The sequence below is a fragment of the Thermobia domestica genome, chromosome 9, assembly GCF_964235325.1.
Source record: "Thermobia domestica chromosome 9, izTheDome1.hap1.1, whole genome shotgun sequence".
Lineage (NCBI taxonomy): Eukaryota > Metazoa > Arthropoda > Insecta > Zygentoma > Lepismatidae > Thermobia > Thermobia domestica.
Window position 1 is genome coordinate 174,157,345 of NC_137462.1, and position 144,179 is coordinate 174,301,523.

The window sequence follows — 144,179 nt, forward strand, 5'->3', positions numbered from 1 at the left end:
TTTTATATATACAGGGTGTTTCAAAACAACACCAACAACAACGTTTGGGAGATGATTCCTGACACTAAGATAAGACAAAAAGTATAGACCAACCTGCGTGCACAAATGCTTCCTTTCGGAGTTATAGGCTACCGAAAACATGAAAAAAAAATAAAAGGAACTTTAGAGGTTCATAGCTTCAAAACTATCTGAACTACCGTAGTCGGGTCAAGACGTCACTTAGGAACTAATATGTGCGCTATTCAAAAATACGTGTTTCAGTTTTCAGATTCCTAAGATACTCACGAAACAATTTTCATAGAGGGAGTTTGGCTACAAATAGACTATATAACTTGAAGTATACATTAGCTACCTCTGTAAAACTTGTTGCTGAAGTATCACACTAATCTGAAACTTTGATATTTGGATAGAGCACATATTGATTCCTAAGTGAAGTCTTGACCCGACTACGATAGGTCCCATAGGTTTGGAGCTATGGGCTTTAAAAAGTTCATTTTTTCATGTTTTCGGCAGCATATAATTCCGAAAGGAAGCATTTGTGCACCCAGGTTGGTCTATACTTTTTGTCTTATCTTGGTGTCAAGAATCACCTCCCAAACGTTGTCGGTGTTGTTTTGAAACATAGGTTGGTGGGCAACATGGAAATTTTAAAACTTTTCTCTCTCTTGACAGAGCTGTATTATACTTTGATAAGGTCTCTTCTTCGTAACTGCATCTAGATATTCAATCCTTTGTCTTCCCCCTCCTGATTCTCCTACCTTTCACTCATCAATAGGGTGATCCAATCGGAGTGCAGAATAAGATGGCCAAGCATGCTGTTTCTTCTTTTTCATATTATTTTCATGATCTATCGTCCTATTTGTCCTAAATTATATGACCTGTGTCGTCTCCAGAACAGTGGCGGATCCAGGGGGCCATCGGGGCGATCTCCCCCCTTCCCAGAAGATGAAACTTTGTTATTTTATATATATAAATAAAGCCCATTCCAGAGTTTGGAGCTCTTGAAAGTAGCTTCAAGTAGCAACATTACAACCCACCGCCCCCCCCCCCAGAAGTCCGTCCTGGATCCGCCCTTCCTCCAGAGAGAATTCGCACACAAGAGTAAACTACCCTTTCTGGATTTTCCCTGGAAAAAGACTTTTGGGATATAGGGCTATTAATGAAAAATTGAGTATGAAATAGCAAAATCGTTAGAGTTGTTACCGAGGGAAAAAAAATCATCCATAGTTTTTGATTTTCACCGTGCAATAAATTACTCATATTTTTTAGGGTAAGAAGAAAATTCGAGAAACAGTGGAATCTTATAAAAGTTTTAAGTTAATAACTGATGCAGATACGTTCAACGGAATGGCCTCTACGTCAGCCTAATATATCGGACGAACGAATGTTTAAAAACCCATTTCTCGGCATGTAGGCCTACTAGGGACCATGAAACGTGTAAATCCATTGAAATCTCAAATTTATTTATTTATTTTTTTTCATGATCACCACATTGAATACGCGACAAAACGTACTAGCGACAAAACGTACCACCGACAAAACGTACCACTTGATAGGACGGCATATAAGTATATATATATATATATATATATATATATATATATATATATATATATATATATATATATATATATATATATCGGCTAAAATAAGGTTAAAAGTTGATCAGATTGGTGCTCTGAAAAGTACCGATGCAAGACCAAGACTATGACTAAGGCTAAGACCATACCTGCAAGATTCCCGCCACACCAAGACCAGCAAGAATCTTCCATATGCAATATTTGAATATTTTCTGATTTCCATCACACTTTATCCAGGCTTTGGACCAAAGACTGATAGGTATTACGAGAGGGGCGCGGGCGCTTTCTCCCACAAGGGCCACCAGCATCTCAATGTCACAAATCAATTGCACAGTTTTCTTTCTACAGTAAGTCAATGGTATTAACAATTGAAAATTAAAACCTGATATTCTTTCATTAGTATATTATTCTGAATTGTTCAAAATATTATATGAAGTTCAAGGAGAACGTATACTATATTACAAAATTAGCAGATGTTTTAGTGTACTAGTTTTTGATGCTACTATATCTATCACTTTTGCATTCGAAATATTTTTTAATAAATATTTTTCAATAGACATCAACAAAATGTTTTCAAATGTTCCTAAGACATGGTACTCGTTAGCCTATTTTTCATGTATTTCAGTTTATTTCAATTTTGAAAAAAATCTTTCACATGTTACCTGAGTTAAGGGCAAAGTCAATAAAAATTTTTATGCTGGAAACCTGGATAAGTATTACTGCACAAATTACAATTCTGCAAAATTAAAAAGCAGCACATTGGACAATTTTGCAACACGTTTTGCATTCGCTTTCCTTGCAAACAAATGTATTTTCTCCTAATTCTGAATCACTTGCACCATCAGCACAGTCATTTTTCCTCGGTTGTGCTCGTCATCAAGACTGACTTTCAAGGATATCCACGTCCTTCAAAAGTTCAAGAAAATACATTTATAGTATCCTTGGAAACTTCTTAACTGAAGTTTTTCAGAAAATATGTAAGTTTATCGAAAGGCACGTCTGGAAGTTCTCTTACTTGGTTGAAGTGGCTAGGGTCCAAATAATCCATGAAGTACATTGCTTCTTGAATCTTGAAGAAATACTCAAAACTACCATGTCCAATATTGTGTTGAATGCTTCGATGCAGTACCTGGTCATTGGAAAGAAGCAGCTTCATCTTCATATCCACACGAAAAATCTTTGTCCATCTCTGAAGGCGAATTGTCGACAGGTCAATAGAAAAAAACAAATCACGTTCTAAGTCTTCAAATTGTTATTGGCCCATTTTGCAAAGCTTAATGCTGCATTCTTAACGGATTCAAAATCATCTCTCTACTCTTTCAGTTGGAACAGAGTAGTCTGCACCATCCGATAGGGCTACACTAGCAGCACCCTCTATTTGGAGATAGTTTGACACAGAGGTCGTCACTTGAAATATCTTAAGGAACTTTTCTGCTATCCGAATTGTTTTGAACTTGAAAAGATCTTTTATATATCCTTTCGCTTTACACCTAGCTTTTGGTTTGATATTTTCTGTAGAAGCAATTTTCTTAATTGTTATGGTCAACTCTATATACAAAGCACTTTTTGGGTTCGAAAAATGACCAAACTTTTTCTGAAAAACAGTGTGTTTTCTACCATCTTGTTTAAACAATAACTGTAAGACGCCTTTGTTAACATTTGATCTTTCAAATGTACATTCGCTGATAAGACTCACGCATAAATATCGCAGTCATTCAGCAGAACAATGACACAGAATCAATGCAATTTTTTGTCAGATCACACATGACATGATTGAGTATATGAGCGTAACACCACACGTATAACTGAGTTTCTTAGTAGTTAAGCGGTTAGCGTATGCGCCTTTGTCGTGGGAGACCCTGGGTTCGATTCCCGGCGGGAGCTCATGTGTTTCGGATTTTCCGTAAATCAGTATGTTCCGTCTCATATAGCCTCGCTGCTAAAAGGGCCGTTAAACTCAAAATCAACTGAATCACACTTGTAACTGATCATAGGTGAATTGAAAAAATCCGAATATTGTCCTTGCATGTTACTTCAGCCATCGGTTGAATTTGAAATACACTTCTTAATATCAAGGTTCAACTTCTGCAGAATTTCCAGCAGTAAACCGCAACGACACTGGCCTGTGGTATATATGCATTTTACAATGACAACAATACTTCGTAAAACAACAGAGCACTGACCTGAAACTACTATATCTTGAGTAGTGTCTAATAGAACAGAAAATATTGAAGCTTGAGAGACTTCTTTCGAAATATCTTCTCTGATAAGTGTGCTGATAGCATTAAAAACATAATTCAGCGTGTTTAGTAAAAGTTATGCGACCACTATCCTGCTTAACTCCTGGTATATGACTCTTCTCGGTGACCTTATCTAAATTACTTTTAAGCGGAAGATCAAATTTGCTTAAGAAAGGAATAATATCCAAGAAGTTTCCATGATCTATAGCTGTGTCTTTCAGTTTATAGGCTGCTACATTTCCTCTGTAAATGAGCCCTCTTTTACCAATGAGTTTCTGCACTTTGACAACTCGATACATTACCTGTCTGTTCTTCTCAATTTTATACTGCCGTTGTTTTACCTGTTCATGAGGAAATAGTCTCTTAACATGAAATAGTACGTTTTGTCGCGGATTAAGTATCCGAAATGTTTTAATTAGTCCATGACAGGTTGTAATTTATATAAGTGGTACGTTTTGTCGTGGAATAAATATCAGAAATGCTTTAATTAATCCATGATAGGTTGTTATTTATGACAGGTCGTCAAAAGTGGTACGTTTTGTCGCGAAAATTCAAGTGGTACGTTTTGTCGCTGGTACGTTTTGTCGGGACACCCACCACATTACCTTCTCCCCTATTGTCACTTGCAAATAAATAAATGACAGATAAGATATTTCGACAGATAAGAAAATAAATTGTACCCTAATGATGATAAGCAAATATTTTTTTTTCCGCTGACATTCCTTAAAATTTTAGACAATTGTAAGAGGAATAACTCCTATGTTAAACAGGCGAGCAAGTTAACTTTCATTTTTAGAAGAAAACTTATCACTGTAACACCCGCTTCCTATTAATTAATTTATTTGAAATTATGACCGTAACGTTTCAGATTGTTCTTTTTGTGTGTGAAGAACGTCATTGCATGGTTGGCATAATAGTGTGATACCACTGAACCTAAATAAGTTAGTACATGGCCGACAGATGTCAGCGTAGAGTTAATGTGATAGATTCCAAAGCTGCTGGAGCTGGTTCAGTGAAATTATAAGAGATGGCAGCACTTGTTTGTTCTAGCAAGATTGAATTGAGAGAAAATGTTGCTATGATACTGGCATGTTGAGAAGTAGTTGTAGATAATGGTAAGGATGAGAGGCGCAGCCACGGGGGGTTCCACCGGGTCCGGACCCCCCAAAACTTCCTAACTTAATTTACATTTATTTGTAGGCTACATTTTCTCAACCAAGCCATATTTGTTTAAGAGAGAAATGATTATGTAGCATGACAATTTGATCTTACACTTCATCTGTACTCTTTTTCTTATGACAATCTCGTTCTATCTTTTTTCTTTTTCTTTTCTTGAAAATATAGGTGGAAAGTTTCTTCAGTGGCTAACTTACCTCTTTGAAATTTAAAAATGCTAATCTTATCTTACCAACATTCGCATGGTAACCGCATAATTTTTTTAGGAATGTGCTTTACTAATTAATTAGTAGTTTAGAAGTCCAAAACGTTTTTTTTTTTTTTTTTTTTTTTGCTTTGAGCAAAGTAATTTAGAATTTTTTTCAAATCATTTAAGTTTGCACGCATCAAAATTGAGAAAAAGTGTTCTCCCAAGCAGTTAGTAACGGGTGTATAGAATGTCGTCCGAAGTTTAGACATATTTTCACAAGATGTTCTTGAAAAAGAAATTTGAATAGACATGGCAAATTAACCAATGACGGCTCTTGAGAGTTCACATCAGTAAACATCTAAATTCTATCACTACAAGCTAAAGGAACAAAGCTTCACAATAGCTTCAGAAAGTTGTAGTATACATGAATTAGTGTATTAGGTAAACTTTCTTTCCTTAGTATCTAGCGATGAACTTAGTAATGTAACCAGGCGCGCACCTGAAAAGTTTTGTAGGGTGGGATCAAGGTTTGGGGGAATCCAATATTACAAGAAGCTATGTCTATGTAGTATTGAACGGGTATTATTCTGTACCCGAAAAGTCGATAAGTAATTGTAAAATACTTCTATTTATATTTTCAGGGAAAAAAAAATGATAGAACTAGATCGTTTTTATAAGAGAAAGAGTATAGATGAAGTATAAGATCAAATTTTGATGCTACATCAATCATATTCCTGTTGAGAAAATGTACAAATGTTCGTTGGGTTAGGAAGTTTTTGGGGCAGTCAGGACCCAGTGCCCTCCCCCCCTTTTCCATGCCGAGAGTGCGACTCTGAATGTAACTTCCCTCAAGAGCAATACTGAAAGTGACAAATTAACTCTTGCAAGCTGTCAGTAGCTACAAGTAATTTCGAGACGCGAACACTCCTCCAGCGGTAACACAGGCTCTCGATCTTCCTTTTTAACATGTATCATTAATTTGTTCGCTAAATAGAACTCAGTTTCGAAATTAAAGATAACGTAAAATAGAAAATATTCCTCCATGTAAAATTTCGCCCTAAGCCCAACCGTACTTCAAAATTCGAGCTTGACTATTGCTATGTATACACATACAAGCATTGTATTATTCAACAAACGGTTAACGCATTTTGTATATAAAATTAAGTTAAGCAAGTCAAACCTATTAACCTTTATCATCATGCAAAGTTTAAACACTGTGATTCAAACCTTCTGCGGTCAGTCAAGAAACCAAAAGAAGAAACGTACCAAATGGGTTTCAAGGACCCATTTTTAAAGATATGATCTATTATGTAAATATCTTACTTTCTCAATTGTAACTACTATAATTATGAAAAGTTCTTTCTTCAATGTAACTGCAACCGTCTCGAACTAATTTGATTAAAAATGTAACGGCTGAAACAGTTTCTCGTCCACAGTTTTAGGACATGATGGTTGGGACTAACTAAAAGGATTATTTAAAATAAATAAGTACAAATTAAATAATCAGCATAATACAAAAAATTTACGATTTTAGTTACTCCCGTATTTTTACGGAGTTATGGGTAAAACCAAGTGATTATCTTCGATGATAAGTGCGCTTGTTGAATAACTTACTAATAATGCTGCACCTTTGAACAATGTTATTCCTCTAACAGTAATAAATAAATGTGTTCCTTCGTGGCTAATGACTTTCGTGCGCATGGTTCTGCTTCACATAACTTCAATGCTTTGGAAGTTAGACTACGAGCAAATCAAATATAAATTAATTAAATTATTTTACCCTCTTCTCAATTGTGAATCGTTGCTTTCGGGATATACCAATCAAAAGATTACTTCTAAACTATTTATTGCCTTACTATCTGAACCTTCCATTTGATCATGAAAGAAAGTCATTACAATCTGGAACTTTATTTTCTCAAAGCAAGTACCAATTGTTTGATGTTAAAGGATTTGAATGCTTCTCATTGCGAAATATGTATTATATGTAATATGACACAAACATAACATTAAAAATACGTTAATATATTTGATACAATAATACAATTATAATATATATATATATATATATATGAATACTTTGATTATCGTGGTTTATAATTTTATACTACACATAAATGTATGAAATTAAACATTATACATTTCTTAATTTTGCTCACAAATCTTTTACTGTGCATTTTACAAAAACATTAATTGAATTCTTTACACTTATTATTATTATTATTATTATTATTATTATTATTATTATTATTATTATTATTATTATTATTATTATTTATAAAGATGTTTTCACACTCAATCAGTTCTTGAAGAATGTCGTACTTTCACAGTATGAAACGTAAGTTACGATTCTCTGGATGTTATACTATAGGCCTACATGCCACATCAGAACATTTTTGGTTTCATAACGGAATAGGATTGTATGGTTGGTAGACAGCAATGTTAATTAATAACTTAAGTAATCAAGTATATATATACACTACCTACACTACACTACCACTACCGCTCAACACCCAAGAACTCAGGCCATCTGTCAGAAGTATTTCTGTCTAGAGCATAAATTTGGAGATAGCTGGATCGAGATCTGAGAGATAATGTTAATCACCGTATACACTGAGAAAAATCTGTTCTCCGGACAGCGCGGTATATTGTACAGCGGTGGCACTTCTAAATAGTACAGCCACTTGGAGATTTACGGCTAAGGTGTACCATTTAGAAGTGTCCCCCGCTGTACAAATATACGGAATCCTTTTGCTTACTACAGAAATCAGTACGGAGCATACGTTATTCGTATGCTACATAGGCATTGCCCTTAGATGTTACATCATGCCCTTGTAGGATGTCTGATATCTAACAGTCTTCCTTACATTACATACATATGTTACCTTCGTCACGTTCATTTGTATGTGAGATCCTGAGCGCCTATATTGTTTCATACGGAAAGTACGTACAGATGGCACCTTTATACAGAAAGTATTATACAACATGCGTTTTCAGTTATACTTTTGCCGTACGTTAAGTCCAAAACCTACAGGATTTACAAATGTAACATACGATTTTAAGTACGCCACATATGATTTTTTTCTCAGTGTACCTTACCTAATAATAAATCTTACAATGGACGTACAAAAAGCCAATTTTGTGATAGACATTGGCTAATATAAACAAAAATGTGGAAAGTGGGGCACTTTTATTTGAAAGATGTAGACGTAGAGAGGTCAACTGAGTGACAGAAAATTCAAATAAAAGCAGTTTTCCAAATTGTGTAGTTCTTTATACTTTGTTAATATGGTAACGTTTAGGAAGCAAAAATATTATATGGTGAAAACTTTTATAGATGTTTCGTATGCCTTATTGTTACTTGTTGAAAAGGAAAGGACGAGCACTTCAAATACGCTTCCACTAAGCGACAATTAAGCACAAGAGATCTATATGGGATATAATAAAAACTTCAAAATATGATACTTTTGCATTCTTAAACATTAACATATCAGCAAAGTATAAATAATTATAAAACACTCAAAACTTTTTTTTAAAATTTCTGCCACTGCATTGATCTGGTAAACTTACAACTTCCGAACGAAACTAGTATGTTACCTCTCTCCCCACACTCGTTTACATTACACAATATCTACAGGGTGGGCCAAAAGTCAGGTGATAGTTCTGTAACAGAAAAGTCTGTTGGGCGAGAGGTCCACATTGACTATAGATGATGAGTGGAAGCGGGGAACTAAAAACACATGTGACCACCAGGTCCGCCATTTTCAATATTTAAAAAAAAAATTGGAAGGTAGGCATGCGGCACGTGTTTTAAGACTATTTTTTTATCAGTAACGCAATTCTGTTGTTCATTTTGGCATATCACAAACCGTTAATGAATTATAGCCTGTTTTATCCCTTTTTATACCATCACAACACTTTCGAAGTGACCACCCTGTGCAACAATGGTGTGTATCACACATCTTTTCCGCTTTTCATACAGATCCTCTGGACGGACAGAAAAGCATGCATCCTCAATCTGCTACACGAGATATTGTAAATTCCGGATCTTGACGGCGTATACCATGGACTTAAGGTGACCCCACAGGTGGAAGTCGAGAGGCTTAAGATTCGGAGAACGTGGTGGCCATACTAGCGGACCGATCCACCTCCCGGAGAAATATTTATTCACTTCCGAGGGTTATTGTTACTCCAATAGCAGTGGTTTTGTTTGTTTACTTCTCGGTTCACGTAAAAATTTGCCTCATCGGAGAACAGCACGATCAAGGGGAAATCTGTATCAGTTACCAGTTGTGCTGTTGCCCATTGTGCAAACTTCACCCTACGGTTTGGATCATTCTCTGTGAGATGCTGGTGAAGCTGGATCTAGTATGGGTACCACTTGTTAGTGGAAAGTATCCTCCGAATGGACGTTCGACTAACTCCACATTCCTACGATAAACGCCGTGTGCTAAATTGAGGGCTTTAACTGAAGGATGCGAGGACAGCGACTATGGTTTCCTCATCTGTCGACGTTTTCGGACTCCCACTACGATGTCTGTCGTCAACAGAACCCGTCTCCCGGAATTTGTTGATGAGTTTAGCCACACCATTGTGGGATATAGACACCCATTCGGGGTGTAGCGTATTAAACTCCACAGCCACCACATGCGAGCTGCGATTTCCATACATCAGGATGATCTCAATATGTTTCTGGGTCGTCAGCACCATTGTTCAGTCACTGGAATCTGCAACAATAAAACAGGCTATAATTCATCAACAGTTTGTGATATGACAAAATGGAGAGCAAAATTGCATTACTGATCAAAAAACAGTCTTAAAACACGTACCGCATGTCTACATTTCAATTTAAAAAATTAAAGTGATATTCAAAATGGCAGGCTTTAAGATGGCGGTCGTGGCGGTCACTGTGTTTGTTAGGTTTCCACACATCCCACTCATCATCTATGACCATTGTTGTCCTCTAGCTCAACAGACTTTTCTGTTACAAGACTCACCTGACTTGGGCCCACCTTGTATATAAATTTTTCTTTATGTGTCCCATTTTAAGAAATTATAATTATTTATATCATCTGCAGTATCTCTCAAATTCCAATCATCAGTCGCCAAATATTATGCTTTAGACAAGAGTACCTCTGACACACGGCGGGAAAGATCTCGTGCCAAAATAATATATACAATAGATGCTATAAGTTAAGCTTTATTTATCTGTAAATATATAAAAGTAGGACTAAAACATGTCACTCGACTTACGCCACTGAGTGAAATGTGATCGTTATGACATTGAGGAATGAGTTAAATTAAGGTGGCAAGATTTGAGGATATTGTTGAACCATCGTGAACTAAAGAAAAGCACACACATGAAAGAGGAGTGGACCAGAGTATCAGTTCCACTCAGGGAAAGAGTAATAAAAAAGATTGTGAGAGAAACAAAAGGAAAAAGTCTCATTGATAAGGAAACGTGGTGGTAGAGTGAAGAAGTTCAAGCAGCTGTGAATTAGGAAAAGGAACGATACAAAAAGTCAACTCTGGCAATCAATAAAACCTGAAAGATTACAAAGAAATGGACCCGAAAAACGCCAAGAAGGCAATTAGTGCAGCCTTCGGTTGAAATATCGAATTCAGTTTTGTTCACTATGATCTCTATTATTTTCTTCAGATCTAACAAGTGGGGAATTGTGGTGTGCTGACTGAGAACTAGTCAAGATGAAAAGTTACAGCGGAGACTGGACAAGTCATTGAAGACAGTGCTTTTCTGCTTTTTAGGATCGACAAACTCTGTAACCACTCGTAGGACTTCACGAAATTTTGATGTTTGTTTTACCACTAGTAATGCGGTGCATTGTCGAAGTGACTGATAGTTCTTTCTAAATTATTGTTATTATTATTGGATATTTTTGTCGCTTTACCATTAGAAAGTTCAGTGTTTCAAACGGACTATTTATACGATTTTGCGGAATATACTTTTGTAATTGGAAGAAGGGGACGACACCAGCTTTAATTTCTTGGGATACAAGTGAGAGACAGAGGCATTTTGGGGACAGTTTTTCGTTATCTTTCTTTCTTTTTTCTATATTTTATACCAAAAATAGTAGCTTTACATTACTTGACCTACCTTAGGGCAGGGACATGCCGAAGATACCTAGCGATCGAGGTCAAGGTTTAAGTCGTGGTCGCTACCTCGATGTCTAGGTCGCGATGGATGAAGGTCGCACCCTTACTGTTAAGTTCTCAGTTTAAGGAGAAACATTGCTGTGACGCATGTGAAATTATTCCTTCAGTCCATAAAAATCACTGCAAAACCACATTTTGAAATTGAAAGGACCAAACAGTTAATAAATAGGGATGGACGCGAGACGAAATACGAGAAAAGCCAAATTCTCATCTCTTGTTTCGCAAAAATATTTGAGTCTCATCTCTATCAATATTCTAAATCAAAGACTTTTACCTTTTATTCAATTTTCCGTGAAGAAATGCCCTCTTTCAGCACTTATGCGAGAAATCATTTCCCAATAAAATTTAATAAATAAATCAGGTATGTCTTCAGTGTCGAGGTGGAGGGGGTATTAACTGCAGCAAATGACGTTTCGGCACTGCAATTCCATTATTCAACGTTTCCTCCCTATGTATACGTGCCTGTCTTTACAGGTATTTCTTTAACTTATATCAATAACGAATTTAGAAGAAACCCTTTTTATTAATTTCGGAATTGGGAGGGGGCGTGGAGTTTTTAAGCATAGCTATGATTAACAGTAGGTTCTTTTTTCTTTAAAAATTCTACAATTTACGAACTTCAGCCCGAAATCCCCCTCCTTGTGACCGCCAGTGTCTTATATAATAATAAGCTACAGTACAATTCTCAAATAAACAACTTATCTGACATTCCCATTTCAGTTGCTATTTTCTCTTTTTTAAACGTGCCTATTATGATGTTGTTTGTGTTTCTTATTCCATGTTGCTGGAACATTCCGCACTAGTTCTATTAATATGTCTTTCATAATCAAATTTAATAGTGCAGCAAAACTCTCAGGCATAGACACACACAATCCTCTACAGACGAAATTCTAAACAAATGAAGACTTTATTCCGTGCAGCGCTTCAGGGAGAGCCAATGAGAACACGAGCCACAGCGATGCTTCTGCTGAATATCGATGTAAAAACAAACTCAGTTGTTCATCGTCGCGAGCACTAATTCACCCTCGCTTTTGACCTCTAGGTCGCGATGTAGCGTACATCTTCGGCATGCGCTTACCCATTTGCATCCATGAGTTTGTGCCAGTATCGGGGGTGCGACCGCGACTTAAACTTCGACCTCGATCGCGAGGTGTCTTCGGCATGTCTCTAATCAATAGAATATATCCTTTCGTCCTCTCTAGTGTCGTCATAGAGGGTAAGTTCATTCCCTCGTTATTGATTGATTTTAACTCCAAACAGTAGGGATTGTAGGAAATCATCATTAACACATTTCTCGGTATACACAACATGTAGTCAAGATCAACGTTCTTTTTACGAAAGCTGTAGATCTTTTCCGAGATCGGGAAAGAGGAAAGTAAATTTATTCTTTTATTCTCAATTGATTCTAAACTCAGTGATATGATTGGAAAGCCTGAGAGACAAAATATTAAAAAGAAAGAAAGAAAGAAAGAAAGAAAAGAAATCGAATATTTTATTTACGAAAGTTATAGTGGAACATATTTTTTAATTGCGGTGGGGGGGGGGGTTCATAGACCCTTTGTTCTCCATTAAATTTAACTTCATGCCGTAAAGATCATTTGGAAGCCTCAAAGAAAATGTGTACCATATTGCTTCAAAATCAATAATGTATTTTTCCATAAATTATCCTGTGAGATATTGTTAAATGGTAAATTCACCTTTCCTTTCTTAATAGGCTTTCAAATTAAGCAATGGGGGATTATTGGGAAATACCATAAAAATATATGCCATATTGTATTAAAATAGAATATTTTGGTGAGAGTTATCAAGAAAAAAATCTAATCAAATTATCTGAATAAGGAAACTTATAACTTCGGAGGAACTTACCTCCTGTACCCGTTTATGCTTGACCAATTTTCAGCTGCACCCAATCAGCTTTTAATGGTATAAATTGATATTATATGTCTAAAAATTTTATTAATGTGCCCAAATGTAATTAGTCCCTTGAACCACATGTAATCTTAAAATATTATTCTATCTTAAATATGTTTCTTCTGGCTATATTAGAATGTTGCGTTGTTTACGTAAGATCTGAATATAATACATATAATTTCACTTAATGATTTTACAATAATCTAGTACAACTCTCCCTCTTTAGTACAGACATTTCCCCACTATCATTTTATACAAGATGGTATTAGGCAACATTGGGAATTCCCACCTCGTCTAAAATGACGGTAATTCTGATCTCGGAGAATTCAATGACTGATAAGCGAGATGGGAGGACACCTACATTTTGTATGTTGGTACCAATGTTCCAAATAAAAGTCCCTCCATTAAAGGGTCATAAAACAATTTAGAATTTGGACCATGTTTTCAGCTCAACTTTTAAACTTCTTCATATTAAGTGAGTCATGTTTAAAACTTTTTTCCTTTACGATTCTTTGTATTAGAGCACTAATATTTTTGTTGCTGTTAAATTTTTCAACTTCACAGACTCCCATACTAAGTAAAGCTCTGATTTTATAAAGAAAATACGTAAACCAGATGACAATACAATATTTTTACCCGTAGCGTACCATAAAATGTTACATATATCCTACTATACTATGCAACCAGAAATGCTCTGGAGTTGGCATATACAGTAAAACATCCAGGAGGTTCCTGTAATTATATTCTGTTTCACAGCATAAGAACTGATTAAGTGTGGAAACATTTTATGATAAAAAGTAAAGAAAACTTTTTAAAAAACACTTTTATAAATTGTACAAAAAAAGGAGAAATATTTTTATAGTATAGTAAAATGAAGGAATAGGACTAAGGGCAGAAAATCTTTGGGCGCAATTTAATATAATGAATTATAGGGAACCACTTAGACCGCTCAATGCTTTTATAGTCCTAACCCCGATTTTTCATTTTATTCTACCATTTTTTGTGCATTTTTTGTTTATCCTTTTTAATCAATTGTACAGTTCTCCTTTTTATTCTTCGTCTTAGGTTAGATCATTGCGTGAAAATTATAGGTTAGGTTAATATACATATATCTTTAATAATAAGAAAATAGCTTTTCACATAGAAAGAAGTAATGTAGAGTTGCAAATTTGGTACATGTATAGATCTTTACCAAAACTAATCGCTTGTGAATCCGTTTTTTTTTTTTTTTCTGCTCGGAAGATTTTGCAATAGGGTGAAAATGTATCGACACTCTTAGCTGTTTTCTAAGAACACCTGGCCTGTACGCAACCAACGTTACGTTTTGGTGTTCCGGGCTTGTATAACATCAGAGGATAAACATCTGGTAATTTAATGATTGTGGAAACATTCTTCTTTCTCTCATTTATTCACGCGCTGAGTTAAAACAGGGCAACAATGTGTGTTTACTCTTTTCATCCATGTTTTGAATTAAAACCACACAACAACGGGTGCTTTCAGTTAGTATGTAAATAGAAGAAAGAGGTAGTTTACCCATGGAACATCAACTTCTTATTTTCATTTTTATTTGCTATCCATGCTGTACTAGACAATACCAACAAAAATAGGTATCCAATACCAACAACTACCCAAGAATTTATGATATTACTTTTATTAGAGATGACCAAAAGATAAAAAATTTCCATGTTCTCACTTTCCATTTCGGTTACGCAATTTAATTCATATTTATTGTACAGTCTTGTTCAAAACATTTTGGCCACTCACCTTGCTTCAGAAGTCAATATTCTGTCAACTGCATGTAGAAGATTCTAATACTTTCTTCTTATCCATATTTGTTTGATTCGAATCCATATTTGTTTGATTCGAATCCATATTTGTTTGATTTAATTCTGACTACGGCTAAAAATGCAGGTCATTTCAAGGAGAGGTGGTTGACAATTTTTTTTAACAAGACTGTACAGTACATTGATTACTTGCTTGCTTTGATGCTTACTAGTTTCTTGTTCATTTGTTGAAGTTTATCGTTTCTTTTATCAGCACCGAGACTATATGAGACGTGGAATATAGTTTAAGGTAGAATGCAACTCTCGTAATGCGTTCGATGCGCTCTGTCCGGTAATTGAATTCGGAACCACTACTATACCAGCAAGAAGGATACATGCTCACCCGTGACTATTATTAGGTAATACTGTAACAACGTTAGCCTCATTTCTTCTCTCACATATTTATTTTTAGTTATATAGTAATTAAGAATCCCAAAGGTGAACAAGGTCCTGAGACGAATATTCGAAACCAAGAAGAACGAGAATATGAAATGGTGGAAACTTCATAACGAGGAACTACATAATTTATAAAGTTCATCAAACATTGTTAGGGTCATTAAATCTAGGAGGTTCAGATGGGCAAGTCATGTGGTCAGAATGGAAGAAAGTAGAAACGCTTTCAAAGTCTTGACTGGAATACCAATCGAAAAACAACCATTAGGAAGACCTAGGCGCAGATGGGAGGGCAACATTAAGATGGATCTCGCAGAAATAGGAATACAAAGTAGAAACTGGATCCAATTGGCTAAGGATAGAAGTCAGTGGAGAGCTTTTGTGAAAGCGGCATTGAACCTCCGGGTTCCATAGACCATAGGGTTAGTTTGTTTGTTTATTAAAGGTGAAAAAAGGGCTTTTAAATATACTTGAAACTGTTAATTTTAAGTCATTCGATTTTTTTTAACGTGGTAATTAAATATTAAGTAAAGGTGCTAGTCAATTGGTTATGATTTTTCTCTACTGTGAAACAGAATGAACTTAAAATCAATTTCTCTTCTGCTTATGTAACATAATATTTCCTTTAGGCTGGAGAACCAGGGGGAACTTTTCTAATTGAATAATAATGCAAATACTAAGAATCCATTATACAAACGTAGAAGAATCATGTGCGGATCTGTTCCTCGAATTGCGTGCCCATCGAAGAGTGTCAATCCTGAAGCATAAAAGGTGAATGTCTTATAGCCATAGACTACGTACGTTTAAATATGGAAATTTAAGGAAAATATAACAACTAAATTTATACTGTGTTGAAACTGCAATTAAAAGATTCCTCAACATGCACTTCGACGATACGGAAGCAGACACCATTAAATATTAATAAGCACCAATGTATTTACGACAGGTTTTGCTGTAATAATTTTTATTTTCGCTTTCCGAGCATCTACCTGGAAAGCTATTATATCATACATTCGACCGTACCACAACATTATTACTAGCAATAATAATAATATTTAAACAAAAATAAAATAAGTACCTAGTGCTATTTCATAACAAATATATATATATATATATATATATATATATATATATATATATATATATATATATATATATATATATATATATATATATATATATATATTTGTTTAAGTTTGCGTTTAAGTTATGTAAACATTTTTGCTATTTGTTCAGCTAAATCCTTTCCATGCGTCCTCAATGCCAAGAAATAATAATTTAATTAATCAAGTTAATCAGTATTATTTCTTCTTAGTTCTCATTTCCGTTTCTCTGAACATTCATATTCCTTCTACTATACTTGTATTTTTATGAATCTCAATTGCGGCCGACTCGTGATAGGAAAGATATAAAGCTCTGAAATTCGGTCTATCTTTTTGACATACAATGTATTGCCCCCAGAGATGGGATGGGTTAAGTGGGTCGTGGGATAAAAGGTGAATGGATCAAGATTTGTGAGTGAGTCATGGGTCAACTGGACGTGACCTACCGCGACAACCACCCACCATGACCCACTATGACCCACCGACTCACACTGCTTACATGTTAGTACATTGTAGACAACATATTCTGAACACTGGTGAATTTGTCTACGTTTCTTACAAGACCTCCATTTCCCTTCCTTTTTCATTTGTTTCTATTTACTTACCTGAGATGGGTGTATCTAAGTGAAAAAAGAATTACAGGCACTTTTGGATATTGATATTTGTAATTGTAATAATAGCAAAAGGATTTACTACTTGCCTTTCTAGAAACAGACGATTTTTTTAAACATTGGTTTACTTTACCTTGATTTGGGACTTCGAAGTTTAAGGAAATATTTATATATGATAATTAAATTGAAATTCATCATAATATGGCCCATGAGAAACACTTCACCATTTTATATCGTAAAGGTCAGATCCATCATTATTCTAACAGAGCGGTGCTTGAGCGATTGAACGTAGAAATTCAAAATTCGATTAGTAAGAATTTCACAACTTGTTTTATTGCAAGTGTAAACTCTTTAGTCAGTGGAGAAGAGGGCGTAGATTATGGGTCAGAGTTGATGACCGTGGGTTTTGGTGGGTCGTGATCTCACGGTGGGTCAGTGTGTCATAGGTCAAGCTTTCAATGACCCACGCCGTCTCTGATTACCAAGACTGGCATATTTCATTGAAATCCAAGACAAATTCTGTGGATATTTCCGTTTCCTTAGAGTTTCTACTGCGAGCCTGAATGTCCCGGGATAGGTATGGGCTCTGTGAGATGTCCAAAAGATGCCTTGTGAATATGTTGTACTGCGTGGGTTAATTTATTTGATAGCAGTTCACGTCACTTTTCAGTATCGTGGCTAAATGAATACCAGCTTTTCAGCGTTGAATTCAATGTCAACCTGGCACGTAGTCAAGGAAAGGGTCCGGACCCCCCACCCCTTTTAGACCAGAAATGAAAAAAAAATTAAGGTAGGATGAAACAACATGAAATGAGAAAAAGAAGGATCAGCGTTAAAAAAAACTAAAGGAAGTTTTTGGTTACTCTTTCTTATGAGGAGATTTGTATTACTTGCAATACATGATGGCGAGGTAAGCGAGATATCCTGGAAGAGTCAAGGAATTTGAAATTTCTAGAAAAGTTACGGAATTCTCAGAATTTCTGCTACTAGCCAGAGAGATTTCAAGCTTCCGAAAGTATAGTACTGTTGTGTAACAGCATGGACATTTTTTATAATAATTTTTCATCACATCCTTGCAGTATCAAACATGTTATTTCAAAAACAATTTTCTACTGCTCCTTTAACCTGTCATTTGGAACTGACAGTAGTTGACGGAATAAATAAAAATGTATGTGGAAAGAAAGTTCTGTTAACATTTCATTCAACAGAGAAAGAAACGCAGATATTTTAAAATATTTTACAAGACATTATTGAGTATGTACTTTTTATAATAGTGAATATGTACTTTTTATAATAGTTGAGGGCATAATGAAAGGAAAATTGTCATATATGAATGAACAGAGGAAGGACTTAAACATTGTAAAATCTTTTTCAACACTTTTATTATTATTATTATTATTATTATTATTATTATTATTATTATTATTATTATTACTATTATTATTATTATTATTATTATTATTATTATTATTATTATTATTATTATTATTATTATTATTATTATTATTATTATTATTATTATTTACTGGAGATTTCTTCATAGTTTGTTATTAAAATACTTACCGATATATCCTTATTTTATTGTTCTAACAAACCCATATGTTGAAAGTAAAGTAGTTTAGATTGATCGATCTCCTCGGCATTCAGATTTTAATGTAACCCCCCCCCCCCCGTTACGAAATCCTGGCTAAACGAACCAATATATGTTCCAGTAAAATAGTTTAAAATGATCGAGTCCTTGGTGTAATGACCATAGTACTTCATGTCACCCTTCATGAAATCCTGGTTACGTGCCTGTCAACCAAGGTGAGAACGCTAAACGCTAAGCAAGGTGGGTGCTCCTGAATACAATATTATGTTTTCTTACCCTATAACTAAACTTCTACCTTCAACATAGGCAAATTAATAAGCTCCTGACAATGATCAAAGTCATAGAGGGTACACGAAAAAAAAAGGGCTCAGTGCAATTTTTGCAAAAAAAAAAAAAAAAAAAAATCGATACGGACAGTGCCTGTTGGTGCTAGTTTGTACTTCTAAATGACTACGAATATAGTTTTTTTTTTTTTTAAGTGACTCGTTACAGAGGAACAAGAAAAACAGCTATACAAGGAAAGAAGGCACCCACAAACATGTTAATTTGCTTTTCCTGACAAAAATGTAAAATGTCGATCAGCCCTTTCTTTCCGTGTATGGTTCATATATGTAAGTATCTAAATATCTTGCGTTGGCTGAAAGGTGAGAATCTTATCGTGAGAAGCAGTTAAGTGTCTCATCTTTATGGATAATCAAAAAGCTAGCGGAGGTGCGTTGGCTCAGTGATAGAGCGTTAACTTCTGATGCAAGGGTCCAAGGTTTGATGCAAGACCTGGTTAACAACGCTGCTGTATGCGCCCGTTGTTCTCACATATTTTCTCTATGTTTGTTTTCTATTGTTTTCTCACATATTTTCATTCCACCAATTCTTTCATAATCATTTAACTTCATGAGTCGTCCGTCTCTTCAGCTTACAGGACATAATTTTGAGGCGTAAAGCTTGAAAAGAAAACTCTGTCTCTACGGGTAAATGAAGATGTTTTTGTATTCATAAATAAATAAATAAATTGATTAGCTTTATAATCGTGACTGAATAAAAAAATGTTTTAACTTCTCATTGATATCATGTGTAAGTGACCATGTGCAGTTTACTGCACTGTAAGTGGACATGCGCGTATTAGAAAATACATGTTCCATATGTTTACACTTGGAAAAATGGAACTACTTTCATTGCACCAAATTACCATCATAGAAGCCTCAAAGGCCTCATCACAAAACCACCATTAAAGAAGCTACAGGTGTTATCCGCACAAGTAAAATCGGAGTTAACATTCCTAATCATCACTTGCAGTCATTACTTCTGTATTTTATGAATTTGAGGTTAGGAAAAGTGGGAAAATAGCATTTTGTTGTGTCAATCAGTAGGTCAAAGTTGTCCCATTGCCAGAGAATCTTCACTCCCACACAATAAAAGACCCGTATTCAATTGATATGAAATAGAATTAATTTTTCCCAGTGTTTACGACTTCCGATGACAACAGTTTCCGTTACGTGGAACAAGAAAAGAGAGCATATCTATTGTGTAATTGGTATCTACACACATACACACACACACAAGCAATATGAAACAATACCAATTAAGAAATAACTCTTCACAACAGTTCCTGTTTCTTTCTTCTTTTTCCCCCTTCTTCCCCTTCTGGTCCTTACTTAATGTATTTTTGTTATTCTTTTTCTTTCATTCACACACTAAAGCCGCAAAAGAAAGAAAATAAAAAAAATCAGTAAGCAGTACAGTCCTTTTGTGAATCATTTACATGGCAATTTAGGTCGTGATGCAGGCGTGAAAAAAAGAAAAAAAAAGTACTTACGGTATAAAAGCTATGTTCTACTTGGGGAACAGGAGCTGTGCAATGAGTGAGGGGAGAGGGGAGAATGAGAGGTATTGTTATGTAGAGTAGCATATCGTGCACTCAACATGTTCCGGTTGAGATCCCATGGCGGACAACACGGGCCAACTTTGAGGATGGTTAACTTCACAGGTCGCCGCTCAGCTCCTCAGCGCGGCAACTGAGGAAGAAATACAAACTCTCAAGCAGTGTGGTTGAAGCTGTCTCGAAGGAAATTTTAAAACAGGAACTTCCACTGTGGTCGCAGAATTAATTACCAGGTAAGTGGGTGGCTTCCTTCCTTACTGCTTAATCATGTTTACTGTATATAGAAGAGCAATATAATACACAGTGCTATCCAACATACTACATTACAAATGTATCAGATATTCCCCACAAACAATTCTACATATATTTTAATTTTTTTTAAAAAAAATCCTATTTACTTAAATATATAATTAAATGCGACGCTTCTGTTCTAAAAAATGCGTACGGTGATTTCTGCATTTAAATTACGTGTGTAACACTCATATTCGCGAGTGATTTAAGTGGCAAATTTGGACAGTGCGACTTATATTAAGATAAATTTCAATGTGAAGGCAATTCGAAATGTGTAACGCTTCCTTGTGGATAGTAGTTAAGCTTTTTTGCTTCTATCGCTGGAGACCTCGGTTCGACATCCGATGAATTATGTTTGGTTGGAATTTTATGTTAACCTGTAGGCAAGGCCGGATTTGAAGGGGTGCACCGGAGCACGTGCATGCCCCCTTCGTTTTGTGTATATATACTATCTAAAGTGGGAAGCTAGCAGTGAAAATAGCAATACTTTCCGAAAAATTCATGTGATGTTTCCGTTTCGAGATTAAAAGAAAGAAGGGCATAGGCTGAACTGGGGGGGCAGGGAGGGCCGGCCCCCCCTAGAAGCAAAGCTGGCCCTCCCTTGGATTTTTCTACTGGACGAAAATAATTATTTACCTCAATTTACGCATAACAATTTTAGTCATGCTTGCATTCGACATATTTACTCGTAATAATGTCTATACTCATCCACCGATCGATTTTTATGTTTAATTTGGTCTGGTGCCTGGATGTAATAAAATCCCTGGACCAATGTGATAGTGGGCAGTATAGCGACCTCTCGAAGTAATTAACTTATTGTCGTAGTTATTTTTTTCTTGTTTATATATGTATGATAAATCAGTCTTATTGTTATTATTTTATTTATAGCATAGTAATGTTTGAATAGTTAAGATTCTTAGAGCAAATTTTTAAGGTACACTGTAAAAACAACAGAAAGGAAAGAAAGAAACCGAATTCTTCAACTGCTAAACTCAAGCAATTGTTACCCACTCAAAAGTCTCTATTCAACATCGTTTGTTGCTTTTTCTTCTTCTTCTTCTTCTTCTTCTTCTTATTATTATTATTATTATTATTATTATTATTATTATTATTATTATTATTATTATTATTATTATTATTATTAGGCCAACCCTAATAAGAGTCTTTAAAAACAGTGTGATTGGTTCCCTTTGTTTTACTACTTTCTGTACATATACAGGGTGTCCCAAAAGTAGGTATAGGATTACACCCATACATTGATCAAGTACTACATTCTAACTTATAGGTTTATTTGGTTTAATTCTTCCGAGCTTAAGATAAGTAAAAAAGACATTAAGAACAAATAATAAAGAAACTAAGACTACCTGATGGATAACAATAAGAAATTATATACAAAGTAATGAGTTGATCAGTACAGGACTGTATACCTACTTTTGGGCCACCCTGTATATCTGTACAGTAGAGACCTGCACGGGCCGGGCCCGGCCCGAGGCCCGAAGCCCGGCCCGGCCCGCAGGCCGGGCTTGGGCGGGCCTACTCTGTTATTTCTTTGGGCCGGGCCGGGCTTGGGCGGGCCGACACTGTTATTTCTTTGGACCGTGCCGGGCTTGGGCTGGCCGACACTGATTTCTCTTCAGGTCGGGCAGGGCTGGGTCCGATCAATTGCAATTCTTTAATAATTATTGACTTTCGTTAAACGATGATTGGAATAAAGCCAAACGTTGAAGAAGTGTGTCCGTGAAAAATGTTACAAAGAATGCAATAGCTATTTACAGTTTGTGTTGCTTAGCGGCTTCACTTTCACTATGGAGGATTGCAGGCATTATGCGGTAAATTGAGCTCTGACCTTGACCTTTACTGAACTCAAAATATAAAAAGAAGGGGTGGGAATGTTTTGCCTGTCGCTAAATAATATTGCCATCTTCACTTTATGCTAAAAATCAATTAAGTTAGAATTTTGTTACAGGGAATTGAGTTTTTGTTCTCTCGATGACAGGCAAAGTTCTAGGGGGCAATGGTACCATTCGGAAGGCAAGCGTCAGGTTGTGAACGAAAGTTTAGAAAGTTTCTGAGGGTTAGGTCAAATTTAATACTAAATTTTGAGAAAGATTCGGTCTCGAGCTAATTTTTTAAAAAATTTATCGGGCCGGGGTCGGGCCAAAAACTTTAAAAATTTATCGGGCCCGGGCCGGGCTTGGGCCAAGAATTTTGAAAAACTTATCAGGCCGGGCCGGGCTCGGGCCGAAAATCTGCAAAACTTTTCGGGCCCGGGCTGGGCCGGGCCTAGGTACGTTCGGGCTGGATTGGGCTCGGGCCGAAAAATTCGGCCCGTGCAGGTCTCTACTGTACAGTAGATTGTTACATTACCAGAGCGAATGTAGAAGTATTAAAAAGAACAAAGTGTTACTGTAATCTTTATGGAACCTTTGCGGATTTTCGCAACATTCAAAGTAAGTATGAACTGAAGATTGTGCTTACATTCTTAAGGTATATAAACTGTAACCAGGCGCGCACCCAGAAATTTTTGTGCAGGGTGTCGAAAATTGGAAGGGGTACAATATTGCAAGAAAAAGACACGATGTTATTCTGCATCCAAGTAAACGATAAAAATTTCCAAAATACAGAAGTTGTGCACCCCAGGAACCCTTTTTATATTTTAGTTCCAATTTTCAGAACTAAGGGGCCATGCCCCCCGGAAAAAATATCCTAGTTACGCCAATAAAGCGGCGTTTTGCAAAAGCAATAGTTTAAGTCAATTTTGTGAAGATTGAAGGGAAAGGATTTACCGAGAACAGCCACTTAGCATTTCCAGGAAAATTCCTCATTGACACCATAGATGCCTAAAGGCATTTAAAAAAATAAATTTAATTCAAATGTACTGATAGTTATTGCTGTACCCTCCGTCAGAAAATCCTGGCTCCGGTCCTGTCTGTAGTTATACGTTTTACAGAATGAAAATAGAATTGAATTCCAATACAAACCATTTTGGAATGTGCAGTGTAAAAGTATGTAGGCTACATGTAATGTTAAAAACTATGCAACAGAAAAGTTGGTTGAATTAGTTTTTCTTAGCGTACCTTTCAGCAACAAGACTATATGAGACATGAGCCTACAGCTTAACGTGGAATACCAATCACATGAGCTCTTTCTGGGAACCAAACTCGCCTCTCCCGCGCCGAAGACGGGTACAGTAACCATAGGGCTACGAAAGAACTCGGAAAAAGAGGTGTTCTGTGCGTATTTTTGAATTTTTGCAAATAATTACGCTTGGTATAGTGCCAGGTAATTGTGATATACAAGAAAATCAAAGTATTTAATTTTCTTGATAATAGATTCTGTTCAGTAAAGCTTGACACTTGTTATCCCATCCTCGTTGCCAATTGTTTTAACACAATATAATATGAAAGAAATATCCACTCTTTTCTATTTAGTTATATTCTTCTCATTAGAGGTTCGTTATTCAGTTGTTATTCAATTACTACAACCAATAATATCCAATTGATTCGCATCACTAACCATAATTATTCAGAAAATTCAATTACTGCTAAGCATTGAGCATTCTGCACATCATCTTGATCATCATATATTATTCCCACTTATTCCATATTATCCCTCTACCGATGATGATTTCAGAACATTTTCTCCTAAAGGAATTTCAATATATTGAGGTAGAAAATAGTATTACAAAAATACTGGGAACACACATTGAGCGCGATAGGATGGATGGTCCCGGGGGGTAGGGAGTTTCCTCCCGGACCACCCCTGAAATAATCACTGTTTTCTACCCTAGTATTCACGGAGGCTCAGTGGTAGAGCCTTTTCCTCTGGTGCGTAGGTTCCCTGGTTCGATCCCCGCCCAATCCAAGTGAACTTTCTGGTGGACAAACACCGTGTGCGTGGGTTTTCTCGGGGTTCTCCCACTTCCTTCATTCCACCATTTCATTCATTCCTCATCATCACCGTTTTCTCTAGCCTAGTCGGCATAATCGTTGGACGTAAAACTTCAAGATTATATATATATTTTTACCCCATTTATATAATATTTTCAATTGACTGGCTCATCAAACCCTGTCGGGTTTCACTTAACAGAATCCATCATCAAGAATAGTCTATTAAACAAACTTTCATCTTCCTTTATATCATAATTTCCATACAATGCACCATGTATAATTATATCTGTCAAATCAATATTGCTGTGATGACTGAACTTCAAATTGTGTTCATGCGTATGGAAGGTAACATATATATCAAAGTATACAATGTGTAGCCAATAGTAAGTATCATTCTAAGTAGTTTATTTTATTACAAGCTACAAAATTTATATCAAGTTGCGAAGCTCCAGTACTCTTAAATACATAGGAACTTTCATATAATTCGAATAATTCTACATGTAGAGCATGTTTTTCTGCACGAAATCCAAGAAAGGAATATCTGTAACCATAATTAAAGTATTTTATGATTTTTTAAAAAATATTTCTACCCGAAATTTAAGCTTGAAAAAATGGCTGATAGGTCCACCTATTCCATAGTACTATGAGTTAGATGGATCATGCACTGTGGGAGTGATCATATGCAGAACATAAACAATAAATAAATAATTTGCAACAGTTTTGTCTTTAAATACGATATACGAGGGAGGATCAGTAACTAAGGTTACAAGGCCGATATTTCTGGAATTTCGTCTGTTATAAAGGAATAACGGGTGTGCGGTAATTTTAGTACATGGAGTTGGCAACTGTGCAGAACTTCAGCCACCCGTCATCTACGGTGCTATTTGTAGGTAAACATAAATGGCGACTCGTTTGAAAAACTGGACTCGCAAAGAAGTCCGCTCACTTATTCGATTTCTGTGGGCGTTCGTCAAGTTGGCCGGGCGAGAAATGAAAGCATTTTATTTCAAAAGAAATAGCAAAAATTTTTATCCAGTTTCCAACTTTGTTTACAGTTCTTGACTTATAACTCAGGAACTATTAAATCACATACGATGGGGTTTCGTGCACAAAGGAACTCAAACGATGCACTAACCAACGACACTAATAACAACGTTTGTGCTTAAAGTCGGGAAGCCAGCGTGAATTAGGTCCTATACCAGTATTTCGCTTAAATCTCCAGAAAAATAAAGCGATGGGGTTTCCTGCACAAACGAGCACAAATGAGGTACTACCCGATGGCAGTATTTTTATCATTTGTACTTCACGTAGGGTAATTATATAAAAATTTTGTTTATAAAGAAATAGCAAAAATTTGTATCCAGTTTTCAATTCTGTCTTCAGTTTTTGACTTATAACTGAGAAATCATTGAAGCACGAACGATGCACTAACCAGTGACACTATTTTCATGTTTTATACTTGAAGTCGGGGACCAAGTTCACGCTGGCCCCCCTACAAGTTTTTAGCTGATATCACGGAAACTAGTAAAGCACAAACGATGAGTTTTCGTGCACAAATGAACACAAACGTTGCAGTAACCAATGGCGCTTATTCCTCGTTTGTGCTTCACATGGTGAAAAGGCAAGCATTTTATTTCAAAAGAAATTGCAAATATTTGTATCCACTTTTGAAATCTGTTTTCAGTTTTTGGCTCATAACTTAGGAATTATTAAAGTACCAATGATGAGGTTTCGAACACAAATGATACACCAACCAAGGTCAATATTTTTATCTTTTATAGTTGAAGGTGGGGGGCCATGTTTACGCTGGTCCCTAAAAGTTTTTCGCTTATACCTCGTAAGCTGTTAAAGCATAAACTATTGGTTTTCATGCGCAAACGATGCACTAACCAATGGTACTAATCCCATTGTTTGTGCTTCACGTGTCGGAGAAATGAACACCTCTTATTTCAAAAGAAATATCAAAAATTTGTATCCGGTTTCCAACTCTGGTTTTAGGTGGTTTCTTGCACAAACAAGCACAAACGATGCAGTAATGAACAGCACTACTTTGATCGCTTGTGCTTGAAGTCCCATTGCCAGCGTAAACTTGGCCCCGTATCGTCTTTCGCTTATATCTTTAAAACTAATAAAGCACAAACGATGGAGCTTTGTGCACAAACGACTGCAGACGAATCACTAACCAATGACACTAATATCATTGTTGGTTCACAATATCGTGGGGCCAAGTTCACGCACCTCATCTTATGAATGTTATAATTTTGTTTCTCGTTATGTGTCAAATAATGCTGTTAGTTTCCTTGCACAAACGATCAAATTCAAGTACTTTTGAGCACATAAGTTGAAGAATTATTGATTGAGCTGAGCGAAGCGAAGCTCTTATACTCGGGTTAGCCGTTTGGTTGTCCGCGAACTCCTCCTAGACCGTTTGGGCGATCTCAACCAAACTTAGCACGCTGATAGAGTATGTCGTGCTGAGTGACAATATAGGTCGAAATCAAAAATCCGATGTACCATCGAGGAATAATCACCGAAAAACGCTTCCTCCTAGACCGTTTGGCCGATCTCAACCAAACTTAGCACGCTGATAGAGTATGTCGTGCTGAGTGAGAACATAGGTCGAAATCAAAAATCCGATGTACCATCGAGGAATAATCACCGAAAAACGCTTCCTCCTAGACCGTTTGGCCGATCTCAACCAAACTTAGCACGCTGATAGAGTATGTCGTGCTGGGTGAGAACATAGGTCGAAATCAAAAATCCGATGTACCATCGAGGAATAATCACCGAAAAACGCTTCCTCCTAGAGCGTTTGGCCGATCTCAACCAAACTTAGCACGCTGATAGAGTATGTCGTGCTGAGTGAGAACATAGGTCGAAATCAAAAATCCGATGTACCATCGAGGAATAATCACCGAGAAACGCTTCCATAGACTTAACATGGGGAAAAAGTCATGATTACGTAGTTTAAGCTCGCTCAGCTCATTTCATTGCAATCGGGTATATCCATTGCATTCCTAGTATATTGAAAGTATTGTTTTTGGAAAGTGTTCCGGCCAACATGATGTCAAGTTGGCCGGAATATTACAAAGTTTATTAACACCATTTAATTCACTCCTATAGCAATGAAACGAGCACTTTCCTGCACAAACGTAGCTCAAATGATCACAATATTAAAATTTACTTATTAGAAAAATGTAAACAACGTCATTAATTCGATTGCAAAAACATTAAAACTAGAGCACATTTCAGCACAAACGATTAATGTCTTTAAATATGTGCCATCTTAAAATTTAGAAATATTTCTCGGCTAACTTGACGTCAAGTTGTCCGGGATTTTTGAAATGTCGATAACGTCGTTATTTTCATTGCACAAACGTTAAAACTAGAGCACATTTCAGCACAAACGAAGCACAAACGATTAATGTCTTTAAATGTGTGCCATCTTAAAATGTCCCGGCCAACTTGACGGATATGGCGAAACATGTAACCGCGGCAGAAATTCACCGGCAACTGGTAGAAGTGTACGGGGAGACTGTAAAGTCTCATTAGCATATCACAGAAAGTTTGCGGCTGGTAGATAATAGATCACCGACGAGGAGTGCACTGGCCGACTCAACACGGCATCAACAGATTTGAACACAGCTCGCGTGTAGTTGATGGTTCAGGACAATAGGAGGATCACGTTACGTCATCTGATGGCAGAATTGGGAATATCGTTCGGAAGCGTTCTCAGTTCGCTTGAGACGAGAAGTTGGCTGAAAACGAAAAAAAAAAGAGAGATTTTTTTACCAAAAAGGAATCTTGAAACAACTCATCCCACGATGCGATGAATGCCTCAACCAATATGGAGACTATGTTTAAAATTAACCTAATGTGCGTACTATCTGTTGGCTGTATATTGGTTTATGAAACAATGTATACACGTTTCACTGCAGGCTTTGTAACTTTACTTTCTGATCACTCCTCGTATTAATAAAGTAGATATACAGCTACCAAGTTTTTTTTGAAATCTAATATTAATGTCATATATCTAATATTGATTAAACAAAGATAGAACTATAGAAAATCTAAAAAATGAACTTTATTTTTAACATGGAATCTAGAAAAAAAGTTTGCAAATTGCAAGAACACGTAAGTTTCATGCTTTAAGAAGAAAAATTAGTGCCAGTTCTTACCTTGTACCGCACACTGCATCTTATTTTGTACATTTGAAAACTTTGCCACACAAACCACAATCATTCTCATATTTCGAACATCCATCATGTAACCAGCGATCACACGTACACTATACCCAGCATAATACACTGTATCCAGTCGCCTTCTCTTCTTGTTCCATTATAATTTTCGCGCATCCAACATATTCATTTAAATCATTGGCGTCTCTGGCATGTAAAATTTGGGGGGGACATCAAAGGAAATGATCTAACTGCTAGTATCTCAGCGGAATTTTAGATTATGTCACTCAAAATATTGGGGGGGACGCGACCCCCCGTCCCCCCGCCAGAGACGCCCATGATTTAAATCATACTCCTTCATATCTTCACTATCAGCATGGTCTGGATGAAAATATGATTGGAATTCTCTCCTTTTTGTTTCTTGTCTCTTGCTTTTTGTGGTCGATTTTGTGCACTTAACCTTCCACTTCCTACTTCTTTGTAAATTAATATGTTCATTTCAAACGAGTACTTTTACCAAACCCTTGCTATTTTTCTTAGCAGATTTAATTTGCTTTAGAAAGGGGACTGGTGAGATTGAATTCAATATTTTGGAAGGAATTTCTTGGATGCTTTCATCTAGCATCTGATTTACGGCTTTATCTGGAGATAGAATAATTTCAGTTTCGTTACTGTTTAGTTCTTATGTTCCTAGAGTTGCTGCACTTGTACTAATATTTATATGTCATTATGTAGCTCAACACTAATAGATTTTGATGCGAGAGGAGGATCTGAAAGTAGGAAAGTACAATCACGGACGGCGTTACGATTAAGGGGAATTATTCCTGTTGCTTTCAAAGCGGATATCAAATATTAATTGTTAATAAAATACAAATCGATTGTTAGTTAAGAAATAAATTAGTGTAAACTTCTTTTTGTGCGTGTCAAAATAATATTTTCATTTCTAACAAATTAAAACTCTCATTCATAAATGATCCTCCTAACTGAGATGTCTGTAATATCGCTCTTTTTGTCCGGTATCGTGCTGCACTACTATCTCTGAGGTACGGGTTTTGGATCATCCTGTCGTCCGGTCTGGATTGTGGGACAGATTTTACACATCTCTAAATCTACAAACCTTAAAATATCGTAAAAATTTCTTAAAGAAGAGGAAAAAAATTGAAAAATTAAAAGTGATTTTGTCCCACTCCTTCCCTCCCTCTCTCTCTCTCCCCCTCTCTCTCTCTCCCAGATAGTACAAATAACTAGGAATGCAATGGATATACCCGATTGCAATGAAATGAGCTGAGCGAGCTTAAACTACGTAATCAGGAAGCGTTTTTCGGTGATTATTTCTCGATGGTACATCGGATTTTTGATTTCGACCTATGTTCTCACTCAGCACGACATACTCTATCAGCGTGCTAAGTTTGGTTGAGATCGGCCAAACGGTCTAGGAGGAAGCGTTTTTCGGTGATTATTCCTCAATGGTACATCGGATTTTTGATTTCGACCTATGTTGTCACTCAGCACGACATACTCTATCAGCGTGCTAAGTTTGGTTAAGATCGGCCAAACGGTCTAGGAGGAAGCGTTTCTCGGTGATTATTCCTCGATGGTACATCGGATTTTTGATTTCGACCTATGTTCTCACTCAGCACGACATACTCTATTAGCGTGCTAAGCTTGGTTGAGATCGGCCAAACGGTCTAGGAGGAAGCGTTTTTCGGTGATTATTCCTCGATGGTACATCGGATTTTTGATTTCGACCTATGTTCTTACTCAGCACGACATACTCTATCAGCGTGCTAAGTTTGGTTGAGATCGGCCAAATGGTCTAGGAGGAAGCGTTTTTCGGTGATTATTCCTCGATGGTACATCGGATTTTTGATTTCGACCTATGTTGTCACTCAGCACGACATACTCTATCAGCGTGCTAAGTTTGGTTGAGATCGGCCAAACGGTCTAGGAGGAGTTCGCGGACAACCAAACGGTTAACCCGAGTATAAGAGCTTCGCTTCGCTCAGCTCAACTAGGAATGCAATGGATATACCCGATTGCAATGAAATGAGCTGAGCTAGCTTAAACTACGTAATCATGACTTTTTCTCCGTGTTAAGTCTATGGAAGCGTTTTTCGGTGATTATTCCTCGATGGTACATCGGATTTTTGATTTCGACCTATGTTCTCACTCAGCACGACATACTCTATCAGCGTGCTAAGTTTGGTTGAGATCGGCCAAACGCTCTAGGAGGAAGCGTTTTTCGGTGATTATTCCTCGATGGTACATCGGATTTTTGATTTCGACCTATGTTGTCACTCAGCACGACATACTCTATCAGCGTGCTAAGTTTGGTTGAGATCGCCCAAACGGTCTAGGAGGAGTTCGCGGACAACCAAACTGCTAACCCGAGTATAAGAGCTTCGCAATAAGTTTTTCACAATATAAGATTTATAAACCATTCACGCAAGTCAATTTAAAGGCCACAAGTCTACAAAAAAAAAAAAAAAAAAAAAAAAAAAGAAGAAGCTAGTTGCATATAGAGTAACCGATAGACTGGCGACTTTCCTATGTGGTCCATCTCTCTCACAATGGCAGTGGTTGATCTATCCCAAGAAGAAGAGGTAAGAACGGTAGTTTACTTGTAGTTTTTGAACGCAGGAAATTTCATTACTTTCGTTAACATGTTCTTTTATGACAAAATGCGCTAGTAAAAAACAAAAGCGAAGACATTTACATCAAGAATGTTGAATATTGCTTTCAATGAAATGTGTTTTTTTTTTAAAAAAAGTGAAAGATTTTTCATTAAATGTAAAAATTCAGTAGTCAGCCCCTTACTCCGCAGTACTTATCATCATCATCATAGGTACTCTGCCATTATTGGCACGTCACTTGCAGCAGCTGAGAAGTTTCCATGCTCCACGGTTTTCCGTTAATATCTTCGTATTCACGTATGATCTTTGGTTTTATATCGTCCATTAATTGTAGCCTCCTTCGTCCTCTCCCTCTCCTTTCCGCCACCATACCCTCTAGGAGGTTCCTCATGATACAGTTTCTTCTGAGGAAATGTCTCAACCAATTTCTCCTCCTCTTCTCAATAATATCGAAAAGTGTTCTTTTCTCACCCACCATTTCTAACACCCTCTCATTCATCTTCCGCTCGACCCAACTAATTCTTTCCATTCTTCTCTACACCCACATTTCGAAGGCTTCCAGTCGTTTTTCATCACTTTTCCGTAATGTCCATGTTTCCGCCCCATACAATAGAACACTCCACACGAAGCATTTTATGAGTCTTTTTCTCAACTCTATTCAAGTTCCCACAAAACAAACTTTTCTTTCTTCTAAAGGCTTCTTTCGCCATTTCTATCCTTACTTTTATTTCACGTTTCGCATTTCGTGTCATTACTACGATTACTACCCAGATATCGAAAACTATTCACTTGTTCTATTTTCTCCCCTCCCACTTTTATATTTGACACAGACCGGTTCGTTCCAATCACCATGTTTTTTGTCTTTCTAACATTTATTTTCATTCCACAGTACTACAATACTATAAATTCAACAATAACATTTTCAATACTGTATACGTATATATAGTACATGAATGCATTCTAAACAGAATATCACAGCTGAAAGTAATGAGATGTTTACATTTTCTATGAACTCTTAAATGTTATGGAGTAAAACATACATTTTATATATGCGTCTCAGTTCCCAATCAGAACTCCTGAGATAACTATAAAAACTCTGTTTTAGATTTATACTTGCGATTCATCTAGTGAGAAGCTATAGCATAATTTCTACTTAGCAAGGCCGTAACTTGTGGGGGGCAAGAGGCAACTGTCCCCCAGGAAAGCTCCCGCCGTTTGATGGGGGCCCATTTTAAGACAAAATTTTCTTACTCCATATACGATACAAATATGAAATTATAAATGAAGCATCAAACAGGTTCACTACATAAACAACACAGCACATAAAAGGTAAATAAAGTCGTGGGCCAATTTCAGTAAAAAGAAAATGTCTACTATTAGGGGCCCCAGAAATAATATTTATTCGTATGGCTTTGAGATGTGTTAATATTGTCCCCTTAATTAATTTGGCGTGTATGAAACGGGGCCAAAGGCGTAGCTAACGACCCAGCAGACCTTTACATGCGCGAGGGCCCACAGGCTCCGGGGGCCCATAAAGAGTAAGAGAAAGATAGAGAGAGGGGGCCCAAGAATTAGAAAAACAACTTTTTCTAGGGGACTCAAATACGCGCATAATGCTTGCCCTCCCATAAAATAAAAAATTAAGTTACGGCGCTGCTATTTAGGCACTACTGGGGGATGGGTGACTACTGGCGTATTTATCTGCCTTAATATCATCTATCAATTCAAGTCTCCCTCTTCTCTTTTCCCTCTTTTTTTTTTCATTTACAACAATTTTTACCGAATTATAGTTTTCATTATTGTTGAAATAACAAAATACCCAAGCTTACTGAGCCTTCTGTCATTCCATGCAAATATAGGTTTTTCTTAATGTGAATAAAATGTCCATGGAAATTCAAAAATATGTCCGTTTGGATAGCCCTCTCACATCTTCCAAAATTCACCAAAATAATCTCACACGTTTGTGCACTAAAAATTGTGCACAAAACAATTTTAAAGTATTCAAAAACTAACTTGAAGGAGCTCATTAGCGTCAAAATGATATCAATCGTTAGTCATCGTTTCCTCAAAAGTTTCGTTTTTGCGTAACAGGAAGTGTATGAGATATTGTTGTATCTAGTTTAGACGCCAGCCTCCCAACAACGCCGATTAGCCCCAAAATGGTCTTAGTCGTTAGTGTATCGTTTGAACACACAAAAAAAGTCTCGTTTGTGTACGAAATGAAATGTGAAGTTTTGCGTATTTCTATTTGGGCATCAACTTCCCCGAACCTACCGATTGGCGCCGAAATAGTTTAGATTAGGCTTTCGGCTCTTCGGTGAAGCCTACCAACACTGGGACGATCAAGCCGAACTTGCAGTATATATATATATATATATATATATATATATATATATATATATATATATATATATATGTACTTGCAGTGTATATATATAGAATATATATGCATGTCCAAAAATTTTTTAGTACTAACTACATAAAAATTATTGGATTTTGACAAAATATTCTAGCCTGACTTACTTGAATATTTGGCAATATAGTGTGTATTTTTTTTATTACATTTCAATCATCTCTATTGATTGGGTTAACACATTCACGTCGGGGTTCTTTGTTGTGAATTTTGTCCCTTAGGCCAGTGGTTTTTACTATGTTTTCCTTTTCTGTAATAGCAAAACATCTAGAAACTTTTGAATAATCTAATATTTATTTTATACAAAATACACACTTACAGTTAGAATAACAGAATACACTATATATAAGGCATTTGTATATTATAAAAACTACTCTTTCTGCATACAAAGAAAAAAGTCCGACAAACAATACAAACGAATGTTTGGACGATTTAAGTTGGATTTTATTTACACTTTTAAAAATCCCGTAGGTAAATTTACAAAAAAGATGGCAATCTGTTTGCCAAGCCTCTATGTAAATCAATTTACAATTTAATCTAAGGAAACGTATATCAACTTACAAATTGAAGGGTAAATGATTTTACATTGGTATTTGGTAATTTAAACTACAAAATTTTTTCTATTGTATATGACAGCCTCTGTGATGTTATAGAAGCAAGCACTAAATTTATAAAATAGTTTCAAGATGCAAATTGTTACTCATTTCATTTCAGAGAAGGGCAAGATTTTGCCGACCATTTACTATTTCCGTGTTTTCTTTCTTTCTTTTCTTTTTTTGGTCAATCATATTTTTCGGTAAATCCTTTCTGTTCTTCGAAACTGTCCCAATATTAATACATATAAATATATAGCACATGTCTCTTTTCAAAGCAGCAGTCACTATAACCTCAATAAATCTAATTCTACTGAGTTATTTACATTTTCTACGGAACCTGTATATACAAAATGGACCATTTATCTTGATACTCTCCTGTAACTTTTAAACTAATGAACAAAACACTGATACTTTATACCATGAAAATATCGACACGAGGTCATTATTTGGCATACACTTCAATACCACTGGATTAGTAGTGTATGTTTTTTTTTTTAATTGCACTACGTTAGGTTATTGCATATTTCATATCCACATCTAAAACGAAAACTTACAATTCCACTTATTATTATTGTTGCAAAGTAGGGATGCTATAATATCGCAAACATCGAAAAACTACCAAATTTTGGAGGGTGCTACAACATTAACTACTCAACTAACGTGAAGGGGTAATGCATATCGAAAGTACGTTACCGTTGATTACCACATTATCAAATGAAATATTTCGAACAAGTAGAAAGAAAGTTACAAGGAATTGAAAAATTTACTTTTTTCAAAGGACTTTTATTTGGAAAAAGTGTTTAGATAAGTATTACATTCAATTACGTAGATGGTTTTCGATAGATATAAAGATCATAATATCATCTACAACAATTTTATATCTCAAACAATTTTGGTTGTGTGAAAGAAATGAAAAAAAAAATTGATACATTGCTTAAAATGGCGTACTTGTGATAAACTTTTAAAATACTTTTCGATTTACTTTGCACCTATACCATCACAACAATATATTTTGGTATGTGTAATTACAACAAGTTCTCGGAATTTGTTACAAACTTTAAAAATATTTAAATTACTATATATAGTTTGAGATATCAAGTTCTGTAAATGGCATTTTGATCTTCATATCAATCGAAAGTCATATATATGCAATTGGATAAGGTTTAAAAAAAAAAAAAAAGCTTTTGAAAACAAGTAAAATTTTCAATCCCTTGTATCTTAGTTCCTATTCAATGGAAATCCGTCATACCATGATTAGACTATTAGATACTAAAGTACTTTGAATTTGCTTTCCCCAGTCCGTTCCACTTGCGTTGTTATTGCTATAGAGGCCACCAAAATTAGGATATTTACGAAAGGGTGTAATCTGCAAATTGTTCTCCGGGAACCATGACTTTTCAGGGGAACCGGACTTTTACATATTAAAAGCGAACCAAAAATCCTGTTTCAGGATAGCAAGAATTAATGACTCACCATGCATATACTAGAAAATACATATATTACATATTATTATTATTATTATTATTATTATTATTATTATTATTATTATTATTATTATTATTTGCTGTTCAAACATGAGTTTTGACACTGAGCAAAATTAGAATCACAGGTTGCAGGAAATGTACCAATAAACTGTTTATAGGAAAAGAAAAATTAATTTTATGAAATCCCTTTGACTTCGTCTTTATGTGTGTGAATAAAAGGTACGCACAACCGCACTGAAGTTTCTCGTTCTAATTTCTTAAACCAAATCATGTTTGAAAGATTTACTTATGAAATACGAACAAAATTATGTTTTCAGAAAACTTTATTGAAAGAAAACTCAGCGTCAAAAGTAAACTACCGTTTGTGGACTTTTTAAAATGAAAAATGCCTATCATGTGTTAGAGTTATTTATGATACATTTGTTTATGGGATATCAGCAAAGTCGTATGAGTTGTATTTGAGGAAATTAATAATAATAATAATAATAATAATAATAATAATAATAATAATAATAATAATAATAATAATAATAATAATAATAATAATAATAATAATAATAATGAAATTACCCTTGTAAAAATTTTCGTGGCAAGAGATTTGCACATTATAAAGTTAATAATAACATTTGAATAAAATCGTCTGAGTGTTTTGATTAAAAAACTCACCTTCAGGAATAATCTACCGCTTGTGATTTTTTTTTAGAGTAAATGAGTTATGCCATATTGTTAGATTTTTAACAAAACATCTATTAGTGAAATATGAACAAAATCGCCTTAGTAGTTTTGACAAAATTGTCAGGTAAAAGCTCACTACCCTTTGTGGATTTTTTACGAAACAAATTGTTTATGCCATATTGTCATGTTATTAATGAAATGTCTATTTACAAAATGTGAACAATATTGCCTGTGTCGTTTCTGAGGAAATAGTTCGAAGAACTTTCCCGTAAAAAATATACTACCTCTTCCGGATTTTTCCTAGAAAACGATTTATGTCATATTATAGAGTTGATAGTGGAATATTGGTTTGTGAAATACAAACGAGTTCGTTGGAGTCATTTTTGAAGAAAAAAAATCGCAAATTTTAATTTTAATTTTCATCTCTCGGTAAAGTACCCTTATTTTTAGGTTAGGAATAAAAATTCAAAAAGTGCCGTTAGGGAATCATATTAAAACCTTAAATTTTGGATTTGGTCTTGATACGTTGAGCGGTATCGACGGTAGGCAAATAAACATCTTTACATCGGGACTGACAGAAGGACGAACAGACAGACAAACATCGAAATATCCGTTTCTCGGTATGTAGAAGCCATGAAAAGTGTAAATTTGCTGAAATCTCGAATGCGATCTTTTTTCTTAATCATACTTTCTCTCCTTTGTTCTCTCGAAAGTAAAAATCTAAAAGTAAACAAAAAATTTAAAAAAACTCTCTCAAACCATTATTCAATAGGTTATTAGGCTAATAAAATAGCAGCCAGTTGGGTAAAGAAGAATGGCGAAGTAGATAATTAACCAGTATCAATGGCGTAGCAGAACGCTGACTCGGCTTAAGCTTTTTCCCTTTTAGTACATTATCACCGAAATGGATTCTGTTTTCATGTAGTATATTTCATTTCTGATTCTCATATATAGACGTGTGACAATTCTTTTATATAGTTATGAAAATCAAGCTTTACACAGATGTGTTTAAAGCAAAACTCGCTTCCCATAAGCTCTATTCTTAACCCAACACAAAATTTCCGCAGAGTAGTTATATAACGTAAGACGGGTTACTTTGCACCAGATTTAAGGAATTTTGAAGAAAACCGCATGTAACTTACAAACGTAATGATTTAGAACACTGTGTTTTAAACATATAATAGCTAGATATACAAGGAAAACATTTGTGTAAGTGCATTAGTAAACATTCAGTATGATCATAGTTATCGAAATATAAACTTCGGTGCAAAATTACCCCATACGTGGGGATACTATGCACAACATACAAAAAAGTATGTTCAACGTAAGAACATAATGTTTCAGTGCAATGTTTTCCCTTCAGTATATATTTATATAGGTATTTCACTTCCTACTCAAAAGTGTCGTAATGTCTCTAATATGGAACGAGAAAAGTTCAATGTTCACACATCTTCCTCAATCAAATGTCCCATTAGTCTATCACTAACTATCATCCTGTGCTCAAACGCGGTTAATTCCCATCGGGTTGCCATCACTACAGCATACGGCGTTTCACTGCACTCATAAAAGTCATGGAAGTCCAATTTATAGCACTGAAACTGCTACGAGCCTTTAAATCGGTTTAGCTCTATGTGTCCGCGACGTCAACGAGTTCTCTATCACTGTCCCACGACTTTTCACATGTAAGTGTATATGATTTCTTTAACTTAACGTTTACCGATAGACAAAGAAAACAGTTTGTGGGCAAGGTGGTTGTTATTGTTTATTTTTCTACGGAAAAGCACTTCGCTAGTAGAAAGGGAGGAACAATTCGTCCATATCCGTTGAGTGAGAGTAAATCAGTTATCATGTGATTTAGTTGTTAGCATTCTGCATCAAGTAACTACTGTATCTCTTTTGAAACCAAAGTTTATCTTTCAGAGGGTTTTTAATCTTACTTTATCCCCATTCTCCGTTCATGTTCATATATGCGAACTAGAATCACAATTAATTTTATTGTGAAAACTGTAATGCTCCCGTGCATTAGTGATTTTTTTAAAATAAAGTGTCCTATTACTGTTCCTGTAAATAGTAATAAATTTGTCAGGACATTTATTTCTGCTCCGAATATTAAGTAATCTACATGTGCTAAACCTGTTTGTAAAACAAGACTTCTAATGCACTTTTAAATGAAAAATGGCAATAGTACCAACCGTAACGAATACCTTCATAGCGTGTAAGCATAAGAACAGATATTTTTTAAGAAGACACTTTCTCCCCCCTTCCTTCTCCCTCTCTCTTTGCAGTTCTTAAGAAAAATCTTTATTGTTAATTTTTATTCAAGTAATAAGTGACACACATTTCGCGCAAAATATACTTTCTTAGCTCAAAGATTAAGTGGTAGGTGCCAGTTTGTTTTAGTTTAAGTAGGATGAGAGAATTCACGCTAGAATTACTATAAAATAAGGATGTATAGTCAGCAGCAAAAGTATCTCCCCCTGACTGCTATAACTTCTTTAGGTCGGGTCCAGTACTATTGCTGTTATCACAAATACTAGGACAGATGCAACCCAATTTACACGTAGCATTTCAACTAGCACATGACAGTTGGTAAGACTGTCGAACACTGAAACAGGGTGGAATTGATGAGGTTCTATTTTAAGATTAATTTCTATTGTTTGGCGCGTGTTATCCAATGAGTGTCATATACCAATGACATTACAATTCGTTGTGTGCATTATATATTATTTCCCTACATTCTGTATGTGAGAAGAAAGAAATAACCCCTGATCATACATGTGTTAGAAAATGGTTAAAATTACTTCAAAATACCAAGTCTGGAACGATTGAAGGAAATTAAGTTTGGACCTACTCCTCCGATTCCCCGTCATTATTGTATCTCTTTCCTTCTCTACGGAGAAGACCTCACATATCAAACAATGTATGGTTTGAAATTCAAATTAAGCACGTTAAATATTTCGGACCTGCAGGATTGGAACCCACGCTGTCTGAGCACAAAACCGATACGGTAATCACTTGCCTACGCCAATCTCTTACTTGATGTTGCACAAAAGCTCTTATTTAGTTGGAAACCTTTCGTCCGGATAATAAGGTCTGTATGAAGAGACGACCATTCGTTGAGTTAGACCGCGTTGCCACTTTACAAGAATCTTGTAGCTGTCATAAAGAACATTTTGAAACCCTACCATATTTCTCCATGTAAACATAGTCTTGAAAGGGTCATACAACATTTTTTTCCATCTTGCAAGAAGTTGAACCATGTGCAACTTTCTGAGTGGTCTTGCTTGCTACCTGCTGTCACCCTTCCGCTAACATAAAGAAAAAAGTCAGTTTAGCCGCTTCCGAAACAACGAATTCTTTTGGACAAGAAGGGGAAGCGCACCAAAATACACGTTTTTAATGAGCAGGTTCACTATTTGTCCACTAGAGTGCAGTGCTGCATGGGTGGAGATCAAGGATGTTATAAAATAGAGGATCTGTCCATACGTATCTTCATCCTATGAACTCAGTGAAGCCAGAAAACAACTGAGCATCATGTGAGTTGGTACGTTTGATTGGCTACTCTCGTTTCTGCCATGATTTGTTGGCTCGAAATATTGCGATCTTAGTGGCGCGGAGCGGGCATAGTGGGTGTGGCGAAACTGTGACGTATGGCTTCACGAGTTTGTTGTATGGGCAGATCCTCTATTTTATAACATTCTTGGTGGAGATGTCTTTCTTGCTTTCAGAAAGTTGTAATATGTACACAGCAAATAGAAAGATCGAGTTGCAATTTTTTTTTGGGGGGGGGGGCAGCTACAAGATTCATGTAAAGTGGCAACGCGGTCTTATTCATCATTTTCTTCATTCAAATAGACTTTTCTCAATAAGGAAAATATCTCAAAACGTTCCGTAAGTTGAGGCAAAGGTTTTAATGTTGTTTCCACAGCCTGAGAAGAAGAAAAGTAGCAAACTTTAGTTTGTACTATTTAAATTGTATCAAGACGTTCAGAAATATTAGTTAGGTTTCGAGATGTAAAATATGTTCAGCAAATATATTATATCCGTAACTAGTACTTTATTTTGTTATGCAGCTAATGTTACAGCAGTTAGGGGGATGTACTTTTGCTACTGACTGTACAAAAGGGAAGTAATGACACAAAGCACGTACCTAAAACTTTTTTGCGGCTAGGAAACAAACCCGTAGCTAGAATGTGACCAGAAGACTTATTCCTCCTGCAACTTCCAATTGTTTAAGGAAATAAAAGAACTATACGTATTTCGAATTTGTATGTCGTCGAAACTACGGATCTAAAAAGTATGATGTTCTCTGGGAGAAGATGATAATGTGTAGTTTCTATTAACTGCCGTTAGATCGATCGTGCAGTACTTTTCGTCTTCATTATCCCCATTACCTCAAAAATATATAAACGGGAACTCAGCCACAAAAAACGTTTTGTGTCATCGAGTTTGATAAGTGTAACTCTGTGGATGAGTGTTCCTGTGACTTCCGCCTTTGGGAGTACTATCTATCAAACAAGTAAATGTACACCTGTTTGAACGTCTGGCATTCCTATATCGACTACTGTGAAGAATATGATAATTACATTAGACAAAGGTATAGTTTTGTGGAGAGATGCAATGAAAGTCTCGCATACATTATGTAAGAGGGCAGAAGTTGTAAATTCAAATTATGCATAGTCAAGGGCGCCCATCAGGGGGGCAAGGTGGGGCGCTCGCCCCCCTAGAGGAAATTGTACTTCAGAATATCGAAAACCCAACAGAATTTTTACATTAACTACAGCAAAATTTGAACCTATATTTGAAACGTCGCTTATACTTGCCCCCCCCCCCTCTTGGAAACCACAACATGGACGCCCTTCTGCATAGTGTAGATAAGTGACGACAATATAAGGAATCTGTGAAACAAAGAAAAATATCATAGAAGATTCGACATGGGGACATAATTCGATTCCAGTAAAGACATCAATGACAACATATTCAGAGAATAGTGGTAATTGTCTAATGGTTAAAACAGCCAACTACAAATCTAAAGGCCATAGCTCGAATCAATTCAGTGTTTTTTTTTTTTTTTTTTTACTTTTACTTTTACGATTCGTCATAAGCTAAACATTTTGATATTTTATCCTAAAGTAAGGTTAAAATCTCATTCTCGTTGACGATATAATTTTGTCGATGAAAACTAAGTTTGTATGATCATAGTAGCATAAATACTTATTTAGGGCAGGATGGGGAACTCTTGAGGACCTTCAGAGTCACAAAGTGCGGTCTTAGGGGCCTGTTGTGAAAAATGTTAAATTATATAAGATTATTATGTATTTGTGTTTTTTATTTCCTTTTTGCTTCAAAAAAATGAATAGAAAAGTATGGATGTAAACATAGCTCAACGATCATATATATTTTCAAAGCTAATCTAATCCTGCAGCTATGATTTGTATTTTTGGCTTTTAGCTTAAACCTCATTCTCCTAAAATGCATTTATGTAAGATTCTCGGCTTCGTATTCTCTTTTGATACAGTTAACACTCATTCCATAATTCTTGTTACTCGACAATACCGAAGTAAATCATCGTTCCCAAGATACACCAATGAAAAGACAATGAAGGTTACGAGAAGACGCCGTTATTCTCAAACAGATGCCAATGAAGATAATAAGAGTTTGCGATCACTTCTGTGGGCACGTTTTCAGAATATCACACTGTTTGCCGCCGCTGAACTATTTCCTGTTCTGTTATCAAGCCTATGGATTGGATATAACATATAACAAATTAAAAACAAGACTAGAACAACATCAAGCATCCTACTTCAATTGACTGAATCGATTTCACTCTTTTCCTCGCAAAAGCCATCTCTGTGTTCGACTTCTGCTCATCTACCAGGATAGCAGTAATTAGATGCGTTGCTGAAAACGACAAGAGCTTGACCCAGGTCGTCACTACAAAGACGCTAGAAGCAAAATTTCTCCGTTCTTTTCTTAGAAGATTATCTTATCCTGTGTGACTATACCTACCGTATTCATAGACAGACTTTTAGGACCATGGAAAGCATAAAATTTAGAACGTGAGCGACATTCTCTCGATTGCACCAAAACTTCGGATAGTGTTGTCTATAGTGAGCAGTGAGTCTATTTATCAGGACTATTTCCTGCTGGACATTGGGAAGGTATTGAGTTGCCAAAATGTCTTGAGCTGTGGCAAAAATGCGAACTAAAGCTCATACCCACGCGTTGAACCAATAAGGGTTCAGCTGTTGCTAAGCGAGAGAAAGCGAGTGGAATTCCTTCAGCCGATAGCAGCGCTTGCAACGGAAGACTAGGGATCAAGTCAATGTGGTATATCTTTAGTTCAACACATGAGTGAACACTAACACTGGCACTGTCTAAGCACCAAACATTATGAGCATGGAATTCTTTGGTTATTTTCTGTTTTTCATAGAAAAAGGTTGATAAGCAATTTACTAACTTTTTTTTTTTTTTTTTGCCTATATTGACAGTGCGAAAGAAACAACGGATTCGGGTCTGACCCACATTTGTCGGCTATGAAAATGAGTCAGACTACAAACTATATTCTTTGTTTCCTGTCACTCTAATTTCTACTATGAAACTTACTTTCACAAGGTTTTTTCTCTTTTATTTACATTCTTTAATTATATAGTTCTTAGTTATATAGTATAATACCTTGTAAATCCTGCAGGAAGACAGATTTTGGAATCGTCCTCACTTTCTGAGTTTATTTCAAAACATTTCTATTCAATACTAGCAGCGTTCACCCCGCTTCGCTGGGGTCACCCCGGAACGCAATAAACTTTGTTACTTAGATAATTTTTACTTTTTCGCTTTCAAGTGATATGATAAAAACCATAGTAGATTGCAGTAAATGTTAACATTATATCGCCTGTCATTTATGTTAACCCGCCGAGTGACACGGTCATGCGGGTTGCATATAAATACGTTTATTTTTACCTATGATGAACTAACAAAGGATTTGTACGTTATGGACACTTGAATGGTCAATTATCTCAAGACACTGGTAATTGAAAATTAAAGTGATATGATAAAAACCATCTAGGGTCCAAATCCTAATAACCCCCCAAAAATGAAAGAAATTGGTTCAGCCGTATTAGCGTGATGAGGGAACAAAGGATTTGTGCGTTCTCTTTTATATATAAGATTATCAGGAAATGTTTTAAAGAAAACTTTTTAGTCTCATTGAACAAGTGCGATTTTATTGATATGACATTAGTAGACAGACGTAGTTATGGGTAAACCCACATGATTATAAAACCAGATGAAGGAAATGATCGGCTTAAGCCCATACAAGGAAAGGATAAATGTGCAAATTATTCGATTGGATGAATTTAGCAACACACATCAGTGAAAGCCGTCAAAAATAGCGACTTGGCCCCTAACTCTGAAGCAAGGTAATGATATAGTCCGTTTTACTCAATTACAGGAAAAAAGGACCGCAGTGGCTCAGTGGTAGAGCTTTCACCTCTGGTTCGTGGGGTCCCTGGTTCAATCCCCGCTCAAGCCAAGCGAACTTTGTGGTGGACAAACACCGTGTGCGTGGGTTTTCTCGGGATTCTCCCGTTTCCACCCACTTCATTCCACCATTTCACTCATCTCTCATCATCACCGTCTCCCTTAGCCTAGCCAGCATAACCGTGGGGTGTAAAACTTAAAGATTTCATTTCAATTACAGGAATATAGAAAGGAAGATATCACGTGGAAATTTGTTGTTAATAATAACTAATTTGAATAACACCTGATGAAATAGGAGGCGTGCCAGGTGCGAAGAAACGCGAAATACCAAAGCAGGTGAACACAGACGGAAACAAACAACGTGTGCAATATGAATTAAAGGGTACATGGAATAACGATCTAAGTCCTTTTTTTTTCTTTTTCGAATTTGACCTGCTATTACCGTTTTATGCAACGAATAGTGGTCTTACATATAGTAAACTGTGTATTTCGAAAAAGTGACCAATGTCCCTGGAATTTAGCTTTGGAAGGTTCGTGTACTGTGGAAAAACCATCAAAGTCCACAGATTCATTGGAAAATCGATAGAAGCCCTCAGTTCCATAATCCCACTGATTCAATGCAAATACGTTCGTGTGTTTGTAAGTTTCGTTGAGTGTTTTTATGTTAATAATAATAGTAATAATAATAATAATAATAATAATAATAATAATAATAATAATAATAATAATAATAATAATAATAATAATAATAATAATAATAACATAAGCAAATTTTAAAGGTACAAAATCATTGAAACATCTCAACTTCGTGAGCTGAAAGCAGATCCATTGTCCCCAACAAAGCAGGGATAGCTGATTGGCATTCCCCCATGCAAAATTTGAAGACTTGCAATTCTGAAGCAATTCTGTTGGTCAGAAGCTCAACAGTACTTCAGTTCATTGAGAATACGCGAAAATGAGGTAGACGAAGACAGTGAGTAAATTTCAGTAAAGACACCCTCAACAAACAAGAGAGGTGAAATATTATCTCTATGAATGTATTGTTTATTCAAGAAAGGTTCTGTATTTTTGTACTGTAACTGTATTTTTTATTTGTAACTATTAATCACTGTTACCTAAATGACTGAAGAACTTAATAAAACTATGTATTACTTAAGAACAAAAAGAGACATGTACTAATTGTCGAAAACAAACTGAAAATGGTCTTTACACTTTTAAATTTTCTTTTTCTCAAAACGTTTAAAAATGGGCTTAGATCGTTTTTCCTTGTATCATTCAATTGGATTATTCACTAAAGTAATTGAAATCTTTACAACAATGAGGCAGCTCAGTACTTCAAAGTATTCATAAAAGATGATTGTGATCCGACTCATTGACACTTTTGGCGAGGATGGTCGACACAGATGTGCTCATTTCGCTGAAAGGCGGATTGATCAACTTCAAAATGACGGATATTTGGAATGACAAGTGTTGTGAACGGACACGGTGACGTTTAATGTCTCTGGAAGCTTCAAGAAACATAATTCAACAATGTAATGTTATTTATATCTGATTTAAAACAATGTATCTCATAATTTAGAATTAGAATATTTTTCAGGATATGTGGTGATAGCAGAACAAGGCTTCAACTTGTTATTCGCTGTGTGTTCGTGAGTGGTTACACAAAAGTTTCCATTATGTGTGATTAGAAAAAGCAAAGACGGGTTCGCTTTCCTGGCCTGATAGCATCTGATTTTTTCGCTTGGGGCTACCTTAAAGATGAAGTGTATACCCATAATATTTGAACTGAGGAGTTTAATAGCATTTCAATGAACCGATGAATGCATACATCTTGCTTTATTGGCTCCAAGCGTGTTTCAATCTTTACAGCGAAATGGTTGATCATTATATTGAAAACATGAAGTTACAATATTTTGTCATTATTATGCAATATGTGAACTTCTTGTATATTCTTTTTGAAGATGGTACAACTTCTGTGTCAGAATGTAGACTGTAAATTTAATACTAGGCTATATATTTAATTTGGAGGTATGATACAAATTTGAATAAAGATTTGATATCTGCATCTTGAATCCAGATTCGAATTCGGATCCGAAGGTAAATAACTAATTCCGCTCACCTGAGCACAGAGAGTGTTAAGTGAGATTTAATTGCGTGGATGTGTTGTGTAATTCGAGTTCGTTTATGAAATTGATCGAAATGAATACTTAATCTGTGTCAAGTTTTGTTTTAAACTTGTATAAACGGTTACAGAGTATTACGCAATTGGATTAGATTGGATTTGAGTTTAGCGCTCCTTTTAGCAGTGAAACTACATGAGACCTGGATCTACAGATTAATGTGGGATCCGAACCACATTTGAGCTCCCACCGGGTATCTCCTAGGACATACGAAATTTTGCAAGCAGCATTCGATGATGCATCAATGAGTCACGCAACAACGTTGCAGTGGTTTACACGTTTCCGAGCTGGGAGAATGTCAGTGGAGGATGATCTTCGTTCTAGTCCCCCATCCGTGGGTCAGAATGAAAAGAAAACTGACCAGGTCAGTGCACTTATGAAAGCCGATTGTCGGCTGACTGTGAAATTGTAAGGAAATTAAATAATTCCATCGGCTAATTTCACCAAATTTCACGCTAATAGAGGGATGTGGCGTGTATCGGTGGAATGCGTGCCGAGAATTCATACAAAACATGAAGACACCATACCCCTACTTGCTAGATCTACCTCTCTGTGATTCTTTATTGTTCTTACATTGTAATCCACCTTAAAAGGGAAACGATTTATTTCATCAGCGTAACACGACGAAGTGAACACGAGTCAACAACAAGTGTCTCAGGACTGCTTCTAGCGATGGCGACAACATTGGAATTGATATGTAGGTGCAACACGAAAGTATTTTGTACAAGACAAACGCGAATAGGCGATAACTCGTCCCTATGGTATTTTACATCATCAGCCCAGTGATTAAATGAACAGCCCTTGTATTTCATTTGCAAGCTGACAAAAATGTTGTGAGGGAAAACATGTACATGTATGAATGACAATTTCGTAGAGAGTGATTAATATTAAAAATAAAATCAGGGAAAAGTGTGGGCAAAACCATCCTAGATGAAATGCCAAAGCTTCTTTGTGTCGAAAGGTCGCGTGCCAAATTCACAAGGTTAGCTCATTGGAACTAAACAGACACGATGCGCATTTATTGCGACCTGTTTTTTTCAGACTTCAGTGCTCTGTTTTAAGTCACGCAATGGTTGTCGAGCTTTGTTTTCTTCTTACGAGTTTACATAGTTTGCACACACAAGTGAAAAATATGTTTCATTACATTTACTTGTTCCCGCACAACGGTTTGTTAGAAGCTACATTAGAAGGTAACAGTTAACAAGGTGCGAATACATTTCTACAAAAATGACCGCTTAACACAAGTGGCTTTCTCTGCAATAACATCTGAGCGCGCAACGTAAAATTTTCTTTGCATATTAGCCTATATGTAGTTGTGTTTATGGAGGAATATTATTATTTCTTGTAGAAGGAGCAATGTAGGGCAAAAATGCCTTGTGAGCAGGGTAATTTGTAATTCATGTCTGAATTCGATTTTACAGTGCTAGGAATCCAGAGCCAGATACATTTTTCACTGTTGCACCGTTTCAGTTAAGCAAACAACCCTTGCGATATTATTTTTAAATCAGGTTCTCAGAAATCTATATCTTATAATAATAATAATAATAATAATAATAATAATAATAATAATAATAATAATAATAATAATAATAATAATAATAATAATAATAATAATAATAAAATTATGTGTTTGCGTGTGTTTGTTACCAACTTTTTGCATAGGTAGGCGTCACCTAGAGCCATCAAATTTTGTCCAGAAATCAGGGATGTAACCAAAAACTTTTTCTTGAGAAAGTCCAAAACTTTTTTCAGGGAGGCCAGACTTTTACATAGGTACTAAAAGTGTAATCAAAGTCCTGTTTCAGAATATGGAAACATTAATAACTCACTATAAAGAGACTATATTTACATTACACACATTATTATTATTATTATTATTATTATTATTATTATTATTATTATTATTATTATTATTTTTATTATTATTATTATTATTATTATTATTATTATTATTATTATTATTTGCAGTTAAAACATGTTCTTTGACACTGTGTAAATTAGAATCACAGTGAAAAATTACTGGAATTAGGTTACCAAAAAATTGTTTGTATGAAAAAAAAAATATTTATTTTAAGAAGTCCATTTGCTTGGCTTCGTCTTTATGAGTAAATAAAATGTATGGGTTACCGTACTAAATTCCTTCGCTCTAATTTCTTAAAGTAAATCATGTTATGTTGTTACTATTACCGGAAAACTTCGCCCTAAGAAAACTCAGTATCTAAAGTAAATATAATGACAAATAACTATTATGTATTAGGGTTATTTATGAAACATTTGTTTATGAGAAATCAACACAATCGCATGAGTCATATTTGAGGAAATAGTAAATAATAATAATAATAAAAAGGAAACTACGCTTCTAAAAGTTTTCCTGACAACTGATTTCAGCGGCATTATGTAGTTATTGATGAAATATGAACTAAATCGTCTGAATCTTTTTTCTTAAAAAAAAAAACTATTTTAGAAAAACTCCTCCTTTGCAATTTTTTTCAGAGCAAATGATTTATGCCATATTGTTAGATCATTATTAAAACATCTATTAACAAAATATGAACAAAATTGGCCAAGTCCTTTCTGAGAAAATTGTCCGGGAAAAGCTCACCTCCTTAGAATAAACTACCCCTTGTGGCTTTTCTTAAACCAAATGAGTTATGCCATATTGTCAAGCTATTAATGAAATATTTATTTACGAAATATGAACAAAAATTGAATGAATCACTTTTGTAAAAAAAAAAAAAAAAAAAAAAAAAGTCCGAAAAATCCACTCCCAAGAATAAACAACCTCTTCTGATTGAATATTTCTTAGAATAAACTTATGTCATACTATTAAATTGTTAGTGGAATATTGATTTATGAAGTACGGAAATCATTAGAGACGTTTTTTAGAAGATCGCAAATATTGTTTTTCAGCCTTCAGCAAACTATCCTTATTAGAATAGGGTGAAAATTAGAAATAAAAACACCCCAAGAACCTTATAAAAACTTTAGGTTCTAAATTTGGCCTCTCGATACGTTGAAGGGTACGGCCTTTAGGTGAGTGAACATTTTTAAATCGGGATGGAAGGACAGACGGGCAGATATCTAAAAGTTCGTTTTTCGGCATGCAGAGGTCGCGAAATGTGTAAATCTATTGAAATCTCTAATTCGATTTGTTTTTCACGTTCACCATACGTTCTTTTCTCCTTGAGTCGCTCGAAAATAAAAATGGTGAAAATAGAAAAAAAAATATCGAAAAAAAAAAATAAAATCACTCCCAGACAGTTATGCAAATAGTATAGTAGGCTAATAAAATAGCAACTGTATGCATTCATCTAGATAAATGAAATAATCAGTATGAAGGTTTACTCAGTGCGCCGACTCGGCTCAATCTTTCCCCCTTAGTACTGTAATACATAAATAGATTCTGCTTTCATGTAGTATGTTCCTTGTGTAACTTCTATATAGACATATTACTACTCTTATATGGATAATTTGTCACGTAAAACAAGGTTTACACAGTAATGTTAAAGATAAACGTACTTTCTATAAGTTCTATCCTTAACCCTACTCAAGATTTTAGCAGATTAGTTATATACTGTATTCTTAATCTTTTTCAACTCCTCCTCGTTACCACCGGAATCAAAATTTACCATCTGTGGGTGTGAATAGAGAACATTAAAAGAGAAAGTGGATGTTTAAATTTTATTATTATTATTATTATTATTATTATTATTATTATTATTATTATTATTATTATTATTATTATTATTATTATTATTATTATTATTATTATTATTATTATTATTATTATTATTATATAGCTCCTGTTTAGCCGCATTGTTAGCGTGGTGGTTCTATTCTCGCTGAAAGCACTAACATTTTCTGGTATTGACCCAGCACTATGAAGCAATTGGTTAGCTGCTTGAAACAAGAAGTATCGAACTCCGATCCAGAAAGGCAGGAATAATGGCATCTGAGATCCAATGCTCTGGCTACTCATCAGCCAGTTGTGCGTGAGCCATCTGAATGACTATAGTCTTTCATGGCTGAAGCGTCAAAAAGTTTAATTTAATACTTCTTAACAAATTTCATCAGTAATACAGCACTGCATAACTAAAGGAAACTGAAAAAATCTAACTTCTTTCTTATCTAATTCATCTACAATTCGCCTCACCTCTATGAACTGCAATAAAATATTAAACTTTGTGTCACAAGAGCTCGTGAAGTACTCTGGGTGAAAATATGGTCGACATTTCAACCGGTAAGGCCACATAATGATTCGTATATATATATATATGGGGGGGTCTGTATTTGTCTCTGTGTGTGTTTCTATGTGTGTACGCGTATTTCTTCGTTATGGCAATTATTAGTGATCCATTATCATTACAGAAAGTTTATTATTTCTCGTATTTCTGACTATGCCACTGATGAATTTGAACTAATTATTGCATTTGGGAAGTTTCTAATTATTACAATATGATGACATGGTTTAGTTTTCTTTTTTTCCCTCTTTCATAACTATACTTTATATAAAAGTGACTCTGTAATCAACACAAAGACCATCTTACTATAGCCAGAAACAAAATTTGGACAGAAAACTTTATGTGAGTATTCGTTTAAGTTGGAGGTAAGAAGTCTGAAACCCAAACTAATTAATTTCCTAATTGAAATTAATCAAAAACGTGTTTCAGCCTTTTCAAACCTTCTGCTTTTAAAGGAGACAATTTCCAGTATTAAAATTTTCGATTATTTATCCAGAGAAATGTTAATGTAAGTATTCACTTAAGTTGGAGGCGTGAAGATCAATATATAAACTCATAACCAGCAATGAATAAACATACATTGAGTGTTTACAACTCCGCTTCTAAAAGTGAAAATAGAGGCAATAGGGAAAGGTAATTTTTTCACAATACTCAAATTCCCTTGTTCTTCCCGTGTAAAGATTGTGCACTCTATTTGATTTATGTATTATAAGATTTCATTTGCTTTAATTAACATTTTTAAATAAACACATAACAGTCGAACTTCATTTTTGGAAGGCCAGGAAGTCGTTTGGGAGCCGGTCCCTGCTTCCCCCTCCCGCAGGTTCCCCCCTGACACAGATAGGTTTTCACCAGAGTTGGAGCATCGATTGGAGGGGGGATTAGGGACCAAAATTTATGGCAAAAATAATGAAACATGGTGCCTGTAAGGTAGGCAACCAAACTATTTTCCTTATTGTCCAAGTTGCATACCTTTCAGATTTTAAAATTAATTTACCTTAACGGGCATGTCAGCTGCCGAAAATCGATATAGGAGGAATACCTAAGATGTTGCTCGTCCTTACATATTTCACATATTCCTTTAGTTTCAAAGAATTTGCATAAAAAATATTCTTCCCGTGAGATGAACTTATGCTAGTAATGTTATAAAATTTTCTAAAATGTTTTGCTTTGTATTTTATGCTGTAAAAAAATACAACCCCAGCAAAAAACATTTCCTTGTAATGAACTATATGGACATCCATAGATAGCATAAATTATTATCAGCAAAATTAAAACATTTTATGAAATTTTGTGTCATTATTAGCTCTCAGCGTAAACATATGGGAGTTTATAGTTTTTTCTCCAGGTTATGTGTGTCTGTGTGTGTGGAAGGGTACTTCATTTTTCAGTATCTACTGGCCGGATATGAACGAAATTTTATGGACAAGTAGACCATCGTCTAAGAAATAAAGTTTGCTTTATTTGGTGGCCAACCTCGGCCAGGGACAATTGAAGAAACTGTTTGACTAATTGTTGACATCAATTATTCCGCTTTTTGAATAGTTTGAATTCTGTGTGCTGGAAGTATTTAAAATTAAGTTAATATCTCTTTTGTAATTGTGTATTACTGGATATACAATTACTCAATATCAATCTCGTTATTTTTCCTGTAATATTTATACTGCACATTTACATTTAAAGAACCTCTTCAAAGTGAGAATCACTGGAGGCCCCGAAGCCAAAGGTTGATTTTACGTAAATGAGTGCAAAGCCAGTTTCCGATGTAAATTACCTCTTGTAGAACTCTGGAGTCGCCACTATCTAGAACTTTCCTAATAATGGATACCATTCAGGTTTTCACAGATAGTGAAACTGAATCGGTATATCATAATTCATAAATGTATAATGACTCATGAAATACAAATAAAAAGAAAAGTAAAAAGTGTACGATGTAATAGATTTGAAAATAATTGCTGTGTTTTTGATGAGATAGAGAAATCCAAAGTGATAGAGAAATCTGTGGGATAGAACTAGTCCAAACTATGCATAAATATATATATACATATAAATAAGAGTAATAAAGTAAACAATTTGGTTACTTTTACTCATGTCCTCATGTATTGTTTTAAATTTTTCCTAATTACAAAGATTTTAATTATCAGAGAGTGAGCGACTTCCTCTAAATGTAGACGAATATGATGATTTCATATTGCAGGAAGTAAAGTCAAATGAAAACCGTGAAAAGCCGTTAAATTTGGAAATCACGCGATTGTCTTGGAAACTGGCAACAGTGATAGATGTGGTTTGAAAAGTATCCGACAGATAGCAGCATTAAGCTGCATTAATGGTAAATGAAGGCACAACAAATAGGGATGCGCACGAGACAAGATTTGTGGCTGTCTCGTCTCGAAAATGTGCTGCAAAAGTGATGTCTCGACTCGAAAAATGTATATTTTTCTATTGGAAGAGCCGTGTCTCGACTCGAATTTTGTCAGGAAAATCCTGTCTCGACTCGTCTCGTGCGCATCTCTAACAACAAATTGAAAGCTGCATTGGCATAATAGTAAAATGATTCAATCCATTGTTGCAACTATCCGTTGTTGTAATAAAATTATTATTAATTTAGTTTAACGCCCCATGTTTATGACCTTTAGTCTAACGGAAAAGAATAATTAGTGAAAGTGGATGTTTGTGTAATTAATTTCTTGTGCTTTCCAACCGGTAATCGAACCAGGGATCATGTGCATCAAAGGCACTCGCAAACCATTAGACCAATGGGAAGGGTATCACCTCCAAGACTGAGCGTGTCAATATAATACTAACCTAGATACTATGCACAGGGTGCTTCAAAACGTTTGGGAGGTGATTCCTGACACCAAGATAAAACGAAAAGTATAGACAAACCTGGGTACAGAAATCCGTCACTTCGGAGTTATTGGCTGTCGAAAACATAAAAAAAAAAATAATTTCAAAGGTCCATAGCTCCAATGCTGTGGGACGTACCATAGTTGGGTCAAGACGTCACTTAAGAACTAGTATGTGACCTATCCAAATATCCATGTTTCAGAATCCTGCGGTACTTCCGCAACAATTTTTATAGTTTGGCTACGGACGTATAATTTGAAGTACTCACCAATTCCCTCTATAAAAATTGTTGTGGAAGTACCACAGGATTCTGAAACATATATTTTGTGATAACGCACATACTAGTTCCTAAGTGAAGTCTTGACCCCACTACGGTAGGTCCCATAGCATTGGAGCTATGAATCTTTTAAAGTTCATTTTTTCTTGTTTTCGGCAGTCCATAACTCCGAAATGGCGGATTTCTGCGCGGAGGTTGGTCTATACTTTCTGTCTTAACTTGGTGTCAGGAATCACCTCCCAAACGTTGTCGGTATTGTTTTGAAACACCCTGTATATTGACTATGAACGAAGTCAGTAGACCTAATTCGAAATAAATGACAATTTCCATTCTCCTTTTAGAAAAAATATGTTTAACAATATATCTTGTAAGAAAATATACTCACTAAGATATAATACAAAAATAATTAGGTGGTTGTCAAAGTGTCTTATTCCGTACCAGTCTTCACAAAAACTGTGTAGTGTAACTCGACGCAAAATTTGCAAAAATCAATTATAACTGCTATGAAGCGACGCAACTAGGCTAATTGTTGCCAAGGGCAAAACCTCGCCCCCTTCCCTCCTGACCAACCAAACCAAAACGCTCCCCGACTACACCTGATATTAGCATCACATAGTAATTCTCCTATTCATTTTTTTTCTTCAAATGGTAAATCTTGATTTAAAAATTACAGCACATAATTTAATATTTAATACAAGATAAAACACTAAACTAATTAGTATTTTATTGCCAAATAATCTATGTGTTTGGAATTATATCGGGATGTGCATTCTACAATCTATGTGTAGAATGAATCAAAACTATGTTGCTTTAGAATAGAATATTTAATTGACAGTCAAGCTGTCTCGAATATTACACTCGGACATTTTGCAATTAACTTTACGGGCTATTTTGGCTGCAAAGGCTTTTAAAATGTCCTCAAAAGATAGATTTGAAGCTAATTTCTGTTCTATGGATATGATCCTAAAATTGGTGAGTCGTTGTTGTCCTGTTAAGTTTCTGAAGTATTTTTTTATGATCTTTAGTTTGCTAAAACTTATTTTCTTGCCTTATAGTGAAAATAAATATTTGCTCAGTTTTGTGCCCTCCCAATCCGAGGCCCGGCGCACAAGCCCCGTTTAGCACCTCCCTTAGTGACTCTACTGATGCTATGCCTATTATCGGAAACTAAAACGCAGATTTTGCTTTATGTTGACGCAAACTGTTACGGAATGAAGCCTAAATTCTTCATATTTTGCTAGAGGTTTCAATTTAGTATTGATAAGAAATTAATTTAGTGGCTATACACATTGGACACATTTTGACGTATTTGCTTGCCATTATAAACTTAATTTATCAGTTGGAGTTCTGTGTTCTTTTAAAGCACCGAGGTTATGTGATTGAAACGTAACCCTACACTTTTAGGTGGGACCTGAATCACCTTATTACATTTAATACTTTCCAACGGGAGATCACGTAAACTAAATGCGCGCGCTTTAACCACTAAACCAGCTATGAGAACTCAGAACTTTGTGTATCATTACAAGTCAAGATAATTTTGATTCATATGGCTATTAGAAAACAAGAAAGCCTTGGAGCAGACTTTCAGCAAAAATTTGCAATTATCTAGAATAAACTTAAAATTTATAATATTTGTTTGATAACGGATTCACTTCTATATTTCATATCGTTAACAAATATTCTACTTTTTTCACTCCAATAACAACTGTATTAATATAGATACAAACAGGATATTCCCATAAGATTAGGCTTTCTTTTACCTGCAAGGAAGCAGTGTGCAGAAGTAAGCCAGTGCATCAGATATCGTTTATTATAGAAGGAAGAGAGTGGAAACAAGACTCGTCTTTATTTCCAGCAGGTAAAGTTAAAAGGCAGACGGAAGACAGGAAATAACCTACATTGGAACTTTATGAGATCATCTAAATCAAACAAAACAAAGAAACTAAATAACCGAAACGAGGTTATGTGCGAATCCAAATATAGCATTACGACCATTGACCATTGACAAGGTATAAAGTGTGTGTAATTTATTTCTCATATTTTTGCTATATTACGCTGCTATGCTTTACTGAATTATTTCTGGTTGAGTTCACATTAAGTCTGTGATTAAAGTATTTTATTTTATTTTTATTTCAAATTTCAATCAAATTAAAATATTTTAATATGGCAGCTGGTTCCGGATTTTTGTCTGGATCATAAACTGAGATATGTGCACCTACTTTACTTAAGTTTTTTTTTCAAATTATGCATTTTATATCAGATATATGAGAAATGTTCCGTGTGGTAAGATTGTAGTTAGTAAATGTAATACGAGAAACCCGAATGCTCAGAAATTACATTTGAGGTATTCGAGTAGTAGTAAGTAATATCACATTGCTCTGAGGCAGCCAATTCTCTTGTCTGTGGGGGGAGTCGTTCCTCTATCCCCTTTAAAACAGTTTCAAAATAAAAGGACGAATATTTTAATCTATAAGAGTGCATTTTCAGCAAACAAATCTCTATTAGGTTCGCTCTTTACTATTCGAAACACTTCATATTAAGTTCCCTGTAGGTTGTAAAACTGTATAAATATAAAACGATAATCGTGCCTTTTGTGCTGTATGGTTGCAAAACATGCTCGCTTACTCTGAGGGGAAGAACATAGACTGAAAGTATTTGAGAATAAAATCCTGAGACGAATATTCGGACTCAAGAGAAACGGGATTGGGGAATGGGGGAGAGTCCATCGAAGAACTGCATAATATAGATATACCGTTTACCAAATATCGTGAGGATTGTCAAGTCTAGGAGGTTCAGGTGGGCAAGTCATGTACCCAGAATGGAAGAAAGTAGGAACGCCTTCAAAGTTTTTACTAGAAATTCAATAAAAAAAACACCATTAGGAAGACCTAGGCGCAAATGGAAGAATAATATTAAAATAGACCTCGCAGAAATAAGAATACAAATAGAAACTGGATCCAATTGGCTAAGGATAGAAGTCAGTGGACAGCTTTTGTGCGGCATTGAACCTCCGGGTCCAATAGGCCATAGAGTTAGTAGATTGATCAAGGATGGTAGTTATTTGTAACGGGTTTCGAACTGGTCAGGTTTATGCCTAATAATACCGCAGTAAGGCTAACATGTTGTATATGAGACTACTTTGCGAATATTCAAGTAGTGATTGCGATTTCTTCCGTATAGAACATACAGTAGTAGCATTTTATTACTCTGAACTAAGAATGTTTGTTTTCGTTCATTTGATCAAATCTTCCTACTCTTTCGTTTCATTTAATAATTAATGTTCACCTACTGTACCTAACATGGGATTCTACTTGCATGTCTATCCGGTTTGTCAACTTACAGTATGTCGCAAAAACTCATTTACTTAAACTGATAATAATAAGCAAACTGACATTGTTAAACGTTCTAATATTTTTAGAATGGCGATTGTCTGTCACGGGTTCGATTCTTGCTCGGTAGTATGAATGTTACACTGAGAAAAAAAAAATGTAGGTGGCATACTTAAAAACGTAGGTTACATTCGTAATTCCTGTAGTTTCTGGACTTAACGTACAACCGTATATAACATCCTGCAGCAAACGTATAGCTGAAAAAGTATGTATTATACGTACTGTCTGCACAAGTGCAATGACGTCATTCGTGTGACGTTATCTGCAGTAACAAGTATATACGGAGGTAATATCTAGCTTTGTGACGTCAGGGTCGTATGTAGCATGTGGGTTAATAATGACGACATACACTGACTATCAGGACGGAGCATGATTTCAAGAAGTATGCAATATACGTTCTGTACGTATGTTTCTTGCGTTCAACCCCGAGACAGCATCTATATTGTACTTGTGCCCCATACGTACGACTAGATACAGTATACGTATTGTACGTATGTATTATACAGATTTTCCTTATGTCGCACACAGCTTGTCCAGATACAGCATACAGAATATCCGTATGCACCATACAGAGTGCATATATGTAGCTTACAGACTGTCTGCATGCAGCATATAGATTATACGTATGTCGCGTACAGGTTGGCCATATGTAATGTATAGATTGGATGTATATAGCTAATAGGTTGTCCATATGAAATATACAGATTTTACCTGTATCGAATACGTATTGCCTTCTTGTAATGTATGGATCGGACATATGCAGGATCTAGAGTGTACGTATAGTGCACCATTATTAAAGTGCTGCAACATACTGCAAAGTGCATGATACATTCTTACTGTAATGTTGTCAAATATTGTTTTACTCTGTATGAAAACAAAAATAGCTTAAAATATGGTTGATCTCCTTTGTGCCAATAATAATAAAATTAACAATACTACACTTTTCAAATCTTAGTTTGGAGCAGTGAAACTGTCCAAAGAAATGTATTTACCTGCAGGGTGTCCTATAAGTTTGGGCTTCCTGCTAATTCGTTGGAAAGCTACTGCAAAGTCAAGTGTTGAAAAGTGACACAAGCGTTAATTTTAAAATTATGGGCACAAAGCAGGGGCGGATCCAGGACGGACTTCTGGGGGGGGGCGGTCGGCGGTAATACTGCTACTTTTAAGAGCTCCAAACTTGTTATGGATGGGTTTATTTATATATAAAATAAGAAAGTTTCCTCTTGTGGGGGGGGGGGGGCGATCGCCCCGATCGCCCCTCTCTGGATCCGCCCCTGGCACAAAGGAGGTTAACCATATATTAAACTATTTTCGTTTCCATACAGAGTAAATCAATATGTGATATATTACTGTAAGAATTTATCATATGGTTTGCAGTTAGTTAGTTGCAGCACCTCAATAATAATGCAAAATGCACAGCCTTATACAATCCTATATTCAAACTCAAACAAGATTTACATACAATCATTTATTAAGCTGTTATCATCCATTGCTTGTACGATATAAAGATTATTTTACCTCATTCTTTTCCTTAATAGTATCTTCTACTAAAGTGCAGTTGTTACCACAAGAGGCCTGAATAGAATTTTCCAGAAATAACTTCTCTGTACATTTTAATTAACAGGTTTTTTTTTTTTTTAAATGTCGCAATAATTAAAAGTGTGGTGTCAGCCGGAAACGCATTCGCTTACAATATTATTCCTACTCAGTACTCGCCATTAAAAATGAAACACCAAGAAGGAGACTGGGTAGATGCGCCAAAGTTCCCAGGCCGATACCTAATAGTAAGTGCAGAATACTCTTAAACGTTCGCTGTATTCGCTGTGTGACAACGTGGTGACAGCGGAGGCGTTGTGCAGCCATCGACTAAACATATTTATTCTTCCCTGCTATAGACATTCTGCAAATTTGGACTTTCCTGGATGCATCCTTCTTAGTGCAACATTTTAAGGAAAGAGCAATTTAACAGTCTCATACATTGCTTAAAGAAAGAGCAATGATTCTCAGAATTACTCGGAAGATATATATACACAATAATTTAAAACGGTTATTTCAAACTTTGCAATTCAAAGCACGAAAAGAACTATAGATAAAGGAACACTGATTTTAGCCAAATAGTAATTAGTAAACTCAATCACACTCAGTACCATTAGTTGCTTGGTGTTATCCGTAAGTCAGAGATCACGGTATCTCATTTCGTGTAGATTTTTGCATTTGTTTAACGCTAAAAATGTATTTTATCGCTAATTGAACCCAGTACCATATATATACCGACAGGACGTACCTTAGTCACAAGGTGACATGAGTGAAACACTAAACTATTCGATTGACACCTGCGGCCTTGTCAACACTAGAGAAAGTTACAAAGTGATTAAGTAAATACGGAACATAGTTCATACAAAGTATAGCGATGTATGAAGTCTCCGTTTCATACGACTTGGATAAAGGATACATCTGAAATAGCAACAAAGAAATATATAATGATTTCTCTGGATAATTTGGATTAGTCCAGAATTCGAACACACACACGCTGGTAAGTCCAACATTTTTTTTTTTTTAACTTCTTTCTTCGGATTCCCAATAAAGTTGACTACTGAAAAGCTGAGTTATAGATTCTGTATTAAAACAACACCTTCGCTAGACATGTTCAGTATACACATTGTCTTACATACAGAACAATACATTAGTTATTAATGCATGTCTGAAATAATAGTGCTTCGTATAGAATTTTACTTCATCCAATCGCAATAGCACAAAGATAAAAAATATTGCTAGGGATAATGTTCTTATTACAGAGAAAAAGAATTAAAATGACTTAACATTAACAATCATTTTCTTTAAACAGAGATAATATTTTATTATAATTTATGGAAGAAAGAAATAATTTGTAGTACAGTATCTTTATTAGGGTTATATATTCGTACAAAATAATGTAAGTACAACTGAGTCTGTCTTCAGAAAGGGCGTACTTTTAGCCACAACCTACACTGCTTCTTTTGACTGTCTTTCAAGCAGAATCCTGGTTTGATGCACGAAATACCTGCAACAAAAATCAGAAAATATTTAAAATGTTATATTCAGTGTGCTTAATTTGGTTGTACTTAACAATACAAAGTATCTTAACATTTTTGAGATTAAATGGACAAAATCTGTTCGGTCAGGTATGGACTTTTGGGTTGCACGTAGAAAAACTATGAAGTGTTTATTGATGCTGAACAACAACTCAAAATGTATTACCATTCAAAAGTAAGTGGGTACCTCAATGGTGTTCGGGCTACCATGGGGTACCTAATGTCTGTATTTTTTAGATATATGAAAATATATGTCTCTAAAATGTAAGGAACTGACATCTGTTTACCGAAAACCTCAACTCGGTAAGCCTTATGGATATCGAGATATGGGAAAATAAAGAGCGACACTACAGAACTGTGGAGTTTGCGTACTAGATGGTGCAGTTTCGGAAACGTAATTACGAGGGCTTAGAACAACCTCAAAAGTAGTTTCAATTAAATACACTACACACACGCCCTGATGGGGGTTTTCGGGTACCATGATATTCCCAGAACTCTCATTTCTAAATATTCTAAAATATGTCTTAATAACGTTTTAAAGAACGTTAGAGGTGTGTGTTTACCGAAACCGCAAGTCGGTACGCCTAACAGTTACCGAAATATGGTGAAATAAAAAGCGACACCGTAGGTACGTGGAGCTTGCATATTAGACAGTACAATTTAGAAAATTAATTAAAATATGACTATCAAGATATTGTCAAATAAAGGGAGGATCCATATAGTTATGGGGTTTTCGTGTTAGGTGGTAAATTTCCGAAACCGGTCATGTAAAGTTAATAAGCATCAGTAGCAATTTCATCTTAAAATAATTAGGTATTTCCATGGAGTTTAAGAACATCATGGGGTCTACCAAGATTAAATTTTAAAAGTTTTGTAAAATATATTTTGACATTTGTAAAGAGTATTAGAAATATGTATTTACCTAAAAGTTCCAGCTAGTACATCTAGCAGCTAGAGAGACACCACACAATAAAAGCGTATTAGATCTTGAAATTTCAGAAAACAATTATTGATCCTAACAAAAGTTAAATAAGATGGTACTTATATGGGTTAAGTGAGAACCTCAGACTCGTCAGTACAATTTCGATCGAAAGATTAATTCAGCTCTAAATTTTCTTTGGACAATTCCAAGCGTTCATCGGGCTCTGAAATAAAGTGAACATTTTTTGTCAATATCTAATATAGCAAGCGAGATATAAGGAATTATGTATTTTATGACGTCGTAAAAATAGAGACCCACATAGATTTGTACTTTTGAGTATTTGCTGTAAGAAGAAGAAATTTCAGAAAACAACCGTATATACCTTAATAGACAATTAAATGGGCGGGGGCACAGTGGCTTAGTGGTAGAGTGCTTACCTCTGGTGTATTGGGTTCTTGGTTCGATCCACGGCCAAGTCAGTTTGTAGTGGACATCGTATTCGTGGGTTTTCTCGGGGTACTCTCCTCCCACCTTTGCATTCCATCAATTCTGTCAACAACATTCACTTGCTTTAATCATAATCTCCCTGAGACTAAAATGCATAATAGTGGGTCGCTACACTGAAATATTTCCTTTTATTTAATTTTAAAATTAAATAGGGAGTTAAGTATGATCGTATTTCTATGGGTTAAGTGAATACTCCAATAGTTTCTGCAAAAAAAAAAAAAAAAAAAAGATTAGTTAAATACCCTACCACTAAGCTACTGTGTCCCCGACCACTGAATTGTCTATTAAGGTATATACAGTAGTTTTCTGAATTTTTTTCTTTTAGGAAAGACCCAAAAGTACAAATCCATAAAGATCTCTATTTTCACGTCATAAAATATATAATTCCTTATATCTTATTTACTATCTTAGATATTGACAGCGAATTTTCATTCTTTTGCACAGCTCGATGAACCCTTGGAATTGCCTGAAGAAAACCTAGGACTGAACTAATCTTTCGATCGAAATTGTACTGAGGTACTGATTTAACCCATAGAAGTACCATCTTATTTAATTTTGTTGCGACCAATAATTGTTTCCGAAATTTCAAGCTTTTATTTCACAGTGTTTCTCCATATGTTAGATGTACTTGCTGGAAGTTTTGGGTAAATACATATTTCAAATACTGTTTACAAATGTCAGATTATATTTTCAAAAGCTTTTAAAATTTAATTTTGGTAGACTCCATGATGTTCTAACACCCCATGAAGATATCTAATTACTTTAAGATGAAATTGCTACTGGTGTTTATTAACTTTCCATGACCGATTTCGGAAATTTTAGCATCTAACACGAAAACCCCTTAACTGTGTTGGTCCTCCCTTTATTTGACAACATCTTGATAGCCGTTAGTCATATTTTAATTCAATTTCCGAATTGTAGCGTCAAGTATGCAAGCCCCACATACCTATAGTTTATTCCCCCCCCCTCTAAAAAAATCAGTTCTTTACATTTTAGAGACATGTATTTCCATATATCTAAAATGCAGAAATTAGGTACCGCATTGGAACCCCATTGGAGTACTCACTTACTTTTGCATAGCAAGGTAAAAACGCCAGTGGTTCTCACTTTAAGTTTGAAAACATACTATTTTGTCTCTTCTCTGAGCATCGTGAATCTGTCGGAGCTGTACCATAGTTGGAAAGACTCACTGATCCTTCCTATAGTGACCATGTAGTCAGAATTCAAAAAGGAGTAGCCCTTGAAGGAAAAACAATATTTTAAAATCCTTGCACCAGTAGTCGTCACCTTAAAATCAAAATGTTCCAGTAGTAGTCAGGATTTTCTACCAGTGTTCATCACTCAAATAACTTGACAATTTATTAAAAAACGCACTGTGTATCAGTTCAGGGTTGAGAATACAATATAAAGTAGTAAGCTTAATAACTTTGCATCACTTTTAGCACTCAAGAAAGAAAATAAAAACGTTTTTACATACTTTTTAAAGCAATTTCAGAAAGAAAAATGTTAACTGAATACAAAAGTTAACTGTATATCACTTCCACGTTAAGAGTACAATATTAAATACTATGTTTAATAACTATACGTCACTTTAAACTCTCGAGAATGAACATAAACAATTGTACATACATTTTAAAAACAATCTGAGAAACAAAATAAGTTAACTGAATTCAAAATTTAATTATACATCACCTTAAGCTTAAGAATACACTATAAAATGCTGAGATTAATAAAAAAATGAAATCTTTAAGTTTAACGTCCCACGGTTATGCCGGTTAGGATAAGGAGACGGTGATAATGAGAAATGAGTGAAATGGTGGAATGAACAAAGTGGGAGGAAACGGGAGAACCCCGAGAAAACCCACGAGCAAGGTGTTTGTCCACCACAAAGTCCACACGGCGCGAGTTGGGATCGAACCAGGGACCCCAAGCACCGGAGGTGAACGCTCTACCACTGAGCCACCGCCCCCCCCCCTGAGATTAATAACAATGCATTACTGAAGAATGAAAACAAAAATGTTTTAGCTACCTATATTGTATTTACATGTTATTTCTCATTAACATTTTTTTTTTTTTTGATAACTCATGATCAAGTCTAGGGATGCGCAAGAGAAAAGATTTGAGGTTGTCTCCTCTCGAAAAGGTGCCGCGAAAGTTGTCTCGTCTCGAAAACTGGATCCGTTTCTATTGGAAAAGCTCTATCTTGTCTCGAATTTCGTAACAAAAATTGTCTCGTCTTGTCTCGTGCGCATCCCTAATCAGGTCCATAGCCAAAAACTTCATTTCGGAGGGTGCTCGATAGGGCTTTGGGATATCCGAATTTAGATATAGATAATCGATGTCGACAAACTATCGAAACTTGTTCGAAATATCGAAAAATACAGCAATATCGAAATATAAACAATATCAAAAATCGAAAATATAGAAATATGAAAGAGATCAAAAATATGGATATATCGAACAAAAATGGATATATGATCTTGGAATACGATTTTGTGGAATAATGAGGGAGAAAAATAATCATTGATTAAATATTAAATTGAAAAGAAATAAGAGCCTGACGCTCAAATACTTATCTATCCGGCACCCATCTTGATCCCCATAAAATATCATGAAGTGCTTCATTGATTCTAAACCCAATAATAGTAATTTAACAATAAACACAATATATAATTTACTACGCACCTTGAAATGTAGAAATTAATGATTGTAATCCCCAGCTTTCCAATAGACCTTTGATTTCTCCAAATGAAGATTCGGATATCTTGTTTCTTCTCAAGCAATAATGGGTTACAATAATCAGTTGCAGTCCAAAGCCAAGTCACTAAGTTAAGCATAAAAATAAAAGAATTCATTAGTTAGATGCATACAAAATCCTACGCATGTAAATCCGAATCTACTTGTATTAAATTGTAAATTTAAACAAACTAAATTATACTACAGTTATAGTGACATAAAACATACATTAAATAAGGTATACAGGGTGTCTCAAAAGTCCCCTGACATAGGGTAACTCTGTTATTATCAGAGTTACAACAGAATGTAGGAGGGAAAAGCATATCCAATTATGATGTTTTCAATCTAAAGTGAAGGAATTTTTAAAATCGGATGACCCGTTTGCGCTGTACACTCTCTATGCGCCCAATGTGAAATGAAAATGCAACGTTGCCATTTACCTGGACCCACAACAGAAGTGAGTGAAGTTACTGTCTTTTACGCTAACATGTCGATGGCCAGCCCCCGTTTCAAACAGTAACTTCATTCACTTATGTCGTGGGTCCAGGTAAATGACAACGTTGCATTTTCATTTAAAATTGGGTGCATAAAGAGTATACAGCACATTCATCTTGTCCGATTTTTTAAAAAAGTGTTCACTTTAGATTGAAAACGTCATATTTCGAGATGTTTTTCCTCTTACATTTTGTCGTAACTCTGATAATAACAGAGTTACCCTATGTCAGGGAACGTTTGAGACATCCTGTATACATCATAAGAGGTTCCTTTCTTAATTCTACACGGATGTGGTTTCATTGAATGTGAGGTGGGTGATACACATTAGGCCTTTTGGGAGTACGTCACACGGACGACCGTAATTTTGTGTTCAAAATTTTTATGAACTGGTGGGATATGTGATACATATGGCCACGGGCTAGAATTTTCTCAGTATGTCAAATATGCAATCAGATTTCACGCAGCTTAATTTGGTGAAAAGCTATTGCCAATTGAACGTTACATTTACCTCTTTCTTGCAGATGTTGAACCATGCCGTTAGCACGTGAGGAATGGATCGAAATAATCAAACTGTGGGGCGGGAGGAGTATATGTGCAGTGGTTGCCGATTGCAGAGTCATCCACAATGTGACTCTGTGTCACATGTTTCAGTGTCACAGTAATTAACTAAATTTGAGAAGACGGGCACATTCGTGAACATACATCGTAGCGGTTCAAACTCGCGGGACCTTGTTCCTTCCCCATTTTGAACCGGTACATGAAAATGCCATTTACTCCATGTTTGCCTGCGCCGATTTTGAAAATTCCTTCACTAATCGATTTCTCCCGTTGAGTACTACAAGAACCAGTTAAAATCTCGCGGGCCCTTTATTCTTCCCCATTTCGAACCGGTACATGAAAGTGCGATTTTTTTTCATGCTTGCCTGCGCCGATTTTGAAAATTCCTTCACTAGTCGATTTCTCTCGACGAGTACTACAAGAATCAGTTAAAATCTCGCGGTCCTTTTTTCTTCCCATTTTGAACCGGTACCTGAAAATGCGATTTTCTTCATGTTTGCCTGTGCCGATTTTGAAAATTCTTTCAGTAATCTATTTCTGTCTTCGAGTACTACAAGAATCAGTTAAAATCTCGCGGGCCCTTTTTTCTTCCCCATTTTGAACCGGTACATGAAAATGCGATTTTCTTCATGCTTGCCTGCGCCGATTTTGAACATTCCTTCACTAATCGATTTCTCTCGTCGAGTACTACAAGAATCAGTTAAAATCTCGCGGTCCTTTTTTCTTCCCCATTTTGAACCGGTACATGAAAATGCAATTTTCTTCATGCTTGCCTGCGCCCATTTTGAAAATTCCTTCACTAGTCGATTTCTCTCGACGAGTACTACAAGAATCAGTTAAAATCTCGCGGGCCCTTTTTTCTTCCCATTTTGAACCGGTACCTGAAAATGCGATTTTCTTCATGTTTGCCTGTGCCGATTTTGAAAATTCTTTCAGTAATCTATTTCTGTCGTCGAGTACTACAAGAATCAGTTAAAATCTCGCGGGCCCTTTTTTCTTCCCCATTTTGAACCGGTATATGAAAGTGGGATTTTTTTTTCATGCTTGCCTGCGCCGATTTTGAACATTCCTTCACTAATCGATTTCTCTCGTCGAGTACTACAAGAATCAGTTAAAATCTCGCGGTCCTTTTTTCTTCTCATTTTGAACCGGTACCTGAAAATGCGATTTTCTTCATGTTTGCCTGTGCCGATTTTGAAAATTCTTTCAGTAATCTATTTCTGTCGTCGAGTACTACAAGAATCAGTTAAAATCTCGCGGGCCCTTTTTTCTTCCCCAAGCCAATATTTTTTTGTATATTTTGAATGTATTCAAGTATGGAACAAAAGTATTATATAATTCCCTTAGTAGGCTTCTCAACTTAATATTTTTCAACTTAAATTTTATTTATTTTAATTATTTATTTTCTTGTGACTCAATATTTAATTGCAATCGTTCATTGGGGAGAAGGGTGGCCATTCTCAAATATATAAATATAGTATTCTTAAAATTTATGTGTTCTCGTACTATTAGTTTCTTCCACTAGACCTGGAAATTGCAAAATTAATACCTGGAAAACCTGCAAAATTCAGGGAAATTGAGTTCCATATTTATGTATGAACACTGCTATTTACATTTTTTTTTTTTCGAATAGGGAGAACTGTACGAAAGGGTGGTTTGAGAATAGTATAACAGTAGGTTTCTGGGAGTGTTGTTCGAAATGAAATCTTTAAGTTTTACGTCCCACTATTATGCTGGCTAGGCTCAAGATGACGGGGTGTTGTTCGGTGGGGGTCAATGTTGCCAATTTTGGGTAAAGTCGCTAAATAAGGGGAATTCGACCTCAACGATAGCGCAGGGTGACCATAAAATTTTCAGTTAAAAACGGGACAGGTTCTTGCAACACTACCTTTGTTCTTATCAGTGCCTTGATATCAGAGTTCCCCCTCTCTCTCTTCGTTACAGAGCGGGTACTTATGAAAAAGGAAAGACACGTTGAAGTTTGTTTAACACACAACCAACTGCTAAAACCTCTGCTGCCTTTCGAGCAGTACTGCGAACTATAGAGTATGTTTAATATAGGGATTTTCAGTTCAATTTTTGCCGCTTTGTTATTATTAATACTTTTAAAAGGAGTAAAGGTACTGGGTTTGTTATTTACTTCTTTCATTTACATAAAACGGGACGAATACTACTTTTTTCCATCTACTGACGGGACGGCCGCGACACGCCCCTAAAACGGGACTGTCCCGGTCAAAACGGGACGTATGGTCGCCCTACGATAACGACAAAAAAAAATTCCGATTGGAGACTTTTTTTTTTTTCCCAAGTCTTTCATTCCCATCCGGGGATGGGCGAGCGACTTTTTGCTGCAAACAAAATGTTCATCTGTAGAGAAGCATTATTAGTTCAAAACAGTTTTTACGTTCTTTTTTTCTGTTTGTTTGTTTTAATCAGCGCAAGTGATGAAGAGTTTGGAAATACAGCGTACTCACTACTCCACAATCCTGCATTGTTATGTTACCCTTGCCCTCTAACGAAGAATAACTACAAACTTGATGTCCTTTAGTTCGCAGAGTTTCCGTTGAGAGACACACGTAATACATCATTACCGATAGCAACAAGATTAGCTATAGATGCGTGAAAAAAGGCGAAGAAGGTGTTTGTTATATTTGTCCTCTGGGGTCTTTTAATTATTCTGCACTTTTTCTTTTACAAAAAATTGCTTAACGTAAGTACTGTAGTTTTAATTATTTCGGAACTATTTTGACCACAACATGAACAAAAGTACCCGAAACAACCTGAAATGATCCCTGAATTAAAGGATTGGTTGCGCCCTGTTTACAAAGATGTGAATAGAACCAGCGGCGCAAATCTGTCTTCAACATTGGGGGGGGAGGGGGGGGTAAGACCGTTACCATACTTTTTTTGGCGATGTCCAAAATACTTATGAAGTTGAAAAACAATGTTGTGGAGGATCAGAGTTGTCTTTAGCGTTAGGAGGCTGCAGATTTGAGGCTTATTCTGGGGGACATCTCACGTTCCTTTGTAGCAATCGGACAAAAATCATCAAATTTCTCCCAAAAAACACATTTCAAATCGGATTATTTGGGAGAAGTCCCCCTCAGTTCCAAGATTGGAGGGGACATGTATCCGTCATCCCCCCCCCCTGGATTTGCGCCAGTGAGTAGAACATATTGTTTAGTTTACATCTACAACTTTTACAATGCTTATAGACAATGAATTTCTCGATTATTTCTTATAGCGACTTTTCACCCAAAATTGGAGTCGTCACCTCTCGTTTCGCAAACTTATTGCCAACATTTTAGAAACTGGTTGCGGGGAGAGCTACAATGGATGATTCAAGTTATTTCGTCGCTTCCGCTGTGAACCTAAGTACAAGATTCCAAAAGTCACATTTTTTTGGTTCCAAACAATATGTCTGCTGGGTGAAAGCATAGACTGGAATGTGTTGCCTTTCCTACCTTATCTTTAATCCCATAGTAGCTCCTTTCCCAAAGTTAAAAAAATGCAATTCTTCCTTTCTTAATAGTACTTATGACCCAAAGTATTACGTAAGCATTGTATGTTACTTATGTAGCTCACAGAGCCGCACCTATGGGCGAGCAAGCAAACCACGTGTCCCGGGCGCGTGGTTGGAGGGGCGCCTAAAAGAGAGGTTATATATTAGTACTTTTCCTGGCGGTATTTAATACTTTTCATCAGAGTGCGAAATCATGAAATCAAAGTGAGAGGAAAAAATGAAATGAAATCTTTGAGTTTTACGTCCCACGGTTATGCCGGTTAGGCTAAAGGAGACGGTGATTATGAGAAATGAATGAAATGGTGGAATGAAGTAAGTGGGAGGAAATGGGAGAACCCCGAGAAAATCCACGCACACGGTGTTTGTCCACCACAAGGTTCACTTGGCGGGGCTAGGATCGAATCCGTGATCCCAAGCACCAGAGGTGAACGCTCTACCACTGAGCCACCGCGGCCCTAAAAGTGAGAGGAGACTGGAGGAGTGAAGAGAGAGAGAGAGAGACAGAGAGAGAGAGAGAGAGAGAGAGAAGAAAACGCTCGCACTTTTACACTTCAAAGTAAATTAAGTCATTTATTTTTTCTGTCCCCCTCCTCCCCCTCCTCCCCCTCCCCTAAGTTCTGTCAAAGTAAATAGCTAAAAACACTCCCAGGCCAGAACCGCATCTACGTTGGAAATTTGATCGAGATCGGTCGGTCGGTGCAAGAGATTAAGAAAAAATGAAATGAAACCTTTGAGTTTTACGTCCCACAGTTATGCCGGTTAGGCTAAGGGAGACGCTGATGATGAGCAATGAATTAAATGGTGGAATGAAGTAAGTGGGAGGAAATGGGAGAACCCCGAGAAAACCCACGCACACGGTGTTTGTCCACCACAATGTTCACTCAGCGGGGCTAGGATCGAATCCGGGACCCCAAGCACCAGAGGTGAACGCTCTACCGCTGAGCCACCGCGGCCCCCGGCCGGGAATCGAACCCGGGTGTCCCACGCCAAAGGCGTGTTCATTAACCACTTAGCCACGAGGGAGCTCATCTGTGAGGCAGTGTAAACCCCCCAAAAAAGAAAGAAAATAAACGCACACTGGATGTTTGCGCAATTGAGGATCAAAACATTCTCAATGGAGTATGAGAAATAGTAAACGTCAATCAATGTGTGCTTTTGCTTATTCATTACTTCGTTAATACTTAATTCCTTCTAGAAATAGTGAAACAATACTATGAAGAAACACTAATTAAACTAATAACAATTACGTTGTATTTCTTACCATACCGTTTTTACCACCCATAGAATTTCAATCTAGCACTATACTGCATTAGTCACGCCGTAACGAAAGCTGAAATTCAAAGACCTGGCACTCGTTAACTGTTGAAGCTGTGTTGTAGCTACCTGTATATCACGCGGCCTGCGTTGGTACTCCTCAACATAAATACGTCACAGCCCAAAGCCAGGAAACATCACAAACAGAAGACAGGGGCACAAGCAGTGCCTGACACTTCACGAACTCAAACCCACCAAGACTCAACTCAACATGACCTTCAATTACGTTCTAGAAACCAAACCAGTGCTAAGGCACAAACTCACCAACTTCCTGTATGAAAACACAAGAAAAAAATCTAACGTTTTGGTTCCAAAGTGATGACATAACAATAATACTAAAAAGGTTTTAATTTTCAGTAACCCAAACATTAATTAACTAGGGAACATAACAAAGCAAAAATAAATAAATAAAAATAAATTAAATTAAAAAATAAAAACCTGACAAGTAAGCTCTCCCTGACTACTTTTTTTTAAAATTTCAGTGAGGCTGTAAAATATATCAATATCTTCGTTATATATATATATATATATATATATATATATATATATATATATATATATATATCATTGTAAACAAGTTCTTTAAACAAAAGAAAGCTCTGAGAGCGCTTACCTCTGACGCGGTAGGTCCCTGGTTCGATTCCTGCTCCCGACAAATAGGCTTTTGGTGAACACTGTAGTTGTGGTTATTCTTAAGACTTTCCAGTTTCCTTACATTTTCTTGATTCCACCATTATCATGTATCTCATCGTCACCTTCTCTCTTACATTGATGTACAATCATGGGGCGTTAAACTAAAAGAAAAAAAAATCTTGCAAATATCCTAGTAAAAATGAGTTTTCTAAACTACACTAGTGGCCCCGCGTAGCGTATTCGCTAACGCTCTCGCCTTCGGTGCGAACGGTCCCGGGTTCGATCCCGGTGGGGGAACTCGGTCGAAAAAGTATCAAAAGATTTTAAGTCCAGCCATCCTGAATGAGGTTTCCTTGGCTTTTCCTCATTCACAACAGGCAAATGCCGGAGTGGTACCTAACATATAGGTCCCAGGCCGTTTTCTTCCTTCCCAAATCCAAAAATGAAAATGAAATCTTTGAGTTTTACGTCCCACGGTTATGCCGGTTAGGCTAAAGGAAACGGTGATGATGGGTAATGTATGAAATGGTGGAATGAAGAAAGTGGGAGGAAACGGGAGAACCCCGAGAAAACCCACGCACACGGTGTTTGTCCACCACAAAGTTCACTTGGCGGGAGCTGGGATCGAACCCGGGACCCCAAGCACCAGAGGTGAACGCTCTACCACTGAGCCACCGCGGCCCCATTTTTCCCCAATCCATTCTTCCCTTCCTTTCCCCGGATAGTGTGATCACCGAGGGAAGTCATCCCTCATATGCGACGGGCTAACAAGGCCATTGATGCCGAAAGCCCAGAAATCTAAATCCTAAATCTTCACTACACAAGGGAATTTTCGCGCTGAAAACGGTTTATTAGCAATTATGTTAAGCAGCCCTGTAGTAAAACTGCTCCAAGTAATAAATCGTCACATATAAAACGGAATGAATAAACACATAACATTCATTTTGCTACCTTGAAATGTAAAATGTTTCAAAACATTAATATTCAAAGATTTCTCAAAATTCAGATTCACCCATTCCATTGTCCTCAATCATTAACGAGTTTTACAATAGTAAGAATTGTATTCATAAACTACATTACTTACTTAGTACTATATTAAAGCAAGTTACACTAAAAGAATATATAATTAATGGAATATTTAACTAAAGTAATAGTTAACTAGTGTACTTACCCAAGCACTTGTTTCTTTCCTCTCTTCTTTTCCGTTTGTAAACAACCTCGTTTCGCAAGCAAAAGACGGTAGTTCAATGACGTCAGCCATTTCGAAAGAAAGAGTGTCTATAGGCGGTCTGGATCTCACACACAGATGGACGTATATAACATATAGCTGAAGTATTTAACATACGTATTCGTATGTAAAATACGGAAGATTGTGAGATGTCAGACATCCTGCAGCGGCATGATGTAATATCTAAGCGAGTAAAAGGCAGTACCTATGTAGTATATGGATAAAGTACGCTCCGTACAGATTTCCTTAGTAAACGTAACGAATCCTTGTATTTGTACAATATACCGCTGTCCGGATAATGGATTTTTCTCAGTGTATGCATTGTCATTTAATAATTAACTGTCTTCAAAGAAAAGGAGGAAGGTCTCTATTCCACTCGTTTATATATATGTTGCGCCTATATTCACGCATAACTTCGAGGTACGTACACCAATTTTAATTGTTGTTTTTTATTCTGAAAGAGCATATTCGTTCCATATAAATTTCATTGTAATGCGATAATAGACCATCATGAAACACTTTAACAGCAGTGTGAAAACTGTAATAAACCGACTTTAATATGCGTATGTTCATATATAAGCTCGACACATATGCGTCAATTTTGATTTTTTTTCTTCTTTTTAAATTTACTTTTAAAGGAGCACTCTTTCCATGCACTCTCATATAAACTTTATAAGGATCTGACAATAGATTTCTGATCTAGATCATGAAACTTCTCAACAACTGACACTGTTCATACATAATTGTGTATGATCACGCATAACTACGACATAGGTGCAGTATTTTTTTCTTTTTTGTTTGAAAGGGTATGCTTTCCTGGTGGTTTTATATAAATTTTATTACAATATGATTATAATCTACGGAGCCAGATTATAAAACTCTTCAGCGGATGACAGTGTTAATATCGTAATTATCCGATTTCATTGTGTGCATATTTACACCGATGTATATATATATATATATATATATATATATATATATATATATATATATATATATATATATATAGTTCATATTGTATGTGTATGTTTATTAGTCACACATGTTTCGTAGACCGACCCATTTTATAGGTGTTCTACCTTCAGTTTAGGTAATTAAGTTCTTGGAGTACCGAAAATGGACAAGAGCTCCTCCGTGGCTAAGCGGTTAGCGTACGCGCCTTTGGCGTGGGAGGCCCGGGTTCGATTCCCGGCAGGAGCTCATGTGGTTCGGATTCCACGTTAATCAGTAGGTCCACGTCTCATATAGCCTCGCTGCTGAACGGGACGTTAAACCAGAAATCAACTCAACTCAACGAAAATGGACAAAATTAAATTAACTTAAAGGAAAATAATTGACTTCAAAAGCGTACTGAAAAGCAGAAAACAATGAAAGCCCTATATATCAAATAATAATAATAATAATATTAATAATAATAATAATAATAATAATAATAATAATAATAATAATAATAATAATAATAATAATAATAATAATAATAATAATAATAATAATGCATGGTTCTGAATCGTTCAGTGGCTGCGCAAGGGAGTCTCCCACAGGAAGTGAGGATCCCGGATGTTTCGTTAGGAAACATGGGTCTGATTCACGACAGTTGGAACGACGTCCAAGCAAGTAACAAAAGGTCGTTGACAGACCATCGATATTATGAACAGAATCAATATGGCAAAGCACGTTCGGTGTGTTGTGCGTAGTTGCATAACTACAGCAGTGACTGAATGTAGTGGATAAAATAAAATCATTACATCTGCAAGTTCATGATCCATAATCATGACTTGTATGCTAAAGGAGACATACATTAATAATACTTAATGATTTTGGAAGAATTGGTGCAATGAGAATTTGCGAGCAAGTTTCTTTGAAAGTTCTATACCAGATTCCATTACATTTGTTGTTACACATATTTGATATTGTCATTAAATACTGAATAGTTATGACAAATCAGTAGGTGACTAAACATTTCATGTACATACATATTGTAGAAAGTCCTTCCGAGTTACTGAATATTTGGTTGAAACATTTCAATAGGACTATGTAATTATTTTAAATAGGATCTGCGTCTCTGTTTTCAGCACCAAATATATGAACCGTGGATGTACAGTTTAAGGTGGAGTCCGAACCACCATAATGCATTCAAATTTCAAGGCTTTCCCATCGGCACTCAAACCCTCAACCTCGCACGGAAGCGCACGGAAATCATTAGACCACCGGAGAGAGTATCACTAGTCACTAGACCATCTCTGGCACTTTACAGTGTATTTGCTTTTACATATATGCTTTACGTATATGCTTTTACACATTTCAGCAAAATAAAAAAAAACCTGTCAGTTGTCATTGAGAAAACCGTTGATAGTATGTGACATAATAGCTTGATTTATAGTCTCCATTACTTTCAATATCAGCGGCATGTATTTTCCTTATTTACCACTTCTTCAATTATAGTGTTCATATACGTATCTCCTTTAGTGAGAACCTATTCTTTCCGATTTTCCAATTCCAAGGAGTTTCCCAAAGTTCACCTCTATCTCCGCTACTGTACATAATATATTAAGTGACATTATAACGATGTCTTCGACATCTCGACTTTTACTCTCTACTAATGTGCTAGTCAATACAAGCAACAAAGAGTGCAAGTTTTCTTTGGCTGATGTAACCCAGAGAAGCAAAAATAGTCAATAGCCTTACTCATCCAATCACCGAAATTACAAAGTCGGAAATGAAGTAATCTATTACTACATAACATTGAAATCTATGAAGTTCATATACGTTCAAACTGTAGTGTAAAATATTTAGCAGTAATATTTGACTTTAAGCTTATTTGAAAACCATACGGTACTTTAAAGTACAAAGGGAAAAAAGTTGCTTTGAGCACCAGAAGGTGGATGTCACTGTTTCGCTGAAACAACGTACGCCACCAACATCATGATTGCCTCGAATCTGTCATATCAACAATAGTTGTAGTGAGCAAACCACTTGAGCAGATAATTATTCATGTGATATATAATTAGTTTCGTTTAGTAATTATACCTAGTAAATACATGTGTGTTGTGTTTCAATCAAATCTGAGACACATCTCGTATATGAACAATTTTTCCATGATATAACTGTCACTGCCTAACTTAAAGCCAAATCTTAAAAACCTACTTCACCGTTTCATTCATTTTATTTTCTTTTATTATTTATTTATTTCTGTATTACACAGAAAATATCTGAACATGTTATACTTCCGCAGGAATTTTGTTATGTTTACCATCATCAGCATGTTTAGTGTTATTATTCTTTACGGGTATTGTTTTGTTGCTTATAAAGTTATTAGAGGTTTTCCTTTATTTGAGTATCCGTTTTAATTTAACATTTCCAAACTTCGGCGGCGTTGTGACGAAAATCAATCTTTCTTTCTTTCCTTTTCCATTAAAGACCATGTGTTCCCATGAAATTATCCAAATAATTCTTATTTCCACTAACATTCTTTTTTCGATGCACCTACTCCCATAGTAGTTATGGTTGACACCGGGCTGGGCAAGGGATAATGTTGATTCTGAGTAAGGTCGGTAGCCGGTACACACTCCTTATGGTCATTTATATTAATTGGTATTTTAAATTTTATTTGATACTATCAAACAAAAAGGAAATTTATTTATAACTTTCATTCCTGATATTTTATTTTTTGTCAGAGTTAACTATGTATTTTAAGGTTTAAAACTAATTATTCTTAATCTATTGTGAGGATTTTAAAGAAGTATAATGATTACATCAAGGTCAGTAAAAGTGGAATAAAATTTTGAATATTTGGTTATAGCTTCTAATTTTTTCGTGTGTACTCATTATCTTCACTACTGTGTTTACAAAATATCAAACTTTGTGAACTTATAGGTTCAAACTAAGAACGCAATTTGTGAAGGTGTGCCGGTAATTTTATTTTTCAGATTTGAGAAAGTTAATTGTGACCTACTTACAACTGACTATTATGTAAGGTATATGTTAGTGTAAAGAGTGTAATAAACAATTCGAATCCTAATAAAATATATATATCTTGTTATTGCAGAAGTAATGAGGCTGGAAGAGAGACTCCTTTTCCTAATGGAATTAGTGGCGTTAGCGTTCGCTTCTGAGCATCTGGTTGAACCGCGACCCAATGACAGACAGGCAGAGCAGACTTGGTTTTATCCACAGCAAAGGCCTAACAAGAGGCAGATGCCCAATTTGGATCCATTTGGTAAGAAAAAAAAAAGATACTTTTATCTTTAAATAAATGTATCTAATCTACTTTCTCATTATTTTAAATCCTATTAAACTAACAGCCGGAAGACCATTTCACAGGGAAACATTAACAACCAGGGAAAGGAAATTTGGAAGAAAGTCGACAAGGGCTAGGCCCAATAGCTACAATATACCATTCCAACATTTGCATGTTGCAACTAAGGACGATGCCCGGTCCTATGATTTTATTTTACACTGATTTGTAGCTAAGCCATTCACAACAATGAAGATAGTCACATTTGACTGCTTAGTACTACATTCTCTATTTGTTATTTTACTTGATAGATTTCATAAATACAGAACAGCATTTTTTAATAATCTATTTTAGAAGCAATGCATACAACTTTGAGAACTTTAATTGGAAACTTATTAGAACTAGCATAAATGTCCGCTCTTCTCACGGAAATTAAAACCAGATAGAAATTGCCTCCATTTTCCTCTTCAAAAACGGATTTTTCGAAAGTGTTTAAACATGTAGTTTCTCTTATTTTTAATTAAGAATTTATATAATAAATTACTTATTTCCAACTCTTAAGCAAATCCTTGCATTGTGCATCTTCTGGATAAACAATCGGAAAAATTTTAATATTGTAGAAATTATTCTCTTTCTTCTTTAAGAGTAAAATTTTTAAAAAACGCTGAAGTGGTGTTCAGTTATTTTTAATAAGGAGTTTAAATGCCGAGTTTCGTTTCCTAACTTCAGGGATTAGTGAGATACTCTATGTTTTAAAAAAGCTCCCCTATACTTCACTTGCGATATGTTTAAAAAATATATCCTTACTTATCTTTTGCTTTCTCGACAAAAGGAGTATTGTGTTCGAATGTCATAGCTATAGCAATGCCTGGGTGTTGATGAGTCAGTCACTCTTACTCTATTATACAATAATACAGGTATAGATTAACGTTGAAGAGTTAATGGTAAATTTAGATTATTATATCTCATTTATATTCCTCTTGCTAGTAGCATAATGAAGGGCTTGATACGTTATGTTTTAGTATCTGTTTTATCCTATAAGTAGCGTTGACCGTAAACGATACATTTGTAACGCCATAACAATTCGTTTTTATCGGTTTTCTCGCAAACTACACGTGAGAATTTACTCTCAAGCACATGTCATTGCATTCAGCTCAACGAGTTCTATTAATTTAAATACTGCCATCTTTGGAAAAATATTTCCGTTATACTGAGACTTATTCTATTGTAGAAAATTTCTTCTGAGTCATATATTGGTTCACATTTCTTAAGGTTTCTAATTTTCTTATTTTACACTAACAGACATCCTTGAAAACCGAAGAGACGGAAATCAAAATACCTTCTATCTATACTACACCTACTTCTTGTGCTATGTTTTTATGATTAGGAAGTGTAAAATAGAAATACAGTTCAACTATATGTACGGCATTATTAAGAAAATCTGGTAGCTTAACTAACTTCAAAAAACCCTTTTCCTTGTCTATTAACTAATTATATTAACAAGCCGGAAAGTTCATCACCTCAAATACAAACGCTCATCTTTGAATTTGATTTGAGATCAGTGTCCCTTTCAGCAGAGAGACTGTATGAAACTTGGACCTACTGCTTAACGTGGGATCCGAACCATATGAGGTCGTACCGGGAATCGAACCCAGTCTTCCACGCTAAAGGAGCGGTGCTAACCATTTAGCCATGAGGGAGCTCTCCCCTTTCAATTGAGGGGGTTAGCGCAACAGTGGTCTAACCCACATTTTTAGAAATGGAGAAAAATCAAGTTAAACTTAAACACATGTGATTTTTTGTACAATATAACAAAAGCAAGCACAAGTGGTTGGATGTGTCATACATTGTACAGTACATACATATATTGTACAAAAACCACATGTGTTTAAGTTTCACTTGATTTTTCTCGATTTTTAAAAATGTGGGTTAGACCACTGTTGCACTAACCCCCTTAATTGCATCTTGCACGAAATCAATTCCTGTATCAATGTTAGCTACATCTTTATATCCTGCTATCTACTTCGTGGTCTATTCAAAGTTTATTTTCTAAAGGCTTCCAGATTAGAATTTATGCACCCTAATATTTCCGTTGCGAGCGAAGTATTCTCCCTATCTCAGACGTCTCAATGTTATTAGCAACAGTCGCATTTAGACATGTCTCCGAGCAAATCTTTATATGATGGAATATGTATCTGTTACTTGTCGGTTTTGAGGAATAATGTTATTTATAGATTTTAACAGTATTATCGCTAATAACTAATTATTCAATGGTTAATATTTTTCTGCAATTCAAAATTGAAATGCATGTTGTTTTTAAGTAATAAGAAATACAAGTAACTATACTAATTTAAAAGGGTAGACAGCGTCTTAATATCTCATATAGCGCTATGATACTGTCATTAATAAAACACTTGGTTACCGTGACATGTCGTATTGTATAACTATTTCGTTTGTTTCTCTATTTTCCTATCCATAGGTAGAATAAAACAATACAAAAGAGTAAATTTTCTTTAGATGGTTGAAATAGTCACTTCAAGAATAACAATTTAAATGTTTATGTTTCAATAATGAAGATTGTATGATATAAAAGTGTAGTGTTGTAGGATATTGCCATGTTCGAAGATAGGGAAAATTCGTTGGATGACACTAAATTTTAGGATAATTATACTCTGGTTATTAGAGCAACTCAAAAGTATAAAAAGCATAACATCAATTTACACATATGGTTGGTACCTTGAACATGGTTGTGGTTGTCTAAGGGTCCGGAAGAAACTAATTTTAAAAGCATAATTTTAGAAAATAAAGCATAAAGTATAATTTAAAATATATAGCACAATTCTTGGAAAATTCTGTTTAACTGCAAGTTTAACATACTGTATTATTTTTTTAAAGCAATATTTACATTGCAAAATCATTGAAAACATAACAATGCAACAATGAAAAGCTTATTTTTATTTCTGTAAACGTTTCGGTGTAATCCTTTGATGTGCAGAAAAGAAAAAAGGGAAAAGAAGAAGAAATCTTTCCGCCAACAATGAATAGTACACAAGAACTCCACACTACCTTGCTATGTGTACCTTTCGAACTTGAGCACTTTCTGTACTTTTTGGTGGCATCTTTTACTTTCTCTTTCTGTATATATGCACCTGTAAGGCGCACACAAGTGATAAAAAAAAAACTGACTCGAGTAAAGTACATCTCTTTATAGTGCATTAAGTAGAAAGTTCATTAAATATGAAAGAAACTGGTCGCATAAAATATTAATAAATAGATCAAGATATTTAAAATATTTAATGTATAGTAAATATTATACGTTATACATGATTAATGTAAAACAATGATTGAAATTAACAATAAAGCATAATAAAGCATTATTTGAAAAAAATAAAGCATAATTAAACAAAACGTAAAGCATAATGTGGGTTGCCCTACTGATTATGTTTGGAGATTGTTTATCTGTCTATAAAAATATGTATGGTGGACAAAGATAGTTTCTAAAGGATGTAGGATTGGTGTACGTTCTAGCATTAATGTCTGATTATTCTCCAATTCTACATTCATTAGAAATTTTCAGTGTTCACCATACTTATTCCTCTAGACACATCACAGCTAAACCACCTTCAATCACAAAGGCGAGCATGGTGGTATAGTAGTAGAGTGATAATCCCTAATATATATATATATATATATATATATATATATATAAATCGTAATCACTACTGTCTTCTTGAAGTTGTAAATTTTTTGAATAACCTACCCGCAAATATAACAACACACTACAGTAATACATTCTTATACCTAACACTTACAATGTATTTAAACGTCTAGCCTACAGTCATCATGAAGAAGCGTAGATTATATGAGTCCAAGCTTTCTTCACATAACTGTACTTGTCAATAAATTCTTTTACTTTGAGATTTTAAATTTCGACAACTTTAGTACCTGAGTTATTTAGTTCAGTTATTGTTCAATTTTTAGGAAGATTTTTTTCTTTTGGATTAAGTGCGGTATAATATTTTAAATTCGAATAGAAAAATCTACTTCTTTCTACATATCTCCTCCTTCTAGGTTTGTTCCAGCAAGCTTCGCAATCACTGAACTCCCACGTGGAGCAAATGCGTCAGCAAGTAAGCGAAGGTATCCAGCGATTCACCGACGGCTTACAAGAAGCTCGAAAACTGTTAAGTGGAGACATTGCTGAAGGTGTTGCTCAGCTAGTCAGCAACAGTCTCGGTGCTGACTCTAAAGGTGATAACGAAGTACAACCAAGGCAATCAAGCTTCTTTCGGGGATTCTTTCGACTTCTTGGGTTGGATTCCAGCAAAATAGGAGTCATTGCCCTCAACGCTCTTATATTCATAGCAGAGTTGGTACGTAAATGATATGATAATTTGTTTTCACTCATATAGTTAAATTCTAAACTCTTGTCACACTTGCATAATGGAGAACAAGATATTTAAAAAACAGAAATATTCTATTGTATATGATGCACCACTCAGTAATTAAAAAAAGTTTAATTTTATGTATTTTGTTTCCGTTTATGTAATACCATGCTTAGTTCGCAGTGTCGCAAAAAGATGTAGACAGCTGATTCATATTCAAATTAATTATCTGAAAAGGAAGAGGAAAAATATTATTATATTATAATATACAAAAAAAGAAAATATACGTTTATAATACCTTGTGTTGATAAGATAAATAGCAATGTGGATAGACATTATCATTATGATCATTGTTTAAAATAGTCAAGAAAAAATATATGTAAGTAAATTAATAAGAAGTGAAATTGCAGAGAACTCATTTACATCTGTATTGTGTGATTCGGTGTTTTTATTGCAATGATTCTTAACACGATATGAATTATTAAACACATAATTCGGAATTTATTTGAGTCCTCAACTTTTTACTCCTACTGCACTTCATCATGAGAAAATAGGTCATCAAAATTTCTTATGTTTATTCTGATAATCAGGGCCAGGTTTTTAAAGGATAGTTTTTATGGGAAAAGAAAGGAAAAAAGATGCTAAAATAAGGGAAAAAATGTGCTTTTTTTCCTGAATTATCTTGACAACTGCCCTTTTATCTAACTGAAAATAATATAAACTGTGTACTTATTTTGAAATAAAATGTCTTTGTAGATGATAAAGCTTATTTTCCACATTAAAAAAAAGAAAAAACAGGTCCATATGAAAATGATAAATCATCTTTGACTAAAGAAGTTAGTTTCCCTTTGAAATCGCACCTGCATCGTTTGGATTCAGAGAAAATACGAACTGCTTGATTTCGTCAAAACTATGCCACAAGAAGCAGTTCCTTTAATCCATGATGATTGGGAAATTTTTAATAAAATTTTAAAACGTAGTACTAAACGAAGAGATAAAGGGTTAGTAGCAGATTAAGGGGATAGACGGCGTGAAAAGAGAGAAAAAAGATGAAACATTATCTTTATTTGTAAATGAGAACAATATTTGACACCACGGGTACTGTCGGAGTGCTCGTTTCTGCTTAAGAAAAAGACACCTAAAAATCTTAACCGTAGCAACAACTTTTGAAGGTTCGTGTTAAGGTTGGCTAACCTGAAATTTCAGCTATACAGTATTATCGGGGTGCCGTGGCTGTCTTCTGTAATTAAAATCAAACTAAAACGACTCCTTTGTTTGCAGTATCTTTATTTCAAAATCATATCTTATGTTATAGTCACAATGAATGTTGTACTCAACGTCTTATGAAATATTTATAGCAAAACATCTATAAATGACCTACCCTCTAACCAATCAATTGTTATGTCGTCTTCTCATTAATTGTATACAACTACACTTTTTATGGAGCCATTCCATCCCTAGCTGCGCAGTATGTGTTCTTTACCAGAGATTTTAAAAGATAAAAAACATAGAACAAAGTACTGGATTGATTGAAAGTAACTTATTAAATGTTTTGCTTTTCAACTTGGTGTTTAAAGGGTTTGTGGATTAAAATAAACAATAACATTCTAAACTGCCCATTGAGTTAGAAAAACAACAAGACAAAATTTTTGTATCAATGTATCTTTATTATTCGAAACTATATACATTTATGAAATACATCTAACTTACCATAATTTATTATTATTATTATTATTATTATTATTATTATTATTATTATTATTATTATTATTATTATTATTATTATTATTATTATTATTATTATTATTATATGAATTGAACTAAAAGGAAGAAAAGTCAAGTAAATAAAACTATCTTTCTTAATAGCTTAAACCAAAATATGAGTACCTTACACTTATTCTATCAAAATGTAAATGGTATTAATACAAAAGAACGGTCTTTCACGGACGAAGTAAATTGTGAAGAGTACAATATCTATTGTATCACAGAAACATGGGTAAAGGAAAAAATGTATATTTCGTACAATTATCTAATAAATATAGCATTAGGAGGGATAGGAACCTGGCATTAGAAAATAAATCTAAGGGAGGTGGGTGTATGATTTTAATAAACAATAAGTATTCATACTCAATAATACAAGTCCCTGACGATAAGTTAGATGTAATAGTACTAAAAATTTTAATCCCTGACACTAAACCACTTTTACCTTTTTGCACTATTTTACACCTACTCTACCATTAAAGAATTTTACAAACTACTGTGACTGGTTGAGTTCTTACTTGTTGACAACAAACGGCAATTTTATAATATTAGGTGATTTTAACGTTGGAGGAATCGACTGAGAAACTGGGACTGTAACCGCTAATAATTTTTATGTTAAGAAAAAAGCAGAAAAGGTAATAGAATTAAGCAACCTTTTTCAATTGAATCAGCTAAACAAGTCATATGACGTCACGAATAAGGATAAAGTACTAGACCTGTTTCTTACGAATATAGAAAATAGTGCAATAAATTTTAATGTTGAACCAATTACAAAAATTGATCGTTTTCACCCACCATTTGTATACTCTTGGAATGTTATAAGAAATAATAACTTAAAGAAGAATACAAAACAGACCAGCAATTATGACTTCAAGAAAGCTGATTTGTTACAGGTTTGTTACGGAATAAACAATGTAAAAGAAATTAATGATCCTACCAACAATGTCGATAAAATGTCTGAAACCTTGTATGACAATATATATGAAGTTTTTGATTCTCACGTACCGAAAAAGCTGTTGTATAATAATAATACAACATATAGGGACCCGTGGATGACTAAAGAACTTAAATCATTGATAAATAAGAAAACAAAATATTTTGTAAAAGCCAGACAATCAAATAATAAAATTTGGTATCAGAGGTACTCCGATTTGAGAAAGGTGGTCAAAAAGAAATATCTAGATGCTAGAAAGGTTTATTCCTTATCATTGGAGAACAGTATTTGTAAAAACAGTCTTTACTTCTGGAGATCATTCAAAAATCACATAACAAATACCAAACCAGATGGAGTATAATAATACATCATTGTAAGAAATTACTGACATAGCAGAATGTTTTAAAGTTGTATTTTATAATTCTTTTCATTTTGACTCGAACCAAAATAAAAAATGTAAGGTTACGAAACTGACAGAATATAATGGTAATTATATGTCAATTTGTATTACATCCATTACACAAAAAGATGTAATTGAAACAATTAGTAAAATTAAGGGGAATACTGCACCTGAACCTGATAACATTTCATATTATGTCATTAAAGGCTGTAGTAATGAAGTAGCGTCAAAATTAGCAACCAAATATAACGCATCGTTAAAAACTGGAATATTTCCTTCAAAATGGAAACAACCATATGTAGTACCAATATACAAACATGGTGATCAAAGACACGTTAAAAATTATAGGCCTATAAGTTTAGTAATTGTTTTCTCTAAGATTTTTGAAATAATTATACACAAACATTTATATTTCAATGTAAAGAATATTTTAAGTGATACGCAACATGGTTTCTATCAAGGTAAATCAATTGCAACAAATCTTATCCATTTTACTGATTTTACATACTTTGCACTAAAAAGTAATTTACAGGTAGATGTTATATATATCGATATGTCAAAGGCCTTTGATTCTATTGATCACAAATTACTACTAAGTTATCAAACATTGGCCTAACATATATTAGTTGGTTTCATTGGTATTAGTTGGTCAACTAATATATTGTCATATATTAGTTGGTTTCAAAGTTACTTATCAAATAGAACTTTTAAAGTAAAGATAGGGAATGTAACATCTAGTCAAGGTCAAATAGGAAAGGGGATGCCCCAAGGATCTTCCCTGGGGCCACTTCTTTTTTCTCTATTTATCAATGATTTACCAGAAAAAGTCGAATACTCGAAAATACTTTTATACTCAGATGACATAAAGCTTTTTTAGAGTAGTTAATAACGAGTAAGATAATTATCTGCTGGAGAAAGATTTAGATACAGTAAAACATTGGTGTGAAAATAATTTATTAATGATCAACTCTGAGAAAACTAAACATATGACATTTAATAATAAAACTTAATATTTTGTTAGCAAATATAATATTAATGGAATAACAGCAGAAAAGTTGAACAAATTAAAGATCTCGGTATTTTTTTATGACAGACAATTAACATTTGGCAATCACATAAATGACATAGTACAATCGACAAGAAAAATAATAGGTTTTATATTTTATCAATGGCCTGATTTCATAAATGGTAGTTCTTATGTGTACCTATATAAGACACTTGTTAGATCCATATTGGAATTTGGTTCAGTTTTTTGGAACAGTCTATCCAACACACTTGTTAACAAAATCGAGGCTGTACAGAAATGTTTCATAAGGTTACTGTGTTATAAAATGAAAAAGGGTTATCATGCACATGAATATGGATATTGGTTAACATTTTGGGGACTTCCAGCCCTATCGGAAAGTAGGAAAGTTATTGATAAATTATTTATTCAAATGGTGTTGGATAACAAATATATTAGCGAATATTGCTTAGAAAATGTAGAAATAAGAGTGCCGACTTATAGTGTTAGGAATCGATCGATATTGGTTGCATTAAATTCAAAACGTGAAATACTAAGAAGGATGACAATGTCTTACAATTTAAAATGAACCTTTGTTAGTAGAAATATCAGAGCATTTCTTTTAAAAAATTAAACTTTTAACTTTATGACAAGGGTTCTAGCTGTCTATCTTTATTTTATTGTTATTGTGTATTTTCAGTGTATTTTTATGTTATATTTTTTTACTCAAAGAATCAGTCTTTTATATTGAAATATGACAATAAGTGAAAAAGATTTTTGCATGTTGGATGTATAATTTTAAGTAAGGTTGTTGCATCATTTTAAATGATAGTTAAATGAGACTTTAATTTGCATAGTTCTTTTAATCGTATATTACGGATTTGACTATCTTTTTTTATTATTTTTCGCTTTATATATCAGTTTGAACTTTATAATTTTAACGTATTAACCTTCTGACAAAGGCCTTAACCTGCTCTAATAGTCATTCTATACTATACATTTTCTGGTATGTTTAAATTATTATATAATGGTTTTACACAGTGCTGTATTTTTGCTTATGAGCTGTTCATAGCACTTAAAATAAAATTATTATTATTATTATTATTATTATTATTATTATTATTATTATTATTATTATTATTATTATTATTATTATTATTATTATTATTTTGTCTGTCAGAAGGTCCTAATACGAGAGACTTTATTATTTTTATCAAAATTCTTTAGCTTCGATTCCGGAAATGTTTCCTCCACGTTTCTTGACCTTCAATTTCCTCTTCTAACTTGCAATATCTCCCTCTAATTTTCAAATCATAGATCAACTGTATTCTTCTTCCTACTCATCATCCTCCGTCCATCTTTCTCTCTATGGCGCTATGAAGAAAACCATTTCTTCCCAAGATGTGAACAATCTAATTGCACCTACAAAGCATGCTGGTTAAAAGCGTTCTTCTCTCTCCTACCGTTTCAGAACATCTATATTTGTCATTCTCTGTCTATTTATGTTCTCTATCTTCTTTATCTTTTCTATCTCTTTAATATCAGACCTTCATTGACATTCTTACTCACTTATTTACTTTGTAATGCTTGTTTTATTATTTATATAAACAACAAATGTAAAACAACACACGCACGTAAACACTACAGGTAAGATAAATGCGAAAGAAGTCCAAGAGAGAAGCAAAAGATAAATTACAATTTCTCCGTGAATAAAATAAAATAATATGAACTTAAAACCAACGAATACGTTGAGTAACTGTGTAACTACAATAAACAAGGGAGAAGTCACTTCCTTGTATTGTATTATAGTATAATAGATATATAATACTACAGAAGATAGTGGTTTCCATCGTGTTTATTATAATTTCTACAGTTACTTAATGTATGTTTTTTTTTAATGACTGAATCGTATCACTATAATATTATTTTATATTCTCTCTTTAGCAATTCGTAGTTCATCTTTAATTTCTACTTTATGTTTCTTTCACTTTTATCTTACCTCAACTTGTAGTCCTTCTATATGTCCATTTATTTTCTTCACAATTACTTTTCGCCTTTGTTCTTTCTATCCTGTTCCTGTTTGTATAGTCTTTTATATTAAATACTTATTCTTATCTTTCTCTCTGTTAATACAGACTTAATTTGTTATGTTTATTCATGTATGTGTTGTATTGGGTTTCTTTATCTCGTAAATGTTTCGATTGATAATTGTTTTGCTACTTTATGCCTGGTATTTCCTAGTTTAAGTAATTCATGTAGAAAGTATAATTATGTGTTTTTTTTGTAATTTAGTGTAAAAAACACTGACAATCACGAAATAAATAAATTTACGTGTGAGATAACAAGGAAAATAATTAAAATAACTAAAAATAAATTAAACAAAATACATAACCAGTCACCATACATAAATTGTCAAAATTTATTAGCCGTGAATTTTCCAAATTTCGGCAAACTTTAAAGCACATACGCGACGGAAGATATCAACTAATTTTATTTCTATTTTCTGCTCCTTTTTAGTTTCTTCAATTCACATCTTTTTCGCGATATTACGACTTGATCTTTTGTTTAATTTTTTCGGCTCACCCTAATCAGTATGCATAATGTAAGTGTGATTTAATTTAGCCTTTAGATCAAATTTTACTCCGTGCTCTCTACGTTTTAAACGTTATATTTTGAAATAGTAACACAACTAACATTTTAATTTCAATTTACATATTATTTTCTTCTTCAGATAACCACGTCTTTGGTAAATAACAATAGACCTGGCCTAAATTCTCGTTACGACGAAACCCCCAGAGGCTCACCGCTTGCTTGGGTCCTAAGTAATCCAGCTCTACAGGTAAATATAGCATTTTGTTTCAAAAGTATTCGAATTTATCTTTGAAATTTTGTTCGTAAAACAATAGAATTTTATATGGTATAATAACTTACTTTATAACTAACAAATATTTATTGTCTTTATTACAACATACTTCCGTAGGTCATTTTTGTTCTTACTTAAAAATTTAATACCTACTTAATCTATACGTTCATATTCGTCAATTTAATAATAATTAGAGCAATTATTCACTAATAATTAGAATAATTACTTGAATGATTGTTCGAACAATAATTATTCTAACAATAATAATCATTACTTGAATGATTATTCGAACAATAATTATTATTATTTGAATAATTATTCAAACAATAGTCATTACTTGAATGATTATCCGAACAATAGTCATTTGTAATTATTCGAACAACAGCCGTTTTGGGATAACTATTGGAAAAAATAGTCATTTCTTGGACTTATTTGAACAATAGTCATTACTTGGATAAGTATTTGAACAATAATAATTATTTGAACAGTTATTGGAACAAGAATTATTATTTGAGTGATTATTCGAACAATAGTCTTTATTTGAATAATTATTCGAATGATAGTCTTTACTTGAATAATTATTCGAACAGCCGTTTCTTGAATAATTATTGCAAAATTGTCAATTCTTGGATAGTTATTCGAACAGTAGTCATTACTTGGTTAATTACGTGAACAATAATTATTATTTGAACAGTTATTCGAAAAAGAATCATTACTTGAATGATTATCCAAACAATAGTCTTCGTTTGTATAATTTATTTGAACAAATATTTCTGTGATCTCAGTATTTGTTCATTCAAATAAATTGTTCGGACAATTATTCAGATGTTTGCTTTAAAAAATCAAAAATATGTTATTCGAATATTGAATTAATAAAATTTTAACAACACTAACACACGTAATTATTGTTTTCTATATAACTTTTAAGTTATACTTAATGTAAAAAGATCTTAACTATTATTTGTTAATATTTTCGAGTCTACTGTATTTTATCAAAAGATAAAATACTATCAATACATGTATAAAATTTCAGTTTTCAATGCTATCACGAAAAACAAAATGAGGACTAGAAGTGACGTAAAATTCTTCTTGTGTCTTTTCTTTACCTATAAAATCATTTTGATGAAAGGTTGGAAATAGTTGCTTTCATCATATTTGAAAACAATATTTTAAAATAAATTTCATCACAACATTTTACTTATAATTATAATAATATATCAATCAATCAATCAATAACATATGTTCAATTTGTGATATTATTGTTCTAAATGTACATGCCACAACAGAAGATAAGGATGACGATATAAAAAACAGTTTTTGTTTTTTATTTACGAAGAACTCGGACGGACATTTGATCAACTCCCACAGTACCATATGAAAATTCTATTAGAGGATTTCAATGCGAAGGTAGGACGAGAGGATATTTTCAAACCGATTATGGGGAACGAAAGTCTACATAAAGAAAGTAATGACAACGGTGTTAGGCTCGTGAACTTTGAAACATCTAAAAACCTTATCGTGAAGAGTACAAAATTTCCACATCGCGACGTTCATAAATACAGTTGAACCTCACCGGACGGAAAAACACATAATCAAATTGATCATGTTTTAGTAGATAGAAGAAGACAATTTAGCATAGGTCTAACTGATATTCGGTCGTTTAGAGGGGCTGATTGTAACACTGATCACTACCTGGTAGCAGAAATAAAAAGAGAAAGATTATCGTTGAATAAAAGAAATATTCAATTCTGAAAACGAAGAGATTTAATTTAAAGAAATTAGAAGAGAGCCAGGTAAGAGAGGAATACCAAATTGAAGTTTCGAATAGATTCTCAGTTTTAGAAGCTTCATAGTGCTCTGGTGTTGAGGATACTTGGACTGAAATTAGAAATAGCATTAAAATTTCAGCAAAAGAAAAATTGGAACATGCGGAAATACGTAGGAACAAACCATAGTTCGACCAAAAATGCATTAAACTAGCAGAGAAAAGAAAACAGGCAAAATTACGTTGGCTACAAAATCCGAATGAAATAACTACACAAAATTTCGTAGACATCAGGTGGGAAACATCCAAAACTTTTAGAACAAAGAAACACTGTTTTTTAAAAGCTAAAATTAAGGAACTTGAAGATAATTGTAAAAATAAAAATATTCGGGACATGTTTAAGCGGATCAACGAATTTAAGAAAGGCTATCAACCTCGTGCTTATATATCAAAGAAAGCTGACGGAAAAGTTCTCACTGATACAGACAGCATCTTAAATAGATGGAAAGATTTCTTTAACGATTTGCTTAACACGCAGCCAAAAACGAATGTTCGTGGAGAAAGGGAAATACGCACCACAGAACCATATATTCCAGAACCTAACCGAATAGAAGTAGAAATCGCTTTAAAGAAATTAAAGAAAGACGAAATTCCAGCTGAGTTAATTTTAGCTGGAGGCGAAAAATTGTGAAACAAGATACACAAACTCATTCTCCTTATCTGGAACAAGGAAGAATCGCCACAAGAGTGGAAGGAATCAATCATTGTTCCAATTCACAAGAAAGGCGACAAAACTGACTGTAATAATTATCGAGGCATTTCTCTTCTGTCAATATCCTATCAAATCCTCTCAAACATTCTGTTAGCAAAATTGACCCCATACGCAGATGAAATTATTGAAGATTATAAGTGCGAATTTAGACGAAATCGATCAACTATCGACCAAATATTTACTATTCGCCAAATACTCGAAAAGAAGTGGGAGTACAATACCCCGGTACATCAACTATTTATTGATTTTAGAAAGGCTTACGACTCGGTTAGAAGGGAAACATTGTACATTTTTACAGAATTTGGAAGACCGTAAAAGCTAATTAGATTAATTAAAATTTGTTTAAATGAATCCCAAAGTAAAGTCCGCGTAGCAAACTTTTTGGCCACGAGCTTTCACGTTGAGAATGGCCTGAAGCAAGGAGATGCGTTGTCGCCATTATTATTCAACTTTGTTCTGGAATACACTATAAGGAAAATCAAAGATAGCAACCAGGACCTAGAGTTGAAGGTATTTACCAAGTTATCGCGTATGCTGATGATGTAAAATTAATAGGGGGCGACACGAGAACAATAGAAAGAAATGCAGAGGTCTTATTAAACTCTTGCAGGAACGTGGGTTTAGAAGTAAACGCAGAGAAAACTAAATACATGGAAGTTCGTCGGGACCGTAATACAGCAAATTATGGATGCGTTAAAATATTAAATAATACTTTTATAAAGTGGATACTTTCAAATATCTAGGATCAATATAAACAAACAAAGATCGTATTCACGAAGAAATTAAATGTCGACTAAAAGCAGGGAATTCGTCTTATTATTCAGTTCAAAATCTCTTGTCGTCGCGAATTCTGTCGAGGAAATTGAAGCTTAAAATATATAAAACGATAATTATGCCTGTTGTTCTGTATGGCTGCGAAACATAGTGGCTTACTCTGAGGGAAGAACATAGACTTAAAGTATTTGAGAACAAGGTCCTGAGACATATATTCGGACCCAAGAGGAACGGGAATGGGGAATGGCGGAAACTTCATAACGAGGAACTACATAATTTATACGGTTTACCAAACATTGTTAGGGTCATCAAGTCTAGGAGGCTCAGGTGGGCAGGCTATGCAGCCAGAAAAGAAGAAAGTAGAAACATTTTTAAAGTCTTAACTGGAAGACTAATCGGAAAACGACCATTAGGAAGACCTGAGTATAGATGGGAGGAGAATATTAAGATGGATCTCACAGAAATAGGAATAGAAAATAGAAACTGGATCCAGGTGGCTAAAGATAGAAATCAGTGGAGAAGTTTTGTGAACGCGGCGTTGAACCTCCGGGTTCCATAGACCATAGAGTTAGCTATGAATATATATATTAGGGATGGCCAGATCCGGATATTTTTGGATCCGGATATCCGGATCCACTTGGGTCCGGATCCGAAAATCCGGATATTGGATCCGGATCCGAAAAACGGATCTTGGATCCGGATCCGAAAATTCGGATATCCGAAATTTCGGATCGTGGATCCGGATTCGAGAAACCGAATCTTGGATCCGGACCCGAAAATCCGGATCTTGGATCCAGATTCGAAAGCCCGTGTCAGAAAATTCGGGTGTTCCGAATCAGCAAAATTTTCGAAATTATTGACAAGTGATTTTCATTCCTATGCTTAAAAGATTTTAAGACACTTTTGGTATCTGAACGTGTGACAGCCTTGCGTTCTCTTCATTCTGTTGATATTTGGTTTTCGTGCCTTAATATGTCACAATTACTCCAAATTGATTGAGTAAAACTGTCGACTTTGGTGAGAGCAATCTCATTGTCAGATTCGATTCTAGTGGAAATACTTGACCGAAAAGGTAGTAAATCTTTTTTAAAGCGTCCTGATGGAAATTTGTCCTTTGTTTTCTATAACGCTAGTCAAATGCTGGAATGAAACCTTAGTCTCAAGCCCAAGCTTCCTCATTAGACTCAGGCTGCTTACTTTTCTAATTCTTTCTGAGTTATTGTGGTCACTGAATGAGGCCATTTCCTAGTCGTGATGGGCTAGGCCATTGCTAATAGAACAGCCCATAAAATATAGATCAAATCAAATTAAGGAGCAACTTCCTTTTCTTGCTCTTGATGAGCATTTTTTTTCTTTCTTTAAAGATACGTTTCTCTGTGACCGTACCACTCCAGTTAGAATTAAGAATTGTAGTAGAGATGAAGTTCTAAATGGCAATTAATGTATCAAAATCAATGTATTAATGTACTGTATGTGTATACAAAATACCATATGGAGCCTCGAGCAGTAACACGTATCTTTGTAATTAGTAATCCACTATTATTAACTCTGCATAGGTTGTATAAGGAGCTATATCATTCATGTAAACACATAGGCGGATGCAGGGGGAGGGCGAAAAGTCGTTCGCCCCTACCCAGCGCCACCATTAACAGTGTACTTCAGTAGTAATTTGTGGCAATTTCAGATCATCTAAGTAATTTTTCACTGCTAGCATCCCCAACCACCCCCTAAGAATCCATCCGCCCTCTCCAGGAGTCCGTTCTGGATTCGCCCCTGCGCAAACATAATATACAACTCATTCAAGACTACATTTTGGTAGCTTTTTAAAATTTTTATCTTAAAGGATTGTCATTTCTCGTGGCTACTTATGCAATTTTGTCCACAGGCATACATGCAATTTCCAGTCATTACTCAAATACATTTATGTACTTAATAGACCTCGGCTAGTTGGGGGCTTCGTCACTAGACCCCCGTTACTAGGGCCTCGCACCACAAAAGCTTCTAATCATAATCAATTTAAAAAGAAATGTCTGGGAATTTGCCCTTAGACCCTCTAATATCTCATTTGATCGGCCTATGACCTCGTAAACCTACAACCATACCGAATCTCAGTTCAAATATCAAATTGTATGTAATAACATTCCGGTATCCCGAGACATACCGAATTTCAGTGCGAGTACATGGGGGCTTTCCCCCAACCCACACATTTGCTCGGTCTACGGCCTCGCACATCATACGCCTGCAAACAATTTTTAAGGGGGCGCGGTGGCTCAATGGTAGAGCGTTCACCTCCGGTGCTTGGGGTCCCTGGTTCGATCCCAGCTCGCGCCGTGTGGACTTTGTGGTGGACAAACACCGTGCTCGTGGGTTTTCTCGGGTTTTTCCCGTTTCCTCCCACTTTCTTCATTTCATTTATTCCTCATAATCACCGTCTCCTTTAGCCTAACCGGCATAAGCGTGGGACGTAAAACTGAAGGATTTCATAACGAATTTTTGTTCAAATAACAAGTTTCATTTCTCTAACATTCCAGGATTCCGAGATATGAAAGTCTTTTCTCCCCGCCCCTTTTCTTCCCCTCTAAGACATACATCAAAAAACGCTTAAGTACATACCTAATTATTTCAAATGTAAAGTCCAAATACCAAAATCTATGCTCCTAAACTTCAGAGGCTCCCAGATATCGACATGTTATTATAATAATTACAATCCCCACCCTCTTTCCTTTCCATCTCTTTTCTTTTCCTTTTTACTAAAACGTCAAAAAATACTGAAACACATGTCAAATTATTTTCAATGAGAAATGCAAATACCAAATTTCAAGTCTCTAATCTTAAAGGATTGAACATATTAATACAATAATTGTAATCCCCACTTAATTTTCTTCTCGCCCTTTTTCTTCCCTTCTGGGCCACATATCAAAAAAACGTTGAAATACGTATCTAATTATTTTAAGTGAGAAGTCCAAATACCAAATTCCGTGTTTCTAACCCTTTAAGTTTCCGAGATATAGGCATATTATTATACTAATTGCAATAATTGCAATTACTACCCGTTCTTTTACTTTCTACATTTTCCCTGCCCCTTCTAATTTAAATATCAAAAAGCACTTAAACAAGTATCAAATTATTTTCAATGAGAAACCCAAATACCAAATTTGAAGTATCTAACGTCAAGAATCATCAATATTTTCCACCCCATTTCCCCCCTTCCTCGTCGAATTTCCCAAAGTCCTTCCTTAGTGGTATCCTACGTCACAAAGCCTATAAACTGTCCAAATTTCAAGTTAGTAGCTTAAGCGATTTGGCCTGTACGGTGATCTGTCACTCACTCACTCAGTCACTCAGGATTTTGCCCTTTTTATATAGAGAGATTTAAGATTTTATGGGAAAGCCATGGATTTTGTCCTAAGGCCGCCAGGGTCTTAGAAATGTAATAGCTTTGCTATAAACTTTAAGCAACCAACTGACTGATCTGCGTCTATATGTATTATGTAAAATGCCGCTTATGATATTCATTTTGCTCGTAATAATAATAATAATAATAAAAATAGAAATGATGACAAAAATTCAAAGACATCCATGATTTTAGCGTAATGCTGCAGGAGTTCAGATCATTGAATTAATCGTAAGAGCCGACTGTATAAGATAGACTACATTAAATTCCAATGTGGCACAAAGAAAATATGCAGTTTTTCAACGTTATAACTCATTCTGAAAATATTATCATAGGTCTCACAAACAATCAAATTTTAATTCTAACTCGATTAATATATAACAAAAGGCAGATCTATACAACTACTGACTTGAGATGAAAGTGGCATACTTGTAGTACGTTTAAAGATATACTAAAGACTAAATGATGGGGTGTGCGCAACAGAGGTCTAACCCCGAAAAATGTGAAAATGAGATTTTCATGTAATCTTTTGTCATTTAAATTGAATTGTCTTCCCACTGAGTTAGATAAAATTCACCTAGTCAATTTTATACATATGGATATTTTAGTTCTGGGTCTCAATCTAAGGCCTAAAATATTCAAAACAGGAGTCCGAATCTGAACTTCGAAATTTCGGGTGTGAATCCAAGATCCGAAATTCCGGATCCGGATCCAAGATCCGAAACTTCGGATCCGGATCCAAGATCCGAAATTCCGGATCCGGATCCGAGATCCTGATCCGTCTGGCCATCCCTAATATATATATATATATAACAATGTTTGCTCGCTAACTCCTCCTAGACTGCTCCGCTGATTCTTATTACTTTTAAGCAACTTAAAAAATGAAGGTTCTCAATTTGAGACGTCCGGGAGACAAAAAAAGTAAAATAATCTCGAGATATACTTTACCAATCATCACCAAATTTGGTCAGATTGTAGAAAGTTAAAAGTTAGGAACAGAGTTCGTTTTTGGACTCAATACTTAAACTGGAAGTGGTAAATATTAACCATTTCCGGTTTTAATATTGCCCGCTGTAGAGTAAAAACAGCAATAGATAGAGAGATGTTTTTTTGCAATCGATTCAGCGTCTCAAGACTACGTTATATGTGTATCCATAACTATTTACTAAAACTGGAAATGAATGAAATCCACTACAACTTCTGGTATCAAAATTGTTCTACATAGAACAAAAACGATAAAAGAAAGCGAGGAACAGTTCTCTTGGAATTGATTTAGCATTCTAAACATAGAACCCATCTCTTTCAATTATCAATAGATAATTAAAAGAGAAGATGGTTTTAACATTGGTTGTCATAGAACAAGAACCGTAATAAATAGCAAAGAAGCAGTTTTGTGTCATCAATTAAGCGTCCCCAAAATATATCCTATCTCTCCACTTCAGTATGTCTACTAAAAGCGGAAGTGACAGAAATCAACCCCTCCCTTGATCGTCATAGATTAAAAACCTAATAGCTAGTAAGAATCTGCTTTCTGTAATCAATTAAGAGACCCAAGTAGTTATATATTCCATTTCACTGTAATCTCTCTACTGAAACCAGAAATCATAGAAATAAAGACCTTTTGGTTTTAACGTTGATCATTATAGTGTGAAAATACTAGCAGATAACGAGAAGAGGGTTTCTCCAATCAATTAAGCGCCCAATAATATATTCCATCTCCACTGTGATTTCTCTACTAAAAACTGAAGTAGTACCAATATACTACAACTTCCGGTTTCAATAATAATTGAGAAAATATATTATAAAAGAACACAATCCTTCAGGTGGTGTATACGTGACATTGCTACTGCTTGAGTTTTAAAGAATATACATTTTAGCACGATCCAACAAAATTTTATCAGGATCTGATTACAATCTTTGAAGTTAGACCACAAAACTCCTCAACGGATTAGGAGTGTTACCATCGGGCTTATGTATGCGTATAATTCCGTAATCCGTAGACCGATATATGCATTTGATAACGTATGTTAAAGAGGCTGGCCCACTTTATAGGGTGTTAGTGACCTACCTTTGGTTTAGGTACCCAACTGCTCTACTGTGGTAGAGAGAAGTAGAAAAATTAAATAAACTTGGAAATAAAAATAGCAGATTTTAAAAGCGCACTAAAAATTAGAAAATAAAATCTTGTTTTAAAAAATCAATATTAATCCACTTTAATAAAAGCGCTAAAAAAGTAAAAACTGCGCTAAAAAGTGAAAATAATAATAATAATAATAATAATAATAATAATAATAATAATAATAATAATAATAATAATAAGGAGAAGAAGAAGAAGAAGAAAGCGCTTAAAAGCAGAAATAATTCGTTACTATTATCTACAAAAAAATTGAATTTTGTGTCAAGCCAAAAGAGGATAACGATTAATATAGTTACCATCCAACTAATTTTACAGATATTGTTTGGCTTGGCACAAACTTCAAAATTTTTATAGATAATACTAATGAATTATGTTCTTCTTTTAAACGCTTTATTATTATTATTTTCTGCTGATAGCGCCTTTATTATTTTCTCTATTTTTTAGCGCTTTTGTTGAAATTCATCTCATGGGGGTGATGGAAGAGAATTGAGAAGGATTCACATGTAAAAGTAATTGAAAGCGATTGATATTAGTGTCCAATCCATAGTTTTCGGGGACGGTGAGATGAATAGTGACATACCCAATGTCATTTAAGTCTAAATTCATCTCCCATCAGCGTAGAGGTGAGAAGTGGGTAATGTGTAAAAATAATTAAATCGGCCGATATTAGTGTCAATCCGTAGTTTTCGGAGTCGCGAGATAAACAGTAACATACGAGATGCCTTTTCAGTCCGGAACATCCCTTATTGGCATGAGGTGAGAAGTGAGAAGGGGTTGACCTTTAAAAATAATAAAAGACTATTAATATTATCGTCCAACTCACAGTTTTTGAGCTAATTGAGATAAGTAGTGACACCCCTGATGAGGTTTAAGAGGAAATTCATCATTCCCCATGCGTATCCTAGGGAAGGAAGAAGTTCAAATACTTTCCTTAAAACTTTTCTCCCCATGCCAAGAACAACATTTCAACTACGTACTGGGTATACTTTGGCCCTTTAAAGGCAACTTTGTCCCAAAGGAAGAGAAAGTTTTTTTTTTTCCTATATGGTTATTATAGTTTCTATCAGTAAGAAAAGTTGTGGATCGAAGTATTACAACATTGAAAACATGAATATTGACGTTAGTGATTTGTTTATTGAATGTGGAAGTAAAATGCTAGCAATTGTTAGCAAGTAAACATTTATTATATTTAAAGTATTTAAAGTTCTACAACTTTTGTTCATTACATTAACATGACATATCTTGAATATACAAGTAAGTAGAATATAAAAACATGTTCATTAGCGAATATTAATAAGCTAACACCTTCCCAAACGTTTGTTCAGTTACGCACAAACTATTAAATGTTTAATTGTGTGGGGTAACATTGGCCCAATTTTTGGGGCAACATTGGCCCATATTTTCTAAATGTTGAAAACGCCCCAATATTAAAGATGAAGTGGTGTACAAATGGTACTATGTAATAAAGAAGATTAACTCCCACTAGCTTCTAAAATAGAATATTATGCAGCGGGTGAATTGCAAGATTTTTTCCTAAAATTGAGTTCTGGCACCGGTAAAGTTCTACCGCAATGAAGAATATGGCGCTCTTATTTTTGGATGTTAAGTATTCATCCACTTAGAGAGAATTTCATTGAACGATATTTTTGTTTGTCACAAAATTGAACAAAGTAATTTCACCCCTATCTTTGTAATACAGGTATTTTCAGTTAAATATTCAGAAATATGTAGCGTTCTTTTATAGATGTTTTGTATTCACCCAAGTAGAACACAAATATTTTCATTGAAGGATATTTCTCATTCTATTGAAATTGTGTAAAACATTGATAATTTCACTAATGTGTTTATAACACCCTGTTCTTCTTCTTTTCTGTTTCTTAAATACAGTCTTACAATAATACTTTCGTGTATTAATTAGTCATTTTAACAAATGGCCTAAAGTTACCCCAACTATGAACATTCTTCTATGGCATCAAAAAATTGGAACTATAATCATCATTCTTGGTCACACTGATTATTTACTGCTTTGAAAAGAAAGCCAAAGGATTGTATTTTAACAAGAAGAAATGTCATTAAATTACATCCCTAATAGTGGGAGATATTAGAATGACAATTTTGAAAATTAAAAAAAAAAAAGTCAAAGTATACCCAGTTTACGGTAATTTATAACAATATTTAACGTCTAACATTTTATAAACATTCGCTAATATTAATTTCATTCTTTTTTAAATCGTTGTAAAATAGTTTTCTAATGTATTTTTCAAAGGTCTTTCTTGAAGTGTGTTATTTTTTTTAAAGATAGTGTGTATAATCTTAACATTTTTATTCCTATATGAAGTAATGGCATTAATTACGCTGGATTTTTTTTGCTAGCTTATAGGAGCCACTGCACTAATCCACTGTGTAATCAAATTTCTTTTAAATAAGCTTAATAGAACTAGTGGATAGAACCTATTCTTCCGTGATATATTTATGAATTTATTCAAGGAGGCGATCAAGCTTCCGTGTTCATAACGTTTCACCATATTTGTATGCATATCATTGTATGGTAAATGCTTATTTTCCCATGATATCGTACGTTCAAAGTGTATTAAAACCCGGTAAGTCCCCTTCGTGTACGCCACTGATAGATACTGTGTATGCAGTCCTCATCTAGTTGGAATGCTCACGAAACCGAATGAAGTCAAACTGTGGGATATGACTCAGTAGTAGCAGGGTGCGAAAAGCTAGAATGTTTTATACGCAAACACTCTGGTACTTAGATCTTAGGGTGAGAATATTCGCTTTTATCGTATATCAAGTTTAAGATTTTTCTTGTAAAAAGTTTTTTTTTTTTAATGAAACAAATGTCTTGCTTTAGTGGTTTTGTTTTCAGGTTTCAGGTTTTATCTTGGATTCTTAAATAAATAAAAATAGATTGTAAAAGTGTTAGTTTCTTACAAGTTCATAGAACAGTAATTGTTTTCATGGAGAATCAAGATTGTTTACGTCTGATTTGGGATGAGTCAAGTTATGTAGCGTGCTTCACCATTAACCCTCTAACATCTACGACGGTACGGTCTCTGTCCCTATGAGGGAAGAGACAAAATATGACGGTAGTTTGGGTTTGGTGTTAATTTATTTTAAATAAACTGGGATTTAAACCAACATATTTCGGAGTGGTAACTTCAAGATGTGAAGTAGATACGGTTTTTTTGAGTACCCACCGTCATTGATGGGACCACGGGACACAGTTATGATTGAGTGCTAACTTTCGGTTATTGATTGTTTTACATAACCTTGGGAATAATTTACAGAATGAAAATGTCCGCAGTGCAACAAGTTAATATTGTTTTTTGCGGAATATACGGAAAATAAATATATGTCGCACCCAACGTTCCCCGAACTTCTGACCGTAAACTGGGTAACCACAATCGGAAACAATCAGCTGTTCAGCTGAGGTGAATACAGGGATTTACCACGAACACGGTATAGATTTAATGATTCATGGTTCAAATCCCAACTTCCACTATTTTTGTTCTTAATTAGTTGATGTTTACTTGTGGGTAAATATAATCCAGACCAAGAGCCTGTTTTCTTTCATGAATCAGTACAAGAATATTCAGAGATCATACCCAATACCGTTAAATCTGTTTCCACAAATAGTAATCCACAGGAAACGAACCCAGTTACCGTTATACATCTTCATTTTATGTTTTTATATTATGAAACATACCTAGGACTTACCACGCACAGGCAATGGCATGCAAGTCTATCGTGTGCCCACTCAACTGTCGGGCTTCTATTGGCATGAACAGTGATAGAACAAGTTACGAACCATTTTCCCACCAGATCTAGTGACCCGAATAGACCTATAACCCGGTTTGACCTTTGCCGACTCTGATAAGGACAGACTCGTGAACCGCTGTGACCCGATGACTCACGAAACTCACAAAGAGAACCGAAACTCGGGTTGTCATATTTCATAACTGAAAATCCGGGACGCTACTAGATTACGAGAATCTTTGAAATGCTTAAAATGAAAAGAAGTGTTATATACTAATTTACTTCCTTCCATTAGATAGAGTTGTTCAAGTATTACGTAATCACATGTTTTAGTCATTTTAGTATACCTTCTCCTCCCTAGTTAAGCAAATGTAAGCAGAAAATAACTATATATCTAATTCTGTTAAAAAAAAAAAAAGCAAACTATAATATTCTCTTCCTTTCTTCTTCGCTGAAATCTGGGGACATTTAAGCGTTCCGAGAAATATTTTCGGGACGCAGATCTCGATTCCGTGGATTTTCCGGGACGAATAGCAACCCTAATCGAGAGTCTACTAACGTTTAAATTCTAACCAGCCTGATTCTCTCCCTCTATACGCGTGAATCCCACTTTAATAGCAGTAGAATACTTGATGTTGCATAAAAAACCCAAAACATAGAAATTCAAGGTCTTCCTTTCTCTTCTCTCTTCTGTGACATATAAAAACAAATTTGGATTTACTTTATAATTTACATCTTATGAAACTGTTGACTTACAATATGATTACCTTCTGCATTGGAAGCCAAGATTCGATTCCTTGTAGGAATGTATGTCATGGTTAAGATGTTAGTCCGCATCCTAATGAGATCCGCTGTGTAAGATGTCAAGCTTCAAACAACTAGATTAAACGTATCGTGCTGAAGAAATAATATCATATTGGAAATCAAACAAGTGAATATTCAAGTTCAAATAATGGGCATCATTAGCCCTCTATAAAATTTTGTAATAGTGTGGTAGGGTATGCATCGTCGCATGAGAACCAGAGGAACGTAACTCCAAAGATGCGGATTTCGTGTTCTTCATGTTTGGACATAATTTTGAAAGCCCCACTTGGTGTAAATGGAACGTAACGCCATCTGTTCTCCTTGTCGATCATCTGTTGTAATATAGCTCAATTACCATCCTATTAAAAACACATCTTTCTAAGAAAATAATATTTTTGTCCTCTCGCCTGTAATCCTACGAAAATAGAGTTACGTTCCTCTGGATTTCATGCGACGATATGATCTCGGATGTTTCGGGGTCTTTCTGGGTCATCGGATCAGACCGAGTACAAGAAACGGATTTAAGTAACCCAGATGACCTGTGCCATTACTGGACATGAGAAAGTAAGTTATCATGTCTTCTAGGTGGGAAGGCTCGAATTCTAGTTCACTTTGAAAATAGTCGTTTTTTCTCTGCTGAACTGTATTGCTGAACCCAAGACAGCGTACTGGTTCATGAACTTGGTTTAATGCTTGTCAATCAATTCGTTCCACTGCCCATGTATAGCAGGGTAGAATTTTCAATGATTTTTCCAGTTCTAGGATGCTATTGCAAAAACAAATATCATCTTTAGCAGACAGCGTAGGAAAACCTACTTCAACAATCTATACACGATTTATGAGTGTCAACAATTACACTGCAAGGAACTTCCATCGAGTAAGTTCATTAAGGCATTAGAAAAGAAAACTCCTCCATATAAACAAGCCTTAAATGTCCTATTACCAGGCCTGAAATCTTATGAAAACCTCAGTAAGGATGGCCGGCTCCGAGATTCGAACACGGAGCTTCTTGATTGCGAAGCAAGATGTGTAAAATCGTGTTATATTACTTTTAACAGATCCGTAATGAACACGCAATTCAAAACCTTCGTTTGTTTATTGTTTACTTTTTAATTTTTAAAATTCTATTTAGAGTTTAAGTCTCATTTTAGCACCAAGATTATACAAGATGTGGACCTATAGCCTAACGCGGTATCCGAATCCCTTAGACTCCCACCGGAAACCAAATCCGGCTGTCCTTCACAAGTCACTTCATTTGCTTTATAGTACTAGCTTGATATCTGTGGTTGTGTCCCCTCTATTGAAACTAAATTACAGTATGCTTTAAGATATGTAATCGGTATCCACGTGTCCAGGAGATGATAGAATTACCACATGGTAGAATTCATCATGTTATTATAACTTTATAGTATTTGAATTGTATTTGCATCAATTAATTGGCAAGAAGCTTTTATTGAAATTATAATGTATTATTCGAACGCTGAGCGTTGTTTTTATGTTTAATTACAGAACTATATGAGATTTGATAATTACTAAAAACAAACATAAAATAAGAAGAGCCACACTTCAGTTGCTAGATGAGATCAGATCATATTTTCATAGTCGGTAAAGTCATTGCATCCACCCCCGTTAATGCGATTCAATTCTGTTTACGGAAAGGGAAAAATGTAGATGATTATTACGATTCTTAATTTTATATATGTATGTCTATCGTTTCTAAGCTATGACCCGCCCGAAATTTTAAAGGAAACGGTGAAAAGGAAAGAACCATCACTGGAGAACGAAATGACGTATTAAGGTCGAACATAAGGATTGAAATGATTTTGAGCTGAAGATTCTTTCAATATTAATGTACAGGTGAGAATTAGAAAAGGTGGGAAGAATCATTAAAGTCCTCTATAAAAGAAGAAAACTGAATTAGAAGTTGTAAATTGATACATACTCCACCTCCCCCAATGGCATACGCAAAGAGGAGTTTTCAGGGCTTTAACCTTCCAAGGGCAAAATATTATGCAAAAATAAACATTTACCATAGTAAAACGTGAACACAAATACTTGAAATTATATGAACTTCTTAGCTTTGACCCCATTGATGAAATTCTGTGTACGCCACTGCATCAACTAGTGCGTTAATTTAATCCACAGTTCAAATAACTATTAAGACTTTTTATCCGATATTTTGTGCTCTTTTGCTACGGTTCCCTTTAATTTTTTTGACGGTCTGTTACTTAGAAATAACATATTTGTGTACCTGTGTTGGGTCATATATATATATATATATATATATATATATATATATATATATATATATATATATATATATATATATATATTCTCTTTTTTTTTTTTGAAGATGTACAAGAATGTCTACAAAGTGTTTCCAAGCACATCTGTATATGTGTACTGTATATAATAACTGTAGCCTCGTATAAAACAACAAATAAGTAAATATATGTTGATATTCAATTTTTGTTAATTTACAAATGATTGCTTATTTCAACAGATGGCAGATGTATTAATGAAAGTACAGGACCGCTCGTTGCCAGAACGCGTGATCCAAGCAATTCGCGCTCGTGCTGGCGAAAGCTCATCGTGTATCCAGCTTTTGGTCTGTAAATCATCTCCCATTGTGTGGGGAATGCAGCGCTCTCTAAAAGCCTTGTTCACCGGTGAACCGCCGACGAAGGAAGAGAACAAGCAATGGTCTTGGTTGACGCCAGTGCAAAGGATGTATGCCTACATGCCAAGTGTGGCCGAATTCTCAGAGTATGGTGAAAAATGTGAAAAACGATTTCCAACATGCAGACTGTTGAGTTTGAGTGGATGAAATTTGTAGTGAAACTGACTAGTATGTTTGCGTGGATGAGATTGATGTGCGAGTGTGAGAAAGACAAACAAAACAAGTATTAATTATGGTAAGAATTGTTGTAATTGATTTCTTTAATGTACTTAATCTAAGAGACTGAATGTTACTTGTAACAAGCTATATACATGCAATGGCTAATCCAGAAACTTAAAGCTCAGTACATCTTGCACTTGATTTACAGAACAGCGTTTTGAAAGATTACAGGTGAAATTAATCGTTGAAATGCTGAAATTGAATTGGATTATACCATATTATATTGAAATTAATTGATAGACAAAAAGATAGTAACAACTTACGAAAATTGTATTCAATAAATTATTACTATTTAATACTATACCCAAAAAACTAATTACAAAATATATCTTGAATATAGTGGTACACAACTAACCTAATAGTTTATAAATAAATAAGTCGATTCTTTCCTGAAGTACTTCATTATTTTTTTTAAATAAAATAGACATTTTTAGCAAAGTTTTAAAATAAAGAACTTTCTAAAAATGATCAGTATTAGAGTATAGAGGCCATCTTCATTGAATAAAATAAACCTTAACTACATTTTGTAGATCAACATTTTTTTTGTTCACAAGATGATTTATTCTTTATCGTTGATGAAATTCTGAAAAAGGTAAACATAAACATAAAGGGTAAACATTCGTTAGTGATAACCAATAGAAAAATAGAATACGTAGTGCATACTGTTCCTCACTTATCAATGATCTCTTTTATAATGAATTCCATAATAACTTTGTTTAAAATAAAGATATTTAATATATTAAAAACAAGGACAGTTAATGTAGTGAAATGTTATTCTCAGAAAAAGTTATTTTATTGTTATCTACCTTTACCTTTAAATCGGAAAGATTATGTTGAGTTTTAGTTTGCATGTTGTTTGTTTCATTTTTGAGAAATAAATGTTAAAAACTTTGTATATAAACAGTTAAAATAAATACTTATTTACTTGTTAAAATGAATTTTATTCTAGTGGTGTTGACAAACGAATCTCCGCATCTCATTATGGATAACGATGTATATAGTTCTGTTGAACTAAAATTAACTTCCACAAATGCAACACGCTCAAACATATAAATCATTCATATAATTTGTCCCTGAAGAAGTTTTTGTACGTACGTGCGCAAATATGTTACAAACGATTTAATTATTTTGTGTAAACAATGTTCTTATTTCGTAACAAGATCAGTCTAAATTCCTCATAAGGCTGTAATGTCACTCATGAACAGAATTAGGGGAAATTGTAGCTCAGCGATAGAGTGCTCACTTCTGAAGCGAGGGGTCCCTGGTTCGTTCCCATACCAAATGAGTTTGTGGTTGACAACATCGTGTCCGTGGGTTTTCTTGAGGTTCTCCTGTTTTTTCCCACATGCTCATTCTATCAATTATTTCATTACTATTCACTTTCATTAATAATCTGATTCCTTTAGCCTACATGACATAAGTATGAGACACAAAATATGAAATTTCGATTGATTTCATAAACAGGTTAAGATACATTCGCAACCAGTCATAATACTAATCAACATGTTTTCTAGTTGTATATTGATCAATATTATTTTATATTAATATGTCACTATAGGCTTTTATATATATATATATATATATATATATATATATATATATATATATATATATATATATATATATATATAGAGAGAGAGAGAGAGAGAGAGAGAGAGAGAGAGAGAGAGAGAGAGAGGTTGTTCAGTCTACATTTGGCCAATTTCGACTTACCTAAAAATTTAGAAGAATCCATGGCTCCAGATCTGTAAGTGCTCGATGTGTTTCCCTTAGTTCCTAACAATAGCCCGACAGCGTAATTTACACTGTAATAGGCTTCTCTGAAGAACTGGGAGGGGAATCTTGTCCCATTCCCTTTGCACAGCTTTTCAAAGTCCTTCCACAGTTGTCACACGCCGTTTTCCCAAAGCCCGCTTCAACAATCCAAATCCACAATAGTCCATAAGACTTGCATCTGGAGATTTAACAGGTACCTTATTGAAAGGTATCACCTGTATACCACTTGCCTCCTCCATCTCCCTGTAGAATGCGAGGGACGATCGTGAGGTGTGTGATGAGGTCTTGTCCATGTGAATGCGCACCAGATTGGCGTCATTTCCGTACATTGTTGGAATCTCATGCTCGTAGATCGGCCGCATGATCTGCTCCTGAATATACTGCGAATTTATTTTGCAGTTCTTCGCCACCCTACGAATCTTCAGTTTACTTCGGTAACAGTAGCCAGTAACGACCATGAACCCTTTTGGGAAAAATTCTTTACAGACATGGACCCACCTTCTGAAGTTCTTGGCGCCTTTCTCTCGGTACATAATGGCTCTCGGTTTGCCGCAGTCGGAAAGGTAAATCCATGCTTCATCAAGCGTTACGACGTACATCCACCTTTGTTTTGCCAGATGCCGTTTGTACAGCTTCCGGGCGTTACACTTCCGTTCCTTTTGGTGGGCATCCGTGAGAAGATGGTCACGAGCTTTCATGACTTTTTCCAGCTTGAGTTGATGGTGTAACGTCCGGCTCACAGTTCCCAAAGACATGTCAAGACGATTAGCCATACACCTTTGTGTTGGCGGATTTTCTTGCATTGCCATTTTGCGAAGTTTCCTCTGCATTGTGGAGGTGGCCTTGGTGCATTCCCGCTTCCTAGGCAACTTCGTTGGTGATCCAAATGGTGGAGCTTCGTTGCCCTTGTACTTTTTAATAACATTTTTTATTTCACTTAAACTGATGTTGCATCCATTCATCTTGCACTGTTTTCTAATGACAGAAACACTAAAGTGGGCGTCATAAGGAGCCGCAACATAGCCTTCCCAAAACCAGCTTAGTTTGAGCGGCATTTTGGTCACAGAGCGGAAACCCACACACTTGGAAACAAATTTAACACAACACTCACAACAATGGCCCTGTTTTGTGCGTTATTATCGTCCGCGCGGAAAAACAACTCCGTTCCCTGGAAGCCACTGCACAACAGTGAAGGACGCCACGAGCCATGTTGGTTGAGTCCATTCTGCCCGGGAGGGGGAAGGAACGAAATCGGCCAAACGTAGGCTGAACAACCTATATATATAATATCATGCTGTGTCACTCCCAAGTGGCATAGATCGGTGACTCTTGAACCATACACAGAAAGTAGTGTACAGTATCATACAGGGAATAACAGAAAGAAATATATAATTAGAAGAACAAAATGGCACCTTTATGTATAGATCTGACAGCACTGTGATTGATGATGCCCTTTGACATTACAGAAGGAGTGAAATGGTCCTTTAAAAGATGTTCCCGATCACAAGGTTGGTAGTAAGTTATTGTGGAATGGAGTTCCATTTCTCCACCCGTGCTGTTGCCAATTGCTGAATGGTGCTTGGTGGATCTGGACGTGCTCTAAGATGTCTCTCGATAGTTTCTCACGTGTGCTCCGTGGTTTTAAATCCGGGGAACGGGCAGCCCAGTTCATTCACTGAATACTGCCTTGTTTCAAGAGCTCCGCTACTTGTGCTGTTCGATGCGGTGGCGTATTATCATCCATAAATGTGAAGTCAGGACCGACAGCACCTCTTAAAAGAAGCACATGGAGAAGGAGTACAGTATCACAATAACGTTGACTGCTGAGTGTACTGCGTACAAAAATTTGGAAGTCGGTATGCCTATGTAACATTATGGCTCCCCACACAAGAATATCAAGTGAGGGACATGGACCACTGAGACGATCATGTTCGACAATGCTCCGACAATGCTTCCAGTCATGTTCGACGTCCTTCTCCCAGTTTAGGTGCATAGCGTGTTTCCCTCTCATCAGATGAGTATACGTCCAGAATCACTACGCAGATTGATCTGCTCTCATCTGAGAATAGCACTCAAACCCATTCCTCTTCGGTCCAGTCACTGATTTCAGAGTGTAAAAGAATTACAATGTAATGGCTATGGGCAAAGATACCACTCCTATGCACTCGACGTGTCACTGTAAAGTATGAGATTGGGCACCTTGTACTCCTGTTAAATGTGTTTGCAATTGCATTCGCTGTTTGATGACGGCATTTCTTGCTTGTTGGACAATGTAGCAGTCGTCTGCTGCTGTAGTTGACTGTGATCGACCACCATCTCTCCTTCCCATAGGATTGGCTGTGTTCGGAACGTTCCCCATGAACGTGAAATAATGTTGTGGGCAACAGCAAACTCCTAGGCCACCCTTGTCACATTCGTCCTTCTCCCAGTTTCCTGATAATTCTTCCCCGAGTGAAATTATCCAAGTGTCTCTGGGCCATGGTGTTGCGAGTAACACAAACACAATGCGTTTTAATTGACATCTGACAAACACTGTCTTGTTCATTAAATTGCGTCGTGTTTGGAAATCAGACTCATTCGATGCAACAGTCACGCTGACGTCGCGCCATAAATTGTCTTGCTTTGTGTGTACGTGTAGGAGACCCCTAACAACATGCTGCAGGGCTCTCATTCGTTTCTAGCAACTACTCAGTATTTTATGTTACTTTATCTCTTTCGTCCATAAGTATTGCACATCAATGTATTTATAAGTAACTTAGACCTCCAATACTAAATATAAACTGTTAGTGGATTATGGCATATTTTTTCTGTGTACAGTACTTCGAAGACAATTTTGTTTTCTATTTGAGCTACTTCCGGTAAGTACATAAATTGTACCCTCAATTTTACTTATTGATAGTTGTGTTCTGTGATTACTATCTATATAATCTTTTAGGATTGATATTGCCTGCTGAGGGATTGAGGAATTGGTGGTTAGAATTTAGTCATGTGATGGCGTTTAATACTTTTTATTCCAAAGAAGATCGAAGATCCGTTACCCTTCATAACGGATAGCTTCCTCCATATTTCAGTTTCGGAATTGTCAATTATCATCAAGTTATACAGTAATTTATTTTTAAATTATTCCTTCAACGTCTCTCAGTATATTTCATTCTATAGTAACGCTGTCAACGTTAGGCACTTCCTTTTCTACAGTTTCAACTTCTTCATTATCTCAAGGTATTTTTATCAACATTATTTTTTTGTTTAAATACAATTCAGACGTTCATTGCACATAATATCATTCACTGTTGAGTTTATCCCAAGGAAGTTTCTAGAAAAAGTATGATTTCTATAGTAACTAAATTAAAACTGTTAGAGGCGAGTATTCAATACTAATGGTAATATTTAAAAAACACAGAAAATATTGAAGACTAGCCTTCGGCCAGTTGGGAATTTCGCCCCCCAGATCTCCCATTTTCTCGGCCTACATATATATATATAGTGTTCTAACAATAATTTACGGACTTTTTCTCGCTTAGCCGCAGTGTTGCTCGCACAGATAAGGGTCTACATAGTTGACATTTATTCTATTCTCTGTTTTGCCAGAATCGTTGTTAAATATAAAAAAAATAATAAGAGGAAAGTAAATCTACATTCAATACGTTCTCGTAAAACAATTAAATAGAAAATAGTAGAAAAATATGTTGCAAAACCCAGCAATGGGGCGGGGCAGCATCATCCTAGCCTCTGAGTCGAATCGACCTTTCAGTTGTGTCTTAGTCGGTTACAAATAGTGCATTCTCATAGATTTTTAACCCTTAGTACCTCAAGGCGACTATATGACTGGGATCAATCTAAGGGTTGGAAGACTCTCGCACTATTAACGAAGATGACGCTCGGACCCCAAACTTACTGATCTTATACTCTTATTACCGTTCACTTAACGTTTAAGAAACAGCCTATAAATGGATTTTAAAAATGACCTTTTCTTAGAAGTGTGAATAATTTCAGTTTACTGTGGATAACTTTTTCATTTATTGTCGGATAAAAACAATTTGTAAGATATAATTTTAAATAAATATTTGAGGGGCAGGCCAAGACTTTGGAGGGCCGGTGCCTCCTCTTAGCTACGTTTCTGACTGTAACCCAACCCTTTTTTCTTCCCGTCTTTTCCTTCCCTTCTAGGACAAATCAAAACAACTCTCAAAGGCGTGTCTAGTTATTTTAAATAAGAAGTCCGTATCTAACCTTCAGAGATTCCGAGATATGAACATTTTAAGTTGATAATTGTCACTCCTCTTTCTCCTCTTCCCCGTCAAACTTAAAAAAAATCTTTCTTAATGGGACTTTACATCACAAATCCTATGTCCTGTTTAAATTTTTTTAAGTTTCTAGTTTAGGCAGCTTGGGTTGGAGGTTGATCAATCAGTCAGCTAGTCTGGACTTTTTCTGTTTAGTGTATATAGAATTAAAGTGGGAAGGCAAGAGAAATAATAAATAAAGAAAAAAGCTATCATTAATATATCAAATATGATACCATTGCAAAGAAGCAAAACAACCTCGACCAGTATGCAGAATATTGGTATAAATATATTGCACCTAAGAAAAAATATTTTGTAACAAGTGAGTTCATAAAATACGCACAATTTATCATTGGCGAATAAATAAAATTAAATCAATAACTTCGAAAATGAAATAAATGGGTCTTAAATTGTTAGTTCAGGATTATCATAATGTTCTGACCAGATTTAAATCCTTAATGTGTTACATCAAATCAAAAAGCGCTTACTATTAGCCTAATTTCTAGCGCGCGCGTCTTTGGTGCACAAGGTCCTGGATTCGATTCCCAGTGTGAGACTTGAAAAATTTGAACGCATTAAAGTGGAATGCATACCACCTTAAAATGTATGTCTACGTGTTATGCAGCCTTGGTGATGAAAAGACAAATCAGAAAATTGTGAGAGATAAAATCTGGGAATATTGTATTTGTAGTAGTTTCTAAACATTTGAAATGAGTTTTGACTATATTCAAGTTTACGCTTGAATTTTCCTCTTTATTTAATGCAAATTTATGCCTGAGACATCTGTAACATTTATGTTCTAAACCTTACGAATTTTCTTTTAAATTAAATACATTTGCGTCTCGTAATTGTGAATATGTTATAGTTCTGCTTACGGGTTTCTCGATCTCTTCCTATTTCGCAACTAATTTATTTTGATACAGTCTCGAGACGGGCGACATGGGCATGCGCCGCGAAACTGTAGGCCCATGGTCGCCATAGAGGTGTATCCTCTAAATGTGATAACGCATCCGATATTGTATCCAAGTCCTTGAATTCTAGAGAGGCATGATGAAATCTAAATATATCACAACGCACGGTGGTGAAATCTTTGAACCGTGACGTAATCGGAATCACAACTTAATACTGATCTGATGATATAGAGTAAATTACAAGTACATAGCACAGGAATTGGAATTTAAATAAATTGCCAAGAGAATTTTGAAACAGAATGTTGTATTAAGTCCAAAATAAATGGCACTAACAACATGCAACTATAACATTGAGATCCAACAACATGCATATACGACAAATAAGTAATTCCAAATAAAATACATTGAATGGAATTCTATAGATTCCGATATAGTACAAGACTCCATCATACAAAGAAGAAATCTTGTATATGTAGCTATACAACTCACTATTCCAGTTCTCATAAAATAAAGAAAATTCCAATGGTAATACCTGAAGTTAGATTATGTTGTTGTATTCTTAGTAATAGATGTGATGTATGCAGTAGTTTTAGTACCTCCCATAATAGATTATGTTGCTTTCATGTAGTTTTTTTTCAGTAGTTTGTTTTGCTTTGCATCTTAGTTGTAGTTAGGGTTAGGTATTGTCCGTAGCATTTTATAATGGTTCCTGTGTATATCTATATGTAGTTGTATAAAGATAGATGAGCTAATCATTATATATAAGCTTTGTAGGCTTGTATCTAAGTTAAAAATCCACGTGCAAAAGTTCAAAGCATTCATAAAATTGTTACAAGTTTATTTGGGAGCAAGCAAAATGATGGAAGCAAATAACCATAGGTGTAAGCAATATATCTTCTTAGATGTAGGTTAAGTAGAAGTGTAGGTTAATTATAAGAACGCTGTATCTTGTCTTAACATAACTAAAAATAATCAATATTGGTCATTACAGAGATGACAGCTGAACGAATCATTCTTGAAGACAAATATAACCAGTAAATTAAATTGTTTACATATTGCACCTAGCAATATATCCTTTTAATAACATCTATACTAATTTCACATAGATTAATTCATCACTGCTTATTCTCACTAATAATAAAAATAATGAATATACCTGGTACTTTAAGTAATTCGTCACATTGGACTTTACTCTCGAATAACTACATTTTTTTTTACCAGTACCCCCACCATTTTTGTACGTTTCGTTTTAGGTTATCATGCGTCAGTTGTTCCACGATTGACGTACCAAATCATCGTTTTTACTTACGTACTTCTAACAACATCAAAGACTTCCATTATGATAGCTAGTACTATGCTCTTTGATTGTTATTTATTTAGAACTTCGCACATTTTACTGCAGGACCAACTTTACAATTTTACAGGACCAATTATTTGTCATTTTAACTACAAAATGGAGAGACAACGAAACTATCACCTTACTTGAATTTACTGTTAATTTTGACATTTAAATGTAAATATAAAATGTTACATGAATTTGGTGTTTTGTCGTTTTCCCGGATTATTAGAGAAAGGGGACGGAGACCCTGAACTTACTTTTACAGACACATAATCTGCTGTTCCTTCCTCTCCGTCATGAAATAAACAGAATAATAGACAATTTTATATCACAGGAAGTTTTTACGTAAATACTATTAAAAACTTATGTTTGTACTGTTGTTAACATCTAAAAATAACTTATTCTTGGTTTAGTATTAAAATCATCTTCAACCTCAAAAGTGTTTTTCAATATACACACATGTCCAAAATGATTGTCGCATATCTATAACTGTCTTCTTGTAAGAATACAATTTGATAATGATGTTGCAGGGCACTTCTAATACTGATACTATGTGTATAATCGGGAAATGTATGTTTGTGGTAAATTTCATAGGGAAAGAGTTATAAATACGAAAATTAGAATGGGTAAAACAAAATCTTGCTAAATGGAGAAGAAAGTTTTATTTTCGTTTTGTTGTTCTTATTTACTGCTCTTTTGACATGAAATTTGCCACATACATGTCTTTGCCGATTATACACATACTAACATTATGAGAAATACCGGGCGAATTCGCTATCAAATTATATTCCTAGAACAACATATTTATAGACATGCGACAATAATTTTGGACATGAGTGTACATATTTTCTGGTTAAATTTCGTCAACTTCTTTCCAAACAGTCGATGATTATGTTTTTCTAATGTGTAGGTATTGTGAGATACTTTTCTTCTATAAACAATGATTTTTGTTATGGTCCGGACCATATTCCAAGTTCCTCTAAGTAGCTTCTGTAACTAGATTGAGAACAAGGTAGCTTCAACAAATTGAACATGAACTTCATTAAACATTTCAGAATAATAAGATTGTAATGACCACACCGAAAGGGCATTACAAATGTCAATATTTGATTTGGTTCTAATATGCAATTTAAAAATATATATATATATGAAAAGTGGTAAAACCCTAGGAACGGATAATACCCTTACCTAAGCATAGAAATGTTTAGGTAAAGACGGACTGCAGTGGTGTACACCATTTCTTTATGATTCATTAGAATCTGAAAAAAAAAACATAAAAGGAAAACTAACTACGTTGTACCGGTGTTTAAAACCAAAGGAGACGTGAAAGAATGTAGGATCTATATGGGGGGAAACTCATGAGCCATGCAATGAAGCTCTGGGAGAGGGTAATATCAATTGAAGAGTCTACACGGTCGCATTTAGTTGTTTTTATGGAAGATGTGATTTTGTATAGTGGAATACAATATAAATAAAGAAATACAGGATGAAACATATTACAATGACCCGAAAAGGAACGATACAAAACGTAGCAGAACTCGGAAAATCAACAAGTTCTGAAAGATTACAAGGACGCTATGAAAAACTCCAGGGGAGCAATCAATGTAGCAAAAGACAAGACTTATGAGGAGTTGGGCAACAAACTGGTAACAAAAGAGGGAGAAAAGATTATTATTATTTACAAGCTTTTAAACGTAAGAGAAAGGCAAAAATGATATATTTTGCATGTGCGCTGCATACAGGTGGAAATAATGAAGTTCTGAAAAGTGAGTAAACGATAAAGAAGCGATGACAGATGTATTTCAAGAAACTTCTCAGTGAAGAAAACTCGTGGAAAGTTTGTAAATCAGGAACTTGTTTCCATTGTGACTATGGTAGATGTGCAAAATGCAATAAAAGATGATAAGTGTCAAAACCCTAGGAACGTATAATATCTTTATCTGGGCATAGATAAAGATGAATGCGGTGGTGTACACTACTTTTTTTAATGGAATATTGCAATCTGGAAATTATCATAAAAGGAAAACTAACTACGTTGTACCGATGTTTAAAACCAACGGAGATGTGCAAGAATGTGGGATCTATAGGAAGGGGGGGGAGGAAATCATGAGCCATGCAATAAAGCTCTGGGAGAGTGTGATAGAAACAAGGTTAAAAGGAAGAGATCGAAATAAAACAAATTTAGTTTCATGCCTGGCGACATAATTAATTTTCATGGAAGAAATTATCTGAAATTTTAAAATAATTATGTAATTGCTGGAACTAGAGTATTGCTAATACCTTTGGAATCTATTAGGTAGCTCCACCCCTTTGGTAGTTGCAAAATCTACGGAGGAATTCAATAGATGGCTCTAGCTGTCTTGTCATCTGATGTGCAGCCTGTGTAGGTAACCTGTGCGCTGCTAGCCGTCATATTGAATCTGTGTACGTTGAGTATGTATAACGCGAAATAAGAAATAAGTGAAAATAAAGAAAATTATTTGAAAATGGAAAGTAAAGTGTTTTCATAAATGATTTTGACTTCAAGGTTTTGGTAGTATTAGTGGAAGCTAGGAAGACTTGTATAAATATGTATATAGAATGATTGAACTAATTAGTTATGTATAAAATAGTAATGTCAGTGTCTGAAATTTTCTGTTTCATTAGGTAAGTAGTGTATCATTTAATAATGAAAAAGTGAAATTATATAGAGTGTTTCAAAACAACACCGACAAAGTTTGGGAGTCGTAATAATTGTCTAGGGCGCTCTTGTTCCACATGTCGATTATCTTTTATCTATTTGAAGACATCCAAAATTACTGGAAAATTAGCGGTATTTTAATTTCGCAGGGATGAGGCCTCTTAATCATCGTCTCCCTTCCTGAAGGGCATAAACGTGATATGTTAAACAGCAATATTTTTTGGAGAATCCTACCCACATCAAGTTCAACACATAGCGATACTAAATGAAAGAGCAGTCGCAGAGCCATCTATTGAGTAGACGATAATCTATAGGATGTTACTTTAATTCTATGTGGCTCGTGCTGCCATCTCACGAATAAAATTTACAATATTAGCGCTTAACGGGGAAAAATATCCAAAGGTGACACATATTTAAATACTAAACCTTGACACCAATCGGTAATCTTAGTCTAAATAAAAAGATATGGGCAGGTATAAATCCTCATGCACAGTTTTCGATAAAAGAAATGAATGATTTTGTAACCCTAAAATTGATATTGTACAATAATCACGATGACTATTAAGATGAAACTGATACTGACGTAAACCCTCTTCTAGCTCTTGCATTACGACATTAGCAAGACTACAATATACACAGAATAGTTAATGAAATAGTGAAAAATTATAATTAACTTCTGAACTTTATTATGAAAAATGCAATGTCCAATCACATCGATAATAATTGTTTTATATGAAGTATAATATGTAACAAGGTGTGTTTATTCGCGACAATATATTTTGCTGCCTCCTTGGAAAAAATCCTATGGACGTTTTTGTTTGAGGGTAAGTTTTCATGCGTAGTTTTTGAGAAACTCAATGATACTCAATGATACAATTTTATGACGTTAAAAAATATGTTGTTCGTTGGCATGAGTGCATGAATTTTAGTGATTCTCTTTTATTTGAAAAAGTATAGTTTCCCAGTGTTTCCACGTAAATTTCATGAGGAAATAATAATAGTCCCCATAGAACTCTTCAATGGGCAACATGTTAATATCATAATCATGGTCGGATCCAGGATTTTCTAAGGGGGGTGCACCAATCACTAGCAAATTAACCAATCACACAAAGACCCTTCAAAATGACATGCGACAATATTCTTTACCCCTTACAACGGTAATACATAGAACGCGGGGGGGGGGGTATTTTATAGAGGGTCGCAAGTGATTGCAGGAAAAAATGTTTTTCTCTCCTCTTAGCTTCTGCTTTCTTCCCTACTTAACAAATGTTATATTGTTATGCCTGGTGAATCTTTTTCCTTCAACCTTCAGAAAGTCCACTTAAACTATTACATCTGCAAAGCTCTGCACGCCAGAAAATTTCGGAAAGTGTTGCTATTTTCACTGCTGGCTTCTCTTTTTAGATAGTGCATATTTTTTACGAAGGGGGGTGAACGTGCACCAGTGCATCTCCGTAAATCCGGCCCTGATCATAATTGTAGTATGATCACGCATGAATTCGACATACATGCAGCTATTTTGACTTTTTTTTTAATGAGTATACTTTTCCGATGGTCCAGTATAAATTTTATTAGAACCTAATGATAGTCTTTGTAGCTAGGCCATGAAACTTGTCAACGACTGACAGTGGTGATATCGTAATTGACCAACTTCATCGTATACATGTTCACGCATAACACTCTAACACAAATGTATCGGTTTTTTTTTTTTTTTTAGTTTACAAGGATATACTTTCTTGCAGGTTCTATATAAATTTTATCAGATCTAATGCCATCCTTTGGAGCTAGCCTATAAAGTTCCTCAACAGCTGATAGAGTTAATACCGTATAATTCCGTAACATGTAGGCCGATTTAAATATACTGTGGGGGATAGTTGCATAAGTTGCGACGGCTCACAAAATTGGATGTTGGCAATAGTGCTCGTGTAAGCGCGTTCCATGACGCGCTTTGAGTGTTAGTGTGTAGGGGTTGTATAAGGACTATAGTTGTGAGGAGTTACAAGTAGTGCCTATGTATGAACAATGTGTTTCTAAAACATTTGAAGGGAATATAAAATTCGCCCGTTTTGCTATAAGTGAGGATTTTGACCTGCCACCTGTTGTGACAAATACATAAGTATGTGAATGTTGACAAAGCACGTAGGCGTCATAGATATTATGGTGTCTTGTAAAAAGTGATAAATGTGAAACAGAAGGCAAGTTCGTAACATGGGACAGTGGTTGAGAGCGTAAGATGGGATGGTATCTTATGAACTTGATCCAAAGCATATATCACAATCGTAGAAAAAGTGTAGAACGAAACGTTTCACGTTTTAAATTTAATAAGTTCAATATTCTTTGAAGAATCTTTCAGTCTGTTTAACACAAGTTTATTTGCTGAGTATAGGCAATTGAAATAGGGTGAAATTTTGAATTTGTTAAGACAAACTGGTATCTATGCTCTATGGGACGTTTGATTATCCTAATCTACAGCCCATTCCAATGTCTATGTTTCTCATAAGTGTAACTTTGTCCAAATGTTTGGATGGTGGTGCAAAGAACTTGTTTGAAGGGGTAGGAGAAAAGATCAAAATTCTCAGTACAAACTAAAACAAACATGAGTTATAAGTAACCGTTTAAAGAAGTTAAAGGAAATTTGAAGTAACAATTGTTCCACGCATGGTCCCAAGTTACGTCTACGATATTTATTTTGTTTCATTTCACCCATTTCATTTCATACATTAAGCGTTTCGCTACTCATGTTCAATCGCCACAACAGAATCCTATACCGCTCACTAAGGACGGACACACGTCTCAGACTTCACATAAAGCCATATTAGATTTTGCTTCTCAGAACGGAATCGTCCTTCTCAGCTTGCCCTCACATGTATTCATAAAGTGCAGCCGCTAGATATTTTCGTATTCGACCCATTAAAGACGTACTATCATCAGGCTGTTCAAATGTGGCTACGCCAACGTCATGGCAGATTCTTCACAGAACATCAACTAGAGAAGCTTTCAATGTATCATATGGTAAGGCAGCTACTGCAGACAATGCTGCAAGTGGCTTCCGCAAAACAGGCATTTGGCCTATTGATTGTACTATTTTCGCAGACCACAATTTCCTCGCTTCTTTTAGGTGGACCTTCGCGTAGTAGCCCTACTAACATAGCAGAGAACGATTTCTACAACGGCCATTTTCAAAACCCACAATCACTTCATGAAGACAGCTTTACTGCGCCATAATATATAAGTAAAGTGGTTGTAATAGTGTCAACATCACAAGAAGTCGATAATATTGAACTACCACCCACATCCAGATGCATTAGCCCTACGCCTGAATCATCAAATGTCAGCGTTCAGCAGATAAGTCCTACTCCAAACTATTTCCAAGTTACAGAAACAGGAACGAGGACTGTTCGTAGAAACAAAATAAAAGCACAAGTATTAACTGCGTCATCCTACAGAGCCAGTCTTCTTCGTACCGAAACATCATCATCATCTACACGCACGTGTAAACCAATATCCACCCCACAACAAAGCGCATAATACGAAAAAAAAAATATTATCTTTCATGAACCATCGTCTCAAGTTATGCCTCGCACACTTCACGGAAGCAATAAATTTGACACATCTGATGAATGGTGTTGTTTAGTGTGTAGCGAACCGTACACTATTTCAACAGAAGAATAAATTCAGTGCTTGCAGTGTGAAGGTTGGTCACGCTTAGGGTTAGGCTTTTCGAGAATGCGTTTTTGATGCGTTATCCTCTCCGCAACGAACGCGACCTAGGTGGCTATTCAGTAATTTTACTATCGCCAGAGTTATAAATCATACTGTAAGCCAGTCAGGGTTTCCAGGTCTTTTTTGCCAGGTCTACGTCTATAATAGCAGGGTTCCAATACTCTGTACAAAGCATCTTCCATGCAACTGTTTCTTGCTGAAATCCCCTTGCCTGGTAACACGTCTTTCCTTTTTTCCCCCTTTCCTTTAGACATCTTTTAAACAGTAGGCGGTCCATTGTTCCGAAACGCACCAAATACGCTCGAGACCACGTTTTCTGCGCGTTTTTATTGCTTTCGCGTTTACAGCGCATTGTGATTAGCCATCCACGTTCAAATATATGGTCAGTATATTTGAAGCGTACGCATGAGGAATAACAACGCGTTGCGAACGCTTTGAATAGCCGTCCAGTTATAGTGTTTTGGAGTAACTGGGAACGTTTACTTTTGTGTACAGTAAGACGACACAGAGTAAACAGCACGTCCCATCTTAAGGGATGTTCTGCTTCAACTTACACGACCTGTTTCATAAGACGTGACATTGGCAGACTTTGCTTCAAACTATGGTTTTACACATTTGTTATCTCTTTGATACCCTTGAGTACAATGTCTAATGTATCCAATGAGCACATTTGTCTTTCATGTTTTGTAGTAGTATCTGTAAAATAAATACGAATTCCAAAAGTGTCCCAACTTATACAACTCTCCCCTATATATATCAGGCTGGACCATTTATCTTGATACGCCCTTGTAACTTTCTAACTAATAGACAAACAACGTTGCAATTTTATAATACACAAATATTGACAAAGAGACATTAGTATACTCTGTGATACTTACTACTAGGTTAACAGTGTTGTCAACCTAAAATGGAGCTTTTTATTTTATTTTTTTTTAAAGTCTAGGGCGATTTTGTTCCACATTTCAATTATCTTTATCTATTTGATGATATCACATAATTACTGTAAAATTAGCTGTATTTTAATTTCGCCGGGATGAAGCCTCTTAAGGTTTTGCAAAAAGTTCAAACGGAAATAGATATTAGCTTCCAGACGTGTGAGATGAGGTTCTTAGGTAAAATATTTGTAATAGATTACACCCGGGTATTTGAGAAAAATCAACAAAAATTATATAAAAGCATTTTTTTTTTTTTTTTTTTTTTTTTTTGCATTTGACACGTTTCAGGTGAGTAATATAAATGCCAACATAAAATAATATACTTTGAGAATAAGGAAGAATTATTCTTTAGATAATGTTATTTTGTTCCAAATTAAGAACTTTCTACACTGGTCACTAGCCTATTGTGAGTAATATTTCTAGACTATGTCTTAGTGCTGTGATTTTAAAATTTTAAAACCCGTAAATATTTGGAGAAGAATCTTGCTTAAGGTGGTGGAGATAAGTAGCAAGAGTTTTATTCACCTTTAACACATATTTAATATTTTTAAACAAATTCATTTTAGACAATATGTCTAGATTGTTTTTTAAATATCACTTTTAAACTTTTATAATCCTTGTAGTTTTGAATCCAAAGTTTAAATAATTTTCGCCATCTAAGCATCTCTAATTAAACTATTTAATAGAAGATATTTCTAACATGATGTTAACCATATTATCTTCATGCAGAAACAAATGTGGAGTATCCGATTTAAAAATTATAGAAAAATATGTTACTAATTAATCTAAGCATAAATCCAACTATGAATTTAAGAGTTGTTATAAAACGCGTATTTTGTTTATTAGTATGATCGCTTTCACCAAAAATATGTTTTACATATTAAGTGTAATCTAGTAAGATTCGGATGGACAACTCGACAAAATGATTTAAGGTGCAGGTGTAGTTTTGGAGCACATATTTTGGAAGATCTACAGTTAAAATTCAATACTTTGTATGAAAAAAAAAATGTTTATAAGAAACAAATTTCTGCAGGCGACAGAATAAATACAAAGTACCGTAACATAACTGTATTTTAGATTTACAAGTGTAGTGTAAAGTCATTACAAGTGTTTTACGACGGATAAATTAAGTGAGTGCATATGAAAAATTGCTGTATTAGACGCTATTTTTCACCGGAGGCATATTTCTGCACATTGTACAGGAGCTGTATTTTATGTTTAGAAGTTGTTATAAAACTCGTATTATTGCCAAAACCCACTTCTTTCCACTATTCTCGCTTGCGTGCAGACCTACCATCGCTGATACGCCTGCTAACCGTCGATGCAACCCCACGCAAACGCGCGGACTTACCAGCTTCACACTGCCCTGACTTGGTTAGATAGCATTCGTGCTTTTTAGTGACCATCTACCACAGGTTGAGTTGTGCTTTTCCTAGTGCAGTTTTCATGCCACATATCTGGAAGCCGTATATATACGCAAATCCTAAAAGAATAGTAATTTTTCAACAATTACCTCTTGTGGCTCCCTTGAATTTTATCTACGCCACGTAAGATATTTTCATGTCGCCCAGTGGAAACCTCTTAGTGGACAACAAAAAGTAAATTAGTGAAACAATTTCCAACAATTCTTTGTAGTGGTGCGCCAAAAGTAAACCTGTACGTGATCAACGAACTTAAAAGGTTCGTTACTGAATTCTCTATGTCTGTGTGTCTGTCTGTCTCTGTCCGTCTGTCTGTTATTTGCATTTTTTTAAACTTTGAACCCTGCATTCGGTAGAGCATCAAAAACTATCGGAGAAAGTAATTAAATTTTTCGCGTCACTCTTACCGTACCCGAGATATTGGCCAAAAAAATGGTCAATTTACAGAGATTTAAGGAGCCATATCTCGGGAACAATAAGTTATATTGCTGTTGATCAATACCTAAGAGGACGGTAAACATTTTGGTATGAAATAGTAACCGGTGGCCACTGTCCAGCCGGTTTGGCCAGTGGTCAGTTGGCCTGTTGCCACCAATTAATATCGATACCAACCACAACGTACCGAAAAGTTCCTGGGGAGAAGGATCACTCCGGCCGAACTACACAAAACGGTAATTGTCAGTGCAACCAGAGCTACCATGGTTTTCCATGTAAGAGCACGAACACTAAACAATCTACTGTTGAAGATTGATAAATCATCCCGAGTTCCTTTCGCACAAATACTCCTGAGCTGACGCCTGCTCAACACCAAGAAAGTTTTCGGCGATATCGGTAGACATTGGGAATAGAGGGAAATAGAGGGGGGTAGTATTCAGCGTTGAGAGTAGTTTCTATCTTGGACATAGTAACAGCCCTGGGCTCTTATGTAATCTTAAAGTGAGCGGAAGAGTAAATGGTATTCGTATTTGTCATAAGTTTTACAAACACCTGACTTTCTGGTGTTTGATAAGAGAGGGGTCGTTAAAATAAGCTACACATTCGGCTTTGTTCAGGAGTATAGCATTACTACGTCGTACCTTCATGGTGTTGTCAATCCTACCCTCTGAGCTTATCTGGACACTTATCTTCAGCAGCATAACGCGCGTCCCAGGTGAACCCATTATCTTCCCCCCGGAACTTGGCTTCTACTTGGCTTCTACTCTCCGCAGGCCCGTATCCAAGGGGGTCTAGAGCCCTCCTAAATTTTTACTGTCCCCCCTAAAATTTTCACGGTAGGCTTGCAAATAAACTATAATATGTTGATGAACTATTACATTCGCCCCTCGCCAGAAACGCCCGTATCGGGAAAGGAGGTTTAAGAATTTTCTGCATTACTTTACAGAGTGACAAGAACATGACAGCTCTAGAAATCAATGTCTATATCTGTAAACAGTTCGTTGTGTTTATAGCATTTTGTGTGTGTGTGTGATTTGAAGTGCAAAATGGAAACGAAAAAGGAAAAAAACAATCGCCACACAAACTAATGCATTCCGATATCAGAAGACCTAGAAGAAAAGAAAGAAAAAAAGTGGACTCATATTGCATTTAATAAACCGACAGAAACAGCTGCTTGTACAGTAGATAGAAGTGTAAGTACAGCTATTAATATTGGTATATTTTATTCAACCATAGTATTCTAAGTATATGCATAAACCTACACTGTAGACCAATGGTATAGGAAACAGGTTAATACGCTTAAGTGTAGCCCCTCTTAGTATAATGATATCAAAAACTTATTCTACTAATATACAATTTTGTTATAAGTAATATACAATTATGTAAGAAACAATATTTACTTCCCAAAAGCTCGCTAAAGGAACTTACATAAAATTTCAACAAATTGCGGGGTAAGGGACTCTTTCTTGTCAGCATGTATATATAAAATTACCGTCTGCGGGTGCGAGTAGAGAGGATTAAGAAAAGAAGCAAGTTGCTAAGTTTCTTAAAAACATATATTGAGCTCCCACTTAGCTGAATTGATAGCGCACGCGACTTCGTAGTAGGTCTGGATCACTCATACTTTCCGGTGTTGAAGGGGTGTGGTGGCTCAGTGGTAGAGCTCTCACACTTCTGATTCACGGAGCCCCTTGTTCGATCCCAACTCGCGATAAGTGGGCCTTATGATTAGGGTTGCCATACGTCCCGGTTTGACCGGGACAGTCCCGGTTTCGAGAGGTCCTCCCGGCGTCCCGGCCGGTTTCGTGTTTAGTCCCGGTCAGACGGAGAAATTTAGTTTCTAGTCGCAAAATTATTTAACAACTTCTAGCGCTTTTTCCATAGATAAGTTTAATGGAAAAGTCAGTAGTGAGAGAACTAATGCTGTACAAAATGAACTTCGTAATAACTTACAGTGAATTCTTTGATAAAAGAAATAACAATAAGTGCTTTTTGAGAAAGGTTCATTCAAGTGAAAAATATAAGCCTGAATAATGTGTAGTAGTTCTTCCTTTCCTCTTCATTTTGCGAATGTTAAACTAGTTGGTTTTAAATGTTGTCTTGCTTTTTTTTTTTTTTTTTTTTTTGTATATATTTTAGCTGAAGCAAGACTTGAGGGAAACTGAGCTGCTTGAGAAATTAGAACTCCAAATTTGATTACTGAACAGCAAATTTTGAGATTAAAATACATCAGGCTGATTTCTATATTATTATTATTATTATTATTATTATTATTATTATTATTATTATTATTATTATTATTATTATTATTATTATTATTATTATTATCTAATACTACAAATAAAAATACCGTCTTTATGCATATTAATATCCATGAAGTGCAATTCGTTTGAATTCTGAGTGCTGTGTAACAATAAATCTTATATTAGAATTTTGAAAAACGTACACTACGAATTTTCATTGCACATGTGTATTGTTAAGTTGAGAAGTTATCACGACAATTTTTGAGGAAATATTGTCATTAAAAATGTCCCGGTTTGGAGCTTCAGAAATCTGGCAAGTCTACTTATGATGAACAACTACCATTACGTCGGTTTTCTCATGTTCTCCCGTTTCCTCCAATTTCCTTCTCCCTTCGCCTCCAGGGCATAATTGTGGGTCGTAAAATTGAAAAATTTTGTTTAATGTTTCTTGATCATGAGAAAATTGGGAAATCACGCAAATTTAGAAGCAATAAACTCAGATGAAGAAAGTTACAAGTAATGATACCTGTGAGCTGTAGTACTAGCCAAGCATCATCAGTAGTTTTATCTGGCTATCTATAGTTCTTCATGGATTGTAGCGGCAGTGAATTGAGTATTTCTTTCTATCTGTTAATTAATTTTATGAGTTTGTCAAGCTTGTATCTATAAAGAAACTGAACAGGATGAGACTTGTTTTTTTATCTGTCTCCCCTGTAGTTCGGCTAACCTCTGTGTACTGAAATAAAATATTTAACATGATGTCGCAAGAGCACATGAATGTCTGTATGGCTATGCAGCGAACTTTTCAGCCGGTGATGCGTGGTGAGCAACAATATATACATTTGTCTGCACTTCTTCTACACGGCAGTTTATTAGTCCATGATGTTTTTGTTTTCTGGCTTCGCCACTAATGTAGACGTATTGAATTGTTTTTTTTTTTTTTTAATTATATTCTTCAAGTTCTATTTTCAAATGGGAAAATTAAGTTTGCAGCAACCTACCTAGGTCCATGGTTTACTGTTTGATCCCATGTTGAATAGTTTCCTGTATTCAGCGCACAATGAATTCAAGTATCTACACAAACATTAAATTTGATTTGGTTGACCATATCTCATTTTCTTGAAAAACTGCATGCGAAATAAATCTCAAGTAAAACCACTATCTCTAGCAACCCTGCCATCTGAGTGACGTCATTTGTAAACAAGGAAATTATTTCAAAACTTTGCCGCATGCACAGATCAGTCAAACGAATAGTCAAAGTCATGAATGTTTGTTTATTCTTTGATTATATCTTAACTAATAATATATATACAGAGTGAAAACTATTTTTATTGCTTTTACTTTCTAATTTTTACTGAAACAAGAATTAAAAAATACACATTCCAGTTTTTTTAAGATCTTTTCTAGAGCATAATAGTTATAGTGGATTAACTTTTAATAAAATTATTCACTTTTTTTTTTTTTTTTTTTTTTTTTAAGTTAACTTCGTTGCAAAATTCTACACGTAGTAAATCATTGCTCTTTAAGCTTTGGGAGAGAGCATTGGTAAGTTCCTTACTCAATTTCAGACACCTGAGAGGTGATTTCTTATTGAAAAAACTCTAACAATTATAAAAGAATGCTTACAAGATTGTAACAAAGAATTTTATTTTAGAATCAACTCGCGAAGTTTGTTGTTGTGATGTGTCTTATTTTCATTTCCCACCTCACAATGTATTTGTTCACTAATGTAACTTCAAAAAATCTTTAAGATTTAGGCTTTCATCTTACAGTTATGCCGGCTAGGCTAAAAAAAACGGCGATAATGAGAAATTAATGAAATGGTGGAATGAAGAAAATGGGAGGGAACGGGAGAACCCGTAGAAAAACCACCACACGGTGTTTGTCCACCACAAATCACTTGGCGCGAACTGGATCGAACCAAGAACCCCATGCACCAGAGTTGAACGCTCTACCACTGAGTCACCGCGGCCCACATTAATATAACTCTTGCTTATACAAATTATTCTCAAAAAAATTAATATACCGTAAGTGTGCTTTGAATCGTTTGATGGAGAAATTAAACGTTCTCTTTTATTTAATATTGAGAGAGTTCATAACTAAATTAGTTGATGTTTATGATGTGTACCATAGACTGATCTAGTCATCTTGCTCTTATTAGCAAAACGCTTTTCTTAAAAAGTATTTCATTTAACCCTAGAAAGGTAGCGTTCTCAATATGTACGTTAAAGGTAGCGACACGTCAAATTGACGTGTAGGTCATAACGCTGGACAAAAGAGTGATGTTTAATGTATACATTTATTTTATTTATCATTTTGTTTTTATTAAAATATTTTATTTTTTATTTATCTTAAACAGGACACTTTCTGCTATTACAAGAATAGTTTTGTTTCCACAAATGGCTATCTAATAAGTAGGTCTATTTATTTTACCGTATATAAAAGAAATTACAAATGTGCTTTTTTAAAAAAAAATACCGTATGCATTTTACAATTACTATGTATACATTTTACAATTATAAAAATCTACTCCTTGGATACAATGTTGAATAAGTATAATGAAAACAAGGGCAGCAATGTAACACATTGGCATTTAGGTGCAGTCAGGGCAAACTTTTTTCTGGTGCTCCCCACATATCGCTTTTCCACATTCGCAGTGAGTATTCGTCATTCTTCTTTTCCTTACATCACAAAAGGCACAGTACTTTCTTGCTCCTCTTTGGTCAGCTGTTGGTTGCGATTTCTGTAATTTCCTATAGTCTCCAACAACCTTCTCAATTGTCATCCTCAAGTCTCGACTCAGTGTCCTTTCTTTCAGTCGTTCCTCTTGCCATGGTCTTGTTAGCTGTTTGTGCAGGTCTATACAGAAGTCGTGCCTTGACATTGGTTTGGAATTCGTTCCACTCCTTCTGAAATGGTTGTGAAGATAAATTACATACCCATTTATCAGAGAGATGTTTATCATATTATAGAAGAAACAGAGAGGCCACCTTTGTGTCTTACGACCACAGTTTATGTTTTGACACATTTGGTCAATGGTGTCAACCGCACCTTTTGTTGCATTATATGTCATTACGATCTCTGGCTTTCCTGTGCGATCGTTCAGAGTGGCGTCATCATGCATTGTGCTCAATAAGCACACCACCTTCTTCGAGTTTGGTTTATAGGAGACTGCTGTTACATCTTCATCAAATAGAAACATTGAAGATCCTTCTTGCCTATTCTGAAATTTCTTGTCTGTGAATTCTTCTGGTAATTCTGGTTTGTTTCTCTTCACAGTTGCAACTGCAGTCAATTTCTTTTGGAGAAGTTCTTTGAGCAGTGGGATGCTAGAGAACCAGTTGTCCATGGTAATGTTTCGGTTTGAATTTTGAATGGTTTTCACCAAGTCATTCACAAAATAGTTTGCAGCAGGAGTTTTTGGCGGCACTGTCCCTTTCCCCAAATAAACTTTTGCATCAACCATATATTTGGTTGCATTGTCACACAACCACAATTTTAATACCATACTTGTTGGGCTTTGAAGGAATGTACATTCGAAAAGGGCATTTACCCCGAAATCCAACAAGTTGCTCATCAATGGCTAAGTATGATCCAGCCTTGTAATTATCTCGACATCTTTGCAAAAACATATTCCAAATATCAGATATGGCGGCCAGTCTATCTTCTTTTATCCTTACTTCTCTCGTTTCTTTATTATCAAATCTGAGACAGTTTATCAAGAACTTAAATCTCCTTTCCGACATGGCTGCCTTGTAGCGATCTCCACATAGGGTCGTATCAAACATCTTTTTAGTGGGCAGATGATTGTCTTTCAGGGCAGCAGATAAAATTAATATCCCCAAGAGTGCTCGAAGCTCTTCCATACAAACATGCCTCACGCTTCCTTCAGGTCCTTTGTACTTCTTCCGTTGTTGCTCAATTTCTTCATTGGTGTATTGGAGAATAGTCGCAAGAATTTCGTCACAAAAAAATAGTTCAAAACATTCAAGAGAAGATGTGGCTTCACGGGAATTATTTGATGCTGTGGGTCCTGGCCGTATATGAACAACATTTTTGGACGGTGTCTTCCCCTTGTTCTTTAGGCATGACGTGTTCCAAACAAACCCATTCTTGCTTTTCAATGTTTCTTCTTGTACTTTGATAACACTTCCAGCAGATCTTCCCTCAACATTGTTGGAACATTCGTCTTTGTTTCTTTTACTTTCGTTAAGAACATTGTCTTTGTTTCTTTTACTTTCGTTCAGAACATTGTATTTTTTCTTTTTCCGAGGCTGAGTTGGAACAGTAGAAATTTCAATGTTCTTCACTGCTTCTACACAATCTAAGTCGTCCTCTTCCGGTGTGTATTTGGGGTCAGCATCACTATCGTAACAGCTTTCATCAGAATCCGAATGGACTTCAACTTCTAAATTATCTTCTTCCAGATTTTCGGAAATTTCTTCTTCCTCTTCGAGAGCAGCCAATATTGCATCTTCATTGTCCAAAATGTTTGCCATTATTCTCGTCGTTGAAGTGTCTGCCATCACCCAGAAAACGATCGAAAGTGAACCAAAGCATTCAACAAAACACCCGTTAAAGGTAGCAACACGTCAGATCTACGTGTACGAAAAAGGCGGTTAAAGGTAGCGACACGTCAAACTGACGTGTAGGTTTCAGAAAAAGAAAGTCGCCCAGAACAAAGAACGCGGAGACCAGTTACACACGACGCCAACTAGTCGGCAAATAACACAAGTAAGCACTGCTGGCGTGCGGAGGTATGGAAACGAGGGGAGGGGAAAGGAGAGGCTATTATTCTCTACCTACACGTAAATTTTACGTACGCTACCTTTCCAGGGTTAATTATGCTGTACATTATAGAGGAAATTCAACGAAAATCAAATGAAAGTAAATTAACCCCTGCTCACATCGTTCATGCTGGCAAGTGTGAAGGTTTCATTTTGCCACAAACTTCGTTTGTGCTCGATGTTCCATTGGCACATTTACGCAATGTGCAGTGAACCATGAAGAGCTGGGATTTTCCCGCTCTGAAAGCTTGGAAAACACATACAAAGAGAGAAAAGATCCGTGTATTTGTTTTAATCTTTACGTAAAGAGAGTAACAATTGAAGTTACCAAAACTCTCCAACAATGGTATGTACGGTAATCATAATGTAATAGAGTAAATTGGGAAATGTTTTACTTTTCTGTCTTATGTAATTTTTACCGTGCGAAATAAGCTACTATAAGCTACTTTAAAAAATAAAGGAGAAAGAAAAAGAGATATCTTGTATCTTTTATAGTATCAATACCGGCACATAAAATAATTATTAATTAATCTTTTGTTATTTCATCTTTTTAAAAATAACGTATCCGAACCATAATTTAAACTTAAGATCATTTTTTTAGGACCCCAGGATTGCACTTCCTGCCCTCAGAAGCAATCGTAGTTTTTACTGTACGGTGATTTTCTTTTTAAGGAAACGCTTTTCTCAAAAACGTCTCTAAATATTTTATTTGTATTTTACCAATTAATCAATCACCAATCAAACTCAATAATGTGGTATACATCACTTTTCTAAGCTAAATTTAGAAGGAGTAGTTTTTTCTTGGAGGTAGGTTCTTTTCGGACGATTTTCTCTGAAATAACCGAGGAGATTTCGTTTACTCTTGCTAATCCGGAAATGAAACTGGAATTATGAATTTGGGTCATTCCATTTCAAAACATTCCTGTGAAGAGCGCTGACCGATTCCAACGGAGTTCTAAGGTTTTGATCTATTGATAAGAGGTCTCCGTCATCATTGTTCTCTGAAAACCTTTAGGACGGAGTGAAATCAGGTTCCTATGCTTGTTTCAGAGGGGGGGGGGGATTAGCTAAAATTTGCTTCAATGGGAACTTCGATTGCAGGTCCAGCGAGGTTTCTCGCAATGTGATTACCCTTCAAAATCAGTCAGATATGAAGCAAACAACTTACTGTATTCGTAACGTGAAGTACTTGGCGCTAGGCATTCCTGATTACATAGTAAGTACTATTAAATTGGTGCGAATGAAATGTCCGCCCGAAGTACGGCATTTCCAAAGACCAATAAAATGAAAACTACAATCCCTGGTTAACCAAAATAGTCGACATGCTGAGGGTATAGTTACCGTCTGCAACCACATGCTTTTGCCATCGCTCAGCCAACGAAGTGTGCCGAAGGAAGTCTGGAGTTTGCGATGCGAATAATTTCTCAATTGCACGTTGCACCATCCGTTCACCACGGATAGTACTTCTTCCCAAGAAATGGTCAAAAGATGCAGGAAAAGATGGTAGTTGGTGGAAGATATGTCAGGAAAATGCCAACGCAACATTTGGCTGTGTACGCGATCTCTCCAGGTCCAAGAAACGTTTTCAGGATGTCCTTTACTATTCTAATGCTTCGGAAGAACAATGAACTCAAAGAAGAAATGAGGAAAACTTAATCACTGGAAGTAATTTCTCTAAAAATACATAGTGATGATTTTCTATTCTTTACTTCTTTTTATGTTTTTAGTCAAAGAGTTTACGAAAAAATCGACGTCCTTCACATTCTACATTACAAGACATTTCGGAATTCCAATAATCTTACTGTAGTACTCCAAAAGACAAAGGTTCCAACGAAAGATTGCAATAAACCTTCTATACCATTAAGTTAACTATTTGAAGAATAGTGTAGTTCTTCACTTGTCCTGCGCTTCAGCAAAACATCCCGAATCTCAAATGGCCCACTCAGTGTACAAGGGAATCAAGTCCACTTTTGGTCATTTGGGACACATTTTATCTCTTTAATCTTGTAACGTTATTTATATACTTTTTGTTATCTTTATGTTACATATATTGCCCACAATTCGAATCACTAGATAAGTCAACACGATTCAGCACTTTAATTTTTATATGTAATTGCAAATTTTAATAATTGCATACCTTTAAAATTAGGCATATCAAATGCATAGCACAACTCACTTTTTATTTTCAAAATTTCATGAATAATTTTTCTGTTGTCATAGCAACACGAAACAAACAACTCTCTCTAGTTACAGCAACTACCATTACATGAACATCAAATCTATCTCAACATATATTTTACATTTGTTTCATCTTCTTCATAACATATTATGCACTTTTAAGCACCGTTGCCCAAAATAGTTACAATTAGAAATGGAAGTAATTCACAGATGTCAGATATACAATATGTCAGATATACAATATGTCAGATATACAATATCGTTGTATATATGGCTCCCGACAAGAAATTCTTAAATTGATCAGAATTGAAGGAAGAATCCTGGACCGTCACATAGCTTACATACGTGGTTACCTTACTTTCCGAATAGCCCTCACATATATAAAATATAATACATATATAAATTTCATTTTGTCTCAACAATAATCTTACATTCAATTAATAATCAATTCCATTTTAATTCTATAAAATTATCGACGAAGAGGACTATTCAAAATACTATCCTTTTGCTGATTATTTAGGTCCTAAAATATATTCTTTAATTCAATATTCAGAGCTTATAAACAAATTAAATTAAAGTATATTGAAATGTTACATAACGTATTTCTTCCATTTGGGCATAATTAAGATAATTGTAAAAGATTTTGAAAGTACAATATTGATAAGTGAAGCGACTTACAAAGAAATCATAACAACACTCAAAATGAAACAAAACAAGACTTGATTAATATCACCAACCAAAAATAATACAAATAAGGAAATGATCATATTATGAATGAGCAAAGTTGGTATGAATTGGAATATAACATGTTTTATTTATTCAGGCATAATTAGCATAACTTTGTTAGGCAATATTCGTATTCATTTACATTAAGAACATGATTTATATTATCTGTATAGAATTCAAACAAAGTACGAATCACAAATGAAATCATTACGATATTTAAAGTGAAATAAAACAAAAACAATTGAATATATTTTCTCGGACGCCACAACATTAGCTTAAGTTATATTACCAAAGAATTCGGTTAAGTTGCATTGCACGCCACAACCTTGTATACAGTTCTGCCTATTATTTGCTTCCACGGTACCTTGGTTTCTATTTTGAGAATTTCTGCCACCTATGAAATTGTTACGAAATCCATTTCGAGAAAAATTAGATGTATTGTTTACCTGATTTCTAAATGTTGTACTATTACTATTTCTGCTTCTTCTGAAATTGGGTTCGGTTCTATTACCAGTATAATTGAATCTATCATTAATTCTTACATTAGGACTGCATTCTTCATGCACATTGATATTTCGGATTGGAATATGATTGGTTTGGCTTCGGTTTTATTAGTTTGATTTCGATTAGTGTTACTTTGCACCATCGATTGATTTTCAAAATTTTGTACTATCATAATTAGATTGAAATTAATGCATTGTGCAGAAAATCAATATTTGCTGCAACCTAAAAGATAACAATATCCGGATCGATGTTATGATTTGTGATTCTTTTGGTATGGATTAATTAATTTCAACTCATTATATATGGAAATCACAAAATCAGTAAGATTCTTATAAATTTTGGATCATACCGTCTGTTTCGAACCAAAGCGTCTCGATTTGCCAACATAAAATCATTCTCACAATTGGAAAGCAGTGTGTTCTTAAAATCTAAATAATTACGTAATTTCCCCTGATCGCTTTGAACCAAATAGAGCACGGTGGTAGCGAAACGTGTGGTAAAATCTTAAGAAATTTAGACTTGTCTACCCTAATTAAATCGCATTCTTCTTCGAACTTTTCTAAAAATACACTTGCAGGTATGTCTTCAGACCTTCCACTAAATTTCGTTAAAAACCTTATTTCACTAAATCTGAAATGATTATGATTATGAGACTGTTTCAAATTATGAATGTGATGTGATGAATACGGTCTTCTTTCTTCTTTCCCAGTGCTAGAAGTACTACCGTCCCTCTCAGTACAGCTTTTCGGTGGGCTATATCACCCTCTTCCAAAGCTAATCTGGGTTCACTTGGCCTATGGTCGCTATTGGTGATCTGATCAGGATTATCATTTATGGTAATGATCCTTTCCTTGATTGTATTTATTTCTTCTTGTAATTCTTTAATCTGATTGTTATGCTCATTAACTTGGGTTTCAACAACCACTTCCACCAAACTTTGTACAATTGTAAACCTGTGCAAAATTTTGTTCCATCCTACAGTCTGTTCGTTCTAGTTTAGTGTTCATTTGCTGCGTAAGTTGTTCAAATTTGCTATCCATTTGTTGAAACCTAGTATCCATCTGTTGTGTTTGCTGTGTCAGTTGCTGTGTTTGCTGTGTCAGTTGCTCAAATTTAGTATTCATTTGCTGTGTACTTTGTTCAAATTTGCTATCCATTTGCTGAAACTTTTGTTCAAATTTAGTATCCATCTGCTTCATTTGCTGTGACAAGGATTGACCTAACTGTTTTATAAGGTCAGCCACATTCGCTCATGTATCCGATATTGGTGTTCCAACATCACCAACTTCATTATTATTACTTTCGACTCTGGGTAAATCCATTTTAATATTCCTATAAATTTTCCGTTTACTTCTTAATAAAGTGTATTCCGTGTTGACGGTTGTTTATGAGATTGCTTACTTTACTTCATACAAATCTCAAGGTTACTTGGCGGAAAACACCATCTTTATAATATGTAACGTTATTTATATACTTTTTGTTATCTTTATGTTACATATATTGCCCACAATTCGAATCACTAGATAAGTCAACACGATTCAGCACTTTAATTTTCATATGTAATTGCAAATTCTAATAACTGCATACCTTTAAAATTAGGCATATCAAATGCATAGCACAACTCACTTTTTATTTTCAAAATTACATGAATAATCTTTCTGTTGTCATAGCAACACGAAACAAACAACTCTCTCTTGTTACAGCAACTACCATTACATGAACATCAAATCTATCTCAACATATATTTTACATTTGTTTCTTCTTCTTCTACATAATATATTGTGCACTTTTAAGCACCGTTGCCCAAAATAGCTGCAATTAGAAATGGAAGTAATTCACAGATGTCATATATACAATATCGTTGTAATCTGAAGATAGAGATATCTCTATCTGAAGTTCCTTTCAGAGCTTAAAAGATTCATGTCCAGATATTGTAAATAATAAATAACTTATAATGTTAAAAAATAACAAAATAATGTTAACCTTTCCATGCACTTCAGCGTACCTTACACATTTTATGCCTACTTTTCTCACAACTTGGTAACTGGCCTTGATTTCCTCTTGCTCTGAACGTCCCAAATGGTTATTCATCGAGTTCCTTTTGTGTTCACATTAGCCGTGACTCTTTTATTTGCAAATTACTAGTCTGCCCTTTCTAAAAGTCGAAATTGAATTGAGTTTGATGATATATAAAACGAGAAGAAAGGTTCATTTTGATCGACTGACATTATGGAAAAATCACATGTTCATGGACTTTGAAATAGTAAAAAAAGCTAGTGTGTAAGTTTTCTGTGTTCACAGTTTTAATATCTATCACCAGTGCCAGCACATGTTCAAATCCCAAAATATAGATCAGCAGTTGTCCGTGTCTCCTATTGTATCTGTACTTTTAAAAAACAATGCCGTTAAAAGATTCGGAATGTATACCAAATTCAGTAATTACATTTCTAGATTAGTATCACATTTATATATTTAATTATGACCGGCACAGTAATGTCAGGTTCTGTTTTTATTACAAACAGGATTTCTTCTAGAAAAGTTTGTACGGGAAGAGGGCCAATTCAAAATGTGAAGGGGTCACTACTTACTAAAGGGCACAAGAGTGGCATGTAATAGTAATTTAACTTACCTTAGCTACAGTAGGAAAGGTAAGTTATGAAATTCCAGGAAAATAAAGCCTCCTGGAAATATGCCCGGAAAAAACACTGCTTACGGAACGGAAAATAAGTTAGGAAATAAATTGAAAGCAGTATCAGGTGATCAGATTCAAATAAACATTATAGTTGCCTTATTACAACCATTAACTTTATAATTAACAAGTAACAGCGTTACAGTGACCATGTGAAGGAGTTTGGTTGAAAATAATTTAGGTTTATTTTAGCGTTGTATTCTACAGATATATCCTGAACATTATACTAGCCCGCTAATCTGAACAGTACTGCGGGTAGTCTATCAAAGAAGAACGAAATCCATAACTAGTCGCACATGAATACATGATTAACAGTTTTTAAATTGTCCATATCTTGTGATGATCTGAATGGAAATTATCTCCATCGACGAATCCGGTTCCAAATTGTAATTCTCTACATCATGGCTAAAACTGATGACCATCCATCAAGTAGATTTTATGATTTTGTGTCTCTTGGTATGGCACGCGAACAAAGTAAATATATATATTTAAAGGAGTTTTGGCAAACTATGCTTTTTAATAATAATAATAATAATAATAATAATAATAATAATAATAATAATAATAATAATAATAATAATAATAATAATAATAATAATAATAATAATAATAATGCGTATAACTGGAAATCTTATAAGACAGTATACAATTTTTATTTCGGATTAAAAATAGAATTCATTTGTAAAATATTTACTGTAACTAAATTATTTTTAAGTTACTGAAATTTATGTTTGTATGTATCGTGCTAAAAAGTGTTTTTCTTCCTTTTTTTCTTTCTCCAAACCTGAACTTTCTCAAGAAGTGCAGCATTAGAAGGGTCTCAGAGAGCTTCGTCAATAAAAAGAAATACATACACAGAGAAGCAATCCATAATTATAACGTGCATAATGTCTTCTACAACGGGATTTGTTAATAACTAGGCCAAGCGAAGACTTTTATTTTTCCCTTCAGTTGCGTCAGTTATGTCCCACTGCTCCAACGTGGGAAAAACCATCGCCTGTCCAGGCAGAGCTGCTTCTTTTAATATTTTATTTTTTGTCGACTACGCCTAACAAAAAATTTCGTAGTTAACTTCCGGAGTAAAATGATATACTTAATAAATACACGTTGATTCAAGTAGGGAAAAAAAAGAATTTTATAAATACAGCTATCTTCATTTGTTCGTATAGTATGTAGTTATATCCTGTTACGTTTGTCCTCAAAGAATATATCTGTTTATTTTCCTGGAAATATCCTTCCCGCTTCTGTTCGAAATCTTAAAAAGGAAAGAACATAAGAAAGGCTTGGCTTTCCACAAAATAAATGCTGTTAGACAATACTGGTTATACTTATAAAGATTAGGATTTAGATTTCTGAATTTTTGGCATCTATGGGCGTGTTAGTGTCACGTATAAGGGATTATGCTCCTCGGTGATCACACTGCACGGAGAATTAGAGAGGAAGAAACGAATGGAGAACAAAGGAAGCGGCCTGAATCTATTATGTGAGGTATCATCCCGGCATTTACTTGGTGTGAATGAAGAGAACCTTACTTAGGTTGGCTGTTCTGAAAAAGCTTTGACACTTTTTCGACCGAGTCTCCCCATTGGGAATCAAATTGACGAGAGTGATAGCATCATTAAAAAAAAAAATGAAATTACGTCGCTAAAACTATGAGGGGTTCTGGCCGGCGAAAAGCTTGTTAATTAATTAAGATATATGTTATCTAAACATAATCTTTTATCGTTACTATATCTGATCTTGTATAGACCCTAGAAATTGCCTTCCAAATTGCTTTACCATGCCTGGTCGAAAGAAGCAGATATTTACAAATGACCATTCACTACGAATTATTATTATTATTATTATTATTATTATTATTATTATTATTATTATTATTATTATTATTATTATTATTATTATTATTATTATTATTATGTGTTTCATGTTCTGAATACTTGCAAATGTTAGTTTCATTCTAATAAATCGCAGCGGGTTTCAGCCATTTAATTTCATTAAACATTTGTAGATGGCGTATGCTTTCGATTTCTGACCAGCATATAGCGTAATATGATACAGAATGTCGTTGAACTGTGGAACTGCCATATTGAGAGAAAAGAAAGAAAATTTGTAGTCTAAAAAAGCCAGAGACGAAATTTAGAAGAATTCTATATCACACACGAGATTTGTGTGTACTAAGCTACATACAGATTTCTTGCTTAGGCAGGACCAAACTGTACAGCAGCAAATAGAGGGAAATTCTTGGTCGGTACGTGCAGGATAAGAAAATCATGGTTACGTAACTTTGATAAATTATCCAATAGCGTTCGGACACTACATAGTCCCATTCTTGTGTACGATCTACATTTTCTTTCTAGCTGGAAATAAACAACTATGGAGAAATTAGATTAGCCGTCTGAATACATTGACAGCAGGCCCGTATCCAGGGGGTCTGGGGGGCTGGGCCCCTCCTAAGTCTTTACTGGCCCCCTAAAATGTTCATGGTACGCTTACAAGTGAACTATAATATGGTGATGAACTATGATATGGTTGGGTCGCCCCCCCAAACTTCGACCGGGCCCCCCTAATTTTTGGGGCTGGTTATGGGCCTGATTGACAGCCAGAATCACATTACCAACATTTAGAAAATGTGTACAGAACATACTTACAAAGATGAGTATGCATACATTGCCTAGGCTGTTCTGGGTCTACTTCTTCCACCGCAGTACAGAAAACTATGGGATTTTTCATCCGTTTATTTCATCAACGACAACAACGAATCCGTGTTGTCATGTATTTTTTAGATTTGAAAATTGATGTTGTGAATCTTAAAAAAAAAAAAAGACAAGAAACACTGGAGTCTGGAGTTTTAAAAAATCATGAACGGAATAAAGTAAATTACCCTCGAGAAATTGTCGTCTTCCAAAATGCCCCACACGGAATGACTGGAAAATGAAGTTTATCTAGTTTCATTACATTGAATAGGACATTATAGCACAAAAGCGTGATTGAAAATACTAAATTCTGGCAACAAAAATATGCTTGTTTTCATCAACAATTTCAATGGTCTCTTTTAATTAAGGACAATACTTATTAGGAACTTAAGAGATCGGAATTTACGAATAATTCACTAGCATATCGACGAAAGTAACATATAATAGTTTCAATTTTCATATTTTCCAGATTTTGAAAATTTTCAAATTAGTAGCCTTATAGAGCGCGGGAAATTTAAGAGCAAAATAGGAATTTTTTGCCTTTCAAGATGGGATTTTATAAAGTTCCAGGTTGGCATCACTGATATCAGTCAGTCTCCCCTACTATACATGCATCCTCCATTGCATATTTTGTTGTCATTAATCGTGGATTCAAAAAGAAAACCTATGTATTCTGTACATACAAGAACATTATTCAAATTAATTTATTCATCTTGCAGTATTGGCAGGGATACCTAAGAGGTGCGGTTTACTGCTATCGATTGTAGAAAGAAGAAATAACGTACGTAGATATGCATAATGAAATGCGTACCTCATGTCGTTCTATATCATAACTGTGCTTAAAAAATTTCGACGAAAAGATAGACACAATGGTGGCGAAACCGACTTTGACTTCCCACTCAACTTCACCTATAACTTTACTTTTGACTTTCGGAGTGAATTTTAGTTCAAAAACTGTTTTTTCTAATTTTAATGTAAAGCACAAATATTACTCAGCTTATATTTCAAGATTCAAAATTATGTAAATTCTTTTATTTTTCTTTAGTTTCATTTTTAGTTCACGTAGTATGTTTTAAAAGAGCTTTCCTAATACACCGTTAGTAAAATATTTTCTTTTCCCGTAGAAAGAGAAAAATAATGTGGAAGTGATGATGTAGGTAATAAATCAAATTCATAAGCAGTGGCTTGAATTAACTCCTTATTACTAACTTAATTTAATGAAATCAAGTAGCAAAATCTTGAAACAAAATGTTCCAGGTATCGTTTGAGATTTGTTGATATGTATATCTAAGACGAGTTGAAACGGAATGCAATACCAGTCATGTTTTGTTATTACTTTCTTTCTTTCTTGTTTGAAATCAGAAAAGCACCAAACACATGTATTTTCTGCACTGAATATGGGAGTGTTAAAAATTCCATCATGAGTTCGAATTACTTCCATACAAGCAGGGCCGTGCTGGGATACTAATGAGGGCGGTGGACAAGTCTACTAAAAGGGCGCCCATACAAACGGGAGTGTGTATGTATATATATATATATATATATATATATATATATATATATATATATATATATATATATATATATATATATATATATATATATATATATATATATATATCGAGAGAGAGAGAGAGAGAGAGACTTTGAAAGAAAGTATGGGTGCCATTTTATATGAAAATCACCACCAAATTTGTTTTAGTATTAACGTAAATAGCTAACCTCGAATCGAAATCCTCTTTACTACAGAAAAACATTTTAGTTTCTGTAATAACATTTCTGTCAAATGAAAACAAGCTAAATGTATCAACAACTTAATATAGCACGCCTATGGACGCAGGAGGCTCATTGCCGCGTTTACAAAAGCGCTCAATTGATTTCTGTCCTTAGAAAACTGAACCCAGTTTCTACTTTATATTTCAATCTTTGCGAGAACCATCTTAATATTGTCCTCCCATCTGCGCCTCGGTCTTCCTAACGGTCATTTTCCTATTTGGATTTCCAGTTACAACTTCGAAAGCGTTTCTAATTTCTTCCATTCTGGCTACATAACCTGACCATTTGAGCCTTCTAGAGTTGATGACCCTAACAATGTTTGGTAAACGGTATAAAATTATGCAGTTCATCGTTAGGAAGTTTCCGCCTTTCCTCATTCCCGTTCCTTTTGGAGTTCGAATATTGCTTTAAGAATCTTGTTTTCAAATACTTTCAGTTTGCGATTTTCCCTCAGAGTCAGTGACCATGTTTCGCAACCATACAGCACAACAGACATGATTATCGTTTTATATTTTGAGCTACAAATTCCTCAACAGAATTAGAGACAACAAAAGATTTTTAACTGAATAATAGCACGAAATCCCTGCTTTCAGCTGACATCAATTTTTTTAGTGATTATGGTTTTGGTGTGTTAATAATGATCCTAGATATTTGAAAGTATCCACTTTGTCGAAAGAAAATATTATTTGGTATTTTAACGCATCATAAAATGCAGTATTATGATCCCGACAAACTTCCATTTATTTAGTTTTCTCTGCGTTTATTTTTAACGGGATGATCTACCTTTTCTCGGCACAAAAATTTTTATATTGGACCTTATGGGGAGAACATGGCTACCGAATTTCCTCAGTTTCTAAGGAACTACGTATCTCTAATGGGAAAGAAAAATTTTGCAGCATTCTACAGAAGTTTATTAACGGGTTCAAATACTTAAATTGTATATTTGTCTGCTAGTTTAGCAGAAATAAATTATTAAAAATAAATAAAATTAGTTTCTTTTTATACAAATTATAACTTTGGAAACAATTATGGTAGAAAGATCAACTTTTTTTTTGTTTTATTCCTTGCGAAGAAACGACTCTAATAGTTTTAATCACAACCATATCTGATACGCCAATTAAAAAATAGTATTTTAATATAAGTATTAAAGTCCACCTATCAAAGTTTGACGAGGGTATGTCACGCCCCACTCTAAGCTTGGCCGCGGAAAGGGCGGGGGTTGGTGAAATGGAGGGGGAAGGGGTGGATGTCTGAATGAAACAGGTTCTCGACCAGTTTCTGAGATTACCTGTCAGCTGCCAAATACTGTTAGCTTTATAGAGTTTGTCTCCCTCAATGGTTCCATACTAAGAGACTGGACGATGTGGTGTGAAGTATCCCCTTTTCCCCGTTACCTCTGGAAGTTCATCAAGATGCATTCTAGAGTGCGCGGGAAGAACAGTATATATCAGAAAACGCTGTTATTTTGGGAATTTTTTTCCCTTCCGGACAAATATTATAGCATACAGTAGTGGCGAAGGGAAGGGGGACAGAGGGGTTCCCCCACAGGATTCCGACAAGTAAAGTCCTGGCCCCCATATATAGGTGTCCGTAAAAAATGTACCCTAAGTTCTTTTTAAAATAATGTCTTGGGAATATATTTCAAATTTGAGGTGTTTTCCTGGTAGCCGTCATTTTACAAAATGGCCGCCGCCCTACGTAGATCTCTCTCTCTCTCTCTCTCTCTCTCTCTCTATATATATATATATATATATATATATATATATATATATATATATATATATATATATATATATATTGGTCTAGGAATTAATTCGTGCGGTTGGTACGCACACATTGAAGCTGTAGTACAAACACAAAATACATAAATACCTTAAGAAAAATATTGTCCATCGCTAGCCACCACTTTCGCCCATCTGTCAGGCAATGTACGGATTCCGTGGCGAAAGAAGTCCTCATCCTTGGAAGCGATCCAGTCAGAGACCCATGTTTCGATATCTTCTGAAGAAGTAAACCGCTGTCCAATCAAATCGTTGTTCATGCAATCGAACAAGTAGTAGTCCGAAGGAGCAACGTCTGGTGAATACGGCGGGTGGGGTAAAACTTCCCATCCGACATTTTCTAAATAGGTTTTGACCGGTTTTGCGACATGTGGGCGAGCGTTATCATGTTGAACAATAAGTTTATCATGTCTGTTCTCCCATTCTGGTCGTGTTCTGGCCAGAGCTTGCTTCAAACGCATTGATTGTCGTCAATAACGTTCTCCATTCATAGTTTCACCCGGTTGCAGCAGCTCATAGTACACCACACCTTTCATATCCCACCATATGCACAGCATAACCTTTGCACAGTGAATATCTCGTTTTGGTTGTGATGGACCTGGTTCACCTCGTTTCACCCAGGCCTTTTTTCGTTTACGGTTCTCGTAATGGATCCACTTCTCATCACCCGTAATAATTCGATGCAGAAACCCCTTTCTGCTCTGTCGTTGAAGCAGCAATTCGCAAATGTTTTTTTGTCTTTCAACGTCTCTGTCTTTCAATTCATGTGGAACCCAATGTGACATCTTTTGAATCATTCCCATGGCTTTCAAGCGTTTGGAGACTGTTGTTTGATCAACGCCTAATGCTGCTGCAAGTTGTTCCTGCGTTTGACACGAATCCTGCTCGAGCAATGCTGTCAATTCTTCGTCTTGAAATTTTTTTGGCTGTCCAGCTTGCTCTTGGTCTGCCAAGCCGAAATCACCATTTCTAAACCGTGCAAACCACTTCTGACACGTTCGCTTGGTCACCATACACTTCCACCAAAATACGATGACTTTCAGTCGCACTTTTCTGCATGTTAAAGTAATGCAGCAGGACACCCCGCAAAAACACTTTATCAGGCACAAATTGCGCCATGTTCACTTAACTACAAACTGGTGTTGTTGACGCTTTAATCCACTGCCCTATACTACGAACGATACGCGATGACAGGGGTTTGCAACACATGTGTGGATACACGGAACTGTGGGACGCTCCGTTCGTTGCGCCATCTCTTGTCCACCCGCACGAATTAATTCCTAGACCAAATATATATATATAAAGAGAGAGATCGTGAACCAAGGCAGTTAGAAAGATAATTTTGGTGTCAAACTATAGGTTTCTGAGGCCGATGAATTTAAATATGGCATTGTTTATTGCCACTTAGAAACCTTACAACCTGGCAACACTGTTGTCTAACGATTAACTGTACAAAGTTACAAATGCGTATATGCACGCATTAGTCTAGGATGTAGCGTACTTCCTTAGGACTAAACGAAACCTACTTTTTCTGGTAGCTTTCATCACAAGACATATTTTACATGGTAACATGAGAGAACATTTGTCTAAATCCAATATGGCAGCCAATATGATGGCTAATTACTAGGCAACCAAGTAATGGACTTATTCAAATGCCTGTCAGTCCTAATTGGCCTAGAGCCTAGAGAATGGGAGAAAGAGGCAGGATACGGTCTCATTGAAGAAGCGTCTCCTGAGGGGGCGAGGGAAATTTAAAATACTCAATTTTTTAATGAAAAACACGGTTTTTCCTCTTGTCCGCAGACAACACTGCACACCAAATGTTCTATAAGACGTTCTCTAAATAGCCCTGTTAGATCCAACCTGTATTGTGTGTAAACCGTGCATTTTCACGGGGGAACAGCGGAGCAAAAGCCCTGTTTTTTGTGATATTTCTGGTTTCTCGTGCTTACTTCGCTAAGACTAAGCACTGTAAGCCAATCTCAAATTATCCTATAGCAGTGTTAATTTCATATCATTTCCTCCGGAGGCACCACGCACAGGGGGGAAAGCGACTAAAAATTGCGTACTCCACAGAAATTTCTGCGAAGATCTCAAGCACCCGAGGGTGAATTTCGTAGCTCTTGGGAGAATCCCCCCCTGAAATCATCACTGTCCTAGGGAGTTGAAACAAGAAGCAGGATACGCAAAAAAGAACAAACTTTCAAAGCATTTAAAGTTTAGGTTCGTTGCGCTAAGCGCCTTCTTAGGATATGGGAATTGAAAAATGCACGTTTTCTATCTTTTATTTATTTATTTATTGAAAAACACGCCGAGTTCTTTTATACAGCCCGCGAAATTGTCCGTTATTAAATTATCCGATAATTATTTCTTGTGAAAATGTCATATATTACCTTTTACAGCCCGTGACGACAGTAAGATTTCTTGATTCGGCCAATCCCTGTTCCTACTTGCAAATGCCTGATTTATAGCATTTACGCTATTAGTAAGCGCTACTGAGGTCAATAAGAGTTGAATTAGATTTTTGCGAGGGGCGCATTGTTATAGCATGTTTTCTAACGCACAACGGGATGTTCTGAATGGGGGCAGCTATGTGTATGTTTAGCCAATGGAGCCATTTGTATCTTCGTGGCTTTGCACCTTAACTCCAAATAATAATAATAATAATAATAATAATAATAATAATAATAATAATAATAATAATAATAATAATAATAATAATAATAATAATAATATAACTTTTGCCTCCTGAAAATAACCAGATGGTAAAGTTATGGTCGATACATTTTTGGAATTCGAAGGCATTTTAGAATGCTTGTCTATCATCTGGCTATCAGAAATAATTGATCACCATTTTCTCTACATATCTATAATTTTCTTACAGGGTAGAAACACCTCCTCGGAAGAGAGAGAAAGAAAAAAAGAGAGAGAAAGTGGCCGAACTTGGGTTATTGAACATGAGGACAGGATGTTTACATTCGCATTGACACCTGCTGTGAAAACGGTCCCTTCGTATCTCTCGGGACGAAATCAGAAGAAAAGGGTGGGCGCGGATGCCTTACCCTCGTCAAACTTCTTGACAGGTGGACTTTAATACTTATATTAAAATACTATTTTTTAATTGGCGTATCAGATATGGTTGTGATTAAAACTATTAGAGTCGTTTCTTCTCAAGGAATAA

General features: G+C 35.1%; 1 protein-coding gene across 1 annotated transcript; it reads left to right on the plus strand.

Moving 5' to 3' along the window:
• The first annotated feature begins 20,598 nt into the window (after positions 1-20,598).
• LOC145694203 (uncharacterized) lies at positions 20,599-105,034 on the plus strand. Its single transcript, XM_081770317.1, has 5 exons — positions 20,599-20,901; positions 76,274-76,444; positions 80,534-80,835; positions 87,677-87,784; positions 103,723-105,034. Exons 2-5 carry the CDS (start codon positions 76,279-76,281, stop codon positions 104,044-104,046), a joined length of 900 nt encoding a protein of 299 aa, XP_081626443.1. The 5' UTR covers positions 20,599-20,901; positions 76,274-76,278; the 3' UTR covers positions 104,047-105,034.
• Positions 105,035-144,179: the final 39,145 nt, after the last annotated feature.

What these genes read in the sequence shown, in the direction of transcription:
- LOC145694203 (XM_081770317.1), top strand. Translation starts at nt 76,279, where the DNA reads ATGAGGCTGGAAGAGAGACTCCTTTTCCTAATGGAATTAGTGGCGTTA. An exon ending in GCCCAATTTGGATCCATTTG is followed by an intron (nt 76,445 to 80,533) that starts GTAAGAAAAAAA and finishes TCCTCCTTCTAG; the next exon opens with GTTTGTTCCAGCAAGCTTCG. An exon ending in TTATATTCATAGCAGAGTTG is followed by an intron (nt 80,836 to 87,676) that starts GTACGTAAATGA and finishes TTTCTTCTTCAG; the next exon opens with ATAACCACGTCTTTGGTAAA.